The sequence below is a fragment of the Thalassophryne amazonica genome, chromosome 12, assembly GCF_902500255.1.
Source record: "Thalassophryne amazonica chromosome 12, fThaAma1.1, whole genome shotgun sequence".
Lineage (NCBI taxonomy): Eukaryota > Metazoa > Chordata > Actinopteri > Batrachoidiformes > Batrachoididae > Thalassophryne > Thalassophryne amazonica.
Window position 1 is genome coordinate 19,229,608 of NC_047114.1, and position 144,179 is coordinate 19,373,786.

A 144,179-nucleotide genomic window follows, 5' to 3' on the forward strand; every position below is an offset into this window, starting at 1 on the left:
TCATTTGATACAACCAAACACTGCATGAAATAACACCATACGCAGTGTTGTATAAAGTACCGGAAAATCACACTTAAGTAAAAGTACAGATACCCATTTAAAAAAAATACTTTGGTAGAAGTTCAAGTCACTGATTGAAATGCTACTCAAGTAAAAGTCTTAAAGTATCTAGTATTTATTGTACTTAAGTATGACAAGTAATGTACAACTAAATGTACTCAAGTATTAAAAGTACAAGTAAATGTTAATAATCAAAAATGGACTGGTTTTTTTTTTTTTATATTACAAAGTTTATCTAGGCTTGTAAATGGCTGGTAGTATTAGTCAAAATACTGAAAATTGTGTACATCACACAAAAACACTTCAGAAACAAGGTTTCAAAACCTAAACGAGAGTAGGCTACTCACTAGGTGTTCACAGGAAACAGTTATTTATAGTTATTTTCATTGTTACATGGTTTTATCTTTTCTGTTTTGTTTCATTAGGTTCTTTTTGTCTCTTTCTCTAATGCTAATGCTGCATTTACACATAACGACGACAAGTCACGAATGCCACGAAGTACACATTCTTGGCCGCTGATCACGAATGTGATTATTCGGGGCAGAGGCGTCAGGTGTCCTCAGGAACTGCTGCAACCTGTTACCACACGTTACAATTAATGGCACATGTTGCCGGAGAATTATCAGGAACCATTACACACGGTCAAGAATAGTGTTCCGCGTTGCTACGCGCTATTGCGCGTAATAGCGCATCGTTAAGTTCTGTCACGTTGTGAACGAGGTGAATTGTCTCCACACACACACTCATATTCATCCAACCAAATTCAGATCGCTCCAGTTTTTCAGAAGAACTTTGTGACTGCATGCGTAGTTGGGCTCTGTGCCATGGAGTGGCGCAGAGAGGAGGAGGAGGACAGCGCCAGATGTGTGGCTTCATGCGGCTCTCGTCTGGCGCATTTTCCCAAACATCAGGCACATGCAGCAGGTGGAACACCTGCAGGAGCGCGCTGAAGAGCACTGAAATTTGGATTTTAGCCGACTTGGTGTCAGCAATCAAACTGAATGTTGTGCATCAGGGTTTAATTATGCACGCGCTTCTTCCTCCGCCGGACTGGAGGAGTTGCAGAGATGTCGGGCAGCACGTGAGTCTCCTCTCGCTCCTCTGGTTGCTCTGGCTCAGACTCGTTCTCCCGCTCATCGGTTACAACAGCAAGTGGAACACCTGCAGGAGCGTCCTGAGGAGCTTCAGCAGGAACTGTGGAACGACATTTGGAGCCGAGTTTAATTGTGCGCACGTGACAGAAAACAGATTCACATTGAAAACGCCATAGACATATTAACGCGTTGGCATCTGTCCCGTTTTTAAGTTATCAAATACATCTATCAACTGTTTCAGAAGACCATAACAGGTCGGTTTAACATAAAAATATTAAATATTACTCACAGACATATGCTCTTCAGGGTTTTAGCGGGGAAAAACAATGACTCCATGAATCGTAGATTGAAGCACTGCTTTGATTGGTTCAAGGTTCAAAGCAAAGCCGTGCTGCAGAAAAGTTGATTACAGACCCGCTGCATGTCTGTAATCAGTGTAGATAAATGATCATTTTCCTGACAAACACCCCCCAAGTGCGCAACTGCAAAAAAGCCTGCTGGACATGCCTCATGACAAATCGGCCTGACTTTGTTGCAGTCACTCGTAATCAGTGGTGTCTCTGGGTGAAAACACGACTTTTTTCGCATACATGTCAACCCCTTTGAGGGTCCACCTGTGTAACCAAGTGAGAAAATCCATAAAATCAACACAAAATCCTTATAACCTCCAAATCACACCAAAATCAGTTTTATTACAGTACACACAACCGCATAGCGGTATCACATAACTGGGTTTTTGTCCACATATTATGAGTTGCCACAATGACATTAAAGTCAGGATCATTAGTATTTCCTCCACAGTTGAATTTCAAACAATAGAGATCTAGTATTCATACGTCAAGCTGAATTTTATAGGACTGAATGTGTCAAATTTTGTTATTTTTTTTACAGAAACAAGAACTGTGTGTCGATAATGGAAATACATTAATAAAATCATGAAAAATAAATCAAATATAATGAAGAAAATAAAACATACCTCAGAACTTCATCAAGTGTATCGAAAATTGCCTCGCCAGTGCTGATGTTGCAGACTAGCATGTCGATGATCCTTGACTTCGCCCTTGTGTCTATTAGGGATGGGTATCGATAAGATTTTATCTATCAATACCATTATCGATTCCGCTTATCATTCCGATTCCTTATCACTTCCCTTATCTATACCTCTTGTGATTTTTTTTTTTTTTTTTTTTTTTGTGTGTGTACTAAAAATAGGCTTTACAGGTTTTCTATGTCAGCAGGTCAAAGAGCTTTTTCTTATCATGCACTTGCTCTGTGGAACGGTCTTCCTGCGACCGTGAGGCAGTTGGAGTCTGTGGACATTTTTAAGTCAAGACTTAAAGCCTATTTTTATTCTCTTTCTTATGAATAGTTTTTATTTTTTTTTTTATCTGTTTTTAATTTTTTACTTCTGTTTTTAGTTATGTATTTGAATTTTTTAACTTTTGTTTATTTTAAATATTTTATGTTGAACTGTTCTATATGAGGTGCCTTGAGACGGCTGTTGTTGTGATTTGGCGCTTTATAAGCCCATTAAATTGAAATTGAATTGAACAATATTTTATTGAGTCTTAAAGTAAATAAATATGAAATTGGTCACTGGATTCTTAAACTTTGGACATAATAAACTGTACGTGGTGGATCCTTGATCTCTGGACATAAATAGGAATAAACAAAATCTGTAGTTTTTGTCAAAAGCATTTCCTTTCAGATATTTTGGCACGAATGTCTTTCCATATATCTGAGCTGAGCTCTTATAGCTGTGCTGTGCTGCACGTCAGCATCAGTTTAATTCATAAAGAATACAGCACGTCTCATTTTGGGAAGAAAAACATTTTAGTCGATTGTAGTTTATTTTCTGTATTACAGTGTTTGGAAAGAGGTCGTTTTATTTAAAGCGACAATTTGAAGTTATTATTTCTGACTGGACTCTGTCTGTCTCAGCAGAGAGCCACACAGCTGTGTGTTCCAAAGGTGTGTCCAATGCTGTGTCCATTAAATATTAATGCTTTTAATGTTTTCAGCGTTATTGAATTTATCTTAGACTTTGATAGAAATATGCAAAAAAGAACTTTAATTTTGGGTGGTTTTAGATGCATTGAACACAAGAATAATAAATAAAAAATTATATTCATTTTGTAATATTTTTAAAATCAGTTAAAATAAGTCTTGCCAATAATGTTTTAGTGGTATAAAACCCTATAGCTTCAGGGGGCTATGAAGCTATGAGCCGCAATCACATAAAATGATCTTAGCTAGAACCCTGATCAGTGCTTCTTTGATTGGCTGTCAACATGTCACCTTTTCCATATCCACCCCCCAAAAAAAACAATTGGACTTGCATGATTCATTCTGTCTGCTGTATGAGCATAAAAATAGGCAACAAGATGTGACATTTTTAAACAGAATGTGACCTCTTAAAATGGGTCAAGGTTATCCATCTTTGAAGTTGTCCAAGGTCTGTGTCCCAAGAATGTCCCCTGTGAATTTGAAGACTGGCAGTAATAGGACTGGACTTTTGCTGAGCACAGATGGATGGATGCAAGGCCACATGTCCATATTTTGGCTTTGGGTAAAAACAAAATGCAGTGATTCTTCCATTTACTTTGACTTCTGTTTCATTGTACACAGTATGAACCAAATATATTTATTGTTTTGTGTGATCAGCTTCATTTCATTTGTTAGTACGTCTGTTCCTGCATTTAAGACCTGCAACACATTACAAAAAATGTTGGGATGGGACAGCTTAATGTAAAGGGTTAGTTCCTTCGACTGCTCCCTTGTTTGCACTCGGGGTTGTCACAGCAAATCCAAGGTGGATCTGCATGTAGAACTGGCACAGGTTTTACGGCAGATGCCCTTCCTGACGCAACTCCACATTACATAAAGAAATGTGGCAGGGGTGGGGTTTGAACCGGGAACCTTCCGCACTGAAACAAAGTGCACTAATAACTTGGCCACCACCCCTGGTGACAGTTTAATAAGGATTAAATCAAAATGTTTCACAGCAAAGTTACTGACTGTCTTGGACTTTATTTACTTAAGAAATGCAAACAGTATGATAAATATGTGTGAAGTAGACATTTCTGAAAAATTGAATAGCCATGTTATAAGGAGACTAGTGAGGGAAGCGACCAAGACATCCATGACAGCTCTAAAACAATTCTGTGATGTACGGGGTGGGTGTTTATAAGCTTCTGCTTCTGCCCACACCCTTTCAGCTGCACTAAGTTGGTAAATTGTTTGAGTTTTGTTCTAGATGTTTTAATTTTTGTTTTCTCTTGACTTGTTTTGTAAATGACAGATTTTGTTCGTGCGTGCTGAATAAACCATTCATTCATTCTAGGATTCTGTGGGAGTCTGGGAATGATACATTTGCCTGTTGCATCCCCACACACAGCATCATGTCTGAATGGAGTAGGGAAGGATTGTAAAACAAGAAAACGGATCAAATCTAAGCTCTGCTTTCCCATGTGCCTTCTGGCAAACTGCAGATGACTTTTCACTTGTTAAGAAAATTCTTAACCGTGCTACTTCTTTACATATAAAGCTGTGATGCACCAGACAAAAGCTGCCTGTGTTGGTGGGGAAAAAGTTAATAATAGGTGGAAACAGACATTTTCCAAAGACGATATTCCTTATTAGTCTGTTCATGGTTACTGCAGACAGGAGCATTGAGACGGAGCAGCAGCAAAGGCATAATTTGATGACGTACATCTCAGATGCTGCTGAAATGGCTGCACAGTGCCTCACCTGAAATCCTTTACAATCACGGTGTCTCTACACATGAGGTCTCTTGGTTAGCAGGTTTCAGTGTATTCAGATGGCTGGTGTTAACTCTGCCTCCCTCAAGGTAACAAATGGTGTCCCTCAAGGCTCAGTGTTGGAACCTGTCTTGTTAACACTTTATACCACTGACCTGTACAAACTTATGAAATGATTTCTATCATCTGTATGCTGATGACACCTTAATCTATTGCTGCTCAAATTCAGTGACACAGACATTTGATTTTTTGATGTGGTGCAGAACAGTCTGGAGAAATTCAGACTAGTCTTGAACCAAAAAATCCCAAATGTTTTTTTCTCTAAATCACCTGTTTCCTTGGAGAATATACCATCAGTCAAAACTGCCCGAGGTAATGTTCTTGTGCTAATCAGCAGCTACAAGTATTTGGGATTGACTGTTGACACTAGGGGTGGGTATCGAGAACCGGTTCCTTTTGGGTATCGTTAAGAAATGATTCGATCCACCGACATCAATAAGTTTTGTGCTTAACGATTCTGTTATCGGTCCTTCAGAGTGGCCGTTGTTTTGGGGGTGTTTGTCAGGAAAATGATAATTTCTCTACATTGATTACAGACCCTGCAGCGGGTCCATAATCAACTTTTCTGCAGCGCGGCTTTTCTTTGAACCTTGAACCAATCGAAGCAGTGGTTCGCAGATTGAAGCAGTGCTTCGATCTATTGCTTAGTTTATTCTTTCTTTCTTTTGCTTAATTTTCCCCCGCTAAAACCCTAAAGAGTATACGTCTGTGAGTATTATTTAAACCGACTTGTTATGGTCTTCTGAAACAGTTGATAGATGTATTTTATAACTTAAAAACGGGAGCGATGCTAACGCGTTAGCATGTCTATGGTATTTTCAATGTTAAAAGTTAGCATTAAGCAGTTGCAGCTGTTATCACATTCGGGTGCATTTGTTTTCAAATTGTAATATTTCTTACATTTATTTTTGTTTATATATTAATAATCTAATGATTATTATATACAATATATACTTATTATATACAATAAGAGAAAGAGACAAAAAGAACCTGAATAGAAACACAACAGAAAATATAAAAGCAACTAACAATGAACATACATACAGAAATAAATGTTTCCTGTGAACACCTAGAGACTCTCACACCTCCATTTCATCCCTGTTTTACTTAAGTTTAATGACAGTTTGTTTCGGACAAACCATATTTTCAATTTGTTAGTTTCTTCAGTGATTTCCTCCAGAACTATCTGCCAAGCTAGAAAACAGCTGCATCCTGGTAAGGCCAGAATACTACTGGAATGAATTTGAATAAGGAAAGTTTTTTTTTTTTTTTTTTTCTCACCAAAATGGATGCTGCACTCACTCCAGTTTGCAATCTGGAATAGCCCCAGATTGCATTTCAGAGCTTCGAGAATTCAAACATTTTCATGCACGTGGTGTTGGAGGGTAATTTTTGTTTTTCAGCTTTTTTTGTTTTTCACCACTTTCATCCCTGAATATGTCAATTGTGAGTCACTTTTGTGCAGATTAAAGTTACTAACTGGGACTCCTGTCTTGTTGCGAGAAAGAAACGAGAATCGTCCTCCGTTCTGTTCACACAGCTCCAAACATTGCGCGGCTCTCTGACAAGTCAAGTTAGAACGATAGAATCCAGTCGGAATTAATAACTTCAAAGAGAAACACTGTTTTGTTTATTTTTATTTATGTCCAGAGATCAAGGATACAGTGACCAATTTCATATTTATTAACTTTAAGACTCAATGAAATGCATAGAAAACCTGTAAAGCCTACTTTTAATACAAAATTCCCATGGTATCGATAAGGGAATCGATAAGGAATCGGATCGATAAGCAGAATTGATAATGGCATCGATATCGATAAAATGTTATCAATACCCATCCCTAGTTGATCCCTAGTTTAACGTTCATCTCAAACACTTGACCTCCAAATTAAGGGTGAAGGTAGACTTCCTTTACAGAAACAATGCTTCTCCTTAAGTGCTTGGAAGCTCCTGAGAGCTGCTACCTTCCTGCGCTTATTGGACTATGGTGATGTTATGTATAGGTGTGCTTCGTCCAGCTGTCTGCAGTCCTTGACCCCACTGTATCATTGTGCCCTGAGATTCATCACTGGTTTTAGCCACCTCACCCACCACTGTGAGTTGTATGCCAAGGTGGGCATGCCCTCTTTGTCTGTCTGCTGATATACACATTGGATGACTCTGGTCTACAAAACTCTTATTGGTCTGGTTCCAACCTATTTTTCCAGTCTACTTCAGAGATCTGAAAGCCATTATGCTCTGCGCTCTAATGACACTGTGTGCACTGAAGCGGGAAATAATGCCTGTAGTTTTTTTTCAGCTCCCTCTCATTGGAACATTCTCCGATCCAAACTGAAACTGTCCAGGCTGACTTCCTTGCACACCTTCCGATCTATTTTTACGAGATCGTGAATGGGATTCTTTTGCACAATGCCTGTGTTTCTAAAACTAAATTTGCCTGCGACTTTACACCATTTCCAATGTTGTTATGACCAAGTTGATTGATTGTTGATTGCTGCTGCCTTTCTTTGCCAGGTCATCCTTGCAAAAGAGGTTTCCGATCTTAGTGGAATTCTGCCTGGTTAAATAAAGTTTATTATTATTGTTAATACGGTGCTTCACCTGGAATGGTTTCTCAGTTGTAGTTGAGGCGCCCTGCACCCTGTTCTGGCTCTGATGTTGATCACTGTCACTGTCTGGGCTAGCTGGTCGAATGCCACTATAAATAGCTTTCATTGGTGCTCCACACCCATATCAGGCTCCGGCAGAAACCAGAGTAATGAAAGAGCCAGGATGACTAACAGATGAACAAGAGAAAGAGGGCGGGGCCAGGGGAGAGGGAGGGGACAGCATTCTGCTTTGACTCTAACTAGATGGTTTTTGCGCGGCGAGTTACCTTGTTAATAAGTTTGCAGAGATGGATGATCCAGTGACCCCGGTAGAGTCTGCCACCACTCCTGTTGTCATGGCGACCCCCACATTGGTGGCTGGCGAAATTCAAGGTGAGGAAAGGTTTCATTCAAGAACCGCTATCTGGGGAGCAGCGAAGGACAAAACCTTGTGGAGGTCACGGTTTTGGGCCTGCTGGTTAAGCTTCAGCTGCATGTCTGTTTCATTCAGAGCTTTTTCAACAGCCTGTGTGTCCTCTGGATATTTTTGGATAGACTCGAGCACTTGACCTAACTGATTTCTAATTTTTTTCTTTTGTGATTTGTTTGTGCACCTCTGATTATTATGATTATTTCCATGCAGTGTTGCACTTGCATGATGGACATGAGCTGTTTTGAGCCCAGCCACTTGAATCCAAATGTGTTCTTTTATCTGTTGTTTTATATGATGTCATGCATTGTTTACATTGCGATTATTGGGAAGTTGGCTGACTTGAAACGGGTTTTTAATTTAATTTATTTTTTATTTATTTTTTGATAAAGTAGTGGTGCTCAGTGGAAGGCTTATTCTGTATTTCAGCCCAATAATTTGTAATGTTACAGCTTCATTATAAACATCTGAATACCACCACTGCGTATGGTGCACGGAGGCTTTGAGTGGTTCTCTTTAAAGTGTGTGCATGTGTGACAACATGTGGTGGGCTTCAGCACCTGTTGCAGTTTGGTCCAGTCATGCATTGTGGGATATTGTTGTCACTCGGTGTAGTTGTTCACACATGACTGTTTCCCCATGTTATTTATATATTTGTTTTGATTTACAGTGTTTCTAAAAAGTACTTTATTTTTATTCTATCATTTTAAAATGCAGTTTTCATAAAGACATGACCTGAGTTTTAATTATGTTTTCTAGAAGCCTGACCAGGTCGATCTTTGGGTCAATATGTATATTGAAGTGCATATCACAAGTACAACCCCAATTCCAATGAAGTTGGGACATTGTGTAAAATTTAAATAAAAACAGAATACAATCATATGCAAATTCTCTTCAATCTATATTCAGTTGCATACACCACAAAGACAAGATATTTAATGTTCAAACTGATAAACGTTATTGTTTTTGTGCACATATTTGCTCATTTTGAAATGGATGCCTGCAACATGTTTCAAAAAAGCTGGGACAGTGGCACGTTTACCACTGTATTACATCACCTTTCTTCTAACAACACTGAATAAGCATTTGGGAACTGAGGACACTAATTGTGATTGTCATGATTGGGTATAAAAGGAGCATCGCCAAAAGTGTCAGCCGTTCACAAGCAAAGGTGGGGTGAGGATCACCACTTTGTGAACAGCTGTATGAAAAAATACTCCAACATTTTAAGAACAATGTTTTTCAATGTTCAATTGCAAGGAATTCATGGGTTCCATCATCTGAAGTCCATAATATAATCAGAAGAGAATCTGGAGAACTTTCTACACGTAAGTGGCAAGGCCGAAAACCAACATTGAATGCCCGTGACCTTCGATCCCTCAGCCGGCACTGCATTAAAAACCAACATCATTGTGTAAAGGATCTTACTGTGTGGGCTCAGGAACACTTCAGAAAACCATTGTCAGTTAACACAGTTTGTTGCTACATCTACTAGTGCAAGTTAAAACTCTACCATGCAAAGCGAAAGTCATACATCAACAGCATCCAGAAATGCCGCTGCCTTCTCTGGGCCCAAGCTCATTTGAAATGGACGGACGCAAAGTGGAAAAGTGTGCTGAGTCCACATTTCAAATTGTTTTTGGAAATCATGGACGTCATGTCCTCTGGACAAAAGAGGAAAAAGACCATCCACATCGTTACCAGTGCAAAGTTAAAAAGCCAGCATCTGTGATGGTATGGGGGTGTGTTAGTGCACATGACACGGGCAGCTTACACATCTGTGATGGCACCATCAATGCTGAAAAGTACATCCAGGTTTTGGACCAACACATGCTGCCATCCGAGCAATGTCTTTTTCAGGGACGCCCCTGCTTATTTCAGCAAGACAATACCAAGCCACATTCTGCACGTGTTACAACAGCGTGGCTTCCTCGTAAAAGAGTGCAGGTACTAGACTGGCCTGTCTGCAGTCCAGACCTGTCGCTCATTGAAAATGTGTGGTGCATTATGTTGCGCAAAATACGACAACAGAGACCCAGACTGTTGAACAACTGAAGTCGTACATCAAGCAAGAATGGGGAAAAAATTCCACCTACAAAGCTTCAATAATTGGTGTCCTCAGTTCCCAAACACTTATTGAGTGTTGTTAGAAGGAAAGGTGATGTAACACAGTGGTAAACATACAACTGTCCCAGCTTTTTTGAAATGTGCTGAAGGCATCCATTTCAAAATGAGCAAATACTTGCACAAAAACAAAGATTATCAGTTTGAACATTAAATATCTTGTCTTTGTGGTGTATTCAACTGAATATAGATTGAAGAGAATTTGCATATGATTGTATTCTGTTTTTATTTAAATTTTACACAATGTCCCAACTTTATTGGAATTGGTGTTGTAAATGTCAAATGAGCTGACTATTCAAAATAAATAAAGAATTTTGAAACTATTGATGTATTTAATTTTATTTTTGGAGCTATATGCCCAGAGAAATTCAATCATAGACATGGGGAAATTAGTTTGATTTCACCTGCTGCAGATAAACGCTCAGAAAAACTTCAACTGTCAGTAATATGCATTTTGGTGACACTTAGGTCATACTCCTAAAATGAATGGGGGGGCATAATTTTTTAGTGTTAAATCAGTGTTTTTTTGTGGACTTTGAGGGTGAATACGTCAAAATAATTATAATGTGTATTTTGCAAGGTTGTAGTCACATGGCTAGTGTGACTTATTAGGTGGACAGATTTTCTAAAGGCAATTTTTGGAGTAGAAAAGTTTTTTTCTGTGATCATGGAGTTGGACAGAAAGGTGGCAATGAGTGAGTGCTTTTAATAGGACAGCTCCGACCCTGTCATATTCCATCATATTCCATATTCCATCTGTGATTTATATTGGGCCACGGTGGAAACAAGTGCATTTGTCACTTTTTTTGTTTTACCCTGTATTTTAATGTATTCTTGTTTTTACATTGTTATGCAAATCAAATCAAGCCCTTCAAGTTACTGGCTAAACTGTGCTAAAGCGATGGCTAAGCTAAGTGCTACCAGCTAACTGCCCCACTGTCAGTGAAACCGAATCCACCGTCTGTGAGGCTGACGATGGGATGTTTTTCTGTGGAGCACCACATAGTAGAACAATAATTCTGCATGGTTGTGTGTGTAAACAGCAGGAGGGAAATCAGACACACCACTTTAGTATGTAATAAAGGATTATTAACAGAGTGCGAGGCATGTACTGGAAAATATCAGACTGTGGTCTTTTTTTTTTTTTTTTTTTTTTTTTTTTTTGTACGGACCGAGTGCAAAGTGGGTGTTTGCATGTTGATTTGGCATAAGTTTTATACTGGATGCCATTCCTGATGTAATTTCACATTACATGGAGGAATGTGGTAGGTGTGGGGTTTGAACTGGGAGGATCACATCACTAATAATCTGTGCATAACATGCAGGAAAGGTAAATTGGTTGTGTTCAATTGCATATCGCATTTGAACATCAAAATTCATTGATGAAATAGGGCTCTAGTAAATGGCAAGGGGACTCAGAACTCCAAAATCGAACCCTGCTAATCTCACGTTTCTAATCTGTGACTTCTGAATCCATTGGCTTGTCGAGCTGATGTGTTATATTAATGGGAATGGTTGTGTTCAGTTATGTAAAGTGCTTTTAAGGTGCTTGATTATGAATAAAAATCCTTATTTGGGTTGTGAATCCAGTTCACATTGAATTACTCCACATTTGAACTAAAAGGGGCTGAGTACTTGCCATTTCATTTGGACTTCGTAATGTCAGTGTTTCATCCTGCAAATGTATTTGACTGCATGAGGTTCCGGATTGTCTTTCCGGACAGGACAGCCAGTGGACTTACTTATAACCTTACTGTCTTACTGACGACATCAACGCTGCACTTTTCGGTCTGCTGGATTCTGTCTCACCTGTCACGCAGCCTGGAAAAATGACACCCTGGCTTACTGCAGGCTTGTGAATTCTCAGGCCTAAAAGTAGGGGTTTGGAGTGCAGGTGGTGATGCACAAGGCTCAAGGACTTCTGCCTGGCCTGGTGTAGTTGCTTGGTGGGATATAAACATGTTGACCAGCTACTAAATCATTTTTTTATTCATTTTTAAATTCCATTAAAAAAAGCAGTGGTAACAATTGAAATAAAAATAAATAAATAAAATTTAATTTTAAGCGATGTATAACTTCAAAGCCATGTGTGTTTTGAGCGAGACGGAGCGAGTAGGAAGAAGTGTCATTTAGACAAAATCATTATACAGAATCTTTTTCAAACATGAATTCAGCACAGATAAATATAGAAATTAATATTTAGCATTTATTCATACATCCATTCATGCATTTATTTCTACTTTAATAGATGTAGTTTATATACAGCCCCTGGCAAAAATTATGGAATCACCAGCCTCGGAGGATGTTCAGTCAGTTGTTTAATTTTGTAGAAAAAAAGCAGATCACAGACATGACACAAAACTAAAGTCATTTCAAATGGCAACTTTCTGGCTTTAAGAAATACTATAAGAAATCAGGAAAAAAATTGTGGCAGTCAGTAACAGTTACTTTTTTAGACCAAGCAGAGGGGGAAAAAAATATGGAATCACTCAATTCTGAGGAAAAAATTATGGAATCATGAAAAACAAAAGAACGCTCCAACACATCACAAATATTTTGTTGCACCACCTCCGGCTTTTATAACAGCTTGCAGTCTCTGAGCCATGGACTTAATGAGTGACAAACAGTACTCTTCATCAATCTGGCTCCAACTTTCTCTGATTGCTGTTGCCAGATCAGCTTTGCAGGTTGGAGCCTTGTCATGGACAATTTTCTTCAACTTCCACCAAAGATTTTCAATTGGATTAAGATCTGGACTATTTGCAGGCCATGACATTGACCCTGTGTGTCTTTTTGCAAGGAATGTTTTCACAGTTTTTGCTCTATGGCAAGATGCATTATCATCTTGAAAAATGATTTCATCATCCCCAAACATCCTTTCAATTGATGGGATAAGAAAAGTGTCCAAAATATCAACGTAAACTTGTGCATTTATTGATGATGTAATGACAGCCATCTCCCCAGTGCCTTTACCTGACATGCAGCCCCATATCATCAATGACTGTGGAAATTTACATGTTCTCTTCAGGCAGTCATCTTTATAAATCTCATTGGAACGGCACCAAACAAAAGTTCCAGCATCATCACCTTGCCCAATGCAGATTCGAGATTCATCACTGAATATGACTTTCATCCAGTCATCCACAGTCTACGATTGCTTTTCCTTAGCCCATTGTAACCTTGTTTTTTTCTATTTAGGCGTTAATGATGGCTTTCGTTTAGCTTTTCTGTATGTAAATCCCATTTCCTTTAGGCGGTTTCTTACAGTTCGGTCACAGACGTTGACTCCAGTTTCCTCCCATTCATTCCTCATTTGTTTTGTTGTGCATTTTCGATTTTTGAGACATATTGCTTTAAGTTTTCTGTCTTGACGCTTTGATGTCTTCCTTGGTCTACCAGTATGTTTGCCTTTAACAACCTTCCCATGTTGTTTGTATTTGGTCCAGAGTTTAGACACAGCTGACTGTGAACAGCCAACATCTTTTGCAACATTGCATAATGATTTACCCTCTTTTAAGAGTTTGATAATCCTCTCCTTTGTTTCAATTGACATCTCTCGTGTTGGAGCCATGATTCATGTCAGTCCACTTGGTGCAACAGCTCTCCAAGGTGTGATCACTCCTTTTTAGATGCAGACTAACGAGCAGATCTGATATGATGCAGGTGTTAGTTTTGGGGATAAAAAATTACAATTTACAATGTACAATTTCCTCAGAATTGAGTGATTCCATATTTTTTTCCCTCTGCTTGGTCTAAAAAAGTAACCATTACTGGCTGCCACAATTATTTTTCCTGATTTCTTATAGTGTTTCTTAAAGCCAGAAAGTTGCCATTTGAAATGACTTTAGTTTTGTGTCATGTCTGTGATCTGCTTTTTTTCTACAAAATTAAACAACTTAATGAACGTCCTCCGAGGCCGGTGATTCCATAATTTTTGCCAGGGGTTGTAGTTAGATGTTTATTTGTTTTTGAGTCATGTTTGGTCCTTCCAGGAATAAATGGATAAATGTATGAGGTGGGCGGTCTGTGCAACCTGGTGAGGTGTGTGTGGATCGGGAGGTCTGGGCGGCTTTGCTTGAGCTGCTGCCCCTGTGACCCGACTCCGGATAAAGCGGAAGAAAATGGATGGATGGAATATATATATGTGTATATGTATATATGTGTATATGTGTGTGTATATATGTGTATATGTACACTCAACAAAAATATAAACGCAATGCCGTCTAATAATACTGCCTAAGGGAAGCATGTATAAAGTGAATAAAATTGGTCCTAGCACAGAACCTTGTGGAACTCCATAATTAACCTTAGTCTGTGAAGAAGATTCCCCATTTACATGAACAAATTGTAATCTATTAGATAAATATGATTCAAACCACCGCAGCGCAGTGCCTTTAATACCTATGGCATGCTCTAATCTCTGTAATAAAATTTTATGGTCAAGACTATCAAAAGCAGCACTGAGGTCTAACAGAACAAGCAGAGATGAGTCCACTGTCTGAGGCCATAAGAAGATCATTTGTAACCTTCACTAATGCTGTTTCTGTACTATGATGAATTCTAAAACCTGACTGAAACTCTTCAAATAGACCATTCCTCTGCAGATGATCAGTTAGCTGTTTTACAACTACCCTTTCAAGAATTTTTGAGAGAAAAGGAAGGTTGGAGATTGGCCTATAATTAGCTAAGATAGCTGGGTCAAGTGATGGCTTTTTAAGTAATGGTTTAATTACTGCCACCTTAAAAGCCTGTGGTACATAGCCAACTAATAAAGATAGATTGATCATATTTAAGATCGAAGCATTAAATAATGGTAGGGCTTCCTTGAGCAGCCTGGTAGGAATGGGGTCTAATAGACATGTTGATGGTTTGGATGAAGTAACTAATGAAAATAACTCAGACAGAACAAGCTGAGAGAAAGAGTCTAACCAAATACCGGCATCACTGAAAGCAGCCAAAGATAACGATACGTCTTTGGGATGGTTGGTTTGGTCCAACTCTTGGAGATCTGTCTTAACACCACCTATTTCCTGTTTAGGGGGAATTACTACAGGCAGATCCATGGTTGTGTGATGGGGTCTCCGGTATCCCCCATTGTAGTTACTAACAAGAGAAATAGTTCTTCATAGAATGTCACATCGTCTGAATTTGGGCCATATACATTAAATAAATTCAAGTTTTCTTTCAGCATTGATCCTTGGATTATCAAATATCTACCTCTCTTATCTTTAATAACATTTTTTACATTAAATAGAACTGATTCATGAATCAGAGTCATAACTCCTCTAGCCCGTGAAGTAAATAATGCTGTGAATACTCTACCCTGCCATAGTAGAGAAGCTTGAATCTTCGACTGGACTGGGTTGCTTGACGTGAGGACGTTTCGCTTCAAATCACAGAAGCTTCCTCAGCTAAAATTCTTGCTCTGGTAATCTGACTTCTGTCTTGACTCTTGTAGAGAAGAATAAACCAGAAGCCAACAAAACTGTAACTTGTTAGTAATTACCGGGGCAGTATGTAATAGCTGGGGATTTTAACTGTACTCTAGTATTGAGTTTTGACAGATCAATAGGTATGGATCACTCTCATCAATCTTGCAGTATGACTATTAAAAGATTTATGTTAGATCTGAAACTACTAGATATTTTGAGAGAACTTAACCAACAAACAAAAGCTTACTCCTGTTACTCAGCAACATTCCAGACATATTCAAGAATTGATTATTTCCTAATCTCATCTGATTTACTATCAAAAATCAAAAAATGCTCATACGATAATACTGTAATATCAGACCATGCACCATGTTGTTTAGAATACTTGGATGAATCACACAGTGTTCATCCTAGATGGAAATTTCAACATAAGTGGCTCCAAGATGAGGATTTTGTCAACTACATAGGGAAGCAGATAAATGAGTTCTTTCAAATAAACACAAATCAAACATCAGCAGGTACAAAATGGGATGCTTTCAAAGCATTTCTTAGAGGACATATTATTAGTTGCATAAGTTTTAAATCTAAAAAAACAAGGCAAGATACACTCAACAAAAATATAAACGCAACACTTTTGGTTTTGCTCCCATTTTGTATGAGATGAACTCAAAGATCTAAAACTTTTTCCACATACACAATATCACCATTTCCCTCAAATATTGTTCACAAACCAGTCTAAATCTGTGATAGTGAGCACTTCTCCTTTGCTGAGATAATCCATCCCACCACACAGGTGTGCCATACCAAGATGCTGATTAGACACCATGATTAGTGCACAGATGTGCCTTAGACTGCTCACAATAAAAGGCCACTCCGAAAGGTGCAGTTTTATCACACAGCACAATGCCACAGATGTCGCAAGATTTGAGGGAGCGTGCAGTTGGCATGCTGACAGCAGGAATGTTAACCAGAGCTGTTGCTCGTGTATTGAATGTTCATTTCTCTACCATAAGCTGTCTCCAAAGGCGTTTCAAAGAATTTGGCAGTACATCCAACCAGCCTCACAACCGCAGACCACATGTAACCACACCAGCCCAAGACCTCCACATCCAGCATGTTCACCTCCAAGATCGTCTGAGACCAGCCACTGGGACAGCTGCTGAAACAATCGGTTTGCATAACCAAAGAATTTCTGCACAGACTGTCAGAAACCGTCTCAGGGAAGCTCATCTGCATGCTCGTCGTCCTCATTGGGGTCTCGACCTGACTCCAGTTCGTCGTCGTAACCGACTTGAGTGGGCAAATGCTCACATTCGCTGGCGTTTGGCACGTTGGAGAGGTGTTCTCTTCACGGATGAATCCCGGTTCACACTGTCCAGGGCAGATGGCAGACAGTGTGTGTGGCGTCGTGTGGGTGAGCGGTTTTCTGATGTCAATGTTGTGGCTCGAGTGGCCATGGTGGCGGTAGGCTTATGGTATGGGCAGGCGTCTGTTATGGACAAAGAACACAGGTGCATTTTATTGATGGCATTTTGAATGCACAGAGATACCGTGACGAGATCCTGAGGCCCATTGTTGTGCCATACATCCAAGAACATCACCTCATGTTGCAGCAGGATAATGCACGGCCCCATGTTGCAAGGATCTGTACACAATTCTTGGAAGCTGAAAATGTCCCAGTTCTTGCATGGCCGGCATACTCATCGGACATGTCACCCATTGAGCATGTTTGGGATGCTCTGGACCGGCGTATACGACAGCGTGTACCAGTTCCTGCCAATATCCAGCAACTTCGCACAGCCATTGAAGAGGAGTGGACCAACATTTCACAGGCCACAATTGACAACTTGATCAACTCTATGCGAAGGAGATGTGTTGCACTGCATGAGGCAAATGGTGGTCAAACCAGATACTGACTGGTATCCCCCCCAATAAACCAAAACTGCACCTTTCAGTGGCCTTTTATTGTGGACAGTCTAAGGCACACCTGTACACTAATCATGGTGTCTAATCAGCATCTTGGTATGGCACAGCTGTGAGGTGGGATGGATTATCTCAGCAAAGGACAAGTGCTCACTATCACAGATTTAGACTGGTTTGTGAACAATATTTGAGGGAAATGGTGATATTGTGTATGTGGAAAAAGTTTTAGATCTTTGAGTTCATCTCATACAAAATGGGAGCAAAACCAAAAGTGTTGCGTTTATATTTTTGTTGAGTGTATATTGATTATATTTACAAAGAGGAACCCTGTACCTCCTTCCTGAGTTAAGTAAAGTATATTCAGAGTGCAGAACATGAGACTCATCTGTTAAAATATTGTCAGCACATCTGAGAACTGCCTGTTCAAACAACTCTTGGGGAGTTACAGGTACCACCATACCCATGATTTTGCCAGCTATCTTAATCAGATTTAATATTTGAGTTTTTGATTTAACCGTTAAATTACAAAACCAGCTAGTAGGATCATTGTTTTATGAAAACAATGATCCTGAAGCTGAAAGGGAGCTATTGCTTTTGAGAGCAGAATACGAGAAACTGTCAAGCTTCAAAGCAGCTGCCAGCCTTTTAAGGCTAAAACAGACATTCTATGAACAAGGTGACAAAGCAGGAAAATTATTAGCATGGCAAATTAAACAATTAGAAACTAAAATACCAATTACTTCAATTTTAGACAAAAATAAAACAATAGTGAACCCAAAAGATATCAATGAGACCTTCAGGGATTACTATCAGAAATTATATGAAACAGGAACAAAAAGTAGTTTGCAGGAAATAGATACTACACTTAATAAAGTAGACATACCAACCATTCCAAATGAAGATAAAGCAGATTTAGACTTAAAAATAAGTAAAGAAGAAATTGCACAAGCCATAGATGGACTCAAACCAGGTAAACAAGCGGGACCAGATGGCATTCCAATAGATATTTATACCATATATACCATTATTGGATATGATAAATGAAACATTTGAGAAAGAGGCTCTTCTTCCCCCTTCACTAAATCAAGCACTAATAATTCTGCTTCCAAAACCTGGTAAACTACCCAACAGGTGTGAGAATATGAGGCCTATTAGTCTTCTCAATTCTGATCTTAAAATAATCTGCAAAGTACTAGCGAAACATATGCAAAAAATTCTTCCTGATTTGATACATAAAGATCAAAATGGATTTAAAAGTGGGAGACAAGGTTCCACAATGTAAGAAGGGTTCTCAATGTTCTTTATTCTAAAAATGAGGAAAAAGACAGTCGAATGGCCCTATTTTTTTCGGGTATTAAAGATATTTGGGATAGGAGATAACTTCATAAAATGGGTCAAGATATTATACAGTAACTCTACAGCAGAAATTTTAAGAGTCCTTTCCTCACCAATTGAAATCAGAAGAGGTTGTCGACAAGGTTGCCCCCTCTCTCCCCTCCTCTTCTCTTTAGCAATAGAGCCATTTGCAATAGCTATTCGTGAAAATATGCAGATACACTCAACAAAAATATAAACGCAACACTTTTGGTTTTGCTCCCATTTTGTATGAGATAAACTCAAAGATCTAAAACTTTTTCCACATACACAATATCACCATTTCCCTCAAATATTGTTCACAAACCAGTCTAAATCTGTGATAGTGAGCACTTCTCCTTTGCTGAGATAATCCATCCCACCTCACAGGTGTGCCATATCAAGATGGTGATTAGACACCATGATTAGTCCACAGGTGTGCCTTAGACTGTCCACAATAAAAGGCCACTCTGAAAGGTGCAGTTTTGTTTTATTGGGGGGGATACCAGTCAGTATCTGGTGTGACCACCATTTGCCTCATGCAGTGCAACACATCTCCTTCGCATAGAGTTGATCAGGTTGTCAATTGTGGCCTGTGAAATGTTGGTCCACTCCTCTTCAATGGCTGTGCGAAGTTGCTGGATATTGGCAGGAACTGGTACACGCTGTCGTATACGCCGGTCCAGAGCATCCCAAACATGCTCAATGGGTGACATGTCCGGTGAGTATGCCGGCCATGCAAGAACTGGGACATTTTCAGCTTCCAAGAATTGTGTACAGATCCTTGCAACATGGGGCCGTGCATTATCCTGCTGCAACATGAGGTGATGTTCTTGGATGTATGGCACAACAGTGGGCCTCAGGATCTCGTCACGGTATCTCTGTGCATTCAAAATGTCATCAATAAAATGCACCTGTGTTCTTCGCCCATAACAGATGCCTGCCCATACCATAACCCCACCGCCACCATGGGCCACTCGATCCACAACATTGACATCAGAAACCCGCTCACCCACACGACGCCACACATGCTGTCTGCCATCTGCCCTGAACAGTGTGAACCGGGATTCATCCGTGAAGAGAACACCTCTCCAACGTGCCAAACGCCAGCGAGTGTGAGCATTTGCCCACTCAAGTCGGTTACGACAACGAACTGGAGTCAGGTCGAGACCCCGATGAGGACGACTAGCATGCAGATGAGCTTCCCTGAGACGGTTTCTGACAGTTTGTGCAGAAATTCTTTGGTTATGCAAACCGATTGTTTCAGCAGCTGTCCCAGTGGCTGGTCTCAGACGATCTTGGAGGTGAACATGCTGGATGTGGAGGTCCTGGGCTGGTGTGGTTACACGTGGTCTGCGGTTGTGAGGCTGGTTGGATGTACTGCCAAATTCTCTGAAATGCCTTTGGAGATGGCTTATGGTAGAGAAATGAACATTCAATACACGAGCAACAGCTCTGGTTGGCATTCCTGCTGTCAGCATGCCAACTGCACGCTCCCTCAAATCTTGCGACATCTGTGGCATTGTGCTGTGTGATAAAACTGCACCTTTCAGAGTGGCCTTTTATTGTGGGCAGTCTAAGGCACACCTGTGCACTAATCATGGTGTCTAATCAGCATCTTGATATGGCACACCTGTGAGGTGGGATGGATTATATCTCAGCAAAGGAGACGTGCTCACTATCACAGATTTAGACTGGTTTGTAAACAATATTTGAGAGAAATGGAGATATTGTGTATGTGGAAAAAGTTTTAGATCTTTGAGTTCATCTCATACAAAATGGGAGCAAAACCAAAAGTGTTGCGTTTATATTTTTGTTGAGTGTAAATATTCATTTATTCCATTATCAGTGAAGCTCAAATCAGCAGATAGCTCAGGGAAGATAGTTTAAGGGTATGTATTGCGGAATTTGCACAAAGATGTTAATAATGTGTATTTTTATTTTATCCTTTGACTAACTGTGTTGTTGTTTTTAATGTATGGGTGCTATGTACTGGATGTGTTGTTGTGTAGCAGACTCTGTCCAAGGCAAATTTCTCCTTAGGGAGACAAATAAAGACACTTTGACCTTTGATAAACTTTCTTCTGGGTGTTTTTTATTTTATTTTCCAAATTAGACATACGTAAGTGGAATCTCAATTGGTCCCAGAGAACATAAGATTTCTTTATTTGCTGATGACGTGATTCTATTTTTATCAAAGCTTCACTCTTCAATTCCAGTAGTTCTGGAAGTAATTCAGCTATTTGGAAACATATCAGGTTACAAAGTGAACCACGCTAAATCCTCCATTTTACTACTAAACTCTCTGGAACGAAGAAATCCTGCACCACAAATAACAAATTCTAATTTTAAAGTAGTTGATCAATTTGAATATTTAGGGATACAAATACTGCCAAATGTTGAAAAAAATCAAATTAATTATGAAGCAAAAAACACGAAATTAATAATTTGATAGGTGGGTGAAGTTACCTATATCAGTGATAGGAAGAGTAAATGTCCTAAATGATTATGCTACCAAAGCTGCTGTATCTCTTTCAAAATATTCCCTTGCCGCCTCCTCCAAATTTGTTTAAGTGGATTAAAAAAAACTACAGTAAATTTTATTTGGAGCAATGGTAAACCAAAAATCCGACTGTCTTTGCTTTACCTACCATTTGATCGTGGGTGGTTAAAAAGCCCCAACTTCCTATTGTACTACTGGGCCACACAGCTGCACTCACTGGCGTTTTACTTCTCAGAAAAGGAGAAACCACACTGGGTAGAGATGGAATCACAAAATCTAAAATTATCACTACCTCTGTTTCTATATTCTGATACAGCAAAAAAAAAAAAAAAAACTATTTAAACAGATAAAAAATCCAATTCTGAAAAACACGGTGAGAATCTGGATGGCAGTCAGAAAATATTTGAAAGAGACAAGCGTTTTCTCAGTTTAGCCCAATTTGGGGAAATCAGCTCTTCACCCCAGGAAGGGCAGATGGCACTTTCAAAATATGGGCATCAAAGGGATTAAAAACAATAAGTAATCTGTATCCACCAAAGTCAGATGTTTTTATGTCCTTTGGGGAACTACAATTGACATTCAATTTGGAGAAAAAACATTATTTCAAATTTTTACAATTAAGAAGTTTTGTGAAGACCAATCAAGGCAATCTTAATAAGATCCCCCATACACAAATTGAAAAGATGCTTCTAAAAAATATCTCAAGGAAGGGTATCATTTCAGAATTCTATACTCTTTTGTTGAGTAATACAACAGATAATTCCAGAAAGAAATTGACTTCCTGGAGTGAAGACCTACTTACTAATATTAGCAAATTGGACTGGGAAAGAGTATGCAGTAAAGTTCATACAATGTCAATCAACAGTCGTCTAAGAATCTTGCAATTTAAATGGCTCATGCGCATTTATACAACACCAGTGATATTGAATAGGTACAATAGGAATATACCAGATATATGTATAAAATGTTGTTCACAAGGAACGTTGATACATTGTATGTGGGAATGCGGTCAAATAAAGGGTTTTCGGGTTGAAATAAAAAAGAATAATTGAAATGATAACTGGAAAGCAGATTTTGTTGATCCCAAAATGTTAATAATGGCTTTATACCCAGATAACCATAAATTCAGTAAAGCAGAATGTACCTTTATTGATTTTAGTATGCTGATTGCCAAAAGGTGTATAGCTTTGAATTGGAAAAATGTTAAAGGACCAGTCATCTCTCAGTGGTTAAAACAAATGTTATGTTGTGTGGGCCGCCAGAAGAGGAGGCTGGCCCACCACCAGAGGGCGCCCTGCCTGCAGTGCGGGCTTCAGGCACGAGAGGGCGCTGCCGCCTCCAGGAACAAGCCTTGGTGACAGCTGTCACTCATCATCCATGACAGCTGTCACTAATCATCTACTCACATCTGGAATAAAAGCAGGAAGACACCTCCACCACATTGCCGAGATATCATCTTCTACAAGAGGTAATATCCTCAGCCGTTTTGTGTTACAATATTATTTGTATATTGTGAGTGTTTGCAGGAGTACCGGTACCTCTGTCGGTGGAAGCTGAGAGAGCGCTAGAAGGCACTCTTTTCCCCTGAGGAATCACTACAGTACTCTGCAAGTTATAGAGTGAGAGGTGGAGGTGGAATTCCCACCAGGATTGTTACTGGGTGTTCACACACCCACCCTTGACTGTCTTTGCTTTCTGCCAGCAGTACCAGATCCGACACGCCGTGATGGTGGCCACCTGGGGACTTCGGGACTTGGCGGCTCCAGTATCCCTCGGGTTCGGTGGCAGTGGAAATCGTGTGGTTCCGGTTCGTCTCCAGACGGGCGTCTCCTATCGTCGAGCCTGCCCACACGACACCTGTATTAATTGACTTGTGTACATTCTGTAATCTGCTGTGTTTGGTTGTGACATTCACAACAGTAAAGTGTTCTAATTTAACTCCTTCCATTGTCCGTTCATTTACGCCCCCTGTTGTGGGTCCGTGTCACTACACTTTCCCAACATGTTATCCAGTTTACCTTTGGAAAGAATAACATATATTCGAAAATCAAAACAACACATATTTGAACAGATTTGGAGACCATTTATAGATTTTGTTAAGGACTTGAACTTTTCTGATGATGTTGAAATACATTAAACAGTTTCAGTGTAAGTATTGTGTTGATGTAATCGCATACTTTCCATTCAGAAAGAGGCTTTGTTCATGGAAGGCCCGAGTTTATTTTTCTTTTCTTTTTTCTTTTTCTTTCTTGCTTTCTTATTAAGTAATATTTGTAAAATGTGAAATACTGAAGTTTTGTAAAAGCTTTTTTGTTGTTGTTGTACTATATACTATTGCACTGGAAAAAAACTAATAAAATATGTTTGGAAAAAAAAAAAGATTTGTGCGCCAAAAATTAAAAATTAAAAAAATAATTTTTGTTTGTAAGTAAACCTGTTACTCAAAGTTCTTGTGTTCCAATGAGTCTGAGGCCTTATTTAGGACTTAAGCTGTACAATACACGAGTGGCAGATACGACAATGCTGCTTAAATAGGTAGTTAAATGCATTATACTTTTCCTTAAGAATCAACCAAGTTGGACTGTGTCTAGCAATGTATCATACTGCATTAAAGTAGACCTGCATTGCAATAAATGCAGTCAGATCTTTGGACCAAAAAATGACTTACATTTACACATAAGATCCTTCTGAATGTAGTAAAGTAAATCTGGAAGCCCAGCTCTGTCATTCAACGGAGAAATCTTCATTTAAAAATGACAAATTTACAGCTAACATTTAGCTCTCTGCAAAACTGTCCCTCTCATCATGGACGCTGCCGAGACGTCACGGAGAAGACCCTCTCTCCCAGCATGCATTGCGCGCCAACTGTAATTTGTGGATTTACGTCAGTTTGCATCTGGACCTTTTTCTTGTCTTATACGGAAGGATCTACTTTTTTAAAACTTCATATTGTCTTGCGGCACGTTTGGTGAGTACACATTTCTTTTATTTGTGCTTGAAAATTATTTTGGGGGACTTTTTCATACGCCCGTTTGATTGAGTGGTGTCGCAATGAAAATCTACTGTCTTTCGCCTCCGGTACCATCGCGGGATGTGGATGCGAGACCCGCAAAGAATCCCAGTTATTAAAAATATATAAACCTCTTTCAGCGTCCATGGAGCTCTGGGGCTCCGATTGCCGACACGTGCGGTGCTGTGGATTTTGCTGCAAGAAGTCTGTCCTTGCGTTCCGATCCTCACCTATGGTCATGAGATTTGGCCCATGACCGAAAGAATGAGATCGCGAGTACAAGCGGCCGAGATAAGTTTCCTCCGCAGGGTGGCTGGGCGCTCCCTTAGAGAGAGGGTGAGGAGCTCGGTCACTCGGGAGGAGCTCGGAGTCGAGCCGCTGCTCCTCCACGTCGAAAGGAGTCAGTTGAGGTGGCTCGGGCATCTTTTCTGGATGCCCCCTGGACGCCTCGCTGGAGAGGTGTTCCGGGCACCTCCCACTGGGAGGAGGCCCCGGGGAAGACCCAGGACACGCTGGAGGGACTACATCTCTCGGCTGGCTTGGGAACGCCTTGGGGTTCCCCTGGAGGAGCTGGGGGAGGTGTGTGTGGATCGGGAGGTCTGGGCGGCTTTGCTTGAGCTGCTGCCCCCGTGACCCGACTCCAGATAAAGCGGAAGAAAATGGATGGATGGATGGAAGTCTGTCCTTGCAGCAACAGGTGTACCGGCCACTTCGCATTAAAACGAGCGTAATCTCAGGACTTGTGCCAAGTGTGCTGCAGCTCCATTCAGTAGACAGAGAGGTGATGCCGGTGTTGTGTGCTGAATCTGGCACAACACCTGCTGCAAAGCAGACAAGGGTGGTGTGAGTGGCCCACGTCGGCGGTTAACGAGCTCGTTAACGAGCCCGCAGACTTAATAAGTGCAGCGGAGGCAGAGAGCGGAAGAGGAAGAACGGTGCCCGCTGTCGATGTCGTTGCTGATCTGAGCACACAGATCTGTATCTCACATTCATTGCAGCTTACTTTTGGATGTTGAAACCAGGACGCGTATAAGTAACATTACTAACAGATAAAATCAATTTCAATGCGGGATCAGACTGAAGGCGGGAGCGCGTCGTCTTGTCCCTGACGTCATGGAAATGATACGGCTGTACAAACTGTTTTCATAGAGGGCTAAATTTTAGCTGCAAATTTGTCATTTTTAAACGATTTCTCCGCTGAATTACAAATTTGGGCTTACAGATTTACTTTACTGCATTCACAAGGGTCTTATAAATACATATCAGCTATTTCTTTCTGAAATCTGACCATTTATTTCAATGCAGGTCTACTTATGTATAATGATATATATAATATAATAACTTATTTATAATGTTTATCAGTTGATGTGTTATCTACTGATGTGTTTTCTTCAAATGATTCTTATTCTTTTATTTAATTTTTAGTTATTTATTTTATAGCTGAATATTCAATCTTATTTAATTTGAATGTTGAGGGAATTGCCAAAGGTATTTGATCAGTGCAGTTGGCCAAACAAAACGTTGTTCTATACTGCATTTGTTTTGCAGATGGTGCCAAGCCTCAGGCAGCCAGTAAGAATGGAAAGAAGTCCGACTCCGGGTCCAGCAGCAGCGGCAGCTTCTTCACCTGGTTCATTGTCCTGGCCTTGCTTGGTGTCTGGACATCTGTTGCTGTGGTCTACTTTGACATGGTTGACTATCAGGGAGTTATCGGTGAGCATATTGTGGAAAGTGTACATATAACACAAAAAGTACCATGACTGCATATGATAATGCTACCTGTGGATAGCATTTTCTGTTTGGCCTGTCAGTAGCTGAACACATCATTACAGGCTCACTGTTGCCACTAATGTACTTGGTGAAATATTGCGAAGTAGGTAGTCTCAGTGAATTGGACTTTATCCTGGTGATTAACACAGGGTTAAAACTCTAATGGTAGGACTGTATTTTATCGTAGATGTGATCAAATACAAATTTTGAACCACATTATTGAGGACAGTGGTGGTTTGGTGCTGTCGGTTTGGTGTTAAAACCTCATTTGCATATTTTAACAATTGTGTGTGAAAAATTTCATGTTTTTTTATTTTTTTTTACATACAGAAAAAATATTCTAAATTTGAATTTAATTTTGAAGACCCTTTTTAGGTAATGTCTTTGATTAGATTTTTTTTCTACCACTTAAATCAAATCAACGATGATTCATGTTTCAGTGCATCAAACTAGTGTTAATTTTGTCACCTGTTTTTTTTTTTTTATTTATTTAGTCTTTTGTCAAATATTCTTTTTAGTTTTAGTCATGTTTAATCATTCTCATTTTTATTTAGTCATGTTTTAGTCGACTAAAAGTCTGTTCATTTTAGCCAAAACAGAACTAAATGTATTTTAATCTCATTTCAGTCCTTATTTTTTTTTTTTAATAAAAATAAATTAGTTTATTCCTGATTAACATTTCACACATCTGAAATAATGAATGTTATTACCTGTCAAAATGCACTTCTGGAATGATTGGAGGTTTGTGGTGTTTTTCCTCAATATTTTAAATCAGACACAATTAGACATATTCAAGATTTGTAATGTTTTTATCTATTGTAAGAGCCACAACATGAGCCAATTTAATTTAAGTATGATGCACACTTCATATTTCATTATTTTGTTACACTTCATGTTATTTGTTAAATTGATATTGGATGGATGTAGCGTTTGCTGCTGTTTATAAAAAAAAAAAAATCTACATAGCGTCTTTAATGAGCCTCAGAGAGCTGATCAGACACTTTAAATGGTAAATGGACTGCATTTATACAGCACTTTTCCATCTCCATCAGATGCTCAAGCACTTTACAATAATGCCTCACATTCACCCCAAAGTCAGGGGTGAATGTGAACACTGAGACTGTTTTTTCATCAAATGTCATTGACGTTGGATGAATTTACTCTGCAGCACCTCTATTATTTTTTTATTAACTAATCCGCCAACGTGTAATGAAATTTAGTGCTGTTGTCTTTTTAAAAATGCAGTTGTTAAACAAACATTTTCGCTTTTAGGTTCCTGGTTCGTAACAAAAATGTACTTTCTGGACACTGGTGTCCGCTCTGGTGGCCTTTAGGTCCCTGTCACACCCTGACGATTTAGACCGTATTAAAAATGCTGGCATACGCTAAATTTTATTTTTTTTAAACTGCTGGACTTGTACATAATGTATTCATAACCAGTTGGACTTACACATGTCGTATTCTTAACTTATAACATTTCAATGAATTTACACCAATGATTGCGTATCATGTTGCCGGCGTACGCAACTTACGCCCAGCAGTAGTTCCACTTAAACAAAGGGTGCGGCAACATGTCACTGAAAACATGGCGATCGCACTACAAGTCGAAGGATCAACATCGCCGTCATACTAAAACGAACTTCTGCGGGCAAGAACTCTCGTGGTCCTGGGCGTACCCAGGTCCTTCTCCTTCGTTCATCTCTTCTTGTCCAGGCTCTGTTGGCACACAGCTGGTGTAGCGTCAAATCCATGAGATCATGCTGATGTTGGATCACAGCTAGTAGGTATTCTCGTTGCCTTGCAGGATCCTGCGTGTCTGTTCACCATGGAGTCTGAAGAGTACCGACCGGTTCCTCCTGCCAAACTCTTTTATACCAGTCGCTGTCAATACACCATTATAACGTAAATTACACATTCAGTAAGTTCTGTGGTCGTTTGAAACATGACAAATAAGTGACACATAGATTCGCAGCACATTACTTGTAGGTTATAAATAAGTTTTGGGTACGCTAAATATTATGTCACCGTGTTTCGACTTAGGAGTCACTTACAAGTAACGTGTGTGGGCGTGTGCATAACTTATCTACAGCTTATGGCCTGCGTATGCGGGATGTATGAGTCATACACTGGCATATGTTGAAAATATTGTGCATGCCCAAAATTTTTCAACAACCTCTCCGTACAACGTTGTATATCAACATGCTCTTAACTTATACAAAACTTACCCATAAACTAGATGTATGCCAGCATTTTTAATACGGTCAGCATATGCTAGCATCGGATCTATAAGCAGAATCGATAATGGCATCAATATCAATAAAATCTTAACACCCATCCCTAGTTATGCAGATGATTTACAACTATATATGCCTGTAAATTGTGAAAATGAGTCGAACTTGTCCAAACTTGAGCTCTGTCAGGAGCTGGTTTTCTAAGAATTTTTTATTCCCTAACTCTGCGGAGACTGAAATGATGATCATTGCACCTCGAAATTTACATCATTTATTTGAAAATGTTACTCTTTCCCTGCGTGATTGTGTGGTTCATTCCAGTGCAAAAAATGAAAAATCTTGGTTATATTTGACCAGACTCTTGCGTTTGACAAACACATTAAGGAGGTATCAAAGATTGTCTTTCTTTAATCTTAGAAGGATTGTTAAAATTACATCAGTCCTGTCTGACAGGGATGCAGAAGTCCTCATTCATGCTTTTGTGACATCTCGCCTGGACTACTGCAATGTGCTTCTGCCAGGACTCCCGAAGAAAAGCTTTCATCCCTTGCAGATGGTTCAAAATGCTGTTGCTTGTATCCTGACAAGAGCGGGGAAATGTGAGCATATTACCTCAGTGCTGGCCTCTCTCCATTGGCTTCCTTGTCAATTTCATGCTGATTTTAAGGTGCTTTTACTAACTTATAAAATTGTAAATGGACTCGCACCTTCATGTCTGATGGATCTTGTAAACACTTATACACCTTCCCGTAACCTCCGTTCTCTGGCAACAGGCCTTTTGGTTGTTCCGAAGGTGAGCGAGTTTTTTCTTTCCAGGCAACGAAGCTGTGGAAAGATCTTCCTGTGAACATTAGACAGGCACGCTCTGTGGATGCTTTTAAAGCAAATCTAAAGACCCGTTTGTTTACTTTTTGTTATGTTTCTTGTGATATTTTGATTTATTTCAAGTATTTTTTGGTTTGTATCTTACTGTTTGTTTTTATTGCCTGTACAGCAGTTTGACTGAAAGCGCTTGATAAATAAAATTATTATTATTAACCAACACTTGCATAATACTATCAAATTCCTTAGGCCCCGTCCACATGGGAATGGATTTAGATGTATCTGCATAAGTTTTGTATTGTTTGTGTTTCATCCACACGTGAGTGGCCGAAAACAATAGTATTTGAAAACTGGTCCCAGAGTGGGTAAATCTGAAAACACTGGATTTGTGTCTCTCTGTGCACAAGCAATACGGAATGTTTCTGAAATGATTATCACAGTACCACCTGTCGAACCACAGTGGCTCATAATTAATCACTTGATGTTGTTGTTAGTAGTGTAACTACTTTTTTTTTTTTTTACTGTTGGTGAATCATTATATGCATTTTTTGCAGCGAGCAGAAAGTTGAAGAGATGATGGCTGTGGTGAAAGCCGCTGAGTAACCTGCACCCCAATTACTGTTAAGACAATAACCTGTCAACTAACAAGCTGTCCTTACAGCAGACAGCACCAGCTAATTCAAACATTCAGTTTGGATTTATTGTGTGCGTTTTTTTTTTTTTTTTTTTAAGCAACTGTGAGGAAAAACACCTTGCGTGGAACATGTTAATATGTTAATAGGTGCATTAAAGTTTATGTGGACTTACCATCTGTTTTCTTTTTATCCATGATTTGAAAGACACCAGTCAAAGGTTACACGAGATTTTTAGCAGGATCACTGCATTGAATGACAGGTGCCCAGAATTATGAAAAAAAAAAATCATATAGGTCCCTCAGCTTAGCAGGACCTATAGCAATCACTTATTTAGCAACAAGCCTCCATGACCTATGATAACAGGCATGCACAACTGTAAGTCCTCAGCATAGCAATGAAAATAGACTCTAAAACTAGGTATTAGCCTACATAAAGGTGCTAAATACAAAGAAAACAGTGGGCTAAGAACTGACCCCTGTGGAACTCAATGCCTTACCGCAGAGGATTCAGATGACTTGTTATTAAAGCAAACAGAATAAGACTGGGCCGAGAAATAAGACCTCAGCCACAGGCTGAAAAAGCTCATTCTCTTGTTCTGTTATGAGGACTGTCTCCATGATTTTAGGTAGGCTGGAAGCCAAAGCAACTATGGCTCCTGGATTAACGCACCATTTGGCTAAATCAGTCTTTTCCACATTCCCTGGGTAGCTGATTCCAGCACCTAAATCATCAAATAAAATATGTGAATGATCCAACAACCATAAAACACAAATGTCCCTGATTGACACAGATAATCCATAAAATAGAGCCAGGATTAAAAAAAAAACAAAAAAAAAAAACAATAATTCTTTTAAACTTTTACAGAGCCAGCAGCTTATCCTGACAGCACACTCAGTTGTTAAAATCACCCACAATTAAAAATACCTCACACTGTAGCTTGAATAATGAATAACAGTTAGTGGTGACTGTACGTAAGGGCACACAAGTGCATTCTTGTGTTTAAAATCAGGGAAAGAAACCGAACAACAACAAAAATCTAAAGAATTCAACTACAATGTTTTTATTATTATTATCTCCACAAGTCAGGTTCTGCCTGTGTAAAAAAACAAACAACAACAAAAAAACAAACTCCACAGTCTATTACACAAAACTCTAAGAAGTTTGGAGCCATACATACTTTACATTGAAGATGTAATTAACACCCAAAAATTAATGAAATGGTCTTTGAAAGGTTCAGCAGAACCTCAGGATCACAACTAAAAAACTGATGGAGTTTGTGACATCAGATGACAATGTGATGTCATGCACCTTTTTAAAAAGAACATGCCATCACCATGACCTGGTTGTAAACCAAGGAGGAAGCCAGTAATCCACAATCGAGAAAAAAACAAAACTGATGAGGTGGACCGTCACTCTGCTGGATGTCTGCCACTGGTGAGTGTGCTGCCACCACGTAAACCATTCATTATTATTATTTCACTTTTTATTTTTACCAAAAAGGCCAAAACATGGCCATCGGGTATTACGAAGGCTTTGCATCTGTCTGTCTGTGCATCTGTCTGTCCGTCTCTCTGTGCTCAGCATAAGTCCATTCCTATTACTGCTGCTGTGTTCCTGCGTGCACAAAATCATTGCAGCATGTACTTTTTATTTATTTATTTATATATTTATTTATTTATTTTCTTCACAGTAGCTGCACGATGTGGTTAGAGAAATGCTAATTGTGAAATATTGCAAATTCTGTTAACAAGGTGCATAGTCTGCCTATTGCGCTCTATTGGGGTGATATGGTACTATGAGGTCCCTAAGATAAGACCTGATTATTCAAAACCTTATAAGTAAGAAGAAGAATTTTAAATTCTATTCTAGAATTAACAGGAAGCCAATGAAGAGAGGCCAATATGGGTGAGATATGCTCTCTCCTTCTAGTCCCCGTCAGTACTCTAGCTGCAGCATTTTGAATTAACTGAAGGCTTTTCAGGGAACTTTTAGGACAACCTGATAATAATGAATTACAATAGTCCAGCGATACGTCTTTAGGATGGTTATGAGTAATTTTTTCTCTAATAGTTAAAATTTTATTAGAAAAGAAAGTCATGAAGTCATTACTAGTTAAAGGAATACTCGGCTCAATAGAGCTCTGACTCTTTGTCAGCCTGGCTACAGTGCTGAAAAGAAACCTGGGGTTGTTCTTGTTTTCTTCGATTAGTGATGAGTAGTAAGATGTCCTAGCTTTACGGAGGGCTTTTTTATAGAGCAACAGACTCTTTTTCCAGGCTAAGTGAAGATCTTCTAAATTAGTGAGACGCCATTTCCTCTCCAACTTACGGGTTATCTGCTTTAAGCTGCGAGTTTGTGAGTTATACCACGGAGTCAGGCACTTCTGATTTAAAGCTCTCTTTTTTAGAGGAGCTACAGCATCCAAAGTTGTCTTCAATGAGGATGTAAAACTATTGATGAGATACTCTATCTCACTTACAGAGTTTAGGTAGCTACTCTGCACTGTGTTGGTATATGGCATTAGAGAACATAAAGAAGGAATCATATCCTTAAACCTAGTTACAGCGCTTTCTGAAAGACTTCTAGTGTAATAAAACTTATTCCCCACTGCTGGGTAGTCCATCAGAGTAAATGTAAATATTATTAAGAAATGATCAGACAGAAGGGAGTTTTCAGGGAATACTGTTAAGTCTTCAGTTTCCATACCATAAGTCAGAACAAGATCTAAGATATGATTAAAGTGGTGGGTGGACTCATTTACATTTTGAGCAAAGCCAATTGAGTCTAATAATAGATTAAATGCAGTGTTGAGGCTGTCATTCTCAGCATCTGTGTGGATGTTAAAATAGCCCACTATAATTATCTGAGCTAAGCACTAAGTCAGACAAAAGTTCTGAAAATTCACAGAGAAACTCACAGTAACGACCAGGAGGACGATAGATAACAACAAATAAAACTGGTTTTTGGGACTTCCAATTTGGATGGACAAGACTAAGAGTCAAGCTTTCAAATGAATTAAAGCTCTGTCTGGGTTTTTGATTAATTAATAAGCTGGAATGGAAGATTGCTGCTAATCCTCCGCCTCGGCCCGTGCTACGAGCATTCTGGCAGTTAGTGTGACTCGGGGGTGTTGACTCATTTAAACTAACATATTCATCCTGCTGTAACCAGGTTTCTGTAAGGCAGAATAAATCAATATGTTGATCAATTATTATATCATTTACTAACAGGGACTTAGAAGAGAGAGACCTAATGTTTAATAGACCACATTTAACTGTTTTAGTCTGTGGTGCAGTTGAAGGTGCTATATTTTTTCTTTTTGAATTTTTATGCTTAAATAGATTTTTGCTGGTTATTGGTGGTCTGGGAGCAGGCACCGTCTCTACGGGGATGGGGTAATGAGGGGATGGCAGCGGGAGAGAAGCTGCAGAGAGGTGTGTAAGACTACAACTCTGCTTCCTGGTCCCAACCCTGGATAGTCACGGTTTGGAGGATTTAAGAAAATTGGCCAGATTTCTAGAAATGAGAGCTGCTCCATCCAAAGTGGGATGGATGCCGTCTCTCCTAACAAGACCAGGTTTTCCCCAGAAGCTTTGCCAATTATCTATGAAGCCCACCTCATTTTTTGGACACCACTCAGACAGCCAGCAATTCAAGGAGAACATGCGGCTAAACATGTTACTCCCGGTCCGATTGGGGAGGGGCCCAGAGAAAACTACAGAGTCCGACATTGTTTTTGCAAAGTTACACACCGATTCAATGTTAATTTTAGTGACCTCCGATTGGCGTAACCGGGTGTCATTACTGCCGACGTGAATTACAATCTTACCAAATTTACGCTTAGCCTTAGCCAGCAGTTTCAAATTTCCTTCAATGTCGCCTGCTCTGGCCCCCGGAAGACAATTGACTATGGTTGCTGGTGTCGCTAACTTCACATTTCGCAAAACAGAGTCGCCAATAACCAGAGTTTGATCCTCGGCGGGTGTGTCGCCGAGTGGGGAAAAACGGTTAGAAATGTGAACGGGTTGGCGGTGTACACAGGGCTTCTGTTTAGGGCTACGCTTCCTCCTCACAGTCACCCAGTCAGCCTGCTTTCCCGGCTGCTCGGGATCTGCCAGAGGGAAACTAACGGCGGCTAAGCTACCTTGGTCCGCACCGACTACAGGGGCCTGGCTAGCTGTAGAATTTTCCACGGTGCGGAGCCGAGTCTCCAATTCGCCCAGCCTGGCCTTCAAAGCTACGAATAAGCTACACTTATTACAAGTACCATTACTGCTAAAGGAGGCCGAGGAATAACTAAACATTTCACACCCAGAGCAGAAAAGTGCGGGAGAGACAGGAGAAGCCGCCATGCTAAACCGGCTAAGAGCTAGTAGCTGCGCTAAGCTAGCGGATTCCTAAAAACACACAAAGTGAATAATGTGTAAATAATTTAGAGGTGATTCAGCAGAGGGAGTGCTTTAGTTAAGGCACGTGAAGATTACACTGTGAAACAAATCGTTATCTAGGTAACTAGATCAATCTAACTGCGCAGATTAAACAGCTAACAGATACAGAAAAACACCGCTGTGCTCCGGAACAGGAAGTGATACAATACCGCAGTGAGAGCCAACCACCAGTAGAGGCCCTTCTTCACGGATTCTCGCCATATTTTCACCATGGATACATATTAGGCCATGGAAGACACCATTAAGTTTGGGAGGTGATCCAGGTTTGAATCCTGATTCTGGATCAAGATTTCACTTTATATACGCTTTCAAGGATTACATCAAAACTAATTCACAGATTTTGACGAAAGTTTCACCACGGATACATATTAGGCCATGGAAGACTCCATTAAAGTTTGGATGTGATCTGGATTAAGTTTCACTTTTATATAGTCTTTGAAGGATTACATCAAACCTACTTAACAGATTCTTACCAAATTTTCAACACGGATACATATTAGGCCATTAAATTTAGGAGGTGATCTGGATTCTGGATCAAGATTTCACTTTATATACACTTTGAAGGATTACATCAAAACTACTTCACAGATTCTCACCAAATTTGCAGCACAGATAGATATTAGGACATGGAAGACTCCACTAAATTTTGGAGGTTAAGCTCTGATTATCATAAGAATTGTGCACAAAATGAAAGAAGCATGAAACTTTCAGGGTTTGCTCTTGATCACATAAGCTTTGATTTAAGATGTGGAGGTGTTAGCAATTTGACCCCTGGGGTCAGCTAGAAGTCATCGACCTGTAGGATATGACATTTCTATGTATTAAATTAGAAATTGATGTGTCTTAGGATCTAAATGTGATGGAAATGTAAACTAAATGTATATTTCCATGTTTCTTAGCATTAAAAAGTCATTTCTGATATGTCCAATACCCCAAGAGGTCAATAACAGTCACTCTCAGCGGTCAAAGGTCAAGGTCACTTGAAAAGATCCCACCTTTTGGTCAATCTAAATATAAAATGTACAGCTCCTTTGTGTGTTAGCAAACAGTTACATGCAAATATGAACCAGACAAAAGACCAGACCTATGAACTTGGATACAACAAAAATGTACAAAAATATAGGTCTAACTTCAGCACATCAGAAACAACAGACTTGAACTCATAAGAAGGGTTTACAGCTTGGTGTGTCCACAACATGTGTCATCATGAACGTTGTTTTCTGAACATAGTTCGGGAGGAGCCCGTAGGATGATTGAAGATGGGAGACTCCCCCGTCTCCCATCTTCTAGGTGATATAAACCTGTCAGCTCATCCTCCTGTCATGCGCCCTGACTCCGCAAATTATCCCTCCCCCTCCTCCTCCATTTAACTAGTGGCTCTAGCCTTATATCCATAGGGGGTGGAAGCGAACACCGTTCTCTATGATAACCGCTTCAGTCACTCCAGGATCAAGGCCAGCTACCAAGTTAAACACGCGCTTACATCACATCAGTCATAAGGGCGAACTAGTAGAACTCAACAATGTTTTAGTCACCAGAACACGTGTACAGTGCTGTGCATTTTAATGCTGCCTTTTTACATTTGCAGTGCCCAACACAGCCCTTTTTGCAACCACAGTGCAGAAGTTCATAGGAAGCCTGTGATGCCTCAAGGAGGGTTGTCCAAAGTGGCTGCCAACCAACATCGGTGTCAATACATCCCCAGTCTGAGGGACTGGGCAAATGTGGTTGAGGAACCAAGCCATGTATCCCAGGCAGTCTTTTTTTTTTTAACCACAACCACAGAATGAAGAAGTTGTATCACAGCCAGGAAAAGAATGAAATGCTAGCAGTGCAGAACTAGTGGAAGGACCCAGTGCAGCAACCACCTTGTGAATGGCTATATAACAGAAACTGTTACCAGCTCCAAAGGTGAGCCACATTTCCCCTAGACTGACTTTCTTGAAGACATCCACTGCCAAGATGACCACGTCAGAATCAACAGTTCACACCATCACTTTCGTGATTCCCTTGTTGGCTGCATCCCCCACATGAAGAAAGGGACGAGTATCAGCTTCCTCATGAGTGCATGACACAGGAGACTCATGTCACAACCCCCAGGAGAACAGAGGACAGTATTATTGTTTGTGGCATACACTTCTTTGTCAAGATGTAATGGCGTATTAACCACTTGAATAGAGAGAAATTAAAATAGCTCAGCTTTGTTTTCCTCCACAGACAAGAAATCTTTCCAGTTCTTTGGCATGAGAGTGCCTGGTTCCACTCTTCTCCGAGTTCCCTTTCCTCTGTCTTCTTGTGGCTTTTAGGCTATTTGTTTGGTACACATCCCAGACAATGTCGATGCGTCTTGTGCCTGTCAACTGTGATACTGTGTATGGTATAAAAAACACTGTCAGCATAGACCTGAAAGGTTTTAGCAGTGCCTGGCTTGAGTATATGTGCAGCTGCAGCACCATCAAATAATACAGCTTCAACATCACCAACAGTGGTTTCTGACAAGCTAATGTGTGTGTGAAAATTTTGTAGAGCATGTTCATCACCTCTGCATGGTAGGAAAATAAGTCTGACTGTGCCTCCAAACTATGCCTATTATTTAGATCAAATAGCATAGATGGGTGATTCTTAGACTACGGGCACTTATGTCCTTTGATCATATTGTATGAAAAACAGAAAAAAGGGGAAATTTCACACTCTTATAGTTATCTTTACAATGACATTGTTTTAAGAAATTTGTTCTAGTAGTCTATGATGACTTTTTCACCTTTTTTCAGCATCATTATATTCAAATATTGCCGTTTTGTGCTTGTCCCACACCCAGACTTTTGATCTTCAATGATAAAAATGAATGATTAAAAAAAATGTTTTTTCTAATGTTTTAAAATATCTCTGAATAAAATATCAGTAAAATAATCAAAACATAATTGGGGTATTCAATGTCATACAACTGTTGTGATTTTTTTAAACAAAATGTAGTTGTCCCACACTATTGCCGTAATTTCCACCACAACACTGTAATGTCCCTTTAAACAGTTTGTATGAAAGATTGTTTGGGTAGTTTCTATGGAGATAAACAGTGACATCAGAGCACATGTATATAGCGCCAAATCACAACAAACAGTTGCCCCAAGGTGCTTTATATTGTAAGGCAACGGTGTGGTGGAAATTACATTTACAAGGCCAATAGTGCCCGTAGTTAAAAGAATCACCCAGATATTGCAAGGACAATACACTAAATGAAAGAAAGTCAACAAGAAACTATATTTTAAAAAAGAAGAAATAACTGGTGCAGCACAGAAATAAGTGCAAAAAGTCTTTAATAAGGTGCTGAAAGTAAAAAAAAAATGTTCAAAGGGACTGACGTTTCGATGTGAGAGTCACATCTTCTTCAGAGTGAACTATATTAAACTATAAGTTTGGGTGACGCATAACATGGCATTGTTTGCTAAAATACAAAAAAGCTGTACATTATATATTTGACCAAAATGTGGGATCTTTTCAAGCGACCTTGACCTTTGGGCCCCTAAGAGTGACAGTTTTTAACCTCTGTGGCAATTGAACTCATCAGAAATGGGTTTCCCATGCTCAGAAACATGGAAATACACATTTTGTTCACCTTTCCATCACAATTAGATCCCAAGACACATCAATTTCTAATTTCATACATAGAAATTTCATATCCTAGAGGCCAATGACATCTAGCTGACCCCAGGGGTCAAACTGCCAGTGCCTCCACATCTTAAATCAAAGTTTGTCATCAAGAGCAAATCCTGAAAGTTTCATGCTTCTTTCATTTTGTGCACAATTCTTGTGCTTAACAGCCCCACTATATAGGCTTTGAAGGATTAGGTCAAAACTACTTCACGGATTCTCACCACATTTTCACCTCTCGCAGTCGGCATGTCGTCACACGTGACGTAATTTCTAGGCACCATCTTTGTTTGGGGGAAACGTGAGCATGTCCACAAAGTTCTTTGTTTCTCTACTTTCAAGTTTGTTTTTTTGATGATGTATCAGTACGAAGAGAATTTGCCACCTGAAGCACAAAATCGATACAGAAAGAAGCTGGAGTTGGCAGGAATCTGAAAATACCCGTATAAGATTATTGCAGACGACTGGTTAGACGATCCTAAACAATGGCCAGAGATGGATTACAGAGACGTCTACACATACTTCAAGAGTCCTCATAAGTATTCTTTTATATATATATATATATATATATATATATCAGTGAAGCCCCGGTCACACGGCACTAACGATGGACACCGATAACAAAACAAGAATCTGGACTTGCCTTTCAGAGACATCATTTTACCGTCATCCAGCTTCCTTTCTGTAGCTGGCGCTTTATCAGAATTTTCAAACTGTTGAAAAATGTGAACGACCCTGATGACAATCTCATACATATAAAGCCATGGAAGACTCCATTAAATTTTGGAGGTGATTTGTCTTCGAATCCAGATTCTGGATGAAGGTTTCACTTTATATACCCTTTGAACGATTACGTTAAAACTACTTCACGGATTTTGACGAAATTTTCAACATAGATACATATTAGGCCATGGAAGACTCTATTAAATTTTGGAGGTGATCCAGATTCTGGATAAAGTTTATATCGTTTTTGAAGGATTACGTCAATACTACTTCACGGATTCTTGCCAAATTCACACCACAGATAGATGGAAGAATCCATTAAATTTTGGAGGTGATCTGTGTCCGGATTGACAGACATCAGAAATCTGATTGCTCTCGTTATTGATAGTAATAAACTATCAAAGTACACACCGAAGTATGTTTAATGGTGGTGTCTGTATTTATATGTAATGCAAAATTTTACTTTTAATTAATATCTTGATTTGGTTGTAATTCCTGTTTTTGTTCTTTTCATGCAGACAAAGCTAAGGTCTTTCAGATTAATCTGTCTGAAGCCTTGCAAGGTAAAGATCTCACAGCATTTGTGGTGGTTGTTGTTGTTTCTTCTAATCCCCCCCACCCACCCCCACTGCTCCTGGTATAGGGGTTGACAGAACAGTTCATCTCCTCTTCCACAGCAGGCTACTAGGTCCCTCCTCTGCACATGTCCAAACCATCTCAGTCTTGCCACTCTGGCTTTGTCTCCAAACTGTCCTACCTCTACTGTCCCTCTGTTTTGTTCATTCCTAATCCTATCTATCCTTGTCACTCCCAATGACCATCACAGCATTTTCACATCTGCCTCCTGTCTTTATTTATTTATGTATTTACTTAATTTTAACGCTAATCTAAGCCACATAGCATACCTGGTCTCCCTGTAGTCTTGTAAACATTCCCTTTCCCTGTTGCAGATACCCAGCCTCCTTGCACTCCTCTCCATCCACTCCACTTTGTACGCACTCTCGTCTGCATCTTCGACAACACTTCATTAACTATAAATAGTTGAGCCTAAGTATTTAAACTCATAACCCTTCACCAGCTATACTCCTTGCAATCTCAGGATTCTACTGTGCTCCTTCTCATTTAGACACATGCTGCTTACTGACTTTCATTCCCCTTCTCTCCAGAGGATATTGCTACGTCTTCAGGGTCATCTCAACCTGTTTCCTGTTCCAACAACAGATCGCTGTCACTTTTCAATCATCATAGTCTATGTTGGAGTCTGTTTGATCTCCTCCATCAACCTGTCCTTCACCATTGTAAACAAGAAGGAACTCAGAGCTGCTCCTTGATGCAAAAACACCTTCACCTTGAACAACTCTATTATTCCTCCTAGGGATGCACCAATCCACGTTTTTCATCTCAGATTCTGACACCTGAATTTGGATATCTGCTGATACCGATACTATTCCGATGCCAGAGCTCTGTTTGCTTTAAACCTCCAGCAGAACCAGGCTCGGGGAGGGGCAGTCTTCTGCTGAGACTGGTTGGGGCTGAGGGAGAGAACCAGGAAAAAGACATGCTGTGGAGGGGAGCAGAGATCAATCACTAATGACTAAATGCAGAGTGGTGCATACAGAGCAAAAAGAAAAAGAAACACTCAGTGCATCATGGGAACCCCCCAGCAGTCTAAGTCTATAGCAGCATAACTAAGGGATGGTTCAGCGTCACCTGATCCAGCCCTAACTATAAGCTTTAGCAAAAAGGAAAGTTTTAAGCCTAATCTTAAAAGTAGAGAGGGTGTCTGTCTCCCTGATCTGAATTGGGAGCTGGTTCCACAGGAGAGGAGCCTGAAAGCTGAAGGCTCTGCCTCCCATTCTACTCTTACAAACCGTAGGAACTACAAGTAAGCCTGCAGTCTGAGAGCGAAGCGCTCTATTGGGGTGATATGGTACTATGAGGTCCCTAAAATAAGATGGGACCTGATTATTCAAAACCTTATAAGTAAGAAGAAGAATTTTAAATTCTATTCTAGAATTAACAGGAAGCCAATGAAGAGAGGCCAATATGGGTGAGATATGCTCTCTCCTTCTAGTCCCCGTTAGTACTCTAGCTGCAGCATTTTGAATTAACTGAAGGCTTTTCAGGGAACTTTTAGGACAACCTGATAATAATGAATTACAATAGTCCAGCCTAGAGGAAATAAATGCATGAATTAGTGTTTCAGCATCACTCTGAGACAAGACCTTTCTAATTTTAGAGATATTGCGTAAATGCAAAAAAGCCGTCCTACATATTTGTTTAATATGCGCTTTGAATGACATATCCTGATCAAAAATGACTCCAAGATTTCTCACAGTATTACTAGAGGTCAGGGTAATGCCATCCAGAGTAAGGATCTGGTTAGACACCATGTTTCTAAGATTTGTGGGGCCAAGTACAATAACTTCAGTTTTATCTGAGTTTAAAAGCAGGAAATTAGAGGTCATCCATGTCTTTGTCTGTAAGACAATCCTGCAGTTTAGCTAATTGGTGTGTGTCCTCTGGCTTCATGGATAGATAAAGCTGGGTATCATCTGCGTAACAATGTAAATTTAAGCAATGCCGTCTAATAATGCTGCCTAAGGGAAGCATGTATAAAGTGAATAAAATTGGTCCTAGCACAGAACCTTGTGGAACTCCATAATTAACACTTAGGACTTAAAAGAGCAAAGACAGCACTCTCCCTCTCTCGGTCTCTCCTGACTTCTCAGTTTCATTGGAGCTTTATTGACATGGGAAATATATATTTACATTGTCAAAGCAAGTGTTACAGTAAAAATTAAGTCCTCTGTCTCTCTCTCAGTTCAATTTCAGTTGAAACATACAGTTGTATGTAAAAGTTTGGGGATCCCAAATGAAGTTCATAGGATTTACAGAAAGTGTGCAATAATTCTTTAAAAAAAATTAGGCAGGTGCATAAATTTGGACACCCCAACAGAAAAAAAAATACATCAATATTTAGTAGATCCTCCTTTTGCAGAAATAACGACCTCGAAATGCTTCCTATAGCTTCCAGTGAGAGTCTGGATTCTGGTTGAAGGTATTTTGGACCATTCGTCTTTACAAAACATCTGAGGTTTGTTGGTTTCTGAGCATGGACAGTCCGCTTAAGACAAGGATGCTTATTCGCAGTCTTTGGACGGTTTTCCGTCTCTTTGTAAATTCTTGCTGTCTAAAAGCATGCTCTTGTGAAGGTAGTAAATGCACAGCGTCTCAGTGTTCCAGACAATTTCCTGCCTGCTTCCCGCGCCAAATCTCATAGCATCGTTAAACAAATTTTCTATCTCTTCAGTTTCTCATTGTTTATTTCCAATATTACACAAGATAAATACAGGTATGGCAATAATTTAACACTGATATCTTTTAAACAAGTACATTTTGTGATATTTGGGTACTGTTTTATGATAATTGTAACACGTAGTAATGTTGGATATCACAACCTGGTTCTCTTTGGGTATCGTTAAGAAATGATTCGATCCACTAACATCAATAGCCTTTTTGCTTAACAGTTCCCTTATCGGTCCTTCAGCGTGGCCGTTGTTTTTGGGCGTTTGTCGGGAAAATGATCATGTCTCTACGTTGACTACAGAACCCCTGCAGGGTCTGTAATCAACCGTTTATGCAACGCAGCTCTTCTTTGAAGTTTGAAGCATTGAAACATTGATCCGACCTGCTGCGTCGTTGGTTTTATTTCACTTTATCTTAATTTTTTTCCTGCTAAAACTCCAAAGAGCACATGTCTGTGAGTAATATTTACCTTTTTTTATGTTAAACTGACCTGTTATGGTCTTCTAAAACAGTTGATGGATGTATTTTATAACTTAAAAATGGGACCGATGCTAACAAATTAGCATGTCTATGGCATTTTCAATGTTAAAGTTAGCATTAAACTGTTCTGATCTCAGCACGTCTCTGTGCATTTGTTTTCTGTATAATAATTAATGGCTCAGCGTTTGTTGTCATAGAAGAGACAAATGTAATACAAATTATAATATTTTTTTAAATTTATTTTTGTTTAGATAATAATAATAATACCAATAATAATAGTAATAATAACTAATAATGTTAAAATTTTAGAGAGACAAAAACAACCTGATTAAAAACACAACAGAAAATATAAAACCAACTAACGATGAACATAAATAAATATAGAAATAAATGTTTTCTTTGAACACCTAGTGACTCTTACACCTCCACTTCATCCCTGTTTTATTTAAGTTTAAAGATAATTTGTCACACCATATATTCAGTTTGTTAATTAAGTGATTTCCTACAGAACTATCTGCCAAGCTTGAAAACTGCTGCTTCTTAGTAAGGGCAGAATATTACTGGAGTGAATTTGAATAAAGAAAGTTGTGTTTTTTCACTAAAATGGATGCTGCGCTCACTGCAGTTTGTCTGGAATAGTCCCAGATTGCATTTCAGAGCTTCTAGAATTCAAAATTTATTGTGAGGATGGTGTTGGGAGGTACTTTTGGGTTACAGCTTTTTTTTTTTTCTTTCAGGTAAATATGTTTAGTAATATATATTAGCAGGTGGTGGTAACGAAGTAACATGCTGGTGGTAACAGGTGGTGATATGGTTATTCCATTTTAGAATTTTGTAAACTGTTTAAACTGTTTTGTAAATTATTGTATTATATTCTGTACATGCTCCTACAAGATGGCACAACATGCATTCAAAAGCCACATGTGCCATACTGCATGAGATCACAAGAGAAATTTAACGGCTCTTTCAGGTCCAAATTTAGTCCAAAGAATGCACCAGAATGTACCACAGGGCACTTACATTCTCACAATTTCCAGGGGGGGTATCCCCACCAGACCCCCCCCTTAGTTTTCCAAACACCTACGGCATTCGGAGTACTTTTTTGCTGTCTTGAATATTATAGATGAATCAGGGGACTAGAAGGAGAGAGCATATCTCACCCATATTGGCCTCTCTTCATTGGCTTCCTGTTAATTCTAGAATAGAATTTAAAATTCTTCTTCTTACTTATAAGGTTTTGAATAATCAGGTCCCATCTTATCTTAGGGACCTCGTAGTACCATATCACCCCAATAGAGCGCTTCGCTCTCAGACTGCAGGCTTACTTGTAGTTCCTAGGGTTTGTAAGAATAGAATGGGAGGCAGAGCCTTCAGCTTTCAGGCTCCTCTCCTGTGGAACCAGCTCCCAATTCAGATCAGGGAGACAGACACCCTCTCTACTTTTAAGATTAGGCTTAAAACTTTCCTTTTTGCTAAAGCTTATAGTTAGGGCTGGATCAGGTGACCCTGAACCATCCCTTAGTTATGCTGCTATAGACGTAGACTGCTGGGGGGTTCCCATGATGCACTGTTTCTTTCTCTTTTTGCTCTGTATGCACCACTCTGCATTTAATCATTAGTGATCGATCTCTGCTCCCCTCCACAGCATGTCTTTTTCCTGGTTCTCTCCCTCAGCCCCAACCAGTCCCAGCAGAAGACTGCCCCTCCCTGAGCCTGGTTCTGCTGGAGGTTTCTTCCTGTTAAAAGGGAGTTTTTCCTTCCCACTGTAGCCAAGTGCTTGCTCACAGGGGGTCGTTTTGACCGTTGGGGTTTTACATAATTATTGTATGGCCTTGCCTTACAATATAAAGCGCCTTGGGGCAACAGTTTGTTGTGATTTGGCGCTATATAAAAAAATTGATTGATTGATTGATTGAATCACATTGCTGTCTTTTTTTTTTTTCTCCTAAGCATCCATGTTAACATCACACCACAGATTTTCAATAATATTTAGGTCTGGGGACTGAGATGGCCATTTCAGGACGTTGTACTTGTTCCTCTGCATAAATGCCTTAGTAGATATTGAGCAGTGTTTATGGTCGTTGTCTTGTTGAAAGATCCAGCTCCGGCTCAACTTCAACTTTGTCACTGCTTCATGAACATTGTTCTCAAGAATCTGCTGATATTGACTGGAATCCGTGTGACCTTCAACTTTAACAAGATTCCCAGTACCTACACTGGCCACACAGCCCCACAGCATGATGGAACCACCTCCAAATTTTACTTTAGGTAGCAAGCGTTTTTCTTGGAATGCTGTATTCTTTTTCAGCCATGCATACCGCCCCTTCTTATGTCCAAATTCTCAATTTTAGTTTCATCAGTCCACAGCACCTTACTCCAAAATGAAGCTGGCTTGTCCAAATGAGCTTTAGCATACCTCAAGCGACTCTGTTTGTGGCATGTATGCAGAAGAGGCTTCCTACACATTATAGCATCTCTGTGCAAAGTGCGCTGTATAGTTGAACGATGCACAAAGACACTATCTGCAGCAAGATCAAGTTGTAGGTCTTTGGAGCTGGTCTTTGGGTTGACTATGACTGTTCTCACCATCCTTCACTTCAGCTTATCTGAGATTTTTCTTGGCCTGCCACTTCGGGTCTTAACTAATACTGTGCCTGCGGTCTTCCATTTCCTCACTATATTCCTCACAGTGGAAACTGACAGCTGAAATCTGAGACAGCTTTTTGTATCCTTCCCCTAAACCATGATGTTGAACAATCTTTGTTTTCAGGTCATTTGAGAGTTGTTTAGATGCTCCCATGTTGCCACTCATTAGAAGAGATGCAAAGAGGAGAAACATTTGCAACTGGCCACTTTAAATACCTTTTCTCATGATTGGATTCACCTGTGTGAGGAGGTCAAGGGTCAGTGAGCTTACCAAACCAATTTTGTGTTCCAATTATTAGTGCAAAATGTATTCAAATCAATAAAATGACAAAGGTGCCCAAATTTATGCACCTGCCTAATTTTGTTTAAATAATTATTGCACTTTCTGTAAATCCTATGAACTTCATTTCACTTCTCAAATATCACTGTGTTTGTCTGCTATATTATATAATTAACTGAAATTGCTGATCCAAACAACCAATATTTATAAAGGAAAATCATGGAAATCATCAGGGGTCCCCAAACTTTTACATACAACTCTGTTTACACTGTCAAAACAAGTGTTGGAGCAAAAAAAAAATTGTCTCTCTCTCTCTCTCTCTCTCGTTGTCTCTCTCTCTTGCTGTGTCTCTCTCTTGCACTCTGTTTTCCTGCTGAGCAATCTTAGAACTTTTTGGAAACATGAAGCCTTTCATCTGTAAAATAAACCGTAAATTTCTAAATGTATCGTCAGCGACTTTCACACAAGTAACTCTGGATTAATACTCAAGGATTTTGATGGAGTATTTTTCCCATTCAGCAGACAGACTCTCTGTTCAGCTCTGCTCCTGCGCTGTGCTCTGAGTTGCTGTTTCATAGCATTTCACAGCCTCGGGACACTGAAGTGGCTGATTTTTCAGTAACAATTCAGTTCATATTTGGGAACATTCATGCTCAGCAGCACAGACAATTTGAACCAGAGCCGGGTGGAAATGTGCTGCTACTCCTGGCTTAAAACCCCCGACTGCGGAACAAACAGTTCCGCTTCAGCTCAGAAACCTCACCTCCTCATGCTCAGCAGTAAACAGAGCAGAGACCCAGCAGCACTTGAGAGGTTTCACATACGTAGCTTCTCTCCGGTATCGGAAAATGTCGCAGGTTGTATTGGTATTTTCCGATACTTGAATTATGTTGGTATCAGAACCCGATCCCGATACTGGATCGGATCAGTCTCAACCTTAATTCCTCCTGCACATCTCCCCACTGTTTCACTGTCCTACACATCCTGATGTACAGTCACATACTTCTCTGCCACTCCAGTCTTCCTCAAACAATACCACAACTCTTTTCTTGGCACCCTGTTGTAAGCATACTTTAAACACAATGCAACTTCTTCTGGCCTTCTGTGTACTTTTCCATCAGCACTCTCGGAGGAAACATTGCATCTTTAGTGCCGTTTCTCAACATGAAACCATATTACTTTGAGGAAAGAAATGGAAGCACATACACCCTGAGATCTGTCAGGGATGACTGGTGGGATTCTGACAATAAATATGTGCATTAAATGTTGCTTATATCAAGATATATTGTTTGTACCCATGCAGTTATTGATATGGCTACTGAAGCTGAAACTGAGTAAATCTCTTATTTAAAAAAAAACCCACAAAAGCAGGGCCGTGGCAGGATGACATAAACAATGAGCATATCACTCAAGTTTAGCTTGTGTGTTTCTGAGCACCTTCAGTTTTTTTGGGTAATGGGGGTGTGTTTGTAAGTACCATCGGGCCTGAACAAAAAAGTTTCTTGGACAAACAATGCTCCTCCTTTTGCTTTTCTGTGCTTTCTCATTCACTCACCACCAAGTGTCCTCGTCTAACTTTTTCAGTCCAGATGTCACACCCAGGACTGTGCTGTTGGTTTCAACACTTCTGCAGTACTTGTCCAGTCATGTAGCAGCACTTCGCTTCCATCCAGCGTGAATTTCATAGCACAGCATATGTTATTTTTTATTCCTCATCTTCCTTGTAATATGCAAATGTTTTTGTACTTTTAAGTTTCTTGACTCTTTTAGTGAAGCTTCTAATATAATTATGATATTTATCTTCTTTATGTAGTTGTATTTTTTTTTTTCAGTACAGTCCTTTGTTGTGATTATTTAAACTTGATGTTCTGTCCTGTTATACGTGACTGGCTTAGAGACTAACATGTCTCAGAGACTACCATATACCTCTACTGGTGGTTGGCTCTCACTGCGGTATTGTATCACTTCCTGTTCCAGAGCACAGCGGTGTTTTGCTGTATCTGTTAGCTGTTTAATCTGCGCAGTTAGATTGATCTAGTTACCTAGATAACGATTTGTTTCACAGTGTTAGATTGATCTAGTTACCTAGATCAATCTAACTGCGCTGCGGTGGTTTGAATCATATTTGTCTAATAGATTACAATTTGTTCATGTAAATGGGGAATCTTCTTAACAGACTAAAGTTAATTATGGAGTTCCACAAGGTTCTGTGCTAGGACCAATTTTATTCACTTTATACATGCTTCTGTGAGAAATCTTGGAGTCATTTTTGATCAGGATATATCATTCAAAGCGCATATTAAACAAATATGTAGGACTGCTTTTTTGCATTTACGCAATATCTCTAAAATTAGAAAGGTCTTGTCTCAGAGTGATGCTGAAAACTAATTCATGCATTTATTTCCTCTAGGCTGGACTATTGTAATTCATTATTATCAGGTTGTCCTAAAAGTTCCCTAAAAAGCCTTCAGTTAATTCAAAATGCTGCAGCTAGAGTACTGGCGGGGACTAGGAGGAGAGAGCATATCTCACCCATATTGGCCTCTCTTCATTGGCTTCCTGTTAATTCTAGAATAGAATTTAAAATTCTTCTTCTTACTTATAAGGTTTTGAATAATCAGGTCCCATCTTATCTTAGGGACCTCGTAGTACCATATCACCCCAATAGAGCGCTTCGCTCTCAGACTGCAGGCTTACTTGTAGTTCCTAGGGTTTGTAAGAGTAGAATGGGAGGCAGAGCCTTCAGCTTTCAGGCTCCTCTCCTGTGGAACCAGCTCCCAATTCGGATCAGGGAGACAGACACCCTCTCTACTTTTAAGATTAGGCTTAAAACTTTCCTTTTTGCTAAAGCTTATAGTTAGGGCTGGATCAGGTGGCCCTGAACCATCCCTTAGTTATGCTGCTATAGACTTAGACTGCTGGGGGGTTCCCATGATGCACTGAGTGTTTTTTTCTCTTTTTGCTCTGTATGCACCACTCTGCATTTAATCATTAGTGATTGATCTCTGCTGCCCTCCACAGCATGTCTTTTTCCTGGTTCTCTCCCTCAGCCCCAACCAGTCCCAGCAGAAGACTGCCCCTCCCTGAGCCTGGTTCTGCTGGAGGTTTCTTCCTGTTAAAAGGGAGTTTTTCCTTCCCACTGTCGCCAAGTGCTTGCTCACAGGGGGTCGTTTTGACCGTTGGGGTTTTTACGTAATTATTGTATGGCCTTGCCTTACAATATAAAGCGCCTTGGGGCTACTGTTTGTTGTGATTTGGCGCTATATAAAAAAAAAAAAAAAATAGAGAGCCAAAATTCATTTATATTTAAGAATAATGTTGATGCATTATATTTCAATAGCTACAGTTGTGGTCGGACATTTATGTACACTCCATGGGCATGAATGTCATGGTACTTTTGGATTTTTAATTGTTTCTTTGAACTATTCTTTTGCCAGGGTTAAATGATTAAACAACACACATCATTACTGACCTTAAAAAAACAAGAATTGGGTGCACAAGTTTGAATTCATTTCGACTTTCTCATGAAGTCATACATGGTGAAAAACACCATTACAGGCATGTGGCTCATAATTGCGGGTGCTTGCAATCACCCAAGGTGACCTCCGTTCACCCACTAATTTTGGATCAGCCTGCACTTAACTGATCACTTCCTCTTTGGGGTCTGGTATCAGTGTTTATTCAATGAAAACAGACAAAAATGATACCAAATATTGGTTAATTTTTAAAAGTAGTAATCACTTCTGCGCATCTGTTGTGCTTTGATCTGCACAGCAGCGCCGATACTGTTCAAGAAGAGGACTGAAAGATCAAAGCTGTGAAATTTTTCTACTTTACTCCACACGAGTCTCTTACTTAAAATCTTTCCTTATACATACAACTCCTGGCAAAAATTATGGAATCATCGGCCTCGGAGGATGTTCATTCAGTTGTTTAATTTTGTAGAAAAAAAGCAGATCACAGACATGACACAAAACTAAAGTCATTTCAAATGGCAACTTTCTGGCTTTAAGAAACACTATAAGAAATCAGGAAAAAAATTGTGTCAGTCAGTAACGGTTACTTTTTTAGACCATGCAGAGGGAAAAAAAAATATGGAATCACTCAATTCTGAGGAAAAAATTATGGAATCATGAAAAACAAAAGAATGCTCCAACACATCACTAGTATTTTGTTGCACCACCTCTGGCTTTTATAACAGCTTGCAGTCTCTGAGGCATGGACTTAATGAGTGACAAACAGTACTCTTCATCAATCTGGCTCCAACTTTCTCTGATTGCTGTTGCCAGATCAGCTTTGCAGGTTGGAGCCTTGTCATGGACCATTTTCTTCAATTTTCACCAAAGATTTTCAATTGGATTAAGATCCGGACTATTTGCAGGCCATGACATTGACCCTATGTGTCTTTTTGCAAGGAATGTTTTCACAGTTTTTGCTCTATGGCAAGATGCATTATCATGTTGAAAAATGATTTCATCATCCCCAAACATCCTTTCAACTGATGGGATAAGAAAAGTGTCCAAAATATCAATGTAAACTTGTGCATTTATTGATGATGTAACGACAGCCATCTCCCCAGTGCCTTTAGCTGACATGCAGCCCCATATCATCAATGACTGTGGAAATGTACATGTTCTCTTCAGGCAGTCATCTTTATGAATCTCATTGGAGCGGCACCAAACAAAAGTTCCAGCATCATCACCTTGCCCAATGCAGATTCGAGATTCATCACTGAATATGACTTTCATCCAGTCATCCACAGTCCACGATTGCTTTTCCTTAGCCCATTTTAACCTTGTTTTTTTCTGTTTAGGTGTTAATGATGGCTTTCGTTTAGCTTTTCTGTATGTAAATCCCATTTCCTTTAGGCGGTTTCTTACAGTTCGGTCACAGACGTTGACTCCAGTTTCCTCCCATTCGTTCATTTGTTTTGTTGTGCATTTTCGATTTTTGAGACATATTGCTTTAAGTTTTCTGTCTTGATGCTTTGATGTCTTCCTTGGTCTACCAGTATGTTTGCCTTTAACAACCTTCCCATGTTCTTTTTAGATGCAGACTAACGAGCAGATCTGATTTGATGCAGGTGTTAGTTTTGGGGATGAAAATTTACAGGGTGATTCCATAATTTATTCCTCAGAATTGAGTGATTCCATATTTTTTTTCCCTCTGCTTGGTCTAAAAAAGTAACCATTACTGACTGCCACAATTTTTTTTCCTGATTTTTTTTTTACAGTACAGAAAGTTGCCATTTGAAATGACTTTAGTTTTGTGTCATGTCTGTGATCTGCTTTTTTTTTATAAAAAATTAAACAACTGAATGAACATCCTCCGAGGCCGGTGATTCCATAATTATTGCCAGGGGTTGTAGATGCAACTGGCTACAAAGTGATTTCCACATGGATATATATATACCTTAACAGTCATTGGAAATAGAACATAAAATATGGTTCTGTTGTGTGAACTAGCAGACATTTTTGCTGCACGCTTGATTGAGACTTAACAATCACTCATTAAACAGCCACAGATTTGTTAAACCTTTAACACTGTAAAAATGTTTGATTCATGGAGTTTTTAATCCAGATTTTAACCTTCAGGGAGCAGATTTTAAAATGCAAGCCTTGATCAAAAAGAAGTATTATGAGTCATGTGCAAAACCAGTTTTTAATCTACATTTTCATGTTTTGAGGTTAAATGTTGAAGATCTCCAAAGTCTCACAATTCTGTGAGCATGTTCAGACATTATGCTGCTATAAACATCAATTTGCACAGCTTGATTGAGACCTCTGTAACAAATGTAACATAAATGCCCCCGAATACTTTAATTTGACCCCAGATTATTAAAAAAAAAGAAACCCCACTCCCCGTCCACTCAGTGGTGCAGGATTACCGCTGTATTCTGAAATCATAGAAAAAAATCGGATATGTAAAGTGAAAATTGCTGTATTACACAGCAGTACCACATTTATTGATGAGAATCATGCACATTTCATTCACAATGTGCCAATTTTTAATGTTCATAGCAACTTATCATTTTGTTGTGTTTACTCAGTCACAAATAATTATACACACAGTATATGAAAAAATAGTTGCAGGTTTATATCCCATTTTAACCTATTCACCTCTTAAAATTCCTCCTTTCACCCATAAAAAAGATCTTTTTTGAAGTCTAGATGGATGATCTAAAGCAGTGGTTCCCGACCCTGCTGTAAACTAACTCCCACGTTCAGTTTTTTGATTTGCTGTGGACAAATTGCATAATGACACTATTTCCAACAAACTGTTTTTCTGCAATGTTTATTTGGTAAAATAAAAATTCCTTTATCAGTCGGGCTCACGTTTTTAGTGCGTCTTTCATGAAGAGCTTTTGAAGAGATTTTCATGATATTATTATGTACAAAGACAAAGTTCTATCTTTTCCTGTATGTCAGAACATTGTACAATAGCTGTACAAGCCTTCAAAAATTATTTTCAGCCTCCGAAAAACATTTTGTTAGATTTCAAGATCTCAAGGTTGGATCATCATTCAACTTTTTAAAACTTTTTTCCAGTTTTGAATTATATTAACCCTGTATGTGGAGACTCTATTTTTTAAAACATAGAGCTCGAAATTACCTTTAACTCACTGTGCAAAAACCGTCCTGAATTCTACTTTCTGTTGTCAAAGACTTAACCACCATTGTCCCAAATTGAAATAGTAAATGGACTGCATTTATATGGTGCTTTTTCATCTACATCAGAAGCTCAAACTGCTTTACATGATGTCTCACATTCACAAATTCACACAAACACTCACACACAGATGTCATGGTGCTGCCATGCAAGGCATTCACTACACACCGGGAGCAACTGGGGATTGAGGACCTTGTCCAAGAATCCTTAGTAATTTTCCAGTCTGGCTGGGTTTTGAACTGAGGGTCCTCTGGTCTGAAGCCTGACACTTAACCACTAGACCATCACCTCCCCTTTATTTATATATACGAGGGCTGTCAGTAAAGTAACGGTCCTTTTTATTTTTTTCAAAAACTATATGGATTTCATTCATATGTTTTTACGTCAGACATGCTTGAACCCTCGTGCGCATGCGTGAGTTTTTCCACGCCTGTCGGTGACGTCATTCGCCTGTGAGCACTCCTTGTGAGAGGAGTCGTCCAGCCCCTCGTCGGAATTCTTTGTCTGAGAAGTTGCTGAGAGACTGGCGCGTTGTTTGATCAAAATCTTGTCTAAACCTGTGAGACACATCGAAGTGGACACGGTTTGAAAAATTAAGCTGGTTTTCAGTGAAAATTTTAACGGCTGATGAGAGATTTTGAGGTGATTCTGTCGCTTTAAGGACTTCCCACGGTACGAGACGTCGCTCAGCGCTCTCAGCCGCCGTCGTCAGCCTGTTCAAGCTGAAAACCTCCACATTTCAGGCTCTATTGATCCATGACGTCGTGAGAGAACAGAGAAGTTTCAGAAGAAGTCGGTTTCAGCATTTTATCTGGATATTCCACTGTTAAAGGAGATTTTTTTTAATGAAAGACGTGCGGACGGGTCCGCGCGTCGGGACGCAGCCGATGCGACGCTCCGCCACAGGAAAAACACCTCTGTTGAAAGCCTTAAGGACAAGTTGGAACATGTCCTGCTGTTAAACAATTTCTCATATACTCACTCCACTGAAAGCCATCAAAAGCCGCCTGGATTTTACAAATGGTTATCAACACGGAGGTGTTTTTCCTGTGCCGCCGCACCGCGTCGGCTGCGTCCCGACGCGCGGACCCGTCCGCACGTCTTTCATTAAAAAAAATCTCCTTTAACAGTGGAATATCCGGATAAAATGCTGAAACCGACTTCTTCTGAAACTTCTCTGTTTTCTCACGACGTCCTGGATCAATAGAGCCTGAAATGTGGAAGTTTTCAGCTTGAACAGGCTGACGACGGCGGCTGAGAGCGCTGAGCGACGTCTCGCACCGTGGGAAGTCCTTAAAGCGACAGAATCACCTCAAAATCTCTCATCAGCCGTTAAAATTTTCACTGAAAACCAGCTTAATTTTTCGAACCATGTCCACTTCGATGTGTCTCACAGGTTTAGAAAAAATTTTGATCAAACAACGCGCCAGTCTCTCAGCAACTTCTCAGACAAAGGAATTCCGACGAGGGGCTGGACGACTCCTCCCACAAGGAGTGCTCACAGGCGAATGACGTCACCGACAGGCGTGGAAAAACTCACGCATGCGCATGAGGGTTCAAGCATGTCTGACGTAAAAACATATGAATGAAATCCATATAGTTTTTGAAAAAAATAAAAAGGACCGTTGCTTTATTGACAGACCTCGTATATATATATATATATATATATATATATATATATATATATATATACATCTTATTATCTTATGTACTTTAAACTGTAGGTGACACCAAAAAATGTGCACAAATCATCACTAAAAGTGATGAAATGTTGATATTATAAAAAACCCTGAACAATAAAAGTCGATAATAAGCACACAGGTGAAGGATAAACAACAGCTGTCTGAAGCCTGTGCTCTATTTCACCCCTAAGGCACAATCACATTGTTGCCATGTTATTGGGAGAACGGTACCTGCTGATTCAAGCTCAAATCAATTGTAAACACGGTGAAGGTCGAACTGTTTAAGGCCGATTTTTAGTGTGGAGCTTTTTGTTAAAGTCCAGTCTGGAGGTGTTTCTAAAGAAGCTGTGGGGGGGCAGCCTTATGGTTTTGAACCTTAATTAGACCACAATGAGGGAGACTAAAGCTTGGAGGGAGACCTTCAGTCTGACAACAGTGATGATATTGGCAGAGTTCAGAACACAGACTGGTGATTATACAAAACAAATAAATAAATAAATAAATAACGGAGGCTATTTCGGCATGTGGGTCGAGGTTTTTTTTGCCAGTTCTTTGGTCATAATCAACTTATTAAAAAAACTAGTTTTATTATGAGACATCACAAAAAAGTGATAAGTATGGATTTTTTTATTTGATTTTTTTTTTTTCTCTTAGAAACGGGTACATACATTTCATATCTGAAAAATGATACGAGGGTCTGAAAATATCAGTCTGTCTCATGTTAGCAGTCCTTCAGGATAAAGTGAGATGTCCAAACATCAATGAGCTTGGGTGCATTTCCTCAGTCTACATGTAGGAAGTCCTATATTGGCCCCGATTCTTTTGCATGAAGCATATGAAAGTCTGCGACTCTGCTACGTACTTATGACTGTTAGTGTCTCAGCCAAAGCTGGTACCCATTTACAGCTGGGTGGACTGAGATGATAATGATGAAGTATCTGGTCCAAGGACACAGACAGGTAGTGTGAGTCGGATTTGAACCTAAGTCTACATGTTGGCAGGCCAGTTCCTTATCCACTGAGCTACCATCTCTTGTGTCAACGTGTACATTATATGTGCATAATGATAACTTGAAATGTGTTGTTGTTTTACAGAAAGTCTGTCCTTTGTGTTTGTTCTGGCTGTAGGTAAACTGGCGGCATATGACGCTGATGGTGACGGGGATTTTGATGTGGAAGATGCTAAACTTCTTCTTGGCAAGTTGTCTGATCACTCACTGTACAATTAATACTATGTTGGTGGTATCAATGTCCTGCATGGTGAAAACACTTAGAGTGCCCTCCAAAAGTACTGGAATGACTTTTTTTGTTTTGGTTTGGTTTATTGTTTTGCTATGAATTGAAGAATGATGGGTTGAAGATGAAAATTTCTGATTTGTGTTCCAATATTTTTGTCCACGCAAAAATTGGGTGTGGTGACACAAAGTATGCTTTGTGTTAACACTTTGAGACCAGGAAATAATATTCATATTCAAGACCTTGTTGTTCTAGTACATTTGCCAGGTTTTGAGTGTTAAAGAAATTTTCTGTACTACATTTTTATTAAAATCATTTTATTGCTGTAATGACAGTCAAAGTAGAGAATCGACTTATTTATTTCCTGCAGGTGACTGACGTGTGATTTGTGACTATACAGTAGATGTTGGCATTTTGCAGTTCTTTTGCATGACTTATACAGCTGATTATAATCTGTGAAATCAGACAAGTGGAACTCACTCAAAAACTTGAAACATCTGATGTTCAGTATTGTCTTAAATGTTTTGCAATTCAAATGGCCACATTATTGTCTTAAGGCCCCTGGAGGTTTCTGACAAACTACACTCAACAAAAATATAAACGCAACACTTTTGGTTTTGCTCCCATTTTGTATGAGATGAACTCAAAGATCTAAAACGTTTTCCACATACACAGTATCACCATTTCCCTCAAATATTGTTCACAAACCAGTCTAAATCTGTGATAGTGAGCACTTCTCCTTTGCTGAGATAATCCATCCCACCTCACAGGTGTGCCATATCAAGATGCTGATTAGACACCATGATTAGTGCACAGGTGTGCCTTAGGAATGTCAACCAGAGCTGTTGTTCGTGTATTGAATGTTCATTTCTCTACCATAAGCCGTCTCCAAAGGCGTTTCAGAGAATTTGGCAGTACATCCAACCAGCCTCACAACCGCAGACCACCTGTAACCACACCAGCCCAGGACCTCCACATCCCGCATGTTCACCTCCAAGATCGTCTGAGACCAGCCACTCGGACAGCTGCTGAAACAATCGGTTTGCATAACCAAAGAATTTCTGCACAAACTGTCAGAAACCATCTCAGGGAAGCTCATCTGCATGCTCGTCATCCTCATCGGGGTCTCGACCTGACTCCAGTTCGAGGTCGTAACCGACTTGAGTGGGCAAATGCTCACATTCGCTGGCATTTGGCACGTTGGAGAGGTGTTCTCTTCACGGATGAATCCCGGTTCACACTGTTCAGGGCAGATGGCAGACAGCGTGTGTGGTGTTGTGTGGGTGAGCGGTTTTCTGATGTCAATGTTGTGGATCGAGTGGCCCATGGTGGCGGTGGGGTTATGGTATGGGCAGGCGTCTGTTATGGACAAAGAACACAGGTGCATTTTATTGATGGCATTTTGAATGCACAGAGATACCGTGACGAGATCCTGAGGCCCATTGTTGTGCCATACATCCAAGAACATCACCTCATGTTGCAGCAGGATAATGCACGGCCCCATGTTGCAAGGATCTGTACACAATTCTTGGAAGCTGACAATGTCCCAGTTCTTGCATGGCCGGCATACTCACCGGACATGTCACCCATTGAGCATGTTTGGGATGCTCTGGACCGGCGTATACGACAGCGTGTACCAGTTCCTGCCAATATCCAGCAACTTCGCACAGCCATTGAAGAGGAGTGGACCAACATTTCACAGGCCACAATTGACAACTTGATCAACTCTATGCGAAGGAGATGTGTTGCACTGCATGAGGCAAATGGTGGTCACACCAGATACTGACTGGTATCCCCCCCCCAATAAAACAAAACTGCACCTTTCTTTATTGTGGACAGTCTAAGGCACACCTGTGCACTAATCATGGTGTCTAATCAGCATCTTGATATGGCACACCTGTGAGGTGGGATGGATTATCTCAGCAAAGGAGAAGTGCTCACTATCACAGATTTAGACTGGTTTGTGAACAATATTTGAGGAAAATGGTGATATTGTGTATGTGGAAAAAGTTTTAGATCTTTGAGTTCATCTCATACAAAATGGGAGCAAAACCAAAAGTGTTGCGTTTATATTTTTGTTGAGTGTACATAGATTAGTGTGATCTCTGTGTTTCTTCACATTTCTCTTGATCTTCTCTGATGTCTGCGGGAGATTGTCCATACACCCTGGTCCTTAACCTCCTCCCTATTCACCGCTTTTCCTTCAAGTCTTCCCATACCCTGTCCATTTTCTCTCACCTTGACCTTCTCCTCTCTCTTCCTTGTTCTATCGTTCTTGTCCCTTGCATTCTTTTTTTTTTCCCTCATTACATGTTCAAAAAACATCAACCTGTATTCCTGAACTTTTACAAATTTCTCCTCATTGTATGTTTGATTCTCCCATTTCTTGTTCAGTGCATCTTTGGGACTCCACTCATTCATGTTCATTTTTACTCAAGGCCAACTTATGGCCATTGGGTATTGTGAAGACCTTCCATCCGTCCATCTGTGTGTAGCATAAGTCCAGTTCTATTCCTGTCACAGTCTTCAAATTCACATTCTTGGAACACAGACCTTGGACAAGTTCAAAGATGACTAACCTTGACCTATTTTAAGAGGTTAAAAAGCCGCATTGTGTTATAATCTGATCCGTTTCATGCTTGAGTGACGTGGGTGACAGCTAATTAGAGTAGAGCTGCACTGTACGTGCACATCATTTTGTCACACATCATTTTGTGTGTTTATATACATCTTTCTCATATATTATGTAAAAGCTAGCGAGAAGTAAGCACATCTAAAACTGAAAATGCTGTTTTGGAACCTATTAACACCTCTGAAATTATTTATAAAACATTTTACAGAGGTTAGCATGGTGACATCACTTACTAGTTAGCGACTTGCTAACAGCTTAGTTTCTGGTATATTATGTAAAAGCAAGCGAGAAATAAACACTTCTAAAACTGAAAACGTTGTTCTTGTAACCTAATAACACCTCTGGAGTCATCTACAAGACATTTTGTGGACGTTAGATTGCATGCTAACTTTGGCTAACTCAGAGCTAACTTTCTATAGAGTTAAAGTTGTCTCATTAATATTAATACATGCAAATACACAGAGGGTGATCTACAAGTATTTCTTGAGTTGCACAACATGAACAAATGATGATTTGATTTAACATGTACATATTGTACGTAAGACAATAGGATTGTATTAATTAACTAAACAGCTGCAGATTATAAATAACACAATGCTCATACTGCCGAGGGTATTTTAGCATTGCATTATATTTGTTACATCCAGCTCCACATCCACCACCTGCCACATGGCCGTAGTCATAAATGAGAAACCTCAAGAATAGGTTCAGTATTTTTTCAGTTATTTCAGAAAGTGAAAATTTAACAAATTGTAGACTCTTCACATATACTCGTAAACTAAAATGTTTTGAGCAATTTTTTTTTTTAATTTTGATAATTACAGACTACAGCTACAGTTCCAAAAAGTAGAAAAGCATATCTCAAAATAATATATATATGAACCAGACATGAATGAAAGAAGCTCTTCAGCATCTCACCATCTCATTTAGATCCTTCAGACTTTTTTCAGTCAGTGTTTCTGGGGTGCATTAGCATGGCTAAAAACCTTCAGCTTCTTGAGAGCATCACCCCCCAACCCCAGCCCTCTTAACCCACCACCATTTTAAGCATTTCTCTCTATTTGCGTCTCACGTTCCTGGGAAGTCCTTACCATCTCATTGAGATCATTCACACTTTATTTTCAGTAAATGCTTCTGGAGAGCATTAACATGGCTAAAAAATAGTTCCTGAGATTGAAAACCAGAATTCTTCCCCTTCTTCAACACCATTGAACCTTGACTTGGAGGGTTTAAAACTCAGCCTTACCCAAGTGATTAGTCTCTAAAGTTGTTGTAAGATCCACCTGCTCCCTGGAACCAATGTAGTGATGCTAAAGTCTTCCATGCAGGCTCTAATCTGAGGCTGTCACACCAGACTCTGTCGGGGCACCCTGCATTCCACCTAAGCTGACATGAACACTATGTTCATGGCAAGGGTGAAATGGATGATAGAGATGGCACAGCCTGTTTATTCCTAATCCAGATGATGCCATTCTGATGTTTCTAACCCAAAAGTGACCCGAGCCTGAAATTATTGTAGTAATCCAGGATCACATCCTTGATCTTCCTGGGAACATGGTGGTGGTGTGGAAGTGCTTGACCAGCTCATGTGGTATGGACCTGTACGTGTTGGCCAGGCCCAACCACAAGACGGCAACAAGCCTCTGTTCTCATGAGCCTCTCTCAGCTGCGTGACTACATCTTTGTGGTCCAAGCAGCTCGGGGCTCCGGGAATCCCACCTTTCTGAACTGAGTGGTCCACGTAGTTGGAGTCATAATACAGAAATGTTGAGCTTCTGAAAAGTACATTTATTTATGCACTCAGTACTTGGTTGGGCCTCTTTTTGAATGAGTTACCTTCCCTGTGGTGTGTCGGTGAGTGTCTTCACATGTGTCAGTTCAGCAGTCTTCCTCATGATTGTGGTTGTGTGTGTACTGAACCAAACTGACAGATTCATCATATTTTGAGATGTATTTTATTAAGTGTAGGTTGTGATTATTAAAATAAAATTAAAAATGCTTAAAACATTTTTACTTTCTCTGTACTAAGTCACAAATACATAAAATTTTCACTTTCTGAAAAAACTGACAAGAAATATTGAACTTTCTGATGTTTGTTTTTCTGTCACAGTCAGTGTTCTCTGTGTGTCTGTCGTTTTTGTCCCTTATGTTAGTCAGTAGATTGAGGGGCGGTCCAGAGTTGTAGTCTGGTTAAAAGGGAGTTTTTCCTTCCCACTGTAGCCAAGTGCTTGCTCACAGGGGGTCGTTTTGACCGTTGGGGTTTTACATAATTATTGTATGGCCTTGCCTTACAATATAAAGCGCCTTGGGGCAACTGTTTGTTGTGATTTGGCGCTATATAAAAAAATTGATTGATTGATTGATTGATTGATTGATTGAGAGGTGGTTCTTGTTTTGCTCATCCCACTTTCAGTCTTTCTCTAATTCTGTCATTCATGTCATTGAAGAAATCTTTTGATCTTTTTTAATTTTCTTTAAGAAGCTGTTTAGTTTTAATTTTGTATCTGCTCCCTCCTGCTGTATCACATGCTGTCTTGGTCTGATGATGCAAATATTTTTGTTTCAATTATATTTGTGTGCACTGAATTTTTTTGTAATATCTTTTAACGAAGTACAGTAGCTCATTAATTTTTTAAAGCTTTTATCGGTCAACGTCTGCACTTTTGCAACATTTATATTGAAACAAATTTTGTCTGATGTCTGAGTAATGCTGATGTACTATGTTTTGCTGCCAAGCGTCAAACATTTTTTAAACATCTTGCATAATTTCTTGTGCACAATTGTGTGCGTCTGCAGGCTGTGTCCACATTCATGATTGTGCACGTCTTTGTGACTGATGTTTGTACCTTTTTTCATGTCTAAGTTACTGTGGAATGCTTTATTTCTTATTGCCATATCATCGCTGCCTCCTAGTGGACAAATTCAAAATATATAACTGGGCAACTGACACAATCATCCATGTCAGATTGAAAAAGAATTACTTTAATCATGTTAATAAAAACAAAACTCTAACATTTTCTGCTATGTTTTAACAGTTGAGGTTGTAGATTTACACACACACCAGTCCACATATTTCAAGTTTCCAAATGGATAATGTATCAAGTCAATTAGACTGCCAACTTTATGAATTTTTATTCAAAAGAATGATTGAGAGATTTATTTCAAATTTTGATTTTCTGTATCAAATTTTCAGGAGCTCAAACATTACATCTATTTATTTGGTATTTGTTATAATGTTTTAATTGTGTAAATTTAATGAAATTGTTTGAAGAGTCCTGTTGTACACAGGATAAATTGCAACATGTAACATGCAACATGTTACAGTGTCTGCGATAGAGTGACATCCTTTCCAGGCTGTACTCCTCTGCTCACCCTATAAATGCTGGGATATATTGATCGGGTTATTTTTAACTGATTAACTGATTTGGTTTCTTGATTAACTATGTGTCTCAGGAAAGGGGGGAGGGGTCAGGCCTTTTGCTAGGGCCCAGATATCTTGCCCTACTACAAATATTTCATTACAAGTTATGTAATGAATAATACCGTAGAAGCCTATAAAACGTATGGCAGTGTCTGAGCAAAAAAAAAGGGGAAAAAAAAAGAAGCTGTTTGTGTGTCCAGTGTTTAATTTAAACACACATTAGGACTAAATCAGTAGAGGTTTGGAATAGGTCTGACACTAGTACCACCATTAAGTGATGTGTCTTAAGAATGCAGTACTTCTGTCCAACGCAGAACAGGTAGCTGAGTGGGTAAGGAGGTGGTCTGCCAACATGTAGACCTCGGGTTGAGTCTTCATCATATTACCTGCCTGTGTACTTGGACAAGATACTTAATCTGGGTTGTCACAGTCCACCCAGCTATAAATGGGTATCATCTTTGGCTGGGTTAGTAACCTGTGTCGGACAGGTGTTCTGTCCAGGGTTAGTCACAGGATCTTATTTGTTTCATGCTACAGAATCCGGACATGACCAACAGGCCTCATGACCTATATAGGATTTATTATTTCTTCTGACCAATGAGGAGACAGAATGCTTACATGTGGCTTTGGTTGACAAGTTTATTTCCACTTAGAAATATTGCTGTGTTACAACAAACTGAGCAAACTTTAAAAGCACAGCATAACATTTTTGTTGCTGGTTCAAGAACATTCAAATGGGTGTGATAGTGAGCCAAGTATCAAGTCGAGTTTCTGAATGCTGTTTTTCTTTATTGTTCTGGGGTATTGACCTTGCTTTATGAGGGCAGTTTTTTTTTTTTTTCAAACTACATAACATTTTAAAAGGCGACACTATTGGAACAGTTAGTTCCTTCAGCTTCTCCCTGATTTTTCACTTGGGGTTGCCACAGCTGATCCGAGATGGATCTGCATGCTGATTTTGGCACAAGTTTTACTCCAGATACCCTTCTTGACGCAACTCTGCATTAGTGGGAGTACGGGCAGGCTTGAACCAAGAACCTTTTGCGCTGGAAGCGCGCCAGCCACTTGGCTGCCACGCTGCCCTAATGCATTACACAGAATAATTGTTCTGTATTCTGGTGCTTGGGGGGGGGGCTCTGCACATTTTCCACCCTACCCACAGCTGATTGAGACTGTCTGCTAGCTCTTGATTGGCTCAGCACACCTGAGTGAGCTAGTTAGCTGTGAGTAGAGCCATGTGAGGTGGAAAATGTGCAACATGGGATTGAGACCTGCTGATACAGAAGATACTACTTCCTTCACCACCCAGTCTTTGTATAAAGTTCTTACCTGTTCCTCTTGTTCTTTCCCCCTCCTTCTCTTTCCTCCTCTTCATTTTTAATTTAATGTGATGCCATCGTTGTCTTTAGCTTTTTTTTTTTTTTTTGCTAGTTTTATTTGCATCTTCTCTCTGTCTTCAAGCTTCTCACGGTCACACACTGTGCACCACCACACTTTGTCCCTCCATCCCATCGATGCCCCTTCCCTCCTCTTGTCTGCATAGGCCTAACCACTGAGCTCGACGATCAGGATGAATCCATGATTCTGGACTGGTTGGAAGAAGTGGAGGAAGGTGGCTCTGAATGGTTAAGCAGTTTCTTCACTTTTCTGTATGGTTTAATAAATCCTCTGGCACCCATGGAGGAAGAACACGGTGTCTCTGGAGCCGTGGAGCCACAGGAGGATGAGGAGGATGGCGATGATGAGGGTGGAGACAGAAGAGGAGCCAAAGACTCTGGAAGTCAAGGGCAGAAGATAGTCATAGTTGGTCTCCATAACCAGTAGCGGAAGACTTTTCTGGATGGCCCTGCTGTTCAGCTGGACAAAATATGACATTGGTGGGGGGATTTTTTACTGTGCTTGCAGGTTTCAGAAATTAAACCCAGCCAGCAGCTTTTTATCTGAAATTTTCTACAACCTCGTGTTTTGGGCCCGACTCATTTTGGGGTTTGGGTTCAAACTCCTGCAATTCCCAAGTGCTGTATGATTTAAAAAAAAAAAAAAAAAAAAAAAAAAAAAAAAAACCCTCGTTTCAGGAGAATCTTGGTGAAGTGGAGATACCTTTTAGATTGGTTAATGGGGTTGTGTTTTCAGATACAACCATTTTACTCAGGAACACATTTTCTAGGTTTGTTTTTATTTATAACAGTAAAGTTTTTGATTAATAATTTTGTGCAAAAGCCAGAAATAAAAAAAGACCCATAATGACAATAATCAGTACATGGATGTGCTGCATTCTCGAAAACATTCTCTGGATTATTGACATGACCTTAGACTTAAAAACAAACAAACAAAAAAGCTCTTCATTTTGTCAGTAAATGACTTTACAGTTTCTAGATTTGCAGAGTGACTTTTTGGTACTTCTCAGAATTGTCTTTTTATTTCAGTCTTTCGGGAGCTTGTATCCTCTAAGTAAATCAGGCTTGATTTTTGTCATTGGTAGCTTGGAATGGGTGTCGGTAAAATTTTAACAGTACTACGACTCTTAATGGTACTGCTTCTTGGTGCCATATTTAATGGTATTCTTCTTGGTACTTGTTTAGAGAGAGTTCTCCCACACACCACAATAATGGATTCTATTATTGAAAGATTACTGAGTTTTGCTCTGTTGTGATGAGATTATGTTATATGAGGTGGAGTAATGTAGTGTTTATTATGACTGAATAGGATGGGATCGGAAACCTTGATATAAATGACAGAATGAACAAACAGGATAAGCACACAGCCGTCACTCCTCAGAAGATAAAGAACCAGTGACATGTATGTATGCAGACTGTGACCTCTGTGTACGAACATAATGGAAATAATGGCGTGAAGCCAGCTTGTTGGAAAAATGTAATAATTATTCCATAAGGACTATTAAGTTAGTGTGTGTGTGTGTGTGTGCGCACACACACAAGGGGATATCGAAAAGCTTTGAGCCTCAAACAGAAAGAGCAAGATATTTATAATGATTTATAATGTTTTTGTTTTTTTTTTCAACACAGTCCCCTTCCAACTCCATACACTTGTTCCATCTAGTTTGCCAGTCATTGATACCCGATTGGTAGAACTCAACATCTTTGTCGCCTAACGAGCCCTCCGCTGCAGCAGTCAGCTCATTGTCATCCTCAAATCTCTGGCCCCAAAGGTATTTTTCTCAGCCTGGGATAGAGGTGGAAGGCGCTAGAGGCTAGGTCTGGAGAATAGGGTGGGTGAGGAAGAAGATCATAGCCACACTATGTTCTAGTGGTTAGGGTGTTGGGCTTGAGACCAGAAGATCCTCGGTTCAAATCCCAGCCTGAGTGGAAAAGCACTAAGGGCCCTTGGGCAGGGTTTTTTAATCCCCTATTGCTCCCGGTGTGTAGTGAGCGCCTTGTATGGCAGTGAATGTGAGGCATTATTGTAAAGCACTTTGAGCATCTGATGCAGATGGAAAAGCGCTATATAAATGCAGTCCATTTACCATTTTTATTTACACTTGTGCACAGCGTTTACGGCAGCCTGGCTGGTGTGGACTAGTGTGTTGTCCTGGTGAAGCAGAATGTCACGACTGACTAGACTGTGTGTCTCTTCCACAGTTATGACTCAACAATTGAAGTGAGCAATATGATCCTACATCAAATAAGTAGCTAAGGCATTAATGTAGATCAGGTGTGATGCTTTGTAATATCCAACTAGGAAAACTGCTCAAACCTTTTTGACATCCCCTTGTATATGTATGTAACTCTCAAATCACATTTTTAATATTTATCAGTGCTTTCTCACTGTTGAAATGGCTTCAGCTTTAATTAGTGGTGGACACGATTGGATTATGTAAATTCTTATATTAAAATTGGGCCCAAATTATTTTCACTGCTCAAATTTTATTGGCAGAGATTTAATGCTTGTTTAATGTAGGGTTTTGGTACCCATCTCTATTGGCAACTGTGTCCGGGTTTTGTTGTTTCATCCTCTGTGTCATCTTTGGAGTGACCGTGAACGTAATAACCTACTTTTCAAGTGCTTATTTTTTGACATTGCTTGCAATGTAGTTTCTCAGTACATGTCAAATAAATGCAATTTTAAAATCCCCTTCACTTATTTTATAAAAATTGTACTATTTTTGATGGTATTCAGTTCACATTTTGTTTGTCAGTACGTCAGTTACATGCTGTAGTATTATATATTTAAAAATCCCTTTCTCTTTTATTAACACTGTAAAATATTTGCGTTTTCTGATGCCGTGTAGGAGTCTGTCTGGTGTCTCTTAACCATATCGCTTTATAGAGCAAATGTGCTTGTGTTTGACTTTTGACTTTATTAAATTAAACATGATCATTTTTGACAGACATCCAAATGCTTTACTTGTTGCACTAGACTGCAACAAGTAAAGTTGTTTGTTTGTGATGTGATGAGTCTTCTCCACCTGCTAGTGGAGAAGACTCATCACAAACATCTGGCAGAATTTTGGTTGGATATTTGACCACTCTTCATAGCAAACACAAGAGTTCAATTAAATGAACTGGTTTCCTGACATGGGCCTGACTTTTAAGCAGAATCCAGATATTTTTTGATGGGGCTGAGGTCAGGAATATGGGGAAAACACGTTCATTATTAACAATAACTATGATGACTATACTTCTCTAGGACTTTCCCATAAATCAAAGCACTAAACAAAATTAACTCTAATAATAAAAGAATAAATGCTAATAAAAAAGTACATTGCTACAATGCACAAAAGTTTCAAATTAAAGAGCTGATATTATATAATTCAGTGTCATTTGATTGGTGCTTTGTATGTCACATGACATGGATTAATTCATCCCATTTGTGTTGCATTGCATTTAGAGTGCAGCTTGGTTCCATTTAGAGTGCAAATTAGGTTCCATATGTTTGGTACCATTGCACTTTCACGCGCACACATACACGTGCACGTCCCCGGGGCTAGGGTCCAGGGTCTATTGCATGTTTTGGTACATGGCATTTGGTCTTTTGCATGTGTATACTTTTGAAATGGAATTCACTGAGAGCTTTACAACCATGAATACTGAGCTTGGATTGTGATGAGAATCATCTCCAGATAGGTTGTGTGTGTAAGAGTGTTGTTTTTTGTGTCCGGTTTTCCCAAGTTGTCTTTGTACAAAACCTTTCAACCTGACTGACTGCTTTACAGGAGAATTGATTTAGGCTTCACTAATGTAATTGTACAGTGCCAATGTTGCACCCAAGGTAGTCTTTTAATGCTTGCTTTTTGGTGTAACATTAGATGAAAAACGTGGAGACACCACTAGGAGAGGAACTAAGAAAGGTATTGTATAATGTCTGCATGACTGCGTGCTGTGATACAGTGTGGATTGCACTTACTTGATTTGAATGGAAGATCTTTCAGCCACTCACAACCAAATGTGGTCTTGGATTGTGGTGTGAGGTATAATTTATTTTATATCAAGATAAACAGCTAACGTCTATTTAATAGATTGATACAGATGTGGCTGGATGTTTACATAGACTTGTCATGGGCATGCGTGTCATGGAAATTTTGGGCTTTTAATGACGTCCTTAAACTGCTCTTTTGCCAGCATGGAATGATTGTACAGCACACATCATTAATAACTTAAAAAAAAAAAAGATTTGGATGCATATGTTTTGAATTTATTTTGGATCTTCTCTAATCCATGCAGGGTCAAAATTAACAATCTGCATTTGAAAATATAAATTTGTTGCAACTTTCTTCTGATTGATGCTATGAAACTGATATTGGGGAAATTCATAGAGCTTGAAAAGCACTTTAACCCTCAAGCGACCGAGTAGGATCATTTTTGTGAGAGTGAAATAAATATGAAAAACCCTAAATCAATCATTTATATAGAAGTATTCCAATATAAAGTCAATGGGGTCATAAATGACCCCACTCGGTCATATTAGTCACTGAAATAGTTTGGGTGCTTGAGGGTTAAAATTACACCAAATCCTGCTCTCTAGATGCTGTATCTGTTATCTGGAATTTTGTTAGTATGGATCTATCTGATTAAGGGGATGTGGGCAAAAATATCAGAGTTCTGAGTGTTACTCATCAATCCTAGTCCCACAAATATTTAAAAAAAATCTGAGGGGTTCTTCATTGATTTGACATGGAATGCCCCAAATTTGTTATTCTTTTAGGACATTGCTTTTTGGAGATGAAAATACGTGGCCATTCGCTGCTATATTTGACAGAACTGTTTCATGCTTGCCGATGTTGTGAGATAATGTGAACACTATCATTTGTTCAGTGCTTCCATAAGGAATACAGCATGGCTTTTGCTCCATCTCTGCTGAACTAGTCTTTATTCAGGTCAGCATGATTTGAATACCTATGTAGACCTCCAAATGAATGTATAGCATGGATGTCTTTCAACAGCATAAGTAGTTCAACGCCAATCAGACTATTGTTCATCTGTCTCAGATGACTCTCCCACCAAGGATGTTGGGTGGAAGCTACGGGAAGCTCTAAAGCAGCAGCTGGTTCTCATCCATGAGCGTGTGCAGGCTAAGAAGATTGCCAGGCTGGCTCTAGCTGAGGTCAGACGGCTCCTGGCCAAAGAGGAGGAGGAGGAAAAAGAGTTGGAGATGAAGAGGAAGGAAGTACTAGCCAAGGCAAAGGAGAGGGTTGCTGCTGGTCTGAAGAAGGAAGAAGAGCTTATTGAGAGAGAAGAAACCCTTGTAAAAGAAAAACCCCAGCTAGATGAGAAAAAGAAAGTGCTCCTGAAGAAGGGAGTTGTGATAGAAAGAAAAGATGAGATAACTGTGGTGAAGAAACCACGTGGAGATGAAGAGAGAGCTTCGGACAAAGAAAGGGCCAAAAAAATTAGAGCAGAGAAATCTGAGAAATGAGGCCAGGGATAAAGTCAGGGGCTGTTGACCTGCTGGTGGAGATGTTATTGGAATAAATTACGCCACACAAAATGACCATTATGAGACTGTGTGCTCAACTTGTAAACTACATTTTGTTAACTCTGTGTTGTTTCCATGTGGGCATTTCCACAAAAGCAACTAGATCAGGGATCACCAACCCTTCTTCCAGAGATTACCTGCCCGATATGTTTGCTAGCTCTTCCAGTTCCACCTGGCACAGTCGGGTAGGCAACCCTGACATGATTAACCAGCTGGGGTTGCAGCCAGGAGACACGGAAAACAAGCAGGGCAAGTGATCTCTGGGAGCAGGACTGGTGACACCTGTTCTAAAACTGGCGTGTTTTGCCATCATAGCATAGGAATGCAAGTCTTATTGTAGTGTGTGCACAGCGGAGCCCAGCAGATATCGGGTGGCTCAAATTATCAGCCAATATGAGCCTTTCACGAACATATCAGTTTCTGTGTTATTTTTGCTGATATTAAGTTTTTATTTTACTGAATAAACAATGCAGAAAACACTTTGGTTGATGGCATTCATTTACTAGGCACAGACGACCCGTCTGAGCCGATCAGTTCACATGCCAAGGTTCACACTCTTTCTTCACTGACTGAAGGGAGTGTTGACAGCTCCAACAGGTCTAGTCTCCTAAGTGTTAAATGAACTTAATAAATGGCTTTTGACTAGTCAACTAATAAAAAAAATAGTTGACTATTGTAGGACCAGTAGAATTTAGAAGTTAGTGGCCCACAGTGTAGGAGCACTGGCCCATGGTTTTGTGCACGACAGTTCATGATATTCCACCTTGAAATCCTGCAAATAAAACTGCCTATATAATATAAACCAATCCAGAAAAAACATGAAATCTAATCTATTATAAGACAGCAGCATTACAAAAACAAATGTTGGGCAATTGTTTTGATTAAAATGATTGGCATTTGGCCTATGTCTAAAACAGGTTAACTCGGGCAGCGCCGGGTACCCCAGCTAGTCGTAGTAGACTATTACGACTAGTCTTCCCATCCCTAATGAATTTCCTCCCTTCTGGTGCAGTAAAACACAGCAGGGCTTGACATAAACCAATTTGCCCCACTGGCCCACAGTGCAGGAGCACTGGCCCATGGTTTTGCGTGCGAAAGTTCATGATGTTCCACCTTGAAATCCTGCAAATAAAACTGCCTATATAATATAAACCAATCCAGAAAAAAACATGAAATAGTCTTTGGACCATGAAATAAAATAAAAAAAAAATAGAATTTATCAGAGGGCATTCTCAAGTGGGGAAAAAAATAAAGTGACTCCCATAAAATTTAGAGGGCATTTTTAAAGCAACCCTCAGAGTTGGCTAACTCAGGCAGAAATGTAAAATACAGATGTAGGTCCATATCAAAACTAAAAAGTATGCCTTGTCTGGATTGGAGTTACAGATCTAAAAATTGAAAAAAAAAATGCTTGGCTCCTTTGCTAAAGTCGTCATTGTGGGGTTTCCACAAAGGCAAGCCTGTTAGACTTTTAAGCTAGCTTCAAAACAGCCAGGGTCTACCATGACCAAGCATATACTTTACTTACTTGTCAGCATACGACAGATAAGTCCTGCAGATTTGGCAGAAAACCTCATTCTTCTCTTGGTCATGACCAAGCCATGGCCATTTCTGTGGCCAGGATGGGACAAAATCTCTCTTCTTCTTGTTTCTTTCATATAGCTTGTCTCTCTCCCTTAACTCATCATCACTAAGCTTCCTCTTCTGGCCAATTCCTTTAGCAAAACTCTTTCCTGGTTGTTGTCTGGGTTTGGGTGGATGTAGTTTAAACATATTTCAATTTGAATTTCAAAGTGTTCTGTTAGATTTGCGTCTTGTTCGTCATTGTTTCTTGCAGCTTCCCGTGCATTTAAAGATGCTAACGAACATTGCCGAAGATCAGTGACGGAAACGGCAAAACGCACGCTCCACGCATCGACAACACATACATTTCAATATGCACGAGATTCTGCGGGAGCATGGAGCGTGGTTAGAGATGGGCATTGATAAGATTTTATCGATGCCAATATTGATTCCGCTTATCGATCCGATTCCTTATCGATTCCCTTATTGATACCGCTTGTGAATTTTCTGTGTACTAAAAGTAGGCTTTAAAGGCTTTCTATGTCAACAACATTTTATTGAATCTTAAAGTAAATAAATATGAAATTGGTCACTGGATCCTTAAACTCTGGACCTAAATAAACTCTACATGGTGGATCCTTGATCTCTGAATATAAATAGAAATAAACAAAATCTGTAGTTTTTGTCAAAAGCATTTCCTTTCAGACATTATTGGCATGAATGTCTTTCCATACCTCTGAGCTGAACTTTTGCAGCTCGCTGTGCTTCACGTCAGCATCAGTTTCATTCATAAAGAATGCAGGATGTCTCATTTTTGATTGTAGTTTATTTTCTGTATTTTGGAAAGAGGTGTCATTTTATTTAAAGCGGCAGTTCGTTTTGAAGTTATTAATTCCGACCGGAGTCTTTCTCAGCAGAGATTGGAGCAGCGTTTTGAGCTGTGTGCCAACGGAACGGAGGACGATTCTCGTTTCCTGACTGCCACAAGACAAGATCCCACTTAGCGACTTTGATCTGCACAAAAGTGACTCACAGTCACGATTGACATATTTTAATGGTTTTGAGAGGAGTTAAGAAATGGACTTAAGAAGCGAGCCATTATTTGATAGATTGTATTGGCCCATAGTAGCCCGAAAATGGGCCAAATCGGCGCCGGGCCAGTGGCAAACGGCTATGTTGAGCCCTGCATAGTGTAATCTATAAAACAAAACTTGCACAATTTGTCAACAGCACACAAGGTGACTAATCTTTAGTCATAATAATCAACATTTCATAAGCATGCCTGAAAGATAAGTGCTTAAACAAGAGGTCTACTGCAAAGAAATGTTGTGCATTGCTTAGCTAATGCGCCGAGCCCTGGATGTTGTTCCCTTACATGGTACTATAGTACTTTTTTCCTCATGCTCCTCTCAACCTCTTGACATGCCACCTTGTTATAAGCCTTCTATAGATCAATAAATGTCAAATGGAAGACTGTTTTCCAGGTAGCGGGGGAAAATCATGATTTTGTTCTATTAAATGTGGTATTTATGAAGTCAGTGTATGTTTTTAATAGTGTTTAAAATATTTTAACATTTTCAATGAAGAAGCTTTTGTTTGTCATATGTAATATACCAAGGAAATGACTTTTTATAGACACCATATTCTATATAGATTTTTATATACAGCACAGTTCTACATAATTTATATTTTTCACATCTACCATAAATCTGACAAAGCTTGGATCTATAATCATCTGACAGTATTGCAGTCAAGAAGACCTAATCACATTATTTAATGAATAGGAATTATGATCTCCTGCCTACTCAAAATATTGTCAGTAGATACACTTTAGACCATCAGTAAAGTCCATAAGTAGGTGAACAATGGTACCATTTTTGTAATTTTGGGTAGGTGTTCTAAATCAAATCAAATCAATTTTATTTATATAGCGCCAAATCACAACAAACAGTTGCCCCAAGGCGCCTTATATTGTAAGGCAAGGCCATACAATAATTACGGAAAAACCCCAACGGTCAAAACGACCCCCTGTGAGCAAGCACTTGGCAACAGTGGGAAGGAAAAACTCCCTTTTAACAGGAAGAAACCTCCAGCAGAACCAGGCTCAGGGAGGGGCAGTCTTCTGCTGGGACTGGTTGGGGCTGAGGGAGAGAACCAGGAAAAAGACATGCTGTGGAGGGGAGCAGAGATCAATCACTAATGATTAAATGCAGAGTGGTGCATACAGAGCAAAAAGAGAAAGAAACACTCAGTGCATCATGGGAACCCCCCAGCAGTCTAAGTCTATAGCAGCATAACTAAGGGATGGTTCAGGGTCACCTGATCCAGCCCTAACTATAAGCTTTAGCAAAAAGGAAAGTTTTAAGCCTAATCTTAAAAGTAGAGAGGGTGTCTGTCTCCCTGATCCGAATTGGGAGCTGGTTCCAGAGGAGAGGAGCCTGAAAGCTGAAGGCTCTGCCTCCCATTCTACTCTTACAAACCCTAGGAACTACAAGTAAGTCTGCAGTCTGAGAGCGAAGCGCTCTGTTGGGGTGATATGGTACTATGAGGTCCCTAAGATAAGATGGGACCTGATTATTCAAAACCTTATAAGTAAGAAGAAGAATTTTAAATTCTATTCTAGAATTAACAGGAAGCCAATGAAGAGAGGCCAATATGGGTGCTCTCTCCTTCTAGTCCCTGTCAGTACTCTAGCTGCAGCATTTTGAATTAACTGAAGGCTTTTCAGGGAACTTTTAGGACAACCTGATAATAATGAATTACAATAGTCCAGCCTAGAGGAAATAAATGCATGAATAAGTTTTTCAGCATCACTCTGAGACAAGACCTTTCTAATTTTAGAGATATTGCGCAAATGCAAAAAAGCAGTCCTACATATTTGTTTAATATGCACATTGAATGACATATCCTGATCAAAAATGACTCCAAGATTTCTCACAGTATTACTAGAGGTCAGGGTAATGCCATCCAGAGTAAGGATCTGGTTAGACACCATGTTTCTAAGATTTGTGGGGCCAAGTACAATAACTTCAGTTTTATCTGAGTTTAAAAGCAAGAAATCAGAGGTCATCCATGTCTTTATGTCTGTAAGACAATCCTGCAGTTTAGCTAATTGGTGTGTGTCCTCTGGCTTCATGGATAGATAAAGCTGGGTATCATCTGCGTAACAATGTAAATTTAAGCAATGCCGTCTAATAATACTGCCTAAGGGAAACATGTATAAAGTGAATAAATTGGTCCTAGCACAGAACCTTGTGGAACTCCATAATTAACCTTAGTCTGTGAAGAAGATTCCCCATTTATATGAACAAATTGTAATCTATTAGATAAATATGATTCAAACCACCGCAGCGTAGTGCCTTTAATACCTATGGCATGCTCCAATCTCTGTAATAAAATTTTATGGTCAACAGTATCAAAAGCAGCACTGAGGTCTAACAGAACAAGCACAGAGATGAGTCCACTGTCTGAGGCCATAAGATCATTTGTAACCTTCACTAATGCTGTTTCTGTACTATGATGAATTCTAAAACCTGACTGAAACTCTTCAAATAGACCATTCCTCTGCAGATGATCAGTTAGCTGTTTTACAACTACCCTTTCAAGAATTTTTGAGAGAAAAGGAAGGTTGGAGATTGGCCTATAATTAGTTAAGATAACTGGGTCAAGTGATGGCTTTTTAAGTAATGGTTTAATTACTGCCACCTTAAAAGCCTGTGGTACGTAGCCAACTAATAAAGATAGATTGATCATATTTAAGATCGAAGCATTAATTAATGGTAGGGCTTCCTTGAGCAGCCTGGTAGGAATGGGGTCTAATAGACATGTTGATGGTTTGGAGGAAGTAACTAATGAAAATAACTCAGACAGAACAATCGGAGAGAAAGAGTCTAACCAAATACCGGCATCACTGAAAGCAGCCAAAGATAATGATACCTCTTTGGGATGGTTATGAGTAAATTTTTTCTCTAATAGTTAAAATTTTATTAGCAAAGAAAGTCATGAAGTCATTACTAGTTAAAGTTAAAGGAATGCTCGGCTCAATAGAGCTCTGACTCTTTGTCAGCCTGGCTACAGTGCTGAAAAGAAACCTGGGGTTGTTCTTATTTTCTTCAATTAGTGATGAGTAGTAAGATGTCCTAGCTTTACGGCTGGCTTTTTTATAGAGCAACAGACTCTTTTTCCAGGCTACGTGAAGATCTTCTAAATTAGTGAGATGCCATTTCCTCTCCAACTTATCTGCTTTAAGCTGCGAGTTTGTGAGTTATACCACGGAGTCAGGCACTTCTGATTTAAAGCTCTCTTTTTCAGAGGAGCTACAGCATCCAAAGTTGTCTTCAATGAGGATGTAAAACTATTGACGAGATACTCTATCTCACTTACAGAGTTTAGGTAGCTACTCTGCACTGTGTTGGTATATGGCATTAGAGAACATAAAGAAGGAATCATATCCTTAAACCTAGTTACAGCGCTTTCTGAAAGACTTCTAGTGTAATGAAACTTATTCCCCACTGCTGGATAGTCCATCAGAGTAAATGTAAATGTTATTAAGAAATGATCAGACAGAAGGGAGTTTTCAGGGAATACTGTTAAGTCTTCAATTTCCATACCATAAGTCAGAACAAGATCTAAGATATGATTAAACTGGTGGGTGGACTCATTTACATTTTGAGCAAAGCCAGTTGAGTCTAATAATAGATTAAATGCAGTGTTGAGGCTGTCATTCTCAGCATCTGTGTGGATGTTAAAATCGCCCACTATAATTATCTGAGCTAAGCACTAAGTCAGACAAAAGGTCTGAAAATTCACAGAGAAACTCACAGTAACAACCAGATGGACGATAGATAATAACAAATAAAACTGGTTTTTGGGACTTCCAATTTAGATGGACAAGACTAAGAGTCAAGCTTTCAAATGAATTAAAGCTCTGTCTGGGTTTTTGATTAATTAATAAGCTGGAATGGAAGATTGCTGCTAATCCTCCACCTCGGCCCGTGCTACGAGCATTCTGGCAGTTAGTGTGACTCGGGGGTGTTGACTCATTTAAACTAACATATTCATCCTGCTGTAACCAGGTTTCTGTAAGGCAGAATAAATCAATATGTTGATCAATTATTATATCATTTACTAACAGGGACTTAGAAGAGAGAGACCTAATGTTTAATAGACCACATTTAACTGTTTTAATCTGTGGTGCAGTTGAAGGTGCTATATTATTTTTTCTTTTTGAATTTTTATGCTTAGATTTTTACTGGTTATTGGTGGTCTGGGAGCAGGCACCATCTCTACGGGGATGGGGTAATGAGGGGATGGCAGGGGGAGAGAAGCTGCAGAGAGGTGTGTAAGACTACAACTCTGCTTCCTGGTCCCAACCCTGGATAGTCACAGTTTGGAGGATTTAAGAAAATTGGCCAGATTTCTAGAAATGAGAGCTGCTCCATCCAAAGTGGGATGGATGCCGTCTCTCCTAACAAGACCAGGTTTTCCCCAGAAGCTTTGCCAATTATCTATGAAGCCCACCTCATTTTTTGGGCTCCACTCAGACAGCCAGCAATTCAAGGAGAACATGCGGCTAAACATGTCACTCCCGGTCTGATTGGGGAGGCGCCCAGAGAAAACTACAGAGTCCGACATTGTTTTTGCAAAGTTACACACAGATTCAATGTTAATTTTAGTGACCGCCGATTGGCATAACCGGGTGTCATTACTGTCTACGTGAATTACAGTCTTACCAAATTTACGCTTAGCCTTAGCCAGCAGTTTCAAATTTCCTTCAATGTTGCCTGCTCTGGCCCCCGGAAGACAATTGACTATGGTTGCTGGTGTCGCTAACTTCACATTTCTCAAAACAGAGTCGCCAATAACCAGAGTTTGATTCTCGGTGGGTGTGTTGGCGGTGTACACGGGGCTTCTGTTTAGGGCTACACTTCCTCCTCACAGTCACCCAGTCGGCCTACTTTCCCGGCTGCTCAGGATCTGCTGGAAGGGAACTAACGGCGGCTAAGCTGCCTTGGTCCGCACCGACTACAGGGGCCTGGCTAGCTGTAGAATTTTCCACGGTGCAGAGCCGAGTCTCCAATTCGCCCAGCCTGGCCTCCAAAGCTACGAATAAGCTACACTTATTACAAGTACCATTACTGCTAAAGGAGGCCGAGGAATAACTAAACATTTCACACCCAGAGCAGAAAAGTGCAGGAGAGACAGGAGAAGCCGCCATGCTAAATCGGCTAAGAGCTAGTAGCTGCACTAAGCTAGCGGATTCCTAAAAACACACAAAGTGAATAATGTGTAAATAATTTAGAGGTAATTCAGCAGAGGGGGTGCTTTAGTTAAGGCACGTGAAGATTACACTGTGAAACAAATCGTTATCTACTTAACTAGATCAATCTAACTGCGCAGATTAAACAGCTAACAGAACGCAAAACACCGCTGTGCTCCGGAACAGGAAGTGATACAATACCGCAGTGAGAGCCAACCACCAGTAGAGGCAAGCAAGAGTAATGAGAATTATGTTTCATCGAGGATTTAGAGGTTTTATTTCTAGAGGTTAGCATACCCTTACCAAAAAGTAGTATATGCAAGTATGTTTCAAGTATACTTCTAGTTTACTTTTTATATACTTATCAGTACTATTTTTTTGGTAAGGGTAGCGACCATGTGACCAGAGATTCCATGATTAATTGCCCCATCAGACAGGAAACTCACTGAAGTTCCTTGAGTGAGGTTCTTCAGTCCCAAGCTGCTCCGACTGTGCAGTTGTGTCTTGCATGATAACACATTCACATGAGTGTTTGAACATGAGATCATTGTAAAGTATTTTGAGCATCGGCTTCAGGTGCAAAAGATCGATATGGATGCAGTCCATTTACTATTTAACTTTGCTTCTGTACACCACCACAGGAAAACGGCCAAGATGTGCTTGTCATGTAGATTTTTAGGTTTAATTCAAGGGATTTTTACAAAAAATAATCTGTTAGCCATTTAGAAATGACAGCCATCTGTATAAACAGTCCCTCTGTTGTCAGAGAACATTTGAAGTGCGTGTCAATATGCTTTGAAAAGGTGTACCATGGTACTGCTGCTGTGCAAAAGAAAGCATGAAGCAGAGCAGAACAGAGAGCACAGACTGATCTGTGTGACTTGAGTAAATCCAGTATAGATCAATAAAAAAATGCCTCTGCATTCAGATCTGGACATTCCTAATTTTCTAACAAGGAAAAAAAAAAAAAAAACAGCAAATCTCCATTAGATTCTTTTGTGTTCTTTCTTGCAAACACATTTTATTTCTAAGAAAAATCTCTGAGCAATGCCATGATAAAGCTGGTTAACTGGTGATGCGTAGGATGAAAATGTTGCACTTTTGGAGTCCCACTGTAAGTGATTTTGTATGAAGAGTAGTCCTTACATTTCATTTGTCTAATTACTTATGGGTTCTGAAAATAGAGGCATATATATGCAAATGGCTGTAATGCCAAATGGTTAAAGCTGAATGTCCTTTCAAATTTCACAAAACTGACCAAATTTAATTTCTACTGAAATCCAAGCATTACAATGTCGGTTTATTTTTTAAACATGTTGTACAATTACAGCTCATTTTAAAATTAATTACTACTAATTATTAATACAGAACATATTTACCTGGGGGAAATTCCATAGTGAATATGTTATCTTACTTTTAATGCCTTCTTCAGAAGGAAGTGCGTGTGTACATGCATGAGGTTTTGAAATTACCGTAATTTATCTTTGACCTTGCGTGATGTGCATACATGGGACTTGCATGCTAACTGTTGGGAAAGTGTAGTGACACGGACCCACAACAGGGGGCGTAAATGAACGGACAATAGATGAGCCAAAAATACAACACTTTACTGTTGTGAAATGTGCACAACGAGAATACAGACAAACATAGAATTTGGATCACAATCAAAATATACAAGGTGATGTGTGGGTAGGCTCGAGGATAGGAGATGCCCGTCCCGAGTAGAACCGGATCCCACACGATTTCCGGTGCCACCGAACCCGAAGCATACTGGAGCCGCCGAGTCCTGAGCCCCCAGGTGGTCACCGTCTCTGACTGTCGGATCTGGTACTGCGGGCAGGAAGCAGAAGAACAGAAGTAATGAGTGTGTGAAAACACACCCGGTAAATAGTCAGCAAGTGTTTCTTTCCAGGTGGGAACAACACCTCCACCTACAACACAGTTCAACTCCGGTTGTCTCTGCAGTTCGGTGTGACAAGTGAACGCCCTTCACTTTGTCACCACTCCGCACTCTGCCAGACGACAACAATGAGTAGTCTCCTGAAACAATATCACAGAATAGAAAAGTAATGTGCGCACGGCACAATCACGGCTGAGGTATTACCTTAAAGGTAGACGATATCTCGGCAACGCGGTGGTGATGTCGTCCGGCTTTTGTAGGGTGGTTGATGACCTGGTGATTGGTGACAGCTGTCGTAGTTGATGAGTGACAGCTGTCACCCCCGGCTGTTCCTGTGAGGCGGCAGCGGCCTCTCGTGCCTGAAGCCCGCACTTCAGGCAGGGCCCCCTTTGGTTGTGGGCCAGCAGTACCTCCTCTTCCGCGGCCCACACAACAGGACGCCCCCCTCACAAGACCCCCCCACCCGGACGAGACGCTCACGGTGGCCCCCAGTTCTCGGCAGAAACTCCTCCAGACCTGAGAGGAGAACTGGGGACCATGATTGGAGACAATGTCAGTAGGTATCCCATGCAGACGCACGACGTGGTGGACCAGGAGGTCTGCTCTCTCCTGGACCGTAGGGAGCTTCGGCAAGGGCCACGAAGTGGGCCGCCTTGGAGAACCGGTCCACTATCCTGAGGATGGTAGTCATGCCCTGGGACGGCGGGAGGCCCGTGACGAAGTCCAGGCCGATGTGGGACCAGGGGCGATGGGGCACAGGTAACGGCTGGTCCCTGTGCCCGTTGATGGTCAGCTTTACCCCTGGCGCAGGTGATACAAGCCTGGACATAGTCCCGGACGTCGGCTTCCATGGACGCCCACCAGAAGCGCTGCCGGACCACTGCCACGGTCCTTTGCACCCCTGGATGACAGGAGAGCTTGGAACCGTGACAGAAGTCCAGGACAGCAGCTCTGGCTTCTGGTGGGATGTAAAGTTTGTTCCTTGGGCCCATCCCCGGGTCCGGGTTCTGTGCCAGGGCCTCCCGGACGGTCTTCTCCACGTCCCAGGTGAGGCTGGCCACGACAGTGGACTCGGGTAGGATGGATTCCGGCGGATCCGACAGCTCGGTTTTGACTTCGACTTCGTGAACCCGGGACAGGGCATCCGATCTTTGGTTCTTGGTCCCGGGGCGGTAGGTGATCCAGAAGTCAAAACGCCCGAAGAACAATGACCAGCGGGCTTGCCTGGGGTTCAGCCGCTTGGCGGTCCTGATATACTCCAGGTTCCGGTGGTCCGTGAAAACCGTAAATGGTACCGCGGCTCCCTCTAACAGATGTCTCCACTCCTCAAGAGCTGCTTTCACCGCGAGGAGTTCCTGATTGCCCACGTCATAGTTCCGCTCAGCTGGGGTCAACCTGTGTGAAAAATAGGCACAAGGATGGAGAATCTTATCGGACTCCCCGCTCTGGGACAGCACAGCTCCTATCCCTGAGTCCGAGGCATCCACTTCTACCATAAACTAGCGGCTAGGATCGGGCTGCACCAGAACTGGTGCAGTCGAAAACCAGCGTTTCAACTCCCTAAACGCGGCCTCGCACCGATCCGACCAGGTAAATGGTACTTTGGAGGAGGTCCGAGCTGTCAGGGGGCTAACTACCTGACTGTAGCCCTTAATGAACCTCCTGTAGAAATTCGCAAAGCCGAGGAACTGTTGCAGCTTCCTACGGCTTGTCGGTTGGGGCCAGTCTCTCACCACCGCAACCTTGGCCGGATCAGGGGTGACGGAGTTGGAGGAGATTATAAACCCCAGGAAGGACAAACAGCCGGTTCTCTAACAACCGCTGCCGGACCTGACGTACATGCTGGACATGGGTCTCAGGATCCGGGGAAAAGATGAGAATATCGTCTAGGTATACGAAGATGAATCGGTGCAGGAAGTCCCGCAAGATGTCATTTACCAAAGCTTGAAACTTCATGGGGGCGTTGGTGAGGCCGAACGGCATGACCGGGTACTCAAAGTGACCAAATGGGGTGTTAAATGCCGTCTTCCACTCGTCTCCCTTCCGGATCCGAACCAGGTGGTACGCATTCCTAAGATCGAGTTTTGTGAGTATTTGGGCTCCATGCAGGGGCGTGAACACCGAATCTAACAGGGGTAGAGGGTACCGGTTGCGAACCGTGATCTCGTTCAGTCCCCTGTAGTCAATGCATGGACGGAGGCTGCCGTCTTTCTTGCCCACAAAAAAGAAACCTGCACCCATCGGGGAGGTGGAGTTCCGGATCAGCCCGGCAGCTAACGAGTCCCGGATGTAGGTCTCCATTGATTCGCGTTCCGGAAATGAGAGGTTGTACAGCTGGCTGGACGGGTACTCAGTGCCCGGGATCAAATAAATGGCGCAATCTTACGGATGGTGTGGGGGAAGAGTGATTGCCAGATCTTTGCTGAAGACGTCAGCGAGATCGTGCTACTCCTCAGGCACCGCCGCAAGATTGGGGGGAACTTTAACCTCCTCGTTAGCAGTCAAACCGGGTGGCACCGAGGATCCTAGACATTCCTGGTGACAGGTTTCGCTCCACTGAGCCACCACCCCAGACGGCCAATCAATCCGGGGATTGTGTTTGATCATCTATGGGAAGCCCAGAATCACGCAGGAGGTAGGAGTCACAAAAAACTCAATCTCCTCCCGATGATTCCCAGACACCACCAGAGTCACAGGTAGTGTCTTGTGTGTGATTAAAGGGAGAAGAGTGCCATCTAGCACCCGCACCTTCAATGGCGAAGGAAGCGCCACCAGAGGGAGCCCTACCTCCCTTGCCCATCTGCTGTCCAGCAGATTCCCTTCTGACCCCGTGTCCACCAGTGCAGGGGGCTGAAGGGTTAGATCCCCACTCAGGATCGTAACTGGGAGTCGTGCAGAAAGATGGGTTTGTCCCACGTGAATTTCTTGGCCCACCCTTAGCCCAGTTTCTAAGAGCGGGCGTTGGTGTTTAACCGTTTGGGGCAGTCTCTCTGCTGATGCTCGCTTGAGCCGCAGATAAAGCACTCTCTGCGGGCCAGTCTCCTTTGTCTGTTAGTGGCTCTGACTTTAGCCCTGCTCGTGTCCATAGCATCGTCAGCAGGGGGAGCTGTCGCCACACGGAGCGCTGAGGCAGTGGAGCGTGGGGAGGGCGGTACCTTTTCGGACCCGGAAGGGAGAGGGACGGCGCGTACCCGACCACGCCCTTTGTCTCGCTCCCGACGGCGTTCCTCTAACCGATTGTCTAATCGTATGACCAGATCAATAAGCCCATCTAAATCCCGCGGCTCATCCTTAGCCGCCAAATGCTCCTTCAGGACTGACGACAGTCCGTTTACGAAGGCGGCGCAGAGTGCAGCGGTATTCCAGCCGGACCTCGCAGCCGCGATGCGGAAGTTGACCGCATACTCAGCTGCACTCCGACGCCCCTGTCTCATTGACAGCAGCGTTGTTGAAGCAGTCTCGCCTCTGTTTGGGTGATCAAATACTGTTCTGAACTCCCTCACAAACCCAGTATAAGAGGTAAGGAGCCATGAATTCTGCTCCCATAGCGCCGTAGCCCAGGCGCGTGCCTCGAAGCAAATTAATTACATAAGCCACCCTACTGGCGTCTGATGCGTACATCACGGGACTCTGTGAAAAGACGAGCGAACACTGCATTAAAAAGTCCGCGCACATCTCCACACAACCCCCGTACGGCTCTGGGGGACTTATGTATGCTTCAGGGGATGGTGGGGGGGGGGGGGTCGTTGAATGACCAGTGGAATGTCTGTATTCGGCACTGGGTCAGCAGGAGGAGGAGCTGCAGCAGTGCCCTGAGCACGCGCTTCCACCCGCGCGGTGAGAGCCTCCATCCTGCGATTGAGGATGACGTTCTGCTCGGTCATTAGATCCAAAGAAGGCGGTGAGGATTTGCTGCAACTCACCAATCACGCCACCTGCAGATGCCTGTGCACCCTGCTCTTCCATTGGCTGTCCAACAGATGGTTCACGCTCCTCAGGATCCATGACGATTGGCCGAGATATCCTGTTGGGAAAGTGTAGTGACACGGACCCACAACAGGGGGTGTAAATGAACGGACAATAGATGAGCCAAAAATACGACACTTTACTGTTGTGAAATGAGAATACAGACAAACATAGAATTTGGATCACAATCAAAATATACAAGGTGATGTGTGGGTAGGCTCGAGGATAGGAGACGTCCGTCCCGAATAGAACCGGATCCCACATGATTTACGCTGCCACCGAACCCAAAGGATACTGGAGCCGCCAAGTCCTGAGCCCCCAGGTGGTCACCGTCTCCGACTGTCGGATCTGGTACTGCGGGCAGGAAGCAGAAGAACAGAAGTAATGAGTGTGTGAAAACACACCCAGTAAATAGTCAGCAAGTGTTTCTTTCCAGGTGGGAACAACAGCTCCACCTACAACACAGTTCAACTCCGGTTGTCTCTGCAATTCGGTGTGACAAGTGAACGCCCTTCACTTTGTCACCACTCCGCCAGACGACAACAGTGAGTAGTCTCCTGAAACAATATCACAAAATAGAAAAGTAATGTGCGCACGGCACAATCACGGCTGAGGTGTTACCTTAAAGGTAGACGATATCTCGGTGACGCGGTGGTGATGTCATCCGGCTTTTGTAGGGTGGTTGATGACCTGGTGATTGGTGACAGCTTTCATAGTTGATGAGTGACAGCTGTCACCCCCGGCTGTTCCTGTGAGGCGGCAGCGCCCTCTCGTGCCTGAAGCCCGCACTTCAGGCAGGGCGCCCTTTGGTTGTGGGCCAGCAGTACCTCCTCTTCCGCGGCCCACACAACACTAACATCCATAAGATGTCTTGTAAATCACTTCAGAGATGCTGGTTTCAAAGACAGAGTTTTTAGATTTAGAAGTGTTTATTTCTCATTAATATTTACAAAATGTATGAGAAACATATGAGATTTATACAGAAATCAGCTGTTTTTGAGCGTTTTCCAGCATGTTGGATTATTTTCTATGAGAGAGCAGGCAGCTGGCATCACTATGCTTCTGTGCTCTGTTTGGTTGTCGCCATTTGCTTTCCAGCATCCTTCACACCCCCCACATGATCTGTGATGTTGCTATCATAGAATGTATGGGCCACTACTGAACGTAGTTCAAGGCAATCTGTTCGTTTGAAATTTTCTCCTTCAGGGGAACTACATATTTAGAATTTTTTTATGCCAGACAATGTAAATTTTGATGATACTGGCAATGTCATATTATGAATCTCCTATTTAAATGCTAATAAATGATATTATGACATTGCCAAAGAAAATTCTTTTTGTAATTTAAATCTTGAAAAAGCCAAAGGCAGCACACATTTTAATGCAGTGTTTTTGTTAAATTCCTTGAAGTAAAGCTAAAAGTCTACACTACAAGCACATCTTGACTGTGTGATTTCAACTCCCTTCTCTGATATACAGAGGAAAAAATTACATTGTGCACCTGATTGCATATCCTCAAGACCCTTGGTGCCAAACTACCAAAACTTGATACATGGGTAAGTCCAATAGGGGTAACGCTCTCCATGTCAATAGTGTTTGTATATCAGGTCACAGTTAATGAGTGCAAAATCATATTTTTGCTCAGACAAACCGTATGACATGAGCTAGACTTTTTTGACACAACCTCCATATGACTCAAAGGCAGCTGCAAGATTCTGGCTGATGTGTTTAGGTCATGATATCAAATAGAATTTTATCTAAAGCTGAGAGGGGATTTGCCAGTTCTGGACTTGTTTTAAATCTGCTCAGGCAGTGACTCATTACATATACATATTTAGTGTGTGTGTCTATATACACTCAACAAAAATATAAACGCAACACTTTTGGTTTTGCTCCCATTTTGTATGAGATGAACTCAAAGATCTAAAACTTGTTCCACATACACAATATCACCATTTCCCTCAAATATTGTTCACAAACCAGTCTAAATCTGTGATAGTGAGCACTTCTCCTTTGCTGAGATAATCCATCCCACCTCACAGGTGTGCCATATCAAGATGCTGATTAGACACCATGATTAGTGCACAGGTGTGCCTTAGACTGTCCACAATAAAAGGCCACTCTGAAAGGTGCAGTTTTGTTTTATTGGGGGGGATACCAGTCAGTATCTGGTGTGACCACCATTTGCCTCATGCAGTGCAACACATCTCCTTCGCATAGAGTTGATCAGGTTGTCAATTGTGGCCTGTGGAATGTTGGTCCACTCCTCTTCAATGGCTGTGCGACGTTGCTGGATATTGGCAGGAACTGGTACACGCTGTCGTATACGCCGGTCCAGAGCATCCCAAACATGCTCAATGGGTGACATGTCCGATGAGTATGCCGGCCATGCAAGAACTGGGACATTTTCAGCTTCCAAGAATTGTGTACAGATCCTTGCAACATGGAGCCGTGCATTATCCTGCTGCAACATGAGGTGATGTTCTTGGATGTATGGCACAACAATGGGCCTCAGGATCTCGTCACGGTATCTCTGTGCATTCAAAATGCCATCAATAAAATGCACCTGTGTTCTTCGTCCATAACAGACGCCTGCCCATACCATAACCCCACCGCCACCATGGGCCACTCGATCCACAACACTGACATCAGAAAACCGCTCACCCACACGACACCACACACGCTGTCTGCCATCTGCCCTGAACAGTGTGAACCGGGATTCATCCGTGAAGAGAACACCTCTCCAACGTGCCAAACGCCAGCGAATGTGAGCATTTGCCCACTCAAGTCGGTTACGACGACGAACTGAAGTCAGGTCGAGACCCCGATGAGGACGACGAGCATGCAGATGAGCTTCCCTGAGACAGTTTCTGACAGTTTGTGCAGAAATTCTTTGGTTATGCAAACCGATTGTTTCAGCAGCTGTCCGAGTGGCTGGTCTCAGACGATCTTGGAGGTGAACATGCTGGATGTGGAGGTCCTGGGCTGGTGTGGTTACATGTGGTCTGCGGTTGTGAGGCTGGTTGGATGTACTGCCAAATTCTCTGAAACGCCTTTGGAGACTGCTTATGGTAGAGAAATGAACATTCAATACATGAGCAACAGCTCTGGTTGACATTCCTGCTGTCAGCATGCCAATTGCACGCTCCCTCAAATCTTGCGACATCTGTGGCATTGTGCTGTGTGATAAAACTGCACTTTTCAGAGTGGCCTTTTATTGTGGGCAGTCTAAGGCACACCTGTGCACTAATCATGGTGTCTAATCAGCATCTTGATATGGCACACCTGTGATGTGGGATGGATTATCTCAGCAAAGGAGAAGTGCTCACTATCACAGATTTAGACTGGTTTGTGAACAATATTTGAGGGAAATGGTGATATTGTGTATGTGGAAAAAGTTTTAGATCTTTGAGTTCATCTCATACAAAATGGGAGCAAAACCAAAAGTGTTGCGTTTATATTTTTGTTGAGTGTATATATATATATATATATATATATATATATATATATATATATATATATATATATATATATATATATATATATATATATATATATATATATGTATATATATAATGGGATGTTTCCACACCAACAAACTCTGCATCATCTCATGTAGGACTACAACAGAAGGCAGTTGTTGCTACCCATGAAGAGACTGCTGCACCACAAGAGGCCACTGAGCCCAAGCCTACACCAGAAGGTAATGAAGACCCTGTGTACACACACACACACACACACACACACACACACACACACACACACACACACACACACACACACACACACACACACACACACACACACACACACACACAAAGAATTCCGGCAGGGAAAAAACATTGCATGATTGAACTCTTTGGCATGAATGCCAGGCCTCACGTTTGGAGAACACCAGGCACCATCCCTACAGTGAAGCCTGGTGGTGGCAGCATCATGCTGTGTGGATGTTTTTCAGCTGTAGGAACTGGGAGACTAGTCAAGATTGAGGGGAAGATGAATGCAGCAATGTACATTGCTGACATCCAGTATGAAAATCTGCTCTTGACCTCAGACTGGGGCGATGGTTTATCTTTTAGCAGGACAGTGACCAAGATATCAAAGGAGTGGCTTCAGGACAACTCTGTGAATGTCCCAGATCTGAATCCAATTGAACATCTCTGGAGAGATCTGAAAATGGCTGTGCACTGACACTCCTCTTCCAAACTGATGGAACTTCAGATGTGCTACAAAGAGGAATGGGCAAAACTGTCCAAAGATGGGTGTGCCAAGCTTGTGGCATCATATTCAAGAAGACTTGTGGCTGTAGTTGCTGCCTAAGGTTCATCAACAAAGTATTGAGCAAAGGGTGTGAATACTTATGTACAGGTGATTTCTTAGTTGTTGTTTTTTAATACGTTTTTAAAATAAAATAAAAAAATCATGTTATTATAGGGTGTTGTGTATAGAATAGAGGAAAAAATGAATTTCATCCATTTTTGAATAAGGCTTTTCTGGATACACTATACAAACATTTGGATACCTCAGATGTTATTTTGGTTCACTGATGAGCAAAAATACAACAAAAAACTAATGGAGCACTAGATTATCAAACATTTTAAGAGGTCAAAAACCTAACCTATCCAGGTGTGTGTGTGTGGGGGGGGGGGGGGGGGGGGGGGATTTTTTTTATCATTCCTGTTTGTTCTGACACTTTCCCTTCTCATGCTTCTCTCAGACGTGTTTGAGCCAGACGCTGTGCCCGTGGAAGAAATAACTGAAGCTGTCACAGTGGAGACTTTTTCGCCGCTATCAGGTACGTCTGTGCGTATATAGCACAAACCACAACATAGGTCACCTCAGGACACTTCATAAGGGTAAGGTATGACCTTACCAGCCCCCTGTGCTGACACGTAGGCATTATCAGCTGACAGTGTTCCAGAGAACAGGTGGACGGTAAGGGTGATGTCTCACCAAGCTGTGACAGCTTGCGAACAGCTTTTGCTAGGGATTACATGACATTTTGCGTGACATTCACGGTTTGTTGCCATCCTCTAATGTGGGTCACAGGGTGTTGCTTGTGTATCACTTGAATTTTGAACAAAGCAAAAATGGCAGCGTGACAAATGTCCTCACCAAATACTCAGAGCTTCCATGGGTGTCACAAAGCCCTCTGAATGTAGACTCAGAATGTGCAAGAAATGTGAGAAAAATGTGTCAGGGGTTGAGTTGATCCCGGTGCGCATGGAGGAATGCTTCCAGACAACCCCTCAGCCCGTCCAGTGGAGGATCATACACTGGTCATTTCTGAGAAGTGAGAAGTACATCTGCATGTGCTCCTCCTTCAATGCTTTTGGAGAGGAGAGTGGATCTACTGGGGGCAACACTGCCAAGACTGAGCCGGGGGGGTGGCACTCAGCTGGACAATGTTTCTGCCATCTGTGCCACCACACAAACCATTATTATTATCTGTATAATAAAAGGGAAGTGGCCTCTGTGTGTTTGTGTGTCCAGAGCATCAGTTAAAATCCAGAAAGAGCTGACTTTCATCTTTTGGCATACCTATGCGTTTTTTCATGAGGATTCAAGTTGTGAAAACAGCAACAGGATCGGGCCAATAATTTGTGAGAAATCAGTAGTTTTTGAAAACAACAAGCCTGTTTGTCACATTCCACAATAACAGCCTGTATTTCAAAATAAAAGTATGTGAGGTTGCTGCAGACCTGACAGAATTCATCAGTCTGTCCATCCTCTAACACCCCAGACAGAAGATTCAAATCTGGACATTTTCTGTGTGCAAACAGAGACCCACACCCAGAATTTACATGTACCCCCCCCCCCCCCCCCCCCCCCACACACACACACACCAAAAAATAAAGAAATTTGATCTAATGTGAACACTGTCACAGTACAAATGTAAAACTTCAGTTATTCATTATTGTACTGGTTAAACAGCCTCAGGAAAACGTATTCACGACAAAAATAAATTTTAGGAAATTGAGCACAACTGAAAACAGTTCAATAAAATCTTTCGTAAAAGCAAAGAATTTTTTCTATTTCAATACTTAAAAAAATGTAGCATAACGTAACATAATCATAGAGAATTTGAGAGTAATATTATGTGGACACAGAGCAGGTCAGGTTCTGGAGTGTGCACTGGTGCCAGACACACGATCTGACCACCTTTGGGTCCTTGGCTGTGTGAGTATCATGCGATGGACCGGCATCCCATCCAAGAGGAGTCACAGACCTGCGGTATCCTGGGATAAGCAGCGTGCCGAGTACATATTTCTACTTACACACACATATAAAACACATGAATGCAGACATACATTCTCATCACTCACATGCAGTGAACATGCTTTTAAACTCGTAGTACACTCATAACTGCACTGCAGGCTGTTCTGATTATTGTTCTTATTATGATTCTCACCTCCAGTAAGTACACTTGTACTCACTTGATGTTTTGTCACTATTACTGTTTTTATGTTTTATTTGTTACCTCCAAAAAAAATGACATTAAAAACATTTGAGAAGAGGTGCAGAGTCCTTTTCACAAATATGCCTGTATTCATTTACTGTGCAATGGGAGCATGTGTATGATGAGCTGCCTTTGTCAGAAGGTCTATAGTGTTCTCTTGGTTCCTCCAGAATCTCAACCTCAGGTTGCACCCGAGGTGTCTGCATCCATGTCTGAACCAGAACCTGAGGCTGAAGAAGAGCCCGAGGAAAGTCCTGAGGTTGGTATATATCAGGCTGATGTTGCCACAAAGCACTGTTACTCCAAGATAATCTGGCACTACCCTGCTCAGAGTGCCGCTCTAATTGGACCGACATCTCTGCTATTTTGGCATTGTGGGATAGCTCGTGCCCACAGATTGAGTTCGCTGGACTACTTTCTCCACCCTGCTCAGTGTGCCGCTCTTGTTGGAGTAACAACACACATAGTGTCTCTTCCCAGATAGATCTCTTTCAGTGCAGCTTCTTGTTCTGACTTTAACACGAAGTTAACACCCAAGTCTTTCATTGCCAACTGTAAATGGTCATCAAAACATTCCAATCATATCTTTCTGAACTCTTCCGCATCAAACTCCATCATGTCAATGTTTACAATGTGCTTGAGCAAATAACAGGTGAAGTTGCTCATAAACTTTAAGTTTCTTAAATATTTATTACGGCCACTCTTAAAACTTCAGTTATCTTCATAATTTTATTACTGGTAAATTTTAGAATTAATGTAGATGTGATATACTCATCAATTATCTGGGAACTACTTTTTGCGCAGGAATTCATCAAGCACGTCGGCCGCAGGCGTGTACTAACAGAATCCCCAGAAACTGTGGAAAGTTGTTTGGCCAAAACGAGAGCGTCCACTTTTAGCTTGTCATAAGCTAAGCTCGTGGCGCTCGTTAGTGTGAATCTGGTACCTATCATCTTAAAGTGGAAGGACTAGCATTTGTTTAGTTTCCCGACGAGATGAATGTAGCGAAAAAAAACAAGCATATTTAAGAAGCAAAGTAAATAAATGGACAACACTAAGGGGCTTCTGCCTGTGGAGCACATTTAGCTGATTCCATGTGGTTATATTTTCATTCAGGTTTTTGAGGAGGAACCTGAAGTCCTTGAGGATGTTATGGAGGATGATGTCAATGAGGAGGAGGTATGTTGTTTATTTTTGTTATACTTGTATGTTTCACACATGCCTAATGAGTGATGGGATGGCTGCTCGACACTCCTTCATTTAAATTAGTTTAAGGTAGTTTTTAATCTTGGAAAAGATGGATAGTATTCTTGTAGGCTTGAGCAGCTAGTCTCAAATGTGTTTTTTTTATCTGCAGTGTGGACTATTTTGCACGGACACGGGTGCACAGGAAGCTTTGTTTTTCATATATGTAATTTGCAAATTACCCAACATAAAACCCCTCCCACCTGAATAAATAAGGGATTTATCAATCATGCTGCACACATAAGGTTTGCATAGGTGCAGAAAGAAATATTTTGCATCGTTGCTCATTAACCACAATTTGTTCAATGATACGGTGAAAAACCAAACCCATTTGTCATGTTGCTGATTGAAATGAAGACTATTATTTACATAATAATAAAATTGGTAGCAGTTGTAAAATTGAACATCTGTGTGAGGGACGCGTGCTTCTGCATCTATTATAATAATAATAAATATAATATCAGGGTAAAGGTGGCAAAATATTTGACATTTCACATTTGGATGTATTAATCCACGTCCTGACCGGTGTTCTGACGAGATATCATTCCTGCCCTCCGCGCAACTGCACATGCATGTGCAGTATTGTTGGGAAGCAGAACTGTCGATTTATGAGGCAAGACACACAATTCCACAGAACACTGGCTGCACATGCTGCTAGCTGTTAGTGCTGTTAGCTGAGAGCCAGAGAAAGTCGCGTACTGATGCCGCTGCCTAAATGGGTGAATTTAAGCTACAATATGAAAGTATTGATGTGGATTCTTATACAGAATTACCATTTCACATTTGATGGATTTTCACATTTGATGGATTACTCCGCGCCCTGACCGCTGTTTGAGCGGCTTAGCCTCGGCTTGACGGTAAGCCTCGCCGACCGAATTACTTACAGAAAAATAAATGGTGCAAACGATGGAATTGAATTAGAATGGGAATAACCCCCTTGTGTCTGATTTGCGGACATTCATGCTGTTATACGGTCGCAAATAGCCGATCGCAAAAAAGTCTGTTTGCGACCGTATAACAACATGAACATCCCCAAATCATCAGACACAACATGGTTATTCCCAAAATAGCAATTTCATTGCTACTGCTTTTGCTATAAAAGTAGTAAAATCCGGTTCTTTTTGGGACCACAGTGATCTTTGTCATGAAATTGTGCTGTGTCCATGGTGCACTTCCAACACCTGCTCACCTAATTAAGAGACACATCTGGCGGGATCCATCATGGAACAATCTGTCAGTGTGTTGTGTAGCATGTCGTAAGTGCATTCACATCTTAAAATCGATCTCCAAAGCATAGACTGAAATCGATGTGTAAAGTGAATAGGCCTTGTGTCTTTCTTTCTTTTTTAAAGAATAATCCATCATACTGCTGCCATTAGCTGACAGGCAGGGTTTCACGGTGTTTTACAAAAGCTTGGTTTTCACTCACCACACACAGGAAACACCAGTCAAGTATATTATATCTTACGGCATTTTCAGGTTTGACATTGATGCACATTCCTAAACTGTCCAACTGGTGCCAGTGTCCAGCAGGTGGCAGCACAACATGTGATGTGTTAATTTTCATGCGGGATTCATAACAATTTTTGCCATGAACAATGTGCAGTACTGAGGAAAGATTTTGTTTGTTCAATTACAGTTTAAATTTTCTGATCTCTTGTATATCCTTTGTGATATTTGCCGCCCAAGTATCGCGTTTCTCTCTGCCGTTGCTAGCTGTTTAACTCATGTGCAGGAGAGTACTGCTCCAGCAGGTGGCAGAATAATCAATTGGCTATTACATAAGCTAAACAAAGTTGTGTTTTGGTTGATGTTATGCATTAAAGTTGGCTTGATTTTAATTAGATTATCATTGTTATGCCCTGTAATGATTCTTTTTCAAACCATGTTCTGATTTTGTTGTTTGTGGTAGGATCAATTGATTTATATGTGTGTCATAATTAATTATTTATTAATTATTGCAGCCGTCTTCAGAATATGTTTTGAAGCTGTAAGTGTTTATTATTATGAACCCATGAAAGGATTAAGAACATCCCAAATGAACTTTGAGCATCAAAAGTTAATGATTGTGGACTCTGTTTATAATGACAGTAGAGCCATTCATTGTGATTCCATGTCAGTGTCAGAATTATTTCAGTTGTTTTTGCTGTTGACAACTTAAAAGAAGCATATTTTATTGTTTTGTTTTGCTTATGAGCTAATAGCTGTAGCTAGATGTGTCATAAACCGCTGCTCATCTAAAAGTTAGAAATATTTTAGGTCAATATCCTGAGAGCTGCCAACCGTCCCGCATTGGGTGGGACAGTCCTGGCATTTTCCCGCGCATCCTGCATGAGTTTTGTGTGGAACGGCCATTAGTCCAGCAGTTGTGTGGGTCCGGGCAGACCCCCTAGTTGCGCTTCGTGCCGTTGTCGCACTTGGCCACATGTGGGTGCCCACATTAGTAAATTCAAATGTTAGCAGGTGTGACTTATTGCAGTGGCAAAATGCGGTCAGACATTTTTCCGCTAACCTGTTGGTGATAATGCTTTCATTTAGGCTTCACCTTCTGAGAAGATGAATAATCTGGATATTGAAAAGGAAGCAGTGGAAGATGTTCTGGATAGGGTGCAGACATCAATAGAGGAGACATTTGCACCATCAGAAGATTCTCCTGAGATGCATGAGGAAGATGAGTCTGTTTCTTCACAAGAAGTGGTGAAAGAAGTAGCAGAAGCTGAGGGAGAGAAGACAGAAGCAAATGCTGTTGAGGAGACTCCTGAAGAAGAGGAGGCACCACCTTCAGAGGGGGCTGTTGAGGAGACGCCTGAAGAAGAGGAGGCAGCACCTTCAGAAGGGGCTGTTGAGGAGACTCCTGAAGATGATGAGGATGATGATGCACCTTCACAGTTAGTTGAAGAGGACCATGCTGAAGATGATATACTACATTCAGAAAGGTATGGTGAGGAACCTGCTGAAGAAGATGAAATGCCTTCAGAAAGGGATGGTGAAGAGACTCCTGAAGATGATGATGCAGTACCTTCAGAATTAGTTGAAGAGAACCATGCTGAAGAAGATGAAATATATTTAGAAAGGGATGGTGAGGAGCCTGCTGAAGACAACAATGCAGCGCGTACAGAAGACGTTGAAGAGGAGCCTGCTGAAGAAAATGAAGTACATTCAGAAGTATATGTTGAGGAGCCTGCTGAAGAAGATGAGCCAGTACCTTCAGAAGGAGCTGAAGAGGAGCCTTCTGAGGATGTGGCTGAGGAGTCAAGCGCAGAAGAGAGAGTTATAGAAGGACTTCCTCCAGTAGAACTTCATAAGGAGCTAGCTAACGATGACTCTATGGAGGAGGTTGCAGACACAGAGGCTACTGTGGAAGCTTTTGTGGAAAAAACATTATCAGGTAAGAAGGAATCGTTATATAAAAATTCAGTATTGTCGGGTATCCTAGTTTTTCAATGTGAGACGAATAGTTAAATATCCAAAACCCCAATATAGAGTGATGGCAACTGTCAAAGTCTTAATGGTTGTTAGAAAATCTATAGTGTTCTCTAGGATCCCTCCAGAATCTCAACCTCAAGTCGCTATTAAGAACAGGGGTATGTAAACTTTTGATCAGGGTCATTTGGGTAGTTTCTGTTGTCATTATGATTTAAAATGAGTAAACACAGTTGTTTGACAATAAATGGCTTCACCCAACCACAAACCATGAGTGAATCAAAAGTTTTGTGTTATCAATATTCTCTGACAAATGGCCAAAAAAATAAAAAAAATAAAATAAAATTCTGCCAGGGTATGTAAACTTTGAAGTTGTATGTATATGTACAGTGAGGTTAATAAGTATTTGATCCACTGTCTATTTTGCATGTTTTCCCACCTACAAAGAATGGAGAGGTGTGTAATTTTTATCGTAGGTACACTTGAACTGGCACAGACAGAATCTTAAAAAAAGTCAGAAAATCACATTGTATGATTTTTAAATAATTAATTTGCATTTTATTTCATGAAATAATCACTGATTAATATGACTTTGAACAGATGGAATCAGTTAATCAGTGAAATCACCTGGTGGAATCAGTGGCTGCAAAGAAAACCTGCACCCTCTTGGCCCTTTCTGGAACAAGTTGCCCACCCCTGATCCAGATGGTCACTGGTCAACTTCAAACGGGCCTGGAGATGTGCTGGCGTGAGCAGGGGGCCTTGTTTGCCCTTCAGGATTTTAAACCATTACGGTGTACTGTGTCATTAATTGTAATCTTTGTGACTGTGGTCCCAGCTGTCTTCAGGCCATTGACCAGGTCCTCCCATATAGTTCTAGGCTTTCTCAGAATCATCCTTACCCTACAAGGCAAGATCTTGCATGGAGCCCCAGACTGAGGAAGATTGACAGTCATCTTGTGATTCCATTTTCTAATAATTACGCCAACAGTTGTTACCTTCTCATCAAGCTGCTTGCCTGTTGTCCTGTAGCCCATCCCAGCCTCGTGCAGGTCTACAATTTTGTTCTGGTGTCCTTAGACAGCTCTTTGGTCTTGGCCATGGAGGATAGGTTGGAGTGTGTGGACAGGTGACTTTTATACAGGTAACAAGTTCAAACAGGTGCAATTAATACAGGAAAAAAGTGCAGAATAAGAGGGCTTCTTAAAGAAGAACTAACAGGTCTGTGACAGCCACAATTCTTGCTGGTTGCTAGGTGATCAAATACTTATTTCATGCAATAAAATGCAAATTAATTATTTAAAAATCATACAATGTCATTTTTGAATTTATTTATTTATTTTTTAGATTCTGTCTCTCACAGTTGAAGTGTACCTACGATAGAAATTACAGACCTCTCCATTCATTGTAGGTGGGAAAACCTGCAACATCAACAGTGGATCAAATACTTATTTGTCCCACAGCATGTATGTATAGACACATATGTAAGTATGTAAAATTTAACATTGTTTAACTTATTTTTTTATCCTCTTCACAGAGAGAATGGGAGATGATGCAGAAGCAGGTGTGTATGTGCACATACATACACACATAGTTTTTCAAAGGCAGCTTGTTTACTTTTGCATTTTCAGACCTTTGACCTGAAAATATTTTCAGTCATACCTTTCAAATACTACGGTGCATCCGAAAAGTTTTCACAGCGCTTCACATTTTCCACATTTTATGTTACAGCCTTTTTCAAAAATGGATGAAATTCTTTTTTTCCCCCCTCACTATTCTACACACAGCGCCCCATAATAACAACATGAAAAAAGTTTTTTGAAATTTTTACAAATGTATTAAAAATGACAACAACTAAGAAATCACCTGTACATAAGTATTCACACCCTTTGCGCAATACTTTGTTGATGAACCTTTGACAGCAATTACAGCTTCAAGTCTTTGTGAATATAATGCCACAAGCTTGGCACACCTATCTTTGGGCAGTTTTGCCAATTCCTGTGCCTTTTACTAAGGAGTGGCTTCTGTCTGGCCACTCTACCATACAGGCCTCATTGGTGGATTGCTGCAGAGATGGTTGTCCTTCTGCAAGGTTCTCTTCTCTCCACAGAGGAATGCTGGAGCTCTGACAGAGTGACCATCAGGTTCTTGGTCACCTCCCTAAGGCCCTTTGCCCCTGATTGCTCAGTTTAGATGAGCGGCCAGCTCTAGGAAGAGTCCTGATGGATGCGAACTTCTTCCATTTACAGATGATGGAGGCCACTGCGCTCATTGGGATCTTCAAAGCAGCAGAAATGTTTCTGTACCCTTCCTCAGATTTGTGCCTTGAGACAATTCTGTGTCAGATGTCTCCAGAAAATTCCTTTGACTTTATGCTGGCTTGTGCTCTGACATGCCAACTGCAAGACCTCATATGTTGACAGATGTGTGCTTTTCCAAATCATCAACAGAACTTTCCCCAGCTGGACTCCGATTAAGCTGTAGAAACATCTCAAGAATAAGTGGAAACAGGATGCACCTGAGCTCAGTTTTGAGAATCATGGCAAAGGCTGTGAATACTTAAGTGCATGTGATTTCTTAGTTTTTACTTTTAATAATTTTGCAAAAAAAACAAAACTGTTTTACATTGTCATTATGGAGTATTGTGTGTAGAATAGAGGAAAAAAATAAACTTCATCCATTTTTGAATAAGGATGTATCATAAAATGTTTAAAAAGTGAAGGGCTGTGAATACTTTCTGGACGCACTGTAAGTTTGTGTTGTTTTTGTCTCTGCGTTGTATTTTGAGGATGATATTAATTATCGCTTCATAATTGCAGCAAAGTGGCTTAGTGGTTAGCACTGGTGCCTCAGTTTGTAATTTCCTGGTTTGCTTCCGACCTGGTCCTTTCTGAGTGGAGTTTGCATGTACTTCCTGTCTTTGTGTGGGTTACATCTAGGTGGTCTGGCTTTCTCCCACTTCCACAGACATGCAGGATAGGTGTATTAATCATTTTAAATTGACCGCAGGTGTGAGTGTGAATGTGTGTAAACATAGAGTAGCACAGGTGTCTCTTGTGGATACGATTTGGGCGACCAGTATGTAGATTTGGGTTTGATTCTCAGACATGCTGCTTGTCTCTGTACCAGCTCTGGCTTGGGAAGTAACCTGTGATGGACTGGCGTCCCATCCACAGGGAGTTGTAGACTCTCATACGCTTCATGCTACACAGTCTGGATATAAACACCAGCACCAACAGACCTCAGGGCCTGTGTGGGACTTAACTACTTTTTCTGTCATTGTGGAACTATAGATCAAAGGAGGAAGGTATTTGTTAATCCCCAAAAGGTGAGTCCCAAAGTGTGAGTCAGCTTTATTTATCATAAAGACTGTTACGAAGATTTCAATTTCCCAAACGCTTATTGAGTGTTGTTAGAAGGAAAGGTGATGTAACACAGTGGTAAACATACCACTGTCCCAGCTTTTTTGAAACGTGTTGCAGGCATCCATTTCAAAATGAGCAAATATTTGCACAAAAACAATAAAGTTTATCAGTTTGAACATTAAATATCTTGTCTTTTTGGTGTATTTAATTGAATATAGGTTGAAGAGGATTTGCACATCATTGTATTCTGTTTTTATTTACATTTTACACAATGTCCAAACTTCATTGGAATTGGGGTTGTACCTCTGCCATGGTAACCATGGTCTCAAGCAGAATAAGAGACCCATCATTCATTCATTTTCTATACCCGCTTACTCCAGTTAAGGGTCGTGGGTGTCTGGAGCGTATTCCAGTACTCAAAGGTATATGGTGAGGTTCACTTTGGACACGACACCAGTCTGTTGCAGGGCCGTATATATACAGACAAACTCATTCACTCCCACGGCCAATTTAGAATCACCATTTCACCTAACCAGCATGACTTTGGAATTGTGAAGGGCCTTTCAGACCAAGTGCACAGCGTGCTGAACTTGCTGCTTCCACAGAATGCACATAGGGGCAGAGTTTGTGTTTTTGTGCTGAGGTTGAACAAGTCTTGCAGTTGCCATGTTTGTGAAGAGTCGTGAGTCCTGGAAAAAAAAAAGAAGCATAAATACGAGTGACGGACATCACCCTGCTGGGAAAGGTTAAAGGTATAATTTGAGTGAAACACTTTATCTATGAAGAAAATAAATATTGGATTAAAAATGTGGCTCAGGGCCTGCTGACCCAGAAATAAACCCACTGGCCTGGATTTTTCCATGACATAGGTTTTTTTTATTATTATTTATTTATTTTTTAACACCACCACTCTGACTGAGAGTGAACTCATGGGTTGGGGGATTTCCAAGGATTGAACTAATTTGTAGTTGTATGATGATGTCATTAATAACTGTTTTTATTGGTGTAAGAAGTGCTAACTTTAGAAAGACCATTTTTGGGGTGGAAACAGTGATACCGAAAATGTCACCCTGTTGTATGCGATACACTCCGGGGTATTTTCTGAAGACTGTGAAGCGTCTCCTTTGCCGGAAAATAAACTGCTGTTTTGACACTCCAAGATTTTCTTTGACTCTGATTATTTTTTCCAAGGCAAAATTTTGGACAATTGAGTGTAGCTGCAAAACTCAGTTTGTCTGCAAACGAGGACGCTGAGTGGCTACATTTTATGCAACATTATAAGAAGCCCCACCCCTATTGTGCATAATTTAAAACCATTCACAATCACTAGAATAGTCTATTTCTATTTATTTTTATTCACAATGTCTTTTTTTTTCCTGGTTGAAATGCAGATATGAATGAATGAATCTACCAAATTTAAAAACGTACACATTACTTTCTATGCTATTTTATTTGTCTAAAAATAAATGTTCAAGGTTCATTATCATGTTAATCAAGAAATTATATCAAACAACAACAACAGATAAGTTATGGTTTTAATTTATAGATGAATACGAGGTCTGTGAGAAGAGTATCCAACCTTATTTTTTTAAAAAACCATATGGATTTGAATCACGTGTGATTACATCAGCCAAGCTTGAATCCTTGTGGGCATGCAAGAGTTTTTTCACGCCTGTCGGTGACGTCATTCACCTGTGAGCACGCCTTGTGGAAGGAGTGGTCCAGCCCCCTCGTCGGAGTTCCTTTGTCTGAGAAGTTGCTGAGAGTCTGGCGCTGTGCTTGATCAAAATTTTTTCAAAAACTGTGAGGCACATCCGAGTGGACATCATTTGAGAAATTCAGCTGGTTTTCGGTGAAAATTTTAACGGCTGATGAGAGATTTTGGATTGGTTCTATCGCTGTAAGGACTTCCCACGGAGCGGGACATCGCGCAGCTCTCCGAGGCGACGTCGTCATCCTGTTTCAAGCTGAAAACCTCAAAATTTAAGCCTCTGTTGACCCAGGACGTCGTGAGAGAACAGATAACTTTCAGAAGAGGTCGGAATCAGCAGTTTATCCGGACATTCCACTGTTAAAGGAGATTTTTTTTAATGAAAGACGTGCGGACGGATTGGCGCGTCGGTTTGCAGCTGGCACCGCGCGCTGCCACAGGAAAAACACCTCCGTGTTGGAACAAATGGTTATCAACACGGAGGTGTTTTTCCTGTGGCGGGCGCCGGCTGCGAGCCGACGCGCCAGTCCGTCCGCACATCTTTCATTAAAAAAAAATCTCCTTTAACAGTGGAATGTGCCTCACAGTTTTGGAAAAAATTTTGATCAAGCACAGTCTCTCAGCAACTTCTCAGACAATGAAAATCCGACGAGGGGGCTGGACCACTCCTCCCACAAGGTGTGCTCACAGGCGAATGATGTCACCGACAGGCGTGAAAAAACTCACGCATGCACACGAGGGTTCAAGCTTGGCTGATGTAATCACATGTGATTCAAATCCATATAGTTTTAAAAAAAAATAAAACTGTCGGTTTCTTTTCTAATAGACCTCGTATTAAAGATTTCTAATGATTTTTTTTTTTTACTTAAAACGTTTTACTTTAAACATTTTTACTTAAAATGTTTTACTTTAAAACGTTCTGCAGTAATCAAAAATGAATCTTGAGGTTTAAAAAGTAAGGATTTTCTTTAGAAAAATACGTGCAAGTTGACAGTTCTGATTATCCTCTGAAACATATTTCTGCACTGTTGTCTAACGTGTTTTGGTCTGATGCCTCATTTCTATTGGATGTGTGAAGTTGTCACACCTGTACGGTGGCGAAAGTTGGATTGATTTGAATTTTGACTGCGATGAGTTTGCTGTCAAGCAGTGGTGGTGCATTCCCGGCAGAGTGTAACGCAAGCTTGTTTTTTGTGCGTCGCACTGATTCTCATTGAAAATAATGGGCTTTGGAGCTATGCACGCTGCATTTGCACACTGAGTGAAAGGCCCTTGAGGAACATGGAGGGAACCCACGTGAAAAACATGCAAACACCACACAGAAAGAACCAGGTGAAGAGTGACCCCGCGACCTTCTTGCTGTGAGGCAGCAGTGTGAACCACTAAGCCAAACCGCCGCTTGGAGACTCATCAGATTGAAATAAGTCTAACATCCTTCTCTTTGTTGTTCCATAGAAACGTAGAACCTGCTGTGGTTGTGGCGGTGACAGAGTTGGAGACCCTGTGAAGCTGTGTCGGCACCCAAACGATGCACCTCCGCTTTCTGAGAAATGATTTGGTCATTGTGACAACACGCCCCCTTGTATCTCTTTTTTTCTGAACAAACAGCCTCCTTTCAAATTTCCTTTTAGTATAAATGTGACACACGGAATGTGTTTACTTGTCAGGTGTTTGTTTATGTTTTCTCGGAGGCTTTGATCGTTTTTTTTTTTTTTGTCGTACAGAGTCATTTCAGTTTTTGTTGTATGTTTTTTGTATCTTAGAGCTGTCCTCTTACAGTCACTGTACCAGAAGCTGGCCTCCAAAAGAGCCGAGAAATAATCATATGGTTTGGATTTTTTTTTTCCGTTGATGAAGTTTCTCATCTATTGCCAGCTGGAACTGCAGGTTTGCTGTAACGCTGACAGACGGCAGACTGTCCTCCAGGCAGAGGTCACCGTGTGTGTGCGCATCATTATAACCCCTAAACAACCTGCTCTGAACATGCGGCTCTGGCTCAGGTGATCAGACATATTTCACTTTTAACAGTGCAGGAGCTCATTTCCACTGGTGTCAAGTACAAAGTTAATCACGTGCACTTCTGGTCTCAGTGCTGTGGATTCTATGCAAATGTGATTGGTCATGTCCTTCCTCATTGTCATCTCTCCTCTGTGCACGTGCCACGTGCTGCTGTGTGAGTGCGAGCTCGTGTGTCCTTATGTCTCCCTCTGAACTGCACGTTTTTGAAGAGTTAGACTTTTTCTTATTGTCTGAATTATCTGTGTTTTTGCTGTAGATGTGTAGGCATTTTTTATTATTATTTTTGAATTCTTCAGATATTACAAAGACCACTTCATTACACAATCACTACATTTGTAATTTGTTAGTGGGACTTTGATACTGTGATGTTTGTAAGCCATAGACAGGCATACTGTGGTGTACACAACCTTTGAAACCCACCAGCTCATCTGCTTTCCTGCAGCATCCTGCTCTGCTTTAAGTAAAGTTGCCTTTTGGAAAAAGCTTCTGAAGTGAAGCCTGAAGGATTCTGTAACCCTCTATTAGATGGTTACGGTGCAGATCAGCCGCATCTCCGCACACGAGTCTGAAAAACATGGACCAAAATAAAAATCTAAAGTACAAATTTAGTCCTTTTCCAATTTGATATTGTAGCTAGTTCCATAGTTATTCTACCAATATTTATCTTTATGATAAATAAAATTGCTTAGATATATTTTCAAAGGGATGTGAACTAGGGCTGCAGCTAATGATTATGTTTAAAACAATCATCCATAGAGTTGCATCATTAGTTTTTGTTCCTTGCCATTTAAAATGTCTTTTGTTCTGCCAAAAACCTGAAAAAAATTAATAAGTGTAAATACTGTTTTATCTTTAAACTTGAGAGCCAACACCAGTTTCCTATTTAGAGATAAATCAGTTTTGTACTTTAGAAGTAGCTTAAACATTTCTAGCTTTGATATCCAGCAGTTTCAACTCAAGCACAACGAAAATTTAATGAAATCTTTAATGAAACCATTGTTTTAAAAATGTGTAAACCACTTTGTTATAATAATAATAATAATAATAAAGTCTCAGGGCTTTAAAAACTGTTTATAAGTTGTATTTTCATATATGGTTAAAAGCCATTTAAACAATTTTTACTTTTACATTGATGCATTTGGAAGATGGTTTTATGCAAAGTAGCTTACAAAGTTTTATATATAGCTTGGAATCCTATCAGTCAAGATCACAGGCGAGCCTGTGATACCTTTCCAAGTAGCTGTCTGTTGATGGCTGTTGATGGCACTGAAGCGTTTATGATTAATCAGTTAGTGCGATCATTGGGAAAATATTCTTTAACATTTTTTTCATTTCCTTTAGTCTTTTTGTTCAGTTTGTTTTTCGAGTGATAGCATTGCTTCTTTAATACAAGGATTTACTACTTTTCTCAAGTTTCAGCTGCAGATCTTCATGGGTTTGACTAGATGTAAAGAGTTAGTTTTGGCTACTGAGTACTTTTAAAATGTATTACTTAGTGGTTAAAAAAAATCACAGTCTAAGTAATTGTTTAAAAAAAAAAACATTAGCCTTACACAGGTTCAATATTCAAGCACAACGGAATTATTGTGCAGTTTGCTCAGGATAGAACAAAATACCCATCATACACACACACACACACACACACACACACAAGCCAGTAATAGAAGATAACTCCAGAGATGATCTTTAAAATAAAAAGCAGTGCAGCAGTACAAATGTTAACATTTAGAAATAAATAAAAAAGGGAGAACCCTGAACAGGCTTTAAGGCCCCTTCACACATGGTACGAATGTGGTTGAATTGCGCATGAAGCAGGAATCATATGCAATAAGTGTAAAATCATAGCTGCCTCCAATGCGTCATACACCTGTTGCTACAACTATTTGTGCACACCAGCGGCTGAAAGACGGTTTACACGTGTGAGAGCCCATCGAACCCACTCACGGCAGGTGTCGGCCAAATTCCAGCTGACACACATGAACATCTAACACCGCTCGCATGGCACTTACAAAATGTGTGGCCATTTGCGCTATTAGCACAACGGTCAGCAGATGATCACTTTCAAGCTGGATGTGAAATTTGTCTAAGTGCCCCCACATTTGTGGCTTCGCAAAACAGCTACACACGTGAAGTGCCAGAGTGTTGGCTCGCCCCGCACACACGTGCTGTGCATGTGAATTGTGTGTGTGTTGCATCCCCCCATCCGTAAACATGTGGCATGCTGAGGGTGGGGTGGTTAGTTGCGCACTTGCATGAGCTGCTGATATATGGATGTACAGATAGTGCGGTGGACTAACGGGTTGTGTCCGCCAGCAGCTGCAGGTGTTGAAATCTCTGGTTCTGGACGTCACAGCTGCAGAACACGTACCATGTTTTCACGGACACACGTGTGTGTGCTTGCTGTCCTCACATGGACATACATAAAAACATATATGCCTGTTGCAATGGGCTGCAGGGAGCGAGCGCACGTCATACACATTGACAGGCTGCCCCAGGTGAGTTGGACCATCAGATAACAACACGCAGCAGGCGATCTGAATGTCACGTCACCCACATGAGCTCTGTTCCACATGACGCGTGTCTTTCCTGCGGCGCACCATCCACAAGACATCCGTGTTGGGCTGGACAAGCGCACAGGGTTGGCTGGACATGCCGCCAGCAGATGTGGACATAAGAGCGCACTGCTTCATCATTCATGTCATTTCATGACTGTATGTCTGTGACCATCAGTGGTGGGCACAGCTAACCAAAAAGTTAGCTTTGATAACAGATAATCAGCTCACTGAAAAGTTATCTTTTATAAAGCTAAACCGATAAACCACCCAAAAATTTATCGGAAGCTACAGCTAACCGATAACTTCCAGTATTGTCTCCTGTACACTTGCAGCTACTAACAAGCTGATTTTGAGTTTTAACACCACGATCGCTTCTGGTAGCATCAAAGGCGACTACAGACCCAAACAATGAGTCAGTACTTCTGTCTTTGTGCGCCCTGCCCACTGCTGAAAGCTCCTGTTTTACTACATAACTTGCAGCAGTGAAGCAGTTGAGAGGAGCAGCAAAGCTCAACACTCAATAGCAGTGTCGCCATGAGGTGGAGGTCTTGGCAAATAAAGCAGTGCTGACTTATGGTTTTGATCAGGGGCGTGCTGGGAACATTTTTCAGCCCAGGAGTTTCATATCCAACCGGCCCACAAACTGCCAGCGCACAGAGATAATAAGAGTTCTGCTGTGGCATTTATGTGCTGACTGACTGAAAATTGGGTGGCTTATAATAGAAAGTAAAAGTTAGCTAGTTAAAACAAGAACGGTATTTTTTAACTCACCAGTACACCACCTAAGGCTGGTGTACAGTGTTAGACCATGAATTGTGCACTCTGAACTTTTAAACCCTGCGGTTTTTGTCGCACAGTTTGAGCTGGAGCCAAGTACAGTGATTGAAAATATCATACAGTGTCTGCCCAGCTTAAGTTAGTGAAGTCTGTAAGTAGCTGGAAGAGGTGGTACTGTACTACAAATGTTGATACGGCTGACATCCCGGCCATATTTACTATTTCCCTCTTTGCTGTGTCTTCTTGAAACAATATCTGTGAGCTTTGCACACTTGGCAACATCTTCCTCCAAAGCTTTTCTTTTTCTTAATCTAGCTTTTTCAGCTCCACCTGGCTTTTTTCTGTCCATCTTTTCATTCACGGGCCACTCCTCCTATACTTGCTAGTAGCACAAGTCCCATCTGGGCGCACAGGGCTTGATTGGACTGAACTAACTGTAATGAATGCATAGGGGTGTTAAACGTGTAATGGTATGTCCCTACCTTAGGCTTTGGAAAAGATAACAGCGTTGCAAAAGAAGTAGTCTGAAGTTATTTTCTTGTGAATTTTCGTGATTGTAAAACATTTATAACACTTAATGTCTTTAAGATACAGCAGCCCAAGTGTCTTGCTCTGTAGCCTAACAGTGGTGGTCCTTTATGTATGCATATATTAACACCCCCTCACAATGGCCCCAGGTTGGACCAGCCCACCGGGGAAACTCCCGACTCTCCCAATTACCCAGCATGCGGTAGGTTTTGATTTATAAATAAAATTAATACCGATAGAATAACTCCATTAATGTCAATTCTGTCATTTGTACAAAGTTAAAATATAACATTTCTTGCATATATTGTTTATTATCCTTATTATTTAAATATCACTTATATACATAGTGTCTATTTTCTTATCATATGTCTTATGATATATTATTATGATATGTCCATTTTCTTGAGCCGCTTGGGAGAGTTCCCATGGGATAACAAAGCTTTTCAACCTACCATCCCTGGTTCTCAAGACCAGGCACCTAAGTGGCTCTACTCTACTCTGTTCTACTCTTCTATTCTACTCTTCCTTTTTTAGATATTTAGATATACCTTAGTATACACTAGTATAGTTCTACCTTAGAACTGGAATATATTATAGAAGACATACAATACTTTATTGAATTTTCATATATCTTTTAATTTTAAATAATGCAGTAATTCTGAAGTTTTATAACAAACACAGACAGATGCCATAGGGATTACTTATAAAATGTGCCTCCATTAACACTGATTGGTTGACTCATTCATTCTATGTAAAAACCATGTTAATGTGAGGTGTGTGTTGGTGTCTACATATAAATGTGCCATTTTTTATTTGAAAAAAAGGCATTTGCAAAAAGCCAAGTTGTACTTAGACAACCGTCTGATATAAACGGTATCAAAATAAATAGAACACTGCCATCTACTGGCGTCCAGATGCTCAGTACTTAGGGTGAATACTGCCGTAAACACTACTGGCCAGTAGATGGCAGTAGGGACCCTGAATACTTGCTAAAACAAATATTTCAAATAAATAATCTTTCCGTGTCTGTTACATTTAAGATGCGTGGAATTTAATAAACACAAACTGAATTTCAGATATCTTATATACGTATATTACTCTGGAACAAAGAGAACAGTCGGTATTTGACAAAAGCAAGATGTTAAAGAACATAAAGGACAAGATTGCAGCTCACAGTGATTCCAATTGAAAATAATGGAGAAGCAGGCTGAGCTGCTTCTGGCATTTTTACATAAAGCAAACACAATAACATCTATTAACCCAGAGAATATATTCATGAGAGTTTTAGGCACAATATACAAAGACTTTAATGCTGTTGTTCATGTGGAGCCTGATCAGACTGTCTCAAATGCATTTCTCTTCACTTCGTGAATGTACTGAGATTACCCATAACGCACCTAGACACAGCATGTTCACACTAAAACCTTCAAAATTAGTGCATTACTTTAAAACTAAAACATATATCTGATATTTTCACTTTATAAAACTTCAGATGTGACGTTAATTTAAATAACTTGTCCGAAATTAGTTTGGTTAAAATTTTAACCATAAGTTAAAACTGTATGCCTCTGTATGACTTGGGTGATTGCCAGTGTATCAGTATGGGGTTAAAAGAAATGAACTTTTTTCTTTCTTGTGACCAGTTCTCTTTTTCTTGCAGAGGATAGAACTACGCATCTACTACAGTCAAATCTTTGACGTCGGACTTTGTAAATGTTAGCAGTCTAAAAATTATTGGACCAGAATTTATCGCAAAATAATTCGTCCACTGATGGTTTTCAGAATTATCTGAAAAGCTAATCTGATAATGGAAACATTAGCTTCGATAATTAGCGGTTAGCAGATTAGCGGAACTGTGCCCACCGCTGATGACCATGGGTCATCTACAGAGGAACAGACGGATCATACTTGTTGTCTGCTTGATAAGAGGGATTCAATAAAATGGAGTGTTCTATGTTGTGTTTTTTTTTTTTTTTTTTTAATATGTCCATGTCCTTGATATCAGGCATTTTCCTGCAACTTTTACAGTACAGCGATGGTAACACAGTGGTAAAGTTTCTGGCTGGCAGTCAGAGCTTTTGGAAATTGCAGGTTTGAATCCCGTGGGTGACATATTTTTTATTTATTTTTTTGTTATTTTCACAGCAGATACACAATATGTAACCACATCATGCAGCCGCTCGCAATGTGTTCCCACGTGCACGAAACCGTCGCAGCGGCATCATTCACGCCTGCCCGTCGGCTTGTTTTCGTGATTTGCTCATACGAGCTGTTCCGCTGTGATTCGCCGTGATTTGTACTTATTCGTACTATGTGTGAAGGGGCCCTTAAAAGCATAAATGTGTACACTCAATAATCAAACTAATCATTTGTTGCACCCTCAGTACAGTTGTGTTGCTGAGCAGTAAGACTGATTGAAAAGACGAAAATTCAATGTGGTCAGATTTTTTTTTTTTTTTTTTTTCCTTTTCCAGTTTTGCATATTGCTGCAAGTTAAATTAAGGAAGCTGGAATAGATTTTGTGATTGTTGTAGGGTTGCTCGTGAAGTCGGTCTGTTCTACTGAGCGTCCATCATAAAATCCATGTTTCAGGAATGCACGACTTCACAGGACCTTCTAGGTGCCACTTTGGTCCCGTTCCACATTCCAGTGTGTGTTTCTTTTTGGACCACTAGCCTTTGTTTTCTGCTTGCTGAGTTTTTTTTTTCCCTGTTTTTTGCAAAGAGAATGCTTCTAGATTTGTAAACAAACATTTTAAAGCAGATTGAAACTTGTTTGAGCTGCTGTGGCCCACAAAACGCTGTACAATATTGGTGAAAGCTTTAGAACAAATAACTGTCGACCTTACAAATACAGTTCAAACACACTAAATTGTGCTGCTCAGATGTTGTGCACATAGCCATGTGAGGCAGATATTTCCGATATGGCAGCAAGTCACTGACAAGCTCTTGTGTCAGTCACGGGCCTGAGCCTGACTCCATGCTGACAGCAGTGATTTAAATTATTGTGTACAAATGTGATGCATCAGGTTTGTGTAAACGGTCTGTTCTGGGAGCTGCAATAAAATGGTTTGGAACACAAAAGCTGAGCTGGTTTCTGTGAACACATCAGCTTTGTCACACTTTGTGCCTCTTTTGGCAGTTGAGTGTTAAAACACAGGTGCAGAATATGACTTCAGACAACTTTATTGATCCCTAAAAGGGCAATTATGTTTACACTCCAGTTACCTCAAGATACAGCAATTAATCCACACCGTAATAATGGCACACATCAAAATTAAAGACGACACATATACATTTGACATTGTTTATGTGCTCTAAACTTGAAGCAATCCATCATCCGAATTGAGGCAAAGTGGGTGAAGGCTGCAGCAGGAGGGGCCCGTGCCGCCCAGCTTGAGAGTTGAAGGCTGCAGCAGTAAAAACCGCGCTGCCTTTGAGTCCCAAGCTGTTCTAAAATTTGTCCCATTTTAAAATAAATGTTGAGTTAATTTGATGGTCTCACACAGTTCTGCTTCCTGAGTTATGAAGTTCTGGTGTTCACAGTTTAAATGAACATCCTTTAACTTTTGATTGGCTCCTTAAAGCAAATCTGAAACCTGCCAATCGCGTGTCAGAAACTGGCCGCATTTAGGAATGTAGAAACAGCCAAAAGGATCGAAGTTCAAACCAAACATGACTGTGGAAAAAAGTGATTTTTGAACATGGTGTGGTTGATGCTTTGAGTACTTCACAATCTGTTGATCTTCTGGGACGTTCCACACACAACCATCTATGGATTCTTCAGGCAATGATCCAAAAAAAGAGCAATCAAGTGAACCGTGTTTCTCTGGATGAAAATGTCTTGTTGATGGCCAAGGGTAGAGAAGAGCTGCCGGAGTGGTTCAAGATCTCACTAATTACAACTGAAGTCTGCAGAAGATCATTCGAACACAACACATGGAACATGGAAGCACATGGACCACGATGGCTGTCACCTTCTGTCCCCTAAACATCAAACTGGACACGGTCTCTGTAAAACTGGACAATAGCATATTGCCTATTCTAAATCTTAACTCCTGCTGTGAAAATTTGATGTAAACTACGAGATATGGATCCATTCTGCCTTCTGTCGACGTGTCAGGTGAGTGGGGACTCTGTAATGCTGTCATCAAACATTTTACACACATTGAATCTTTCTTATCAGGTTTCATGTCCAAACGGTTTGGGTGTTGGGAATCAGGGCCTGTATGCTCACTGCATCTCAAAGTCCTCTGAAAGAGCTCCTAACTTAGCCTAAAATTTCCTGGCAAGGAATCTTAGCCAGGCCAGCAGGTGTCTGAGCAAGATGGAGACTGAAACTCCTATCTTAGTGAGGAGGTGGGGTTGACCCCGTTGCTAGGTATGATGTGGTCCTGTAAGAGCTGTGAGTGGTTGACATGGAAAGGGAAGGGGAACTTAAAAAATAATTGCACTCTGCACTCCTACATATGATTGAATTGATTAAGAAATGCATAATCATGAAAATAATTTAATGTCACGATGATGATACTCAGCAAAATTAAATTGGAGCGAACGCCAGGCCGGTCACTAAACCTGTAAATTCTTGTGCTGCAATGCATTATGGGAGTTCTGGGTTTTGGTGTTTTAAATGTTACTATTACCATGTTTGTTAGATTAAAAATTTTGTTAGTGTTACTGAATTATTGTGCTTTTGTAGTTCAATTGGTTTAGCGAGTGTGTCACCATGTTGTCACCATAAGTGAAAAGTGTATCGTGTTTGATGCCGTCCCTGTGTTGCTTGATCTGAAAAATAAGATTGCCTCCTAGTAGCAGAGTGCCAAAAAGCCAAAAGCTCTCACTTGTCTTTCATTATTTCACACAGCTCACCACAAAATGAATTGTGACACAGCTTGAAGATGTTTGAACATCTCATTCACATGCCGATTATCTTCATATTAAAAGTGTGCGTGGGTGTGTGAGCTTATTAATAAGTTCAATGTAAGTACATAATATAATTGTAAATATGTTAAAATTGCATGCATGACACAAGAAAGTGAAAACACTTATTTCCATTGTTGTCCATTTAAAAGTCAAAACAAAATAGAAGTAGTAATAAAATATAAATAATACTGATAATAATAAAAATGATGTGTACTCTGTGTCAGCCTGATCCCGTCAGATCCCAGAAGCTAAGCAGTGCAGGATCTGGTTAGAAATGAATGGGAAACCTCTTCGGAACACCAGCGGCTCTGTGTGTGTGTGTGTGTGTGTGTGTTTCTCCAGGTAAGACTGGAGTTGCGTCAGGAAGGTCATCCGCCGTAAAACCTGTGCCAAATACCAATGTTGATCTGGCTGTATCCGCTATGGTGACCCCGAACAATACGGGAGCAGCTGAATGGGCAACAACATAACTATAGCCTAAATAATTTATAAATACTTTAAGACAGTAAATAAACATCAAATAATTACATAGATTCAAATTCAAGGATTCAAAAGAATTTTATTGTCATATGCACAAAGGAACATGTTCCCTGCACAATGAATTGTGTCTACTGCATTTAACCCATCCTAATTGCCAGTTTAGGAGCATAAGTGGCCATAAGGCGCCTGCGGACCAGCTCTAGATGTACATCCCTGCTTTACCCTGCTTTAGGTCACAGCAGGGCTGAGCAAACCATGACTGACCCAAAGACAAACACACGTAACAGACATAAGCCGGCCTGGTACATAAACACATATAAAAAAGCACACACAAGGTAAGGAAGCGAAAAAAAACTCTCAAGGTCGCTGCCTTCGAGAAGCCACAACAATGAGGAAAAAACTCTTATCAGCACAGAGAACAGTAAACACACAGACAAACAAGAACACAGGACGACAGCCGAGATTTGAAAGTCCAGTTTAACAGAACACTCCGGTAGCAGCCATTTTTGGCGCTAAACAACGGCCATGACTGAATCCTGGAAGGGAGGGGGGTTCTCTGAGCAGTCCACTTCACAGTCAACGTCAGAGCTGGAGAAGCTGAGGGAGGGGGAAACCAGGGAAGCAAGGCTTGAGTGTTTAATCTTCTTGGAGGTTTTTTATCGCGGCGGCCTTGAAGTGCAGCTGTCTTGGGGAAGCCAAATGAATGTCTGATTAGCAGACGCCTGAAAGATTCCACAGTTCTGAGAACAAAGTGGCTCTCAATGCCTCTGAATGTAGAAAGGAAATGTGGTCATTTACTGACAGTCAAGGCAGTTTTCCAGCGCTGCATCCTCCCAGAGATGGTTTCCATCGTGCGGTTAACACCTGCCGACTGAGCAGTCACTGTCCTTCCAATCGAATCAATCAAGTGGGGCAATCTGGACGGCCCAATCAAACAGCCTCCACTTTTTTAATTTTCCAGTAAACCAGCGCTATGCCCGCGCCACACAGCAGAAAGCCGGTCACTCCCAAGCCAAATAGATACACATCTTCGACGTCCTCCACAGACAGCGTGTAAAGGCACATGACCTGCCATCTCCTCCACGAGTCCATCACATAGCCCATCACATGCGTCCCGGCAGGACAGGTCGAGTCCTCCGCCCCCGAATGTCTTGTAGAAAAAATAGTGTCAATTGCATTCAGAGACCACTTTAACAAATCCATTTTTGTCACTTTTCAGAAGAGCAAAAACTGGAGCCTCACAGACAACACGCCACAGAAGCAGGAAAGATAAGGAGGGAGGGAGAGAAGAGAAAATGCGTCCGTCTCGGCCGAGTGCAAGCTGGCAAAAAAAAAAAAAAAGATCAAGCTGGTAGCTGTTACTACTCAGTTATTCTACAGATGGAGAATATCTTTGCTTCCTTTCTGTCTTTTCCATCAGCTTGTCTGCTTAAGACACTCTCGGGCTTCGTCCCTCCTCTTACCAGTTTGGCACCTTAGGAGCTCTCTTAAGGCCTAAGGTGCTCTGCAGACAATTTCCATCTTACCAAGGGAAAATTCTAAGAATTCCAGAAATTCTAAGACTTTTCTTAGAATAACGTCACTAGGAGCTAATTTTAGCCTTAGGCTGCTTCGTGCATACGGGCCCAGTTCTATAATTCGATAGCTAAAATGTTGTCACTCCTTTTCACCTTCCAATTAAAAACAGGATTTTGTCAGATTATAGTGATTATTGTCACCGTTAAGTACGAAATGATGTTACAATGTGAATATTTTTACTAGAGATGTACCGAATCCTGATTTTTAAGGTTCTGCCGAATACCGAATCCACTGCTTAAGATTTGGCCGAAACCGAATACCGAATCCTACTCCGATCATCAGCTAGTACATTATAATGCAGTGAAAACCATTGCACAGTGTATTTCCTTTCCTTAAGATAAAACATAGGCAATAACTTCTACCATTTTTTTTTTTTTTTTTTTTTTTTTTAATTGAATATAGTCACACTTAGAGAACACAACTGAAATGTTAAGCTTAAAGCCATTCAGTGTACAGGCTTAGTGTTCTGTTCATTCCAAAGAACAAAGAAAGAGAGCAAAAAGTGCCATTATTGCTAACGGTATAAGGCCTGTCAGTAACAGTGAGCCATTGATAAAGTGCTCTTTGCTGATCCAAAAAAAAAGTAAAAATACAGCAAAACATAGTGCATTTACAAATTAAATCATAGCACATTTAGCACTTTTACAACTCTTGGATACACCTAAACTTCATTTTCAAACAAAAATGTGATAGCCTATTGAATGCTGAATCTTTTTTTTTCCTTCTCAGAAAAAAGTACTGGGAATCTTGATAATCATTAATGCCTACAGTCAAGGAACATAGGCTACACTTCAATTTCAAGCACTTACAACTGTAGGCTTAATTAGGAACATTAAACAAAGTGTGGCACAAAAAAAAAATCTCAAACATGTCTCTTGTAGGCTCTTTTATTATTAACAACTTCTATAGTTAGCTTTCACAGAAAATGAGCGTTTCAGAAACAAGACGCTCGGCATTAATCGGCGACAGCCGGTTGCGAGTGTGAGAACGGATCTCTCCAGCGGTGCTGAAAAGTCTTTCACTGGGTACAGATGTTGGTGGTGGACAGAGATAAACCTTGGCTGTTTTTGACAGCAATGGAAAGCGCTGCTGATTTCCCTTCCACCACTGAAGAGGATCCTCGGTTAGAGGAATTAGAGGCTCGCTGAAAAAAGCGCTCACCTCCATTTCAGCGCTCGGTGTGACTGGCTCACACTCGGTGTTGCTGCGGAACGCTTCGTCCCAGTTGCTCCAGATCCCTGAACAGTGACGTTTCGTACGGTCTGTCGGCCCCTGTGTCTCAGCCTGTTAAGATGTTGTTGGCCTCACGGACATGTCTTCATCTGATTCAGATATGCGGGACACAGCCTCCTGCACAAGTAACTTTAATCGGCACTGGTGTGTATCACTCAACCAAAATTTGGCTTTATATTTCGGATCCAGACTTGTTGCCACAATTAAGACAGCGTTGCCCTCAAGTCCCTCAAATCTCTCTTGCAGTGATGTCAGCATGCGCGTTTTCATCTGTTTAATTCCACTGCTGTCGGTTTCATTGTGGATGAAGCGCTTCAGCATCATCACAGCTGGCAGGACTGTCAATATGCACGTCTTTTCTGCACTCATTTCTCTTGTCAACTCCTCGAAAGGCCTGAGCACACTGAGCACATCTTCCATCAGAGTCCACCTCTGAGCATGAATATGTTGCATGCTATCCGTCTCTGACACATAGAGGTTTATGGCACGCTTCTGTTCCACCAAGCGATTGCAAATTAGATAGGTAGAATTCCATCGTGTAACAACGTCCTGGATTAATTGGTGATTTGGTAGCCCCAACTCCTGCTGAAGCGTGGAGAGCCTTGATTTCGTGCTTGAAGAGTGTTTAAAGTGGCCTACAGTTTTCCTGGCCAGTGCGAGCGTGTCAGAGACACTTTGGGATAAAAGGCTTTCGTGTATGCACAGCTGGAGCATGTGTGCAAAGCAACCAGCACTGGGAATGCCAGCCTCGGACATGTCTTTGCGCATATTCGCAGCATTGTCCCTCAAGACCAGGTGACACTTGTTAACCGGTATGTCCCATGCTTTGATGATGTCTTGCAGTGCATCTGCGATATTTAGAGCTGTGTGTCTTCCATCGAATGCTTCGCATCGTAGGATGGCATTTACGCGGTTGAAATTATCATCAATCCAATGTGATGTCACACTGATATAGGACTGAGTAGTGTATTCGCAAGTCCATATGTCACATGTAAATGAAAAGGCCTGCGCTTCCATAACATGCGCTCGTATACGGTGGTGTCAAAAGTACACACATTTGTTACTTAAGTAGAAGTATAGATACTGCAGTTTAAAAACACTCTGGTAAAAGTTGAAGTATCAACTTGACCTCTTTACTCAAGTAAAAGTGAAAAAGTATGTGCTCCAAAACCTACTTAAAGTATAAAAGTATAAAGTAACCTTTAAAAAAAAAAAAAAGGTAGATGCCACTATATGAATTGAAAGCTTAATTTAAAAACTGATTCCTTGTACATGTGGCCCAAGACCCAAAACCCAAAATTACCCCCAACACCACCTGCACGAAAATGTTTCAATTGTAGAAGCTCTGAAATGCAATCTGGGACTATTCCAGACAATAAACTGGAGTGAGTGCTAAATCCATTTAGTGAAGAAAAAAACCCCAACTTTCCTTATTCAAATTCATTCCAGTAGTATTTTGCTCTTACTAGGATGCAGCAGTTTTGTAGTTTGGCAGATAGTTCTGGAGGAAATCACTGAAGAAATTAACACATTGAAAATATGGTTTGACCGAAACAAATTGTCATTAAATAAGACAGGGATGAAGTGGAGGTGTAATAGTCACTAGGTGTTCACAGGAAACACTTATTTATGTATGTATTTATATATGTATGTTCATTGTTAGTTGCGTTTATATTTTGTTGTGTTTCTATTCAGGTTCTTTTTGCCTCTTTCACTAAAATTGTATATAATAATCATTAGATTATTAATATATAAACAAAAATACATTTAAGAAATATTACAATTTGAAAACAAATGCACCCGAACGTGATGAGAGCTGCTTCATGCTAACTTTTAACATTGAAAATGCCATAGACATGCTAACGGGTTAGCGTCGCTCCCGTTTTTAAGTTATAAAATACATCTATCAACTGTTTCAGAAGACCATAACAGGTCGGTTTAACATAGAAAAGATAAATAATACTCACAGAAGTATGCTCTTTAGGGTTTTAGCGGGGGAAAATTAAGCGAAAGAAAGAATAAACGAAGCAATAGGTCGAAGCATTGCTTCAATCGCAAACCACTGCCTGGATTGGTTCACGGTTCAAACCAAAGCCGTGCTGCAGAAAAGTTGATTACAGGCGCACATGACGTGAAATATATATATATATAACATTAAACTGAAGGCTTTCCTCTACTGGTGGTTGGCTCTCACTGCGGTATTGTATCACTTCCTGTTCCGGAGCACAGCGGTGTTTTTCTGTATCTGTTAGCTGTTTAATCTGCGCAGTTAGATTGATCTAGTTATCTAGATTACGATTTGTTTCCCAGTGTAATCTTTACGTGCCTTAACTAAAGCACTCCTTCTGCTGAATCACCTCTAAATTATTTACACATTATTCACTTTGCGTGTTTTTAGGAATCCGCTAGCTTAGCGTAGCTACTAGCTCTTAGCCGATTTAGCATGGCGGCTTCTCCTGTCACTCCCGCACTTTTCTGCTCTGGGTGTGAAATGTTTAGTTATTCCTCGGCCTCCTTTAGCAGTAACGGTACTTGTAATAAGTGTAGCTTATTCGTAGCTTTGGAGGCCAGGCTGGGCGAATTGGAGACTCGGCTCCGCACCGTGGAAAATTCTACAGCTAGCCAGGCCCCTGTAGTCGGTGCGGACCAAGGTAGCTTAGTTACCCCCTGGCAGATCCCGAGCAGCCGGGAAAGCAGGCTGACTGGGTGACTGTGAGGAGGAAGCGTAGCCCTAAACAGAAGCCCCGTGTACACCGCCAACCCGTTCACATCTCTAACCGTTTTTCCCCACTCGACGACACACCCGCCGAGGATCAAACTCTGGTTATTGGCGACTCTGTTTTGCGAAATGTGAAGTTAGCGACACCAGCAACCATAGTCAATTGTCTTCCGGGGGCCAGAGCAGGCGACATTGAAGGAAATTTGAAACTGCTGGCTAAGGCTAAGCGTAAATTTGGTAAGATTGTAATTCACGTCGGCAGTAATGACACCCGGTTACGCCAATCGGAGGTCACTAAAATTAACATTAAATCGGTGTGTAACTTTGCAAAAACAATGTCGGACTCTGTAGTTTTCTCTGGGCCCCTCCCCAATCAGACCGGGAGTGACATGTTTAGCCGCATGTTCTCCTTGAATTGCTGGCTGTCTGAGTGGTGTCCAAAAAATGAGGTGGGCTTCATAGATAATTGGCAAAGCTTCTGGGGAAAACCTGGTCTTGTTAGGAGAGACGGCATCCATCCCACTTTGGATGGAGCAGCTCTCATTTCTAGAAATCTGGCCAATTTTCTTAAATCCTCCAAACCGTGACTATCCAGGGTTGGGACCAGGAAGCAGAGTTGTAGTCTTACACACCTCTCTGCAGCTTCTCTCCCCCTGCCATCCCCTCATTACCCCATCCCCGTAGAGACGGTGCCTGCTCCCAGACTACCAATAACCAGCAAAAATCTATTTAAGCATAAAAATTCAAAAAGAAAAATAATATAGCACCTTCAACTGCACCACAGACTAAAACAGTTAAATGTGGTCTATTAAACATTAGGTCTCTCTCTTCTACGTCCCTGTTGGTAAATTATATAATAATTGATCAACATATTGATTTATTCTGCCTTACAGAAACCTGGTTACAGCAGGATGAATATGTTAGTTTAAATGAAGGTGACTTCCTGTTCCGGAGCACAGCGGTGTTCTGCTGTATCTGTTAGCTGTTTGAACTGAGCTGTTTGAGTTCTTTGAATTAACAGTCTTTTTCAAGACTTTTTTACTTTTTACTTTTTTACTTTTTCACCGTACTCCAACGCCTAAAGAAGACCTCTAACGGTCGAAACATCGCGACAGAGCACTTTTATCAGCTAACTTTCATCAGCGTTGGCAAGCTAACTAGCTTGCTAACGCTTTCGTTTTTATTTTTATTTTATTTTTTAGCACTGTTGTCGTGCTGCTCCACAGCCTGTCTAGTGGATTTTTATTTTATTTTAGCGCTGTTGTCGTGCGTTACCTGTGCTGCTCCACAGCCTGCCTAGTGGATTTTTATTTTATTTTAGCACTGTTGTCGTGTGTTACCTGTGCTTCTCCACAGCCTGTCCAGTGGATTTTTATTTTATTTTTTAGCACTGTTGTCGTGTGTTACCTGTGCTGCTCCACAGCCTGTCCAGTGGATTTTTATTTTATTTTTTAGCACCGTTGTCGTGCGTTACCTGTGCTGCTCCGCAGCCTGTCCAGTGGATTTTTATTTTATTTTTTAGCATCGTTGTCGTGCGTTGCCTGTGCTGCTCCACAGCCTGTCCAGTGGATTTTTATTTTATTTTTTAGCATCGTTGTCGTGCGTTACCTGTGCTGCTCCACAGCCTGTCCAGTGGATTTTTATTTTATTTTAGCACCGTTGTCGTGCGTTACCTGTGCTGCTCCACAGCCTGTCCAGTGGATTTTTATTTTATTTTTTACCACTGTTGTCGTGCGTTACCTGTGCTGCTCCACAGCCTGTCCAGTGGATTTTTATTTTTTTTTAGCACTGTTGTCGTGTGTTATCTGTGCTGCTCCACAGCCTGTCCAGTGGATTTTTATTTTATTTTTTAGCACCGTTGTCGTGCGTTACCTGTGCTGCTCCACAGCCTGTCCAGTGGATTTTTATTTTTTTTTAGCACTGTTGTCGTGTGTTATCTGTGCTGCTCCACAGCCTGTCCAGTGGATTTCTATTTTATTTTTTAGCACTGTTGTCGTGCGTTACCTGTGCTGCTCCACAGCCTGTCCAGTGGATTTTTATTTTATTTTTTAGCACCGTTGTCGTGCGTTGCCTGTGCTGCTCCACAGCCTGTCCAGTGGATTTCTATTTTATTTTTTAGCACTGTTGTCGTGTGTTACCTGTGCTGCTCCACAGCCTGTCCAGTGGATTTTTATTTTATTTTAGCACCGTTGTCGTGCGTTAGTGCTGCTCCACAGCCTGTCCAGTGGATTTTTATTTTATTTTTTACCACTGTTGTCGTGCGTTACCTGTGCTGCTCCACAGCCTGTCCAGTGGATTTTTATTTTTTTTTAGCACTGTTGTCGTGTGTTATCTGTGCTGCTCCACAGCCTGTCCAGTGGATTTCTATTTTATTTTTTAGCACTGTTGTCGTGTGTTACCTGTGCTGCTCCACAGCCTGTCCAGTGGATTTTTATTTTATTTTTTACCACTGTTGTCGTGCGTTACCTGTGCTGCTCCACAGCCTGTCTAGTGGTTTTTTGTTTTGTTTTGGCACCGTTGTCGTGCGTTACCTGTGCTGCTCCACAGCCTGTCCAGTGGATTTTGATTTTGATTTTATTTTTTTTAGCACTGTTGTCGTGCGTTACCTGTGCTGCTCCACAGCCTGTCCAGTGGATTTTTATTTAGCACTGTTGTCGTGCGTTGCCTGTGCTGCTCCACAGCCTGTCCAGTGGATTTTTATTTTTATTTTATTTTATTTTTTAGCACTGTTGTTGTGCGTTACCTGTGCTGCTCCACAGCCTGTCTAGTGGATTTTTATTTTATTTTAGCACTGTTGTCGTGCATTACCTGTGCTGCTCCACAGCCTGTCTAGTGTCGGATTCCCTGTTTGGGAATCCGCTAGCTTAGCGTAGCTACTAGCTCTTAGCCGTTTTAGCATGGCGGCTTCTCCTGTCTCTCCCGTACTTTTCTGCTCTGGGTGTGAAATGTTTAGTTATTCCTCGGCCTCTTTTAGCAGTAACGGTACTTGTAATAAGTGCAGCTTATTCGTAGCTTTGGAGGCCAGGCTGGGCGAATTGGAGGCTCGGCTCCGCACCGTGGAAAATTCTACAGCTAGCCAGGCCCCTGTAGTCGGTGCGGACCAAGGTAGCTTAGCCGCCGTTAGTTCCCCCCTGGCAGACCCCGTGCAGTCGGGAAGGCAGGCTGACTGGGTGACTGTGAGGAGGAAGCGTAGCCCTAAACAGAAGCCCCGTGTACACCGTCAACCCGTTCACATCTCTAACCGTTTTTCCCCACTCGACGATACACTCGCCGAGGATCAAACTCTGGTTATTGGCGACTCTGTTTTGAGAAATGTGAAGTTAGCGACACCAGCAACCATTGTCAATTGTCTTCCGGGGGCCAGAGCAGGCGACATCGAAGGACATTTGAAATTGCTGGCTAAGGCTAAGCGTAAATTTGGTAAGATTGTAATTCACGTCGGCAGTAATGACACTCGGTTACGCCAATCGAAGGTCACTAAAATTAACATTGAATCGGTGTGTAACTTTGCAAAAACAATGTCGGACTCTGTTGTTTTCTCTGGGCCCCTCCCCAATCAGACCGGGAGTGACATGTTTAGCCGCATGTTCTCCTTGAATTGCTGGCTGTCTGAGTGGTGTCCAAAAAATGAGGTGGGCTTCATTGATAATTGGCAAAGCTTCTGGGGAAAACCTGGTCTTGTTAGGAGAGACGGCATCCATCCCACTTTAGAGGGAGCAGCTCTCATTTCTAGAAATCTGGCCAATTTTTTGGGATCCTCCAAACTGTGACTGTCTAGCGTTGGGACCAGGAGGCAGAGCTGTGGTCTTATACACCTCTCTGCAGCTTCTCTCCCCCTGCCATCCCCTTATTACCCCATCCCCGTAGAGACGGTGCCTGCTCCCAGACCACCAATAACTAGCAAAAATCTATTTAAGCATAAAAATTCAAAAAGAAAAATAATATAGCACCTTCAATTGCACCACAGACTAAAACAGTTAAATGTGGTCTATTAAACATTAGGTCTCTTTCTTCTAAGTCCCTGTTGGTAAATGATATAATAATTGATCAACGTATTGATTTATTCTGCCTAACAGAAACTTGGTTACAGCAGGATGAATATGTTAGTTTAAATGAGTCAACACCCCCGAGTCACACTAACTGTCAGAATGCTCGTAGCACGGGCCGGGGCGGAGGATTAGCAGCAATCTTCCATTCCAGCTTATTAATTAATCAAAAACCTAGACAGAGCTTTAATTCATTTGAAAGCTTGTCTCTTAGTCTTGTCCATCCAAATTGGAAGTCCCAAAAACCAGTTTTATTTGTTATTATCTATCGTCCACCTGGTCATTACTGTGAGTTTCTCTGTGAATTTTCAGACCTTTTGTCTGACTTAGTGCTTAGCTCAGATAAGATCATTATAGTGGGCGATTTTAACATCCACACAGATGCTGAGAATGACAGCCTCAACACTGCATTTAATCTATTATTAGACTCTATCGGCTTTGCTCAAAAAGTAAATGAGTCCACCCACCACTTTAATCATATTTTAGATCTTGTTCTGACTTATGGTATGGAAATAGAAGACTTAACAGTATTCCCTGAAAACTCCCTTTTGTCTGATCATTTTTTAATAACATTTACATTTACCCTGATGGACTACCCTGCAGTGGGGAATAAGTTTCATTACACTAGAAGTCTTTCAGAAAGCGCTGTAACTAGGTTTAAGGATATGATTCCTTCTTTATGTTCTCTAATGTCATATACCAACACAGAGCAGAGTAGCTACCTAAACTCTGTAAGGGAGTTAGAGTATCTTGTCAATAGTTTTACATCCTCATTGAAGACAACTTTGGATGCTGTAGCTCCTCTGAAAAAGAGAGCTTTAAATCAGAAGTGTCTGACTCCGTGGTATAACTCACAAACTCGTAGCTTAAAGCAGATAACCCGTAAGTTGGAGAGGAAATGGCGTCTCACTAATTTAGAAGATCTTCACTTAGCCTGGAAAAAGAGTTTGTTGCTCTATAAGAAAGCCCTTCGTGAAGCTAGGACATCTTTCTACTCATCACTAATTGAAGAAAATAAGAACAACCCCAGGTTTCTTTTCAGCACTGTAGCCAGGCTGACAAAGAGTCAGAGCTCTATTGAGCTGAGTATTCCATTAACTTTAACTAGTAATGACTTCATGACTTTCTTTGCTAACAAAATTTTGACTATTAGAGAAAAAATTACTCATAACCATCCCAAAGATGTATCGTTATCTTTGGCTGCTTTCAGTGATGCCGGTATTTGGTTAGACTCTTTCTCTCCGATTGTTCTGTCTGAGTTATTTTCATTAGTTACTTCATCCAAACCATCAACATGCTTATTAGACCCCATTCCTGCCAGGCTGCTCAAGGAAGTCCTACCATTATTTAATGCTTCAATCTTAAATATGATCAATCTATCTTTGTTAATTGGTTATGTACCACAGGCCTTTAAGGTGGCAGTAATTAAACCATTACTTAAAAAGCCATCACTTGACCCAGCTATCTTAGCTAATTATAGGCCAATCTCCAACCTTCCTTTTCTCTCAAAGATTCTTGAGAGGGTAGTTGTAAAACAGCTAACTGATCACCTGCAGAGGAATGGTCTATTTGAAGAGTTTCAGTCAGGTTTTAGAATTCATCATAGTACAGAAACAGCATTAGTGAAGGTTACAAATGATCTTCTTATGGCTTCGGACAGTGGACTTATCTCTGTGCTTGTTCTGTTGGACCTCAGTGCTGCTTTTGATACTGTTGACCATAAAATTTTATTACAGAGATTAGAGCATGTCATAGGTATTAAAGGCATTGCGCTGCGGTGGTTTGAATCATATTTGTCTAATAGATTACAGTTTGTTCATGTAAATGGGGAATCTTCTTCACAGACTAAAGTTAATTATGGAGTTCCACAAGGTTCTGTGCTAGGACCAATTTTATTCACTTTATACATGCTTCCCTTGGGCAGTATTATTAGACGGTATTGCTTAAATTTTCATTGTTACGCAGATGATACCCAGCTTTATCTATCCATGAAGCCAGAGGATACACACCAATTAGCTAAACTGCAGGATTGTCTTACAGACATAAAGACATGGATGACCTCTAATTTCCTGCTTTTAAACTCAGATAAAACTGAAGTTATTGTACTTGGCCCCACAAATCTTAGAAGCATGGTGTCTAACCAGATCGTTACTCTGGATGGCATTTCCCTGATCTCTAGTAATACTGTGAGAAATCTTGGAGTTATTTTTGATCAGGATATGTCATTCAAAGCGCATATTAAACAAATATGTAGGACTGCCTTTTTGCATTTACGCAATATCTCTAAAATCAGAAAGGTCTTGTCTCAGAGTGATGCTGAAAAACTAATTCATGCATTTATTTCCTCTAGGCTGGACTATTGTAATTCATTATTATCAGGTTGTCCTAAAAGTTCCCTAAAAAGCCTTCAGTTGGTTCAGAATGCTGCAGCTAGAGTACTGACGGGGACTAGCAGGAGAGAGTATATCTCACCCGTGTTGGCCTCCCTTCATTGGCTTCCTGTTAATGCTAGAATAGAATTTAAAATTCTTCTTCTTACTTATAAGGTTTTGAATAATCAGGTCCCATCTTATCTTAGGGACCTCGTAGTACCATATTACCCCATTAGAGCGCTTCGCTCTCAGACTGCGGGCTTACTTGTAGTTCCTAGGGTTTGTAAGAGTAGAATGGGAGGCAGAGCCTTCAGCTTTCAGGCTCCTCTCCTGTGGAACCAGCTCCCAATTCAGATCAGGGAGACAGATACCCTCTCTACTTTTAAGATTAGGCTTAAAACTTTCCTTTTCGCTAAGGCTTATAGTTAGGGCTGGATCGGGTGACCCTGGACCATCCCTTGGTTATGTTGCTTTAGACGTAGACTGTGGGGGGGTTCCCATGATGCACTGTTTCTTTCTCTTTTTGCTCCGTATGCATCACTCTGCATTTAATCATTAGTGATCGAACTCTTTTTCCTGGTTCTTTCCCTCAGCCCCAACCAGTCTCAGCAGAAGACTGCCCCTCCCTGAGCCTGGTTCTGCTGGAGGTTTCTTCCTGTTAAAAGGGAGTTTTTCCTTCCCACTGTGGCCAAGTGCTTGCTCATAGGGGGTCGTTTTGACCGTTGGGGTTTTTCATAATTATTGTATGGCCTTGCCTTGCAATGTGGAGCGCCTTGGGGCAACTGTTTGTTGTGATTTGGTGCTATATAAGAAAAAAGTTGATTGATTGATTGATTGAAATGAGTCAACACCCCCGAGTCACACTAACTGCCAGAATGCTCGTAGCACGGGTCCGGGGCGGAGGATTAGCAGCAATCTTCCATTCCAGCTTATTAATTAATCACTTAGCCTGGAAAAAGAGTCTGTTGCTCTATACAAAAGCCCTCCGTAAAGCTAGGACATCTTTCTACTCATCACTAATTGAAGAAAATAAGAACAACCCCAGGTTTCTTTTCAGCACTGTAGCCAGGCTGACAAAGAGTCAGAGCTCTATTGAGCTGAGTATTCCATTAACTTTAACTAGTAATGACTTCATGACTTTCTTTGCTAACAAAATTTTAACTATTAGAGAAAAAATTACTCATAACCATCCCAAAGACATATCGTTATCTTTGGCTGCTTTCAGTGATGCCGGTATTTGGTTAGACTCTTTCTCTCCGATTGTTCTGTCTGAGTTATTTTCATTCGTTACTTCATCCAAACCATCAACATGTTTATTAGACCCCATTCCTACCAGGCTGCTCAAGGAAGCCCTACCATTATTTAATGCTTCGATCTTAAATATGATCAATCTATCTTTGTTAGTTGGCTATGTACCACAGGCTTTTAAGGTGGCAGTAATTAAACCATTACTTAAAAAGCCATCACTTGACCCAGCTATCTTAGCTAATTATAGGCCAATCTCCAACCTTCCTTTTCTCTCACAAATTCTTGAAAGGGTAGTTGTAAAACAGCTAACTGATCATCTGCAGAGGAATGGTCTATTTGAAGAGTTTCAGTCAGGTTTTAGAATTCATCATAGTACAGAAACAGCATTAGTGAAGGTTACAAATGATCTTCTTATGGCCTCGGACAGTGGACTCATCTCTGTGCTTGTTCTGTTAGACCTCAGTGCTGCTTTTGATACTGTTGACCATAAAATTTTATTACAGAGATTAGAGCATGCCATAGGTATTAAAGGCACTGCGCTGCGGTGGTTTGAATCATATTTGTCTAATAGATTACAATTTGTTCATGTAAATGGGGAATCTTCTTCACAGACTAAAGTTAATTATGGAGTTCCACAAGGTTCTGTGCTAGGACCAATTTTATTCACTTTATACATGCTTCCCTTAGGCAGTATTATTAGACGGTATTGCTTAAATTTTCATTGTTACGCAGATGATACCCAGCTTTATCTATCCATGAAGCCAGAGGACACACACCAATAGCTAAACTGCAGGATTGTCTTACAGACATAAAGACATGGATGACCTCTAATTTCCTGCTTTTAAACTCAGATAAAACTGAAGTTATTGTACTTGGCCCCACAAATCTTAGAAACATGGTGTCTAACCAGATCCTTACTCTGGATGGCATTACCCTGACCTCTAGTAATACTGTGAGAAATCTTGGAGTCATTTTTGATCAGGATATGTCATTCAAAGCGCATATTAAACAAATATGTAGGACTGCTTTTTTGCATTTACGCAATATCTCTAAAATCAGAAAGGTCTTGTCTCAGAGTGATGCTGAAAAACTAATTCATGCATTTATTTCCTCTAGGCTGGACTATTGTAATTCATTATTATCAGGTTGTCCTAAAAGTTCCCTAAAAAGCCTTCAGTTAATTCAAAATGCTGCAGCTAGAGTACTGACGGGGACTAGAAGGAGAGAGCATATCTCACCCATATTGGCCTCTCTTCATTGGCTTCCTGTTAATTCTAGAATAGAATTTAAAATTCTTCTTCTTACTTATAAGGTTTTGAATAATCAGGTCCCATCTTATCTTAGGGACCTCATAGTACCATATCACCCCAATAGAGCGCTTCGCTCTCAGACTGCAGGCTTACTTGTAGTTCCTAGGGTTTGTAAGAGTAGAATGGGAGGCAGAGCCTTCAGCTTTCAGGCTCCTCTCCTGTGGAACCAGCTCCCAATTCAGATCAGGGAGACAGACACCCTCTCTACTTTTAAGATTAGGCTTAAAACTTTCCTTTTTGCTAAAGCTTATAGTTAGGGCTGGATCAGGTGACCCTGAACCATCCCTTAGTTATGCTGCTATAGACGTAGACTGCTGGGGGGTTCCCATGATGCACTGTTTCTTTCTCTTTTTGCTCTGTATGCACCACTCTGCATTTAATCATTAGTGATCGATCTCTGCTCCCCTCCACAGCATGTCTTTTTCCTGGTTCTCTCCCTCAGCCCCAACCAGTCCCAGCAGAAGACTGCCCCTCCCTGAGCCTGGTTCTGCTGGAGGTTTCTTCCTGTTAAAAGGGAGTTTTTCCTTCCCACTGTAGCCAAGTGCTTGCTCACAGGGGGTCGTTTTGACCGTTGGGGTTTTACATAATTATTGTATGGCCTTGCCTTACAATATAAAGCGTCTTGGGGCAACTGTTTGTTGTGATTTGGCGCTATATAAAAAAATTGATTGATTGATTGATTGAAGAGTAACGAGGCTGTTTGTTTTAAAAATGTAAGGAATAGAAAGTACAGATACTTGTGTGATAATGTAATGAGTAGAAGTCAGAAGTAGGCAGAAAAATAAGTAATGGAGTAAAGTATAGATACCTAAAAAGTGTACTTAAGTACAGTAACGAAGTATTTGTACTTCGTTACTTGACACCTCTGACGGGAAGCCACAGTTTCATACATTTCAGAGATGATTTTTTTCAGCAAAGAAACGCCTTGAGGGGAGTTTGTAACGTGGCTCAAGCTGCTGCACTAGCTCGGTGAACCCAGTGTCTTCCGCTATACTGTATGGTTGCAAATCAACAGCTATCATTTTACCGATTCCGGCATGGATGACTTGGGCTCTTGGGTGGTCTGAAGCCCACTGTTTGTTAAAGTTGATAATGATGGTCTGAGTACCACTTTGTATCTGTGACTGTGCGGTTGTGGTACCTGAAGCCTCACTGACGTTAGAGGCCTTGCACATCTTGTACTCCGTCGGATACTTTGACCAGAGATGGTTTAATAGCGGAAATGTTGTGTACTGTTTAGCGTCTTTAACACCATGAGACAACTCTGCACTGCAAAGTGTGCATGTTGCGCGACTTGAATCTCCCTCTTTCACTTTAAAGTACTGCCACACAGCACTCTTTCGGCTCACTGCTTCCATTTTGGATGACGACTGCTAGCACAATGGAGGTTATCTTCTCTTAAACATTAACGACGTAATCACGTTGTGCTTACGCGCGGTAGGATTCGGTTCGGTTGGCGCTCTAGAGTTCGGCATAAACCGAACCCCGTCAACAAGGCCAATGTTCGGCCGAATCCGAAACCGAATCTTGGATTCGGTACATCTCTAATTTTTACAATATAAGTTGCTGTCAGTTGGGCTGGAGGTGTTTGTTTATTTTATTATAAGGACAGCGGCAGCTGATTACAGTTGATCAGTCGGCTTAAAAAGATGGAGAGACATCTGATGGAGACTTTTTGGAAAACTGCTGTGTTTCTGTAGCCTGTAATGTAACACACTATACTGTTCAGTTGAATGGATGGGTGGCAGGAGTGATTTGTAACAGAAGAATAGCTGCAAAGTTTATAAGAGAGCAGTGAGACCAGCTGTACAGCTAGAGACAGTGGCACTAACAAAAAGACAGGCGACAGAGCTGAAGATGCAGCAGTTCTCTTTTGGAGTGACGAGGATGGATAGGATTTGGAATGAACACATCAGAGGGACAGCTCAGGTGGGATGGTTTGGAGACAGGCAAGACTGAAACGGTTTAGCCTTGCAAAGGAGGGACCCAGTGCATATAGGGAGAAGGATGGTGAGGATAGAGTCACCAGGCAGGTGAAGAGAACTCAGAAGAAGTTTGCCATTGCCAATGAACAGGATTCACAGACTAGGAATTTGCTTTGGTATGATGGTGCAACATTAAACAGAGAGCAATATAAAGTGCTAAGATAAAATATGTGCTAAAATAAGATAAAATATAAGATAAAATATGAAATTGAAAAATGAAAGGCTGTTTCTTTATCTTTTTGCTCTGTATGCACCACTCTGCATTTAATCATTAGTGATTGATCTCTGCTCCCCTCCACAGCATGTCTTTTTCCTGGTTCTCTCCCTCAGCCCCAACCAGTCCCAGCAGAAGACTGCCCCTCCCTGAGCCTGGTTCTGCTGGAGGTTTCTTCCTGTTAAAAGGGAGTTTTTCCTTCCCACTGTAGCCAAGTGCTTGCTCACAGGGGGTCGTTTTGACCGTTGGGGTTTCACATAATTATTGTATGGCCTTGCCTTACAATATAAAGCACCTTGGGGCAACTGTTTGTTGTGATTTGGTGCTATATAAAATAGAAATTGATTGATTGATTGATGTACAATGACACAAACAGAACAACAGTGCAGTTGGAGGAGTGCAATTAAAAACCAGAGTACATTGTCTAAAGTGACCCGTGATAAAATGATAAAGTGACAGAGTTAAGGTTAAGGTGACTGAGCGTTCATGTGTTCATGAGTGTAACGGCAGAGGGGAAGAAATTGTTTTTATGGAGGGAGGCTCTGGTCTGGATGGACCGTAGCCTCCTGCCCGAGGGGAGTGGTTCGAATAAACCGTGTGCAGGGTGAGAAGGGTCAGCTGTGATCCGACCTGCTCGGCCCAGAGTCCTGGAGACGTTCAGGTCGTTGAGAGATGGAAGGCTACAGCCGATCACCTTCTCAGCAGAGGCCACAATGCGCTGCAGTCTGTGTCTGTCCCTGGCTGTGGCCCCGGCATACCACACCGTGATGGAGGAGCAGAGGATGGACTCGATGATGGCCGTGTAGAACTGCACCATCAGCTGGACAGGCAGCTTGGCCTTCTTCAGCTGCCGCAGGAAGTACATCCTCTGCTGGGCTTTCTTGATGAGGGAGCTGATGGTTGACTCCCACTTGAGGTCCTGGGTGATGGTGGTGCCGAGGAAGCGGTGACAGTCCACAGTGGTGATGGGGCTGTTGGTGAGGGCGAGGGAGGGCGGGGGGGCTGTGGCTTTCCTGAAGTCCACGGTCATCTCCACTGTTTTCTGGGCGTTGAGCTCCAAGTTGTTGCTGCTGCACCAGGTCACCAGCCGGTCCACCTCCCTCCTGTAGGCAGACTCATCCCCATCCAAAATGAGTCAGATGAGGGTGGTGTCGTCCGCAAACTTGATGAGCTTTATGGAGTCGTGGCTGGAGGTGCAGCAGTTAGTGTACAGGGAGAAGAGCAGAGGGGAAAGGACACAGCCCTGTGGAGATCCTGTGCTGAGAGCCCAAGTGTTCGAGACATTCTTTCCCAGCCTCACACACTGACTCCAGTCCATCAGGAAGTCTGTGATCCACCTGCAGGTGGAGTCGGGCACGTGGAGCAGACAAAGCTTGTCCTGGAGCAAAGCCGGAAGGATGGTGTTGAATGCAGAGCTGAAGTCCACAAACAGGATCCTAGCGTAGGTTCCTGGGGAGTCCAGGTGCTGCAGGATGGAGTGCAGGGCCAGGTTTGTGGCGTCATCTACAGACCTGTTTGCTCTGTAGGCAAACTGCAGGGGGTCCGGGAGGGGGTCGGTGATGGACTTCAGGTGGGATAAAACCAGGCATTCGAAGGTCTTCATGACTACAGACGTGAGAGCCACAGGCCTGTAGTCATTAAGTCCAGTGACGCATGGTTTCTTGGGGACTGGAACGATGATGGAGGACTTGAAACAGACTGGAACGTGGCATGACTCCAGGGAGGTGTTGAAGATCCCCATGAAGACTGGGGCCAGCTCATCAGCGCAGTGTCTTACTGTGGCGACCGCTAACAGGAGCAACTGAAAGAAGACGACAAACTGCTTTAAAAAAACAAATACACCTAAAGGCTTTCTGAGGATCGTACGACAAAAACATTGATCAAATCTTCTTACCTGTCAATCAAGTTGCACTTTCCACATAAATACCCAAGGTCTTCATTCTTCCTGCTCATACAGAGAGTGCAAACCAGGGGCTTATCCAGACCGAAAGAAGATGCAACGGCCCCCCACAACACCCTTAGAGTAGAGTAGAGCCTTTATGAAATTTGTCCTCTGCATTTAACCCATCTTAGTTACAGTTAGACACGATCCAGTCACTACAAGCAGTGAGCAGCCACAGTCCGGCGCCCGGGTACCAACTCCAGATGTAGAGATGCTGCCTTGGTCAGGGGCAGACAAAGGAGCAGACCCTAAATAAGTTTTGTTTGTGATTGTGGGAGGAAACCCATGCAAACACAGGGAAAACATACAAACTCCACATAGACAAGGCGGAAAGTGATCCCATAACCTTCTTGCTGGGAGGCACCAGTGCTAACCACTAAGCCACCATGCCACCAAATTGAAGGTCCTTTTTGAAGACATTTTTTCATACTACTTCTACTAAATTTTTTTAACAACTATAACATTTAATAATTATTACTCTGGGCCTAAATTTTACTGCAGTTCTGCATGAAGTGGAATTGATGAGCCATATAAAAGTAGGTTTACTTAATTTAACTTTTCTGCATAACTAAAGTAGGCTGTGAAGCACAGTCTTTTTTTAAAGCAATGTCTAAGCTTGGGCATTACTGGGTTTGTTTGGGGTTCTTGCTTTAGAATCAGGTTAGTTAGGGTGAGGGAAGCCATAAATGTGAAAATGAATTAAACCCGTCACAGCTTGAGGATTTATCCAGCGTATTAAAAATGCTGCTGTACATCTAATAAGTTATAGGTAAGATTTGTATAACTTAAGAGCATGTTGAAGCACACTGATATACATCATAATACAGTGAGTATGGTGAAAAATTTTGGGCATCCACAATATTTTTGACACATGCCAGCATATGGCTCATACATCCTGCTTACACAGGCCATAAGTTGTCAGTAAGTATGTGATTGACACATTTTTTGTAAGTTAATCAAAAGTCAGAATATGTTCATTGATTGGCTGAAAAACTGAAAGCTGCAGTCATCCTATAAAGTCTTAAACTTGCCTGTTGTTGTTTCGATCGAATTTATCATCACAGCCTGATGAAAACTGATTCGCATAAAGCGTCCTCATTTTGGAAAATGACTTATTAAAATACTTTAGTTCCTTGTCACGGCTGAAGAAATGCAGCATTTTTAAAGAAGTCCCTCCGTGTTTTGTTTCTCAGCATAAACCAGAGAACACCAGCACTTCATCCCACAACAAGAAAATTAACTTATTTTAAAAGTTGAAAGAGTCACAGCTCCTCATTCATTCATGTCAGTGTTTACCACAGACATCAGTTGATTCTTCAGCATTCTGTATGTGATTAAAAATAAATCCCATGTTCCAACAAGACAAAAATAAAATTTACAAAATGTTAAATTACTGTTTGGCCTCCGTGTTGAAGGGAGATGCTGTGGGACAGTGTATGCATGCTCAATTATGTGCTTGTCAATATTTATTTGTTCGGCCTGCCAAACAAAAGGGTTCTGTCAGCAATGGAAATGCAAGCCAAGCCAGACTTAACCGTTCTGACCCGCATCATACCGTACCTACCAGATCCGCTTGGTGGAAAAAGCTGTCAGCATACGCTGACTAAATCTATAAAGTGTGACAGCTGCATTAACGTGTTTGAATTATCCAGTGTCAGGCTCGGCGGGCGACTGGCACCCGAAGTGTTAGGACCATAATGCAAACTCCCGGACTAGGCTTAGATGTAGAAGAAATCATTTTCTTTAATTCAGGCTCAGGTTCGGTATACAGGTGATCAGTCGGCAAGGCAGAAGCACAAACAGTCAGGCAGAAACACAGTCATGGGCAAGCAGGGTTCAAAGGCACGAGCAGACACATACGACATGGACGAGGCAAAAGGCGCAGTCAAAAACAAAGCAGGATCTGGATACATGACAAATCAAAAACAAGACTAGATACAGAGACAGAGCTGTTATGTATACAAGGACAACAAACGAGCAAGGGTGTGGTGGCTGGGAGGAGATTAAATAAGAAAGGAGGTAACAAGGTGCACTTGAACAATCAAGAAGGGGGCGTGGCTAGTGAACAAAGATACTACATTGTGCAAGACAGTGCGGGAGGACAACACAAGGTGGAGTGAAGAAAAGACAAAGATATGTGGGTCCACAGAGCGTGAGTGAAAGGAAACAGAGTTGAAGTGAGAGAAAAACATGGCAGGTGCAGGGCGTGACGTGAACATACAACCCCTGGCAAAAATTATGGAATCACCGGTCTTGGAGGATGTTCATTCAGTTGTTTAATTTTGTAGAAAAAAAGCAGATCACAGACATGACACAAAACTAAAGTCATTTCAAATGGCAACTTTCTGGCTTTAAGAAACACTATAAGAAATCAAGAAAAAAAATTGTGGCAGTCAGTAACAGTTACTTTTTTAGACCAAGCAGAGGGAAAAAAATATGGACTCACTCAATTCTGAGAAATAAATTATGGAATCACCCTGTAAATTTTCATCCCCAAAACTAACACCTGCATCAAATCAGATCTGCTCATTAGTCTGCATCTAAAAAGGAGTGATCACACCTTGGAGAGCTGTTGCACCAAGTGGACTGACATGAATCATGGCTCCAACACAAGAGATGTCAATTGAAACAAAGGAGAGGATTATCAAACTCTTAAAAGAGGGTAAATCATCACGCAATGTTGCAAAAGATGTTGGTTGTTCACAGTCATCTGTGTCTAAACTCTGGACCAAATACAAACAACATGGGAAGGTTGTTAAAGGCAAACATACTGGTAGACCAAGGAAGACATCAAAGCCTCAAGACAGAAAACTTAAAGCAATATGTCTCAAAAATCAAAAATGCACAACAAAACAAATGAGGAACGAATGGGAGGAAACTGGAGTCAACGTCTGTGACCGAACTGTAAGAAACCGCCTAAAGGAAATGGGATTTACATACAGAAAAGCTAAACAAAAGCCATCATTAACACCAAAACAGAAAAAACAAGGTTACAATGGGCTAAGGAAAAGCAATCGTGGACTGTGGATGACTGGATGAAAGTCATATTCAGTGATGAATCTCGAATCTGCATTGGGCAAGGTGATGATGCTGGAACTTTTGTTTGGTGCCGTTCCAATGAGATTTATAAAGATGACTGCCTGAAGAGAACATGTAAATTTCCACAGTCATTGATGATATGGGGCTGCATGTCAGGTAAAGGCACTGGGGAGATGGCTGTCGTTACATCATCAATAAATGCACAGGTTTACGTTGATATTTTGGACACTTTTCTTATCCCATCAATTGAAAGGATGTTTGGGGATGATGAAATCATTTTTCAAGATGATAATGCATCTTGCCATAGAGCAAAAACTGTGAAAACATTCCTTGCAAAAAGACACATAGGGTCAATGTCATGGCCTGCAAATAGTCCGGATCTTAATCCAATTGAAAATCTTTGGTGGAAGTTGAAGAAAATGGTCCATGACAAGGCTCCAACCTGCAAAGCTGATCTGGCAACAGCAATCAGAGAAAGTTGGAGCCAGATTGATGAAGAGTACTGTTTGTCACTCATTAAGTCCATGCCTCAGAGACTGCACGCTGTTATAAAAGCCAGAGGTGGTGCAGCAAAATACTAGTGATGTGTTGGAGCGTTCTTTTGTATTTCATGATTCCATAATTTTTTCCTCAGAATTGAGTGATTCCATATTTTTTTCCCTCTGCTTGGTCTAAAAAAGTAACCGTTACTGACTGCCACAATTTTTTTTCCTGATTTCTTATAGTGTTTCTTAAAGCCAGAAAGTTGCCATTTGAAATGACTTTAGTTTTGTGTCATGTCTGTGGTCTGCTTTTTTTCTACAAAATTAAACAACTGAATGAACATCCTCCGAGGCCGGTGATTCCACAATTTTTGCCAGGGGTTGTAAATAAGAACAAAGCTACAACTGAATATAATATTTAGGAACCAAAGATAAACATGAGAACTAAACTAAACATGAACAGGCAACACGGACTTGAACAGGAGACATGGAGCAAAATACTAAAACGACATTAAACACAAACTGACTTAATAAAACAAGGCAGTAAGGCAAACCATAAAAAAGCAGTGACTAAACAATAACCAAAACAAATCCTGACATAACAGTACAACAAATATTATGACCAAGAGGAACAAGTGATAACTTAATAAACAATGACTGAAAACAACTAGAACAGAATGAAAGGCCAAAGTAACAATTAAAACAAAGTGGCCAATCAACACAGAACTGACAATAACCATATGATAAAATAAAATAACTAGTGAATCATAACAAGAACAATGACAAGAAAAACATGACAGAATAAATCCTGATGAAAATAAATATTAATAAATCAAAGCTGAAGCGGACGGGAACAACAAAAAGGGGGAAAACAAGGGCTCAGTGCCCTGACCTGGCCAAATCCCTGACAGTACCCTACACATGATTTGGCCCCCAGCCCACGAAATGGGATCACACCATTAAGAGAGATCGCTTCCCTTAAGGAGTGCAATAGATGAAGTTGCACTGGTACATTATCAAAGCAGGTAAGCCCGTCTTGGGGCCAGTATAAGGGCTTTGCTACAGTAAACGTGCTATTAACGCCCCTCAAGCGACAATCCCTGAGGAGGACCCGAAGAATGCAAAGACTCTGTAGCTCATCATTAAGCACACAGAAATCATTAGTGTCACAAGATACTTGTGAGAGATACTTCTCAAGTACAGATGCGGTGCATTTAACAGATTTCCAATACTCTTAGAAGAAAATCTCCTCAAGATTGCATGTGGTCTTTTTAACAGATTTTTCACAACATCACAGGCAAGAAGATGGATTTGCATTAACCAGAAAAAAATAGTAAAGTTGTTAACTGACCCCTATTCACAGTTTTCAGTGGATGCAGGCAGGACAGACACTGGAGCAGGCAGCTGAAGCTCTGGGACAGCAGCACTGTGTGGACAGGGACCCCCCTCTGGAGCGTCCGCTGGTGTGTCCACCGCAGCACGTGAGGAAGTAGAGCTGACTGATGCTGAGGATTCCGCTGACTCGAGCTTCATTGAGAGCAGCGCAGGTGTCGTGGGCGTGGGTAGAGGCGAGAGCTTCAAGGAGGGCTGAGGAAGCGGTTCTGATGACATCGTAGTTGCAGAACCCTGCAGAACGTGCTCAACCGACGTCTCCACCATCGTCTGTGCTGAAGCGGTTCCAACGACCGTGCTCGTCGTCATGGTGCTCACAGAAACTTTGGTCAGTGGACCTGAAGAGAACTGTGCTGTCTGGATGAACAGTGAGAGCCTAACTGCCGGCTCCACAGGCGCCATTGCTGAGTCACCGAGCTCACACGCTGCTATTTAAGGCAGTGACATGGACCTTCTTGATGACTTGGCAGTTGGTACAGAAACAGGAAGCAGAACCGATGGTTCTGGAGAACTTTCCACCGTTAAGGGTTCAGGCAACGTTGGAGCTTCGGACTGTCGGGGTGCAGAGCTTGTTGGAGCTGGCAGCAGTTGATGTGGCCGCAGCTTGCGTGGAGAGGGAACGGGAAGAGGGAGAGGAGATGCCGATTTTGGCGTGGAACTCAGCTGTGAAATCAGTCCTCCTGTCCGGGGCTGTTCTGTTGGTTTGTGAACTGTGGAGCTAGCGACCGGGATGAGCGGCTCCGTGGGTTCTGGGTGCAAAATTCTGGATGCTGCTGGGTTTTTCCATGGAGCAGACTTTGGAGGTGACATCACTGGAACAGGAGACATGAGGTAAGCGGCTGGCTTCAGTGTTACGTCGTACCAGGGTGGAGCGAGGGCGGCGTCTGAGAGAGTTATGACGCGCGGCTCCTCACAACAGGTGTTAGTGAGCTCGGCCTCAAACAAAAAATCCATGGGGTCCTCGATACAGGACCAGCCCTGCTCAAACTGTGTTTTAATGTTTCTTAACTCCGGAAAAGAGATTACCAGCTCTGGCTCGGCTAAAAAGATCTGATCACGAGCCGAGAAAATCAGCTTTGTTCCGCTGACTGTGGCAGTCCTGATATTAAAAAAAATAAGTCTTGAATCTTGAACAGCGTCGTAGCCGTGTCCTGCAGCGCCTGACTTTCAGCCTCAGATGATGCGCCGTCATCAATGTCCTCCCACTCGGAGTCGCTGTCAGTGACCAGGAGGCTAGATGCCAGATGGCCTTCGGGCTGTCCAATCCAGTCTGGAAGTTTCTTGACAGCAAAGAACTCATCCAGATTTTCCAGGTCTGGGAAAAAAAATCATACAGCCAAGCATTGGCCTCAACAAGATCCAGGGCATGGTTGAGATACTCAAATCTCTTTTTGGGAGTGAAACAGTTTCTATAACAGTTAAAACAAAATTCGATGGTAAGTGTACAAGGACAACAAACGGGCAAGGGTGTGGTGGCTGGGAGGAGATTAAATAAAACTGGAGTTAACAAGGTGCACGTGAGGAACAATCAAGGGAGCGTGGCTCATGAACAAAGATACTGCACTGTGCAAGACAGTGAGGAAGGACAACACAAGGTGGTGTGAAGAAAAGACAAAGATATGTGAACAGGTGCACAGAGCATGAGTGAAAGGAAACAAAGCAGACATAGTTAAAGTGAGAGAAAAACATGGCAGGTGCAGGGCGTGACGTGAATGTAAATGGTGTGAGACGAGGACATGAATGCAGGTGCAGGATGTGGAGTGAAACAGAAATAAGAACAAAGATACAACTGAATATAATATTTAGGTACCAAAGATGAACATGAGAACTAAACTAAACATGAACTGGCAACACGGACTTGAACAGGAGACATGGAGCAAAATAATAAAACGACATTAAACACAAACTGACTTAAGAAAACAAGGCAGTAAGGCAAACCATAAAAAAGCAGTGACTAAACAATAACCAAAACAAATCCTGACATAACAGTACAACAAATATTATGACCAAGAGGTACAAGTGATAACTTAATAAACAATGACTGAAAACAACTAGAACAGAATGAAAGGCCAAAGTAAAAAGTAACAAAGAAACCAAAGTGACCAATCAACACAGAACTGAGAATAACTATATGATGAAAATAAAATAACTAGTGAATCATAACAAGAACAAAGTGACAAGAAAAACATGACAGAATAAATCCTGATGAAAATAAATCTTAATAAATCAAAGCTGAAGCGTACAGGAACAACAAAGGGGGAAAACAAGGGCTCAGCGCCCTGACCTGGCCGAATCCCTGACATCCAGCGTATTCGATGTCGGCATACCCTGACTCTAGGGGTTAGTAATCTTATCAAACAAAAGTAGGTTAAAGGCAAAGAAAAGGTGAAAATGTGCAAACAAAATACTAATGCAACACACATTAAGCAGTATAAAGTATTAAAAAGCTGGGTTACACACTACCACCATGCACTATGAATTATAAATGTATTTAAATAAAATTCATAAAGCAGTATTGGAAAACATAAATGCCTCTATCATGATACGTATACCTTATCACATGTCCTTTGGACTCGGGCTACTACAGATACATTGGGGCATGATACAGGGTGTGATACATAAGCAGACGTAACATATTTATCACATATTACAACAAAAATAAAAAGAGCCATATAATTATTGTCAATTCCATTTAATAACTCATTTACTCACTACACCAACAATGTTCATTCAACACTTGTGCTAATAATAAATAGCATAACACAGTAGGTCTGATCTATATAATCATCAAAATAGTTAAAGAATAACCAAACACATGAATCGTGTAGAACGAATAACGCAGGTAAATCATATAAATATATAAATTATGGAATGTTCTTATGTCTCTCTAAGTCATGAGAATCCCCTTCGCTGATGACTCACAACTTCAGTGTGAGACTCGAGTTGTAGAATTCTCCCTGCTAAGGAGGCTAAAACTGTTCACCTTGATCAGACTTGGTTGAATGAAATGTTCTGGATCCTGTATCAGGATCCTGCACTTGTCACCAAAATAGCATTTTTTTTTAATTTTTTTGGGGGGGGGGGGGGGGGGTTGTTATGTCATGGGTGGGGCTCAGAAATGGCAGATCCTGATTGGATGAAAAGTGAGGCGATACAAAGCCTGATATTTTCAGTGTCTTTTTTTGTATCGCCCTGTTTTAATATTTGTATTGCCCTGATTTTAGTGCCACAGTTGATAAGAAATGTGTATTATTTATCAGCCAAATTTTTTCTTGTATCTCTTGAGGGCTGGTTTATGAGTATAGGGCATATACAACCCCTGGCAAAAATTATGGAATCATCGGCCTCTGAGGATGTTCATTCAATTGTTTAATTTTGTAGAAAAAAAGCAGATCACAGAAATGACACAAAACTAAAGTCATTTTAAATGGCAACTTTCTGGCTTTAAGAAACACTATAAGAAATCAGGAAAAAAATTGTGGCAGTCAGTAATGGTTTACTTTTTTTAGACCAAGCAGAGGGAAAAAAATATGGAATCACTCAATTCTGAGGAAAAAAATTATGGAATCATGAAAAACAAAAGAACACTCCAACACATCACTAGTATTTTGTTGCACCACCTCTGGCTTTTATAACAGCTTGCAGTCTCTGAGGCATGGACTTAATGAGTGACAAACAGTACTCTTCATCAATCTGGCTCCAACTTTCTCTGATTGCTGTTGCCAGATCAGCTTTGCAGGTTGGAGCCTTGTCATGGACCATTTTCTTCAACTTCCACCAAAGATTTTCAATTGGATCCAGACTATTTTCAGGCCATGACATTGACATTGAATATGTATCTTTTTGCAAGGAATGTTTTCACAGTTTTTGCTCTATGGCAAGATGCATTATCATCTTGAAAAATGATTTCATCATCCACAAACATCCTTTCAATTGATGGGATAAGAAAAGTGTCCAAAATATCAACGTAAACTTGTGCATTTATTGATGATGTAATGACAGCCATCTCCCCAGTGCCTTTACCTGACATGCAGCCCCATATCATCAATGACTGTGGAAATTTACATGTTCTCTTCAGGCAGTCATCTTTATAAATCTCATTGGAACGGCACCAAACAAAAGTTCCAGCATCATCACCTTGCCCAATGCAGATTCGAGATTCATCACTGAATATGACTTTCATCCAGTCATCCACAGTCCACGATTGCTTTTCCTTAGCCCATTGTAACCTTGTTTTTTTCTGTTTGGTGTTAATGATGGCTTTTGTTTAGCTTTCCTGTATGTAAATCCCATTTCCTTTAGGCAGTTTCTTACAGTTCGGTCACAGACGTTGACTCCAGTTTCCTCCCATTCATTCCTCATTTGTTTTATTGTGCATTTTCGATTTTTGAGACATATTGCTTTAAGTTTTCTGTCTTGACGCTTTGATGTCTTCCTTGGTCTACCAGTATGTTTGCCTTTAACAACCTTCCCATGTTGTTTGTATTTGGTCCAGAGTTTAGACACAGCTGACTGTGAACAGCCAACATCTTTTGCAGCATTGCGTGATGATTTACCCTCTTTTAAGAGTATGATAATCCTCTCCTTTGTTTCAATTGACATCTCTCGTGTTGGAGCCATGATTCATGTCAGTCCACTTGGTGCAACAGCTCTCCAAGGTGTGATCACTCCTTTTTAGATGCAGACTAATGAGCAGATCTGATTTGATGCGGGTGTTAGTTTTGGGGATGAAAATTTACAGGGTGATTCCATAATTTATTCCTCAGAATTGAGTGAGTCCATATTTTTTTTTTCCCTCTGCTTGGTCTAAAAAAGTAACTGTTACTGACTGCCACAATTTTTTTTCTTGATTTCTTATAGTGTTTCTTAAAGCCAGAAAGTTGCCATTTGAAATGACTTTAGTTTTGTGTCATGTCTGTGCTCTGCTTTTTTTCTACAAAATTAAACAAATGAATGAACATCCTCCGATCCGATGAACATCCGCCGGTGATTCCATCATTTTTGCCAGGGGGTGTATATATACCATTATAACGAGGTAAAAAAAAAAAAAAAAAAAAAAAAACTCAGAGATTAAAACCTCTTTTTCAAGAGTGACCTGGCTAAGATGGCAGCACAAAAGCAAAGTGGTTACTTCAAACACAAGACACACACATTTGAAAAAACAGAATTGCAATACATAGTTACAAAGTGCAATTACACAATCCAGTTGTCCTTATTTCTCTGTCCTTTACGATTGTTTTAAATTCTCCCAAAGTTACAAGATGTGTCAATTTAAAATCCTTCTGCAAAATGTTCCATGTGGATGGGGCAGCAAATTTAAAAGCCTTTTTGCCCAGTTCAGTTCTGACTCTTGGGACCTGCATGACTACAACGTCCTGAGAATGCAGGCCATAGGCGCTGATGTTTCTACACATATACGAAGGCAGAAGTCCAAGAATAGATCTACACATAAAAATCAGCCAATGAGAGCGTCTATACGAACTGCCGATGAACAATGTGTGGCAGCATATAATGTGCAGTGATGTACATGATAACTGCAACCAGTAATAAAACGTAAAGCACAATGGTATACAGTATCCAGTTTCAATAAAAACTGATGAGCAGCATTCATAAAAAGCAAGTCTCCATAGTCCAACAAGGGCAGAAAGACTGTTTTTTTTTGTTTTGTTTTTTTCTAGCTTGGAAAGAAAAACATGATTTTTTTTTTTTCCTAAAAAAGAAACCCAGTTTCAATTTCAGTTTAAAAACAAGTTTGTCAAGATACAATTTAAAGTTCTCATCAATTAAAATGCCCAAATATTTGTTGCAATATGTGATAAATATTGAGTATGAGATGTCCAGTGGTGGGCACAGATAACCAAAAAATTAACTTCAATAACAGATAATCAGATAACTGAAAAGTTATCTTTGACAAAGATAAAATGATAAGCCACCTGTTGGAGTTATTCTGTAGATACACTGTTTTATTTTATCATGCATGTTTTGTGTTCTCTGCTCTGGTAGAATGTAGTTCTCTCTGCTCTGATAAAGTGTATTGTACTGATGTGATGGGTGAAGGTTACTTAAGATATGTGACATGACATGTTTCTGCAAGTTGTGGTATCTCTGTGTGCACGCTAAGCTCTTTTTAGGACATGTGAAGATGACTCATGCAGGACGCAGCCGAAGCTGAGCAGTAAGATAAAGAATAGAGAATTGAATGTTCCAACCACAGTGTGATTGTGATACATCAGTCCTTTTGTCAGAAGAAGTGTGATTAATTGTTAGATGTCTTAAACACATCTTAACCGAGCCCAAGATTAAAAAGGTTCTAAACATCCTGAATGTATTGTGCAATCAGCAGTTCTGCAGAAACAGCTCACGCGCTATCACTCTTCCCCTCAGGAGCTGTACCGCCCATGTATGTAGGGAAGTCCTAAATAAAAAGAGCGGGAGCGCAGGCCAGACTTTAGTGTAGCTTTGGTGTACAGCCTGACTGCACTCCTCGCGAGCTTAAATTGAATTCTATCTCTCACTTGTTGTATTGCCTGGTTGTCTCTTCCTCTTATCAAAGGTACAGTATTCTGAACCCGACAAAGACTGGGGGCTCGTCCGGGATCCCAACAGACCTGACGGATCCAGCGAGCGTGATCGACACCAGAGAAATCCTTGGCCAAGGTAACTCAGACCCTTTGACGGGACTGGCTCAATCCGTTGGCTGGGATCTGAAAGGTTGACGGGATCACCGAGAGGGAAAGAGACCGACGGAGTGTGAGTATAGAATTTGATTCTGATAAAATTGTTGTTGTGAATGGTGGCAGTAGGCTGCGTAAAATAGAAATGTTGAAATAGTGAAATAGTGACAGAAAGTCACGGTTAAACAGGGAAATAAGTGCACAGTGAAAAGGCAGTTAAACCTCGCAGAGATGGTGGAGTCCCTAATGCAGGACATTAGTTAAATTCCACGGGAGGGCGAGCTCCCCTGACCTAAGAATACGCGTACGGTTATTAAAAGTGTTTCTATGTATTTGTGTAAATAAAATAACTGTGTGTGAGTGTAATAAAAGTGACTGAGTGAGAGTGTGTAGTCACTTCGACTCCCCTCTATGAAAATCTCACAGGAAAGTAAGTAGTAAGTTTTGAGAAGAAGCAAAGGCAAGGCCTTCCCGTGCCCTCCGGGGTGGCGAAAGGGAACGCAATTCTCAAATAGTTGATTACTACCCTGTGATTGTAACAACACCAGTGGATTAGGACCCTGTAGGGGCAAAACCATCACTGGTCTAAAACGTTCTGAAAACACAAAATGGGAAAATCTAACAGTAAAATGAAGAGACCTAAGTCCCGGACGATCTAAAAAACAAAAGATTGGATATACATGAATAAAATTTATCCAAATTCAACAAAACACTTAGATAAGTGGATAAAAGATCATGGATTTGATGGACGCCTGCAGAAAGAGTCATTAACTAAACTAAAGAACAGTATTGAGAAAAAGTGTGGAACAAGTGAGAAAAAGAAGGTCAAGGTGAAATTGTAGCATGGGAAAGAGAAGTTGAGAAACGAAAGAAGGGCCTTAGAGAAGCAAAGGAAAGACAGAAAGAAACAGTAAATGATAAGAAGGAGCAGGGGAACGTGATGTTTCACAGACAAGAAGATAATGAGACAGGGCCTGCGGCTCCAAAAGTAGAAATGGTAGTAAAATTGGATACTACAAAACACAGTCAGCCAGAAGCTGAAATAAAGGAGAATAAACTCTATCCAGATTTACCGCAGGGACAATCCCCATCATATGTAGACCCTACACAACATGTCATGAGAACACGATCCAAAACACTAAAAGATGAAGAAAATCAACCTGGACCATCAGCCCCACCGGCTGATCAGGAACCAGGTGGATCAGGAGTCTATCCAATGATTCATGTGGCAAATCCACATACGTCAGGACCAAGAACTATTCTTGTGTACCGAACTGGGACACAAGCAGACGTTAAGGCAGCTGTGGAAGGTGTAACTCCCCCACGAGAAGATGTAGCCCAGTACATTATTGACATAACCGCTTTGGTTAAATCCTACAATCTTACAGGGGATGAAGTTCAACAAGTCATAATGGCAACTGTGACAAAGGATTGGGCTGATGTAAAGGAGATTGGGATCCTGCAGAGGCAGACCACACTCATTAGCCCATGATAGTCAGGAATTGGAAGATCGATTGGCCGCACTACTGCTGAGAATAAGCAGAAATACCAGCAGAAGTCAAATTACACAGAAATAAATCGCACAAAACAGAAGATGATGAACCATTCGAAGACTATCGACATCGAATGGAAAAAGTTTTTAAAGTGCACAGTGGTCTTCTACCACTGAAAAAATGATAGCGTGTATGAACAACAATGAAAAAATGCACTCCATGCCAACTCCAGATCAGATATCCGAGCATGGGTAGACAAACACATGATAACGCTCCCAACAGCTGGGTTACAAGAGTATGTAGACCACGCATACACGCAGAAAGAAATCTGAAACAAAAAGGCAGCCCCAAAAAGGAAACAGGTGACTACCTTCTATTCTGATGAGTCTGAATGGCAGGAAGGCCAAGTCTTTTTTCAAGGCAGAAAATTCGGACCACCTCATGGGCGGGGCCATTTTAGAGGCCCACCCCGAGGACGTTTTCAATCAAACCCACAGAGGCAATGGAAGCAGGACAGGCAAGGAAATTGGCAGGCCAAGGCCAGTCAGCTCCCCCAAAGCCCTGGGCTGGAAGGTCAAATGAGTGTTGGGTTTGCGGCAAATTAGGACATTTCGCCAAGGACTGCCCACAAAGAACACAGAATCCGCAATGACTAACCGCCCGACAAGCAACATCAACGGGACCTTTAGTCCCTGAGGCAGATCTAAACCTTCAAGATCTGCTGATGAGTGATGTACCTAAACCGGAAGTGACTTTAATGATGAATGGGAAGCATGTTGTTTTCCTATGCGATTCGGGCGCATGTAAAACAACATGTTGCTCATGGCCGGTAGGGTTACAGCCCAGTGATGAAAACATTTGGGTAAGAGCAGCCAATGGGAAGGACTGTGCTGTCCCTGTATTGATGATGCCCCAATGTCCGGTTAATCTTCTCGGACGAGATGGTCTAACTGCATTGGGACTGTCTCTAGTGTCGGACAATGGACTGTTGCGAGTAAAATGACAGCATCAGCTGCAGGTCTTTACTTTAGGCTCAAATTATGCCCTAAACTGCTATTATTATTTTCTGAAACTACGAGATGCTAGCCCCACCTCTTTTGGTGCATCTGTTCTGTCGTTTGCTAAAACATTGTTGTCTCATCCTGAACAAACACATGAACCGGAAGATCTCCATGTCACATTGTGGTTCAAGGGTACTCCAGGACCGGACGGTAACTATGAGAGCCTCTTGGAGGAAGTAACCCCAACATCTGCAGTAGCAGACTGTATTTACCAGATGGGAAAAATAGAGCTGCCAATTGCGGTCTCGCATGTTCCTCCAGAAATTCAGAGATTACATAGGACTGGGACTCCCTTCCATGTGTCCCCTCTTCAAACCATATCTCGGACTTGGCAAAGCCTAGGGTTTATGGTCAAAGAGGGCATAAATGCAACCGATTGGTTGAATCCCATCCAGGGAGTGGAGAATTTTTCAGTCCTTCCACCGGTCTATTCCGTGTACTCCTTCTCCATAGAACGGATTTGGAAGCAGGGAGTAGTGTTGACCATTGCGATAATCCTCAACAGACAGCATGATCATATTTATTGAATCCAGAGGATGAGCAGAGGTTGGTGGAAGTTCCACCTACCCTCTGGTCCCGAGGACCCTCTGATGTAGGGCTAGTAAAAAGGAGCCTACCAGTGCAAATTAGACCAAAAAACGGAATATCGCCCATGTGTCCGGCAGTACCCTTTGAGACCCGATGCGACGGAAGGGATCGACCGGTAATACAAGATCTATTGAAGGCAGGAGGTCTTGATCCCCTGCCCCGATTCACCATGTAACACACCTATCTTTCCCGGTAAAAAAGCTCCTCCCTCCCTAGGTTGGAGAATGGTGCAAGACCTACAAGCTGCAACAATGCTGTTGTTCAAAGAGCTCCTTGTGTCCGGATCCGTACACGTGTTAAATTCGTTGCGACCAGATGCTAAAGTATTTACTGTCGTTGATATTAGTAATGCTTTCTTTTCTGTCCCGGTTGATCCAGACAGCCAGTTCTGGTTCGCTTTCACATACGCAGGACAAAGGTATACATACACACGATTGCCACAAGGATATGCTGAAAGCCCAACCATTTATTCGCAAGTAATGTCAGCTAGTATGGCCAAATTTGTACCACCAGGTGGTAGCCAGATTTTCTTGTACGTAGACGACATTCTGATAGCCTCTCATGACAAAGATACCTGCATCACAGACACTTTGGCCACCTTACATCACCTAGCCAGGGAAGGACATAAGGTCAGCAAGAACAAATTACAGTTGTGGTCCCCGACAGTAAAGTATTTGGGACATGAATTGAGTGCACAAGGACGCACTATTGTTCAAGACAGGAAGACGGCTATTCTCCAGGCACCCAAGGCATTGACAAAAAGCAGATGATGTCGTTTTTAGGCATCACTGGCTACTGCCGTAGCTGGATTCCAGATTATGCGCAAATTACGTCTCCTCTCTTGAAATTAATGTATGACGAAAGTATATCCATGTCAACAGCATTGAAGTGGACCCCAGAGGCGGAAGCGCATTTGTGCAAATCAAACAAAGTCTGGTGTCTAGCTCGGCTCTAGCCCTACCAATTATGACAAACCATTTGTTCAAACTGTCGATTGCAAAGGGTCATTTTATGACTTCTGTATGGACGCGCAATATGGAGAAAGGCTTCGCCTGGTTGCCTACTATTCTTCCAAATTAGACGGTGTTGCTTGTGCACTTCCTCCGTGCGTACGTGCAGTAATAGCAGCCTCTATGGCTATAGAGAGTTCTGCGGAGTTGTGCTTTTCCATTCATTAATACTAAAAGTACCCCATGCAGTGTCAGCATGCTGCTACAAACAAATAGGACATTCTGTCTCCACACGTCATCTTTCTTGTATGGCATACGCTCCTATCTCAACCCCATTTGACTATTGAACGCTGCACAACATTAAATCCTGCCACACTCTTGCCCATCCCAGTGGATGGAGAACCACATGACTGTGTGGAGGAAGCCCAACGAGTATCTAAATGTAGACCCGATTTAAAAGATACATCTCTTTCAGAGTGCACAGTGGTATTTGTGGACGGCTCCTCAAAGAAAAATCATCTAGGAGAAACGATGACTGGGTACGCGGTAGTGACACATGATAGTGTCCTACAAGCTGTCAAGCTACCTGCTAACATGTCGGCACAAGCGGCCGAACTGGTAGCTCTCACCATAGCCTGCCAAATTTTCAGAGATCAATCTGTCACAATCTATACTGATAGCCAATACGCATTTTCCACGGTGCATGTGTTCGCTCAACAGTGGAAAAATCGTGGAATGGTCACTTCAACAGGGAAGCCTGTCACACACGCCACCTGCTC

General features: G+C 41.1%; 1 protein-coding gene across 1 annotated transcript; it reads left to right on the forward strand.

Annotated features, from left to right (window-relative positions):
* Positions 1-7,787: 7,787 nt before the first annotated feature.
* Positions 7,788-99,751, forward strand: asph (aspartate beta-hydroxylase). The gene is made up of 11 exons (XM_034182514.1): positions 7,788-7,956; positions 25,887-26,051; positions 54,809-54,877; positions 85,209-85,292; positions 86,307-86,384; positions 88,220-88,308; positions 89,166-89,228; positions 91,833-92,066; positions 92,115-92,682; positions 94,255-94,281; positions 99,249-99,751. Exons 1-11 carry the CDS (start codon positions 7,872-7,874, stop codon positions 99,254-99,256), a joined length of 1,470 nt encoding a protein of 489 aa, XP_034038405.1. The 5' UTR covers positions 7,788-7,871; the 3' UTR covers positions 99,257-99,751.
* The last annotated feature ends 44,428 nt before the right edge of the window (positions 99,752-144,179 follow it).

Bases quoted from the DNA above. Each gene is read 5' to 3' on its own strand.
- asph (XM_034182514.1), top strand. From the start codon at position 7,872: ATGGATGATCCAGTGACCCCGGTAGAGTCTGCCACCACTCCTGTTGTC. The intron at 7,957-25,886 runs GTGAGGAAAGGT...TTTGTTTTGCAG, and splicing joins GGTGGCTGGCGAAATTCAAG to ATGGTGCCAAGCCTCAGGCA. The intron at 86,385-88,219 runs GTACGTCTGTGC...TGGTTCCTCCAG, and splicing joins GACTTTTTCGCCGCTATCAG to AATCTCAACCTCAGGTTGCA.